The 144,179-nt window shown below is 47.5% G+C and overlaps 2 protein-coding genes across 2 annotated transcripts; one reads left to right on the top strand and one right to left on the bottom strand.

Moving 5' to 3' along the window:
• Nucleotides 1–27,848: 27,848 nt before the first annotated feature.
• Nucleotides 27,849–71,249, bottom strand: sec61b (SEC61 translocon subunit beta). Its single transcript, XM_072508916.1, has 5 exons — nt 71,232–71,249; nt 70,564–70,703; nt 68,000–68,103; nt 43,041–43,142; nt 27,849–28,214 (listed from the first exon to the last, which is right to left on the bottom strand). Exons 2-5 carry the CDS (start codon nt 70,564–70,566, stop codon nt 28,127–28,129), a joined length of 297 nt encoding a protein of 98 aa, XP_072365017.1. The 5' UTR covers nt 70,567–70,703; nt 71,232–71,249; the 3' UTR covers nt 27,849–28,126.
• Nucleotides 70,807–83,777, top strand: alg2 (ALG2 alpha-1,3/1,6-mannosyltransferase). The gene has a single exon (XM_072508915.1). It carries the CDS (start codon nt 70,971–70,973, stop codon nt 72,207–72,209), a length of 1,239 nt encoding a protein of 412 aa, XP_072365016.1. The 5' UTR covers nt 70,807–70,970; the 3' UTR covers nt 72,210–83,777.
• The last annotated feature ends 60,402 nt before the right edge of the window (nt 83,778–144,179 follow it).

Here is a 144,179-nt window from a genome sequence, read left to right as displayed (position 1 = left end):
CTGCTAGCAGATACCATGGCAGGTTGCAGAAAACTGTGCATTCTGCTCATCAAATCAAATCATTTGAGTTGGAATGGTAATCAGGTTCTATTTACAGGCAACTAGCATATTATACACGCTAAATTAAAGCTTTGTGCCTCAGTCTTTTTCCAATGCTGCCCAGAATTTCACATGCTCCAGCAAAATAAGCTTCTAACTTATCTAAGGTCTCCATAAAATCTAAAACTTACCAATTTCTCTTTTCAAAGCCTGTTATAAAATTCTAAATTGGCGAAAAAAAAAATCCTGCAAATGTCCCAAAGGTTCAGCCTTTCCTTCAACTTCTTGAATTTCTGGCATTTTCTGTCTTTACACAGGAATTTTTCCAAGACTGCACTAATGTTACACAGCTTCATGGACAGTGGTCAGGGATGGAGGCCCTCAGCTAATTCCTGTTGTTCCTGATTCTTTCATCATCAATTCATGTGCATTTGCATGAACCCCTTCTTACATTTTAGTTCATGTATTACATTTTGCTGGGTCTTCATCAGTTTTTGTTCTCCCTCACCAATAATATTTTTGGTTGTTGTTTAGCTTTAATTTTACATTTAAGTCGGGCTCATGTAATGGACATTCCTTTAGGGGTTCTGAATGTACTGCATTACTGAGTTGGGGAAGGTAGGTTTGTGACGGGCTAGGACAAAAAACATACTGAATGTGAACTTTTTTTTAAAAATGTTGTTATTAGGGCTTTTTCTTTTTAGACATAACAAACAAAGATAAAAATAAACATTCACAAATCGATACACATCAGTTACAGTTTACAATTTACAAGTGTCCAGCATTTGAATTGGCCTCCTGACCCCACCTCCCCCCCATTTCCACGAGACCCCTTCCCCTTCTTGCTATCTGCGTGTTTTCTTTGTTCTCTGGTTCATCAGTCCTGAACATACTAGATTAGCAAAATGATAGCTATGTTACATTGTGCTATCATAGAATTTACAGTGCAGAAGGAGGCCATTCAGCCCATCGAGTCTGCGCTGGCCCTTAGAAACAGCACTCTACCCAAGACCACGCCCTATCCCCATGACCCAAAAACCTCACCCAAACTTCTTGGATACTGAGGGAAATTTATCATGGCCAATCCACCTAACACGCAGATGTTTGGATTGTGGGAGGAAACCGGAGCACCCGGAGGAAATCCACGCACACACGGGGAGGATGTGCAGACTCCGCACAGTGACCCAAGCTGGGAATCGAATCTGGGACCCTGGAGCTGTCAAGCAACTGTGATAACCACTCTGCTACCGTGCTGCCCACAGTGGTAAGATGCTAAGTTGTTCTTATTTAGTTGCTTGTATTTACAAACATTCGGTCTGGTGAATGGTGAATGCCCCCACGTTTTATGGAAGCGTTCTTCCGACCCCCGGATGGTGAATTGAATTTTCTCCATTTGGGGAAATTCCAACAGGTCGGCCAGCAAGTCCGTGGCTTTAGGTGGTGCTGCCGATCGGCAGCCAAGTAGGATTCTTCAGTGGGCAACTAGGGAGGCAAAGCCTAGGGCATTGGCCCTCCTCCCCATAAATAGTTCTGGCTGTTTTGATACCCCGAAGACTGCCACTTTCGGGCATGGCTGCACACTCATCCCCGCAGCCTTGGACATCACTTTGAAGAAGGCTGTCCAAATCCCGGCAAGTCTGGGGATGCCAAGAACATGTGGGTGTGATTGGCCGGGCCTCCCTGACACCGGTCACATATGTCCTCCACCTCGGGGAAGAATCTGCTCATTCGAGATGTGGTTAGGTGTGCTCTTTGTACCACTTTCAGCTGCATTAGGCTTAGCTTTGCACAAATGGAGATGGAGCTGACCCTGTTTAGTGCTCCGCTCCAGAGTCTTCAGCCTATTTCAAACCCTAGGTCCTCCTCCCATTTTTCACTTGTCTCATCCAGTGGGGAGCGTGCTTTCCCCAGTAGTCACCCATATAGGTCCCCACAGTCCCCCCCCCCGCCCCGCCCCCAAGTTGCCTGCGTCCAGTAGTTCTTCTAATAGTGATTGTTTCGGTGCTCGTTGGTATGTCTTTGTTTCCCTACATAGGAAGTTTTTAATTTGCATGCATCTTAACTCATTTCTTTGTGTGAATTTTTAACGTATGTTGCTTAAAACAGCATATAAGGAGTGACCCCACAGTAACATGGTAGGGAGATGGTGACAAGATCACCATGGCCATTCCAGGCACCTCCCCAATTGACTTAACATCATTAGGCACATACCTGATAGGTAATGAGGTCCTTGTTATCTTTGAGGCAGACGTCCATAAGACCATAAGACAAAGGAGCGGAATTAGGCCACTCGGCCCATCGAGTCTGCTCCGCCATTCAATCATGGCTGATATTTTCTCATCCCCATTCTCCTGCCTTCTCTCCATAACCCCTGATCCCCTTATTGATCATGAATCTATCTATCTCTGTCTTAAAGACACTCAGTGAATTGGCCTCCACAGCCTTCAGCGGCAAAGAGTTCCACAGATTCACCACCCTCTGGCTGAAGAAATTCCTCCTAATCTCTGTTTTAAAGGATCGTCCCTTTAGTCTGAGATGGTGTCCTCTGGTTCTAGTTTTTCCTATAAGTGGAAACATCCTCTCCACATCCACTCTATCCAGGCCTCGCAGCATCTTGTAAGTTTCAATAAGATCCCCCCTCAACCTTCTAAACTCCAACGAGTACAGACCCAGAGTCCTGTCTTTGAGAACTGCCAGCCAATCAGAGGCCAGCAAATCTCCAGTACTGGCAGCACCACTGGTAGCCACTGCCTGTTAAATTGCTATATTGTTTTAAGAGTTATGCACATACATAAATGTACATCCAAGATACCATATCACACTGCGCCAAAGCGACTGTGCATCATTCAATGTATCATGCCACAGCGCATGGTGAAATTTGAAACATACGTTCAATGTTAGCTCCGGTAACTGCAAAATAGTGTGATTATTTCAAGCTTCTGGGAAACACAGGACATAATATGATGGCAACAGTTGTCTGTGAGAAAAAACTAAACATTTGAAACGGATTTTATGCTGAATTAGATTAAGAAAAATCAACTCAAACTAGTGTCAGAGAGAGAGAGAGAGAAACTGAGTGAATTTGTGAAAACAAAATGGTCACCCAGCAATGAACTCACAGCTCCAGTTCCGGATGAACTGGGAGGCTGATGATGCCATAGAAATATCTGATAAGTTTAAACAAAATGCAGATTGACATTCAGTAGTTTTCTAAAAGGCACCAGTAAAGAGGAAAGGGTCAGCTACATCCTTTTGTGGGCAGGAGAGGGATCATTTAAATTGATGGGAAATGAATGGGGATGACAGTAAAATCCTAGAAATCCTTTTTGAGAAGTTTAGCACACCTCTCCAGCCAAAATCAAACTATCTGATCCACTGATATGGTAGGAATCAGTTGAGCCTGGTGACAATTTCTTTTTAAAAAAAATCTTTTTACTGGCATTTCCCATATTTATAAACAGTTGTATATATATACATCACATTTTTCCCGCCCGCGCTAATTTCCTTTATTATACAGAGAGGTTTAGTTTGTCCTTAACTGACCCTACGTGCATTTCGTTGCTCTCTGGTCTATGGTTCCTACCCCTTCCCCATTGTCCCCCCCTCCCTGCCCCCCCTCCATCCCTCCCCCCCCCTGGCTTCGGCTGTGCTTTTCCTCCCTCATCTCTTGTGGTTTCCCCACCTTCCTTCCCCACCCCCCCCCCCCCCCCCCCCCGGGTTGCACAGTCTTTTGGTACCTCATCTATCTTGGTGTTTTAAAAAATTTCTTATTAGGTTACTGTGGTAATACCAGGTATTGCGGTACCTGAGAGGTGGATGACCATTGGTTAGACCCAGGAGTCTACCATTGGCTGATGTACATAGCTCCGCCCTGAGAGGCGGAGTATAAGAACCGGTGCCATCCCAGCAGCCTTCACTTTCTGTATCAAAGCTGCTGGGGAAGAGTTCTAGCAGATTAAAGCCTTCAGTTATGAATCACTTCGGCTTGAGAGTAATTGATTGCACATCAATTACTCCTTGTTGCTGGCCTCGAACAGGTTTTGGAACAGATCGACAAACTGCCCCCAAGTATCCAGGAAGCCTTCCTCTGACCCTCGGGTGGCGTACTTAATCTTCTCCAGGTGGAGAATTCTGCAAGGTCAGCGAGCCAGTCTGCAGCTTTGGGTGGTGCTGCCGATCGCCAGCCGAGCAGGATTCTCCGGCGTGCGATTAGGGAAGCGAAAGCAAGGGCGTTGGCCCCATTCCCCATGTGTAGCTCTGGCTGCTCCGATACCCCGGAGATTGCCACTATTGGGCATGGCTTCACCCTCACCCCCACAACCTTGGACATTGCCTCGGAGAAGGCTGTCCAGAACCCAGCAAGTTTGGGGCAAGCCCAAAACATGTGGGTGTGGTTGGCCGGGCCCCTCTGGCACCGTTCACATTTGTCCTCCACCTCCGGGAAGAACCTGCTCATTCGGGCTCTGGTCAGGTGCGCTCTGTGCACCACTTTGAGCTGCATTAGGCTTAGCCTTGCACAGGAGGTGGAGTTCACCCTGCTCAGTGCTTCGCTCCAGAGTCCCCATCCTACCTCTGTCCCCAGTTCGTCCTCCCATTTCTGTCTGGTCTCGTCCAGTGGAGCCCGGGCTCTGTCCAGTTGCTGTCCGTATATTTTCCGACATAGCCCCCCCTTCTCGTTGCTTGTGCCTATCAGGCCCTCTAGTAGTGTGGTTTCTGGGGTCCCAGTGTACCCTACTGTCTCTTTGCGGAGAAAGTGTTTTATTTGGAGCCGTCTCATTTCCTGTCCTTTTGCTATCCTTCACATCCTCGTCAGTTCGTCTAGTGTCGCCAGTCTGTGCCCTACGTAAAAGTCCCCGACCGTCAATGTGCCCCCGTCCCGCCTCCATCTTTTGAAGGTGGTACCCAGCATGGCTGGGGGAATCTGTGATTGCCGCATATGGGAGCCATGGGGGACATTTTGGCTATCCCGAAGCTTTGTCTGAGCTGGGTCCACGTTCTCAGCGTGGCTGCTAGAACTGGGCTCGTTGTGTACCTTGTTGAGGAGGATGGGAGTGCTGCTGCGGCCAAGGTCCAGAGGGTTGTTTCTTTACAGGATGCCTCCTCCATTTGTACCCAATCTGTGTTGGGTTCTTGTACCCAGCCCTGGTGTCAATTTCTTAATGAGATTGAGAAATGTATAGCCAGAAAATATAAATTCAAAGAAACAGATGAAAGGCTGGTGGATCAGCTCATTGGAGGCCCTTCACACCCTTAAGTACAAAAAGCTATGATTAGTCAAGATGAGCCCACAATCTCGCAGGTTGTTGACACTGCCAGAGCACATGAAGCCACAAGTGGACAGATGAAGATGCTGACTACCCAAATTGCTGGCCTTCGGCTATGTCCGGGGAAAGACAGCAGGTTGGTGCAGTGAAACAGCAACAAAAGAATGTACACCAGACAGAGAGAAAGGTGTGCAGGAGCTGTGGACGACCACATGTGTTCACATTCAGAAGGAAATGCCCCGCAAACGGATCAAACTGCAGAGTTTGTGAAAATCCAGTCATTGGGAAAGATGTGTCGAGCAAAGAAAGAAGATGGTAAAGGAATTATCAGAGACTGAGCAACAGGGCGAACGGGAAGGAAAAAGAAAACAAACCATCTGTACCTTGGAAGATGACAATGAGCTTGAGGATACAATAGACAGGGGAACCGTACCACAGCATGAAATGTCGAGATACAACAGTTCCCAGAGAAAAGAAATTCACACAACCATTCAGATTAGGAAGACGGTGAGAATTTAACCCACCCCGTAAATCTGAAGCTTGATACCGGAGTTCAGAGTAACATCAACTTGCTCAGACTATATCAGATCCTTCCTGAAAATTTGGAAGAAAAAGTTTACCCAAGGAAAGATACCCTGAAATAGAGCAACATCATGCTAGTGGCACAGGTTAAATTGAGATTTGACAGCCAGGAATGACCAAAATCAGAGGGACACACAAAGGAAAAAACACTCACTGCATGTTCTATGTCATGGAAACGCATGGTTCTGCTATCCTGGAGTTGAGCAGGTGCAAAGAGCTGCAGCAGATCTCAGTCAACCATGAGATGAAGGAGGTGTCACTGAGGGTTAAAGATAGTACACCCATTGAAACACACCCTCCAGTCAGAAACATGGAAGAGCCAAAGGTATCCAGTGTGTTTTGGTGAGTGAGTTGAATGCTTTGAAGATTTTTTGCATCATATGATCATTGATCCAGAGAAGAAACTAGTAAAATATCAATAGAACTAAAAAGAAAGGTTGAAAGAGTGCGCCAAGAGATGGAGGAGAAGAAAGTGATCACCAGAGTCATTGTTTGGAGAAGTCAAATGGACGTCCACGAATTTGCCTGGATCCCTAAGATTTTACTAGCAATAAAGATGAATCACTACCCTACTACTCCTACAAAGTGGAAGGAATCAGGCCAGTATTAGCAGATGCAAATGCTTTCAGCAAGATTGATGCTAGAAATGGCTATTGGAATAAAAAAACTTCACTGCTGATAATATTTAACAAACCCTTTGGATGGTTCAAATTATTGCACCTACCTTTGGCCTTAAACTGAGCCGGGATGTGTTCTAGCATAAAGTAGACAAGATCAGGGGCAAGTTAAGGTCTAACCAAATGCTCCTTTCATATGAAAGGAGCAGTGGGCATATGAATACTAAATAGGAAATGGAGGAGGAACATCCTACCACTAAGCGATACTGTGAATGATGTTTCTGAGAAAAGAAACAAACTATAAAAGACTCTTGGGGTGAATTGTATGGCGGTATTGCTCATCACCCTCCCCCACCCAGCTAGAAAAGTTGGTTAGACCTTAACTTGCCCCTGATCTTTACTAAGAATTCACATCAGTAATTAGACACAACGTGACAGTCCAACACATATTACTACTCCGAGGAAGTATCTTAAAGGAGGAGAGAGAGGTGGATGGAATTCCAGAATTTAGGATCTTGGCAGGTGAAGGGAGAGCCACCAATGGTGGGACGATTAAAACTGAGAACACAAAAGAGGCCAAAATTGGAGCAGTGCAGAGAGCTCAGAGGATTGTGAAGCTGGGGGTGGTTAGAGGGGCAGAGTGGGACCAGGTCAGGGAGGTTTCTGGTAAACAAGGATACAAATTCTAAAACCTAGGGGAGCAATCTAACAGGAAAAATTCTAAGTGTCATTTTGGGCTGGATCGGCGAAATCGCGGTCCATATTTACTTAGTGCCAGATATGAGCCCCCACAAGCTTCTCACCATTATTGGCTGTCTTGTGTCTAATTCACCAGACCCGTGCCTCAGCATCTCACCGCTAACAAAGCGGAGCTGCTTTTAAACGCTCCCTCGCCACTCACTCCAGTCAACACACAACCATGGGAGGGCGCAGACCTGCTCCTTGTTTTGGGGATGCCAATCTGGCCAGGCTTCTCAATGCTGTGGATGCAAGCGGGAGTCGGAGGACCAGCAGCATGGTCACCAATACCACCTGGGAGGCAGTAGCAGCGGCTGTCAGTGGAGGCAGCATGACGAGGAGGACCGTCATCCAATGTAGGAAGAAGGCCAACGACCTCCACTGAGCTACAAGGGTAAGTCACCACTCTCTCCTGGCATCAGCTCTCCCTGCCACCCCTCAAACTTCCACTCCCCCCCCTCCAAATCACTGACTGACACCTCGAATCCTTCCCACATCAGATCTTCGTGCTTGCTCCTCAGAACCCCCTGGCGTTCACCAGCACAGCCCCTTCATGACTAGGTGCGGTGCCCACACATGCCAGCAGCTTTAGACTTCTGACCCATCAAGTGGGCAGGTCACACTGCCCTCTCTTTGTCCTCGCAGGGGAAGATATCCCACAATAAGCGGGAAAGGGCCAAGACGGAGCAGAATACCAGAGATTCGAGTTTTCACCCTCCTATGAGGAATGGGCCCTGGAAATCGCGGGGCTGACCAAGGAGAGAGAAATCACTAACACTGAGGTTGGCCTGCACTGCAGAGGTTTCACCCAGATTACCTGCTCAAGTGAGATCTCATGTCAGGCAAGATTATCCTTCCCTCTCACTGACCACATGTCCAATGTCTCGCACAATCTGCATCTGATGGGGCCGGGCCATCTGGAGTTGTTCATCCCCCCCCCCCCCCCCCCCCAGCCACCCAAGAGATTACGTCAAAGGAGAGCTCCGAGGAGACCACCCTTGAGGCATCACAGCTATCACCCCCATCTTCCATCAGCGCTGAGGCACACACTTCAATGGGGGATATTAGTGGACAGGTTTCTGGGGCACAATCTGGTGAGCACCACACAGTTGCTGATGTACATCAGGTGGAGGCAGCAACATTCAAGGTAGACAGCAGTCGGGGTCTGCTGGATCCCAGGACCCAGCTGAGTCCCAGTCAGATGTCGAGCCTCTGGACAAGGTTATCCCAGAGCTGATGCAGATGCTAGGACACAGCAGTGACATTCCAGCAAATGCATAGCTGATTGGAGGAGTTCCAAAGGCTATGGGCGCAATGAGGCCAACACTGCCAGGATGGCGACCGCATTGGAAAGCCCGGAGCACGACGGCAGTGGCTTGGTGGGGGTGCTCAAGGTGTGGACCAGTCTGTGACGACCATGGCTGAGGGCCTCGACATCATGTCCCAGTCAATGAAGGACATGTCCCAGATGCAGGTGGACATTGCTGAGGTACCCCAGGCCCAGTCACAGTGGACCATCGCTGAGGGTGTCGACACCATGGTGCAGACATTGGGGAACCGCAAGGATTGGCAGAGCCAGATGACGCAGAGGCATCTGGAGCTCACTCCAGCTGTCCCTGCATCCCATGGGGATCCCCAGGGCCTTCAGAGCACCGGCAGGGAGGAGGAAGCTCTGGAGGCCAACCCGGGACCTGCCACCAAGGAGACAATGGCTGTCTCCATTCTTCCAAATCCCCCCTCCTGACACTGCTGCATTCCAAGGGCAGCATCGGAACAGAGTGGCACGGCGATGCCAGTAACACTGGTACATCAGCCGGGGCCTGCCGGCTCCAGACCCTCCAGAGGACATCTGTCAGGAGCATCAAATGCCATATGCGGGAAAAGCAGCAGGCTGCCTCCACGTCTGATGTGTATCCTGGGGACACACTTAGACGTAGTGCACTTAGACCACAAAAGATCAAGAATAGAGAGGTGGTTGGGGCATTATCTGTAGTTAGGGGGAATGGAAATGTCAAATGTTCACTATTAAAACATGTTACACCTGATATATATGAAGCCTCGGTCACGTTAGTCTTCACTGCGGGCCTGCCTGCACTCCCACTCCCTGTTATCCTCTGTCCCCCCCCCCCCCCCCCCCCGCGCAATGCGCCACCAGAGGAGTCCAGGCTTCGGAACCGCATTTTGTGCAGTGCGATACGCTGCTAAGTGACAGCGTGGGTGGCAACATGGGCCTCGTTACATCAGGTCTCCACCTCGGTCTCTGGTCTCCACACTGGCATCAACAGCCAGGACCTCAGTGGGCACCCATTATCACCCATCATTCTGGGGTGGTCCTCAAAGGCACCGGGGATCTCCAAGTGTCCGCAGGATGGAGCTGGCATGCACGCCACCTGGGAAGCATGCACACACGAGCATGATCTGGAGGCGGTGATCGAACACGAGTTGAACGTTCAGAGAGTGGAACCTCTTCCGGTTAATGAAGTGCGCTCTCTGTTATTCCGGCACGTGCAGGGCGACATGCATACCATCTATTGCCCCCAGACCTGGGGCATCCTAGCGACAGCAGAGAAACCTGCAGTGCAGGCATCTTGGTGGGCCTGGTCCAGCTCAAAGTTTTTTTTTTTAGAGAATATTTTATTGAAGCATTTGTAATTTTCACAGTTTAACACATTAACATTTCTGAACATTTCTTAAACAACCGCACGGGCCGACACACGCAAACACCTAAACGAACAAAAAACAGAAAACGTCCCCTATTACCCCTGCTATATTCCTTAATTACCCGTATACTAAGTTCCCAGTCCTCATCTAACATTGCGATCCCTCCTATTTTCCTCCCCCCTCCTTTTCCCCTCCCCCCACTTACTGTGGACATTCAATTTTCCTTGAAGAAATTGATGAACGGTTGCCATCACCGGGCGAACCCCTGAGTTGATCCTCTCAAGGCGAATTTGATTATTTTCCAGACTGAGAAACCCTACCATACCCGTGACCCACACTCCTGACTTCGGGGGCTCCGAGTCCCTCCATCCCAGCAACATCCGTCTCCGGGCCACCAGGGAGAAGGCCAGGACATCGGCCTCCCTCCCCCCCTTGGCCCCCGGATCTTCCGATGCCCCAAATATTGCCAGTTCTGGACTCGGAGTTACCCTCCCTTCCAGGACTTCTGATATAACGTCCGCGAATCCCTGCCAGAATCCCCTCAACTTCGGACACGCCCAGAACATATGTACATGGTTCGCCGGGTCACCCCCACACCGCCCACATCTGTCCTCCACCTCCTCAAAGAACCTGCTCATCCGGGCTGCCATCATGTGAGCCCTGTGGACCTCCTTGAACTGGATCAAGCCAAGTCTGGCACACGACGAGGATTAATTGACTCTCTTCAAGGCTTTTTCCCCACAGCTCAATTTCCAGTTCTCCTCCCAGCTCCTCTTCCCACTTCCTCTTCACCTCTCTAATAGGGGCCCCTGCCCACTCCATCAACTCCTTGTACATCTCCGAAACCCTCCCCTCTCCAACCCCTGTTTTTGACATCACCCTGTCCTGAAGTCTCCTCAGGGGGAGGCGAGGAAAGCTTGGAGCCTGCCTCCGTACAAAGTCCTTTACCTGTAGGTACCGAAACCCATTCCCCCCCCAGCAACTCAAACTCCTCCTCTAATGCCTCCAGGCTCGGGAAACCCTCCTGAATGAAGAGATCCCCAAATCTCTCAATTCCTGCCCGCTGCTATCTCGGTCCAGCTCAAAGTTTTTTTTTCTTTTTCATTATAAATTTAGAGTACCCAATTCATTTTTTCCAATTAAGGGACAATTTAACATGGCCAATCCACCTAACCTGCACATCTTTGGGTTGTGGGGGCGAAACCCACACAGACACGGGGAGAATGTGCAAACTCCACATGGATAGTGACCCAGAGCCGGGATTGAACCTGGGACCTCGGCGCCGTGAGGCAGCAGGGCTAACCCACTGCGCCACCGTGCTGCCTGGGTCCAGCTAAAAGGTGATATAGTCTGATGCCCGGGCATACAGGGCATCTGTGACCTCACAGATGCACTTGTGGGCTGTAGTTTGGAAAATGCCACACAAATCCCACTCAAGCACTGGGATGAACCGGTTGAATAGATGTTCAGAGCTGTGGTGACATTCATGGCCATTAGGAGCGGGTGTCCTCCTGCTACACAGGGTGCCAAAGACGTGGCACAGGTGCCGCACTGCCTCTCTGTTGAGATGCAGTTTCCTGTGGCACATGCTATCCGCCATCTCCTCGAAAGGCCAACAACCCCTGTACACCTTGGGCCGTCGCTGGTGTCCCCCTCTAGTATCCTCCTCAACTTGATGGGTGGCCGAGTCTTCAGATGTGTGGTGGCCCCATGCACATGGGGTGCTGCCTCCAGCCTGTATTGCACTGCTACCGCCTTCCTGGGCTGCTACCAGCATCGCAAGGGCAATCTCCGCGGAACCGACAGCCATACTTTGTATGTCTGTAAGGAATTGAAGGAGAGAAACCAACTATCAGTCAGGGCTTCCAACCTGGGGCACTCAAATCCCGCAAGCCTCCTCCACCCTTATGTGTCCCGTCTTCTCTCAGTGCCATCCAAAGAGCCAGTTGTGCTGGGGAACCTCGCTCTGCACACTCACCCTTGGCCACAGCAGGAGCCATAGGCCCCCAGAGCTCTGCCGGGAATATTAGGAAGACTGCGCTCAGATGCCCTCCCTTGATCCACACCCTTACCCTTTGGTCGTGAGGATATCCCCAGGGCTGAAGCCCAGCTCTTGAGTGTTTGATTGTTGGCTGCTGCCTCTGTGGTGCTGATGCTTCTAGAGTTTAGGCAGTGTTCAGGTTTCAAAGTTTGATTGAAATTGATCAGTAATCATCATCTGAGACATGGCACGTATGCCCATGAGAATCCACTTGAGAATATTTTGCTTATTAAAAGGTCAACAGTAACAAAGATTTGAAAATCAACTACATAACATTCCACGTATCACACCAACCATTAAACAACAAGAAAACATCACTGTTCCATATTGGTACCAATACAAAGCTATGTCAGCTCATTTTCATTCAAAAAAAGCAAACACACGGTATTACCCCTCACAGGTTCTCCAACAGAAACGGAGGATAATCCTGAGAAATTATTATCAGAACTTTGTCGTAGAAATGATCTGTCCATCAATAGGTTCCATGTTCCATGTATCTGTATCATTCTCCATCCAGGAGCTGCAGCTGTGCCGACCCTCCCACATGGCCCAATCTCACCTGAACTAAATCCTGGCATCCACATATTCCACTGGCTCTCAAGGTGTAGTTGAACATCCTTGACTTCCAGCGTGTTTAACCTGTGGTGACGTGCCAGTTACATGCAGCACTCACCAGGCCAGCAACAAAAGTATCATCAATCTGCAAAAGCATTTCTTCACTGGCGTATTCAGATGGCCCATTTGGATCAATGCCGCGCACTAGGTCACGCAGCTTCAAACCAGATTGCCTTCCGGTCTCATACGTATTCCTCCCCCCCCTCCCTGTATCCGGTGTTGCAAGACCCAGGTATCTTAGATAAAATTGTCTTTCTTTCTGGCTGCAGAAAAGGAAGGAAATGTCCACAGCAGCCTCCAGGCATCTGCAGCCAACAGCAGAAGCAGGCAGCAAACACAACCTGCAGCTGTGAAGTGCTCTCACAACTAACAAGACCAAGTCCTCATGAGCAATAGCCTTCAGCTGTGAGCTAGAGGCTGTTCACAGTCAAAGGGACCTTCAGCATAGAAGCAAGAGCAGGGCTCTGTCCTTGAAAGTGTTTGGTAGGACAGACAAGCAACAGCTGTATTTGCCCTATTATGGGTATCCAAAATATTTAAATATGGCTTGAAGGCCTCACAGACAAAACAGCCTTCCCACTGGCCCAGGGGTGACCCCGGACCTCGAACGGTGCAGCCCCTGACCACGACCAGCCCCCCCCCCCTCCCCCCGGACAAAGCCCAGTCCCCTGAAGGGGTTCCCCCCTCCCCCAAAGCACTCAAGTGCCCTTGAGCTGCATGTCGGAAATGGAAATGGTGACTCACCTCCTCAATTCCCCTCAGCAGCGATTGCACCAGCTTCACATTTTACAAAGGAGTTCTAAACAACACCCATGTGATTTCTTGCTGGGGGGCCCGTCAATTCACGGGAGCCCGTTGCATTCGACTTCAATCTCGCTAATCAGATGGAAATTCTTCAAATGAGGGGTAATGATATGCTCACCATATTTGGGTGTGATCTGGAGCAGTGTGATCTGGATCATCGGGAGCAGGCCGGTTACATAGCAAATTGATTCATGCCAAGCGCTAATCTCGATTTTGACCTGTCCTGCTATTTAACTGGTGTGTCCAGATCCGCGCTGGACGCAATGCAGTGGTCAAATCGTGCCCTAGGTGTTGGCAGTGCAGGAGCCAATGTGGATGAGTGAGCATAGGGTGATATGTGAATGGACTTCGGTGCATGTTATGAAATGGACAGCAGTTTCAGATGAGCTCATATTTATAGAGCGTTTAGGTAGGGAGACCTGTCAAAGTGGGCTGCAGTTAATTAATGACACTGACTCTCTCAGAGATCTCAGACACAGCTGTTAAACAAACCCACCACCCCAAACCCAAGCTGCAGTCTGATTCTTTTGATCTATGTCAATGTGCCATTGGACCATCTTGTAGCTACACTGAAAAAAAGACAGCCATCAACTGACTTACCAGGGTGGGGTCATATTATGAGATTTGGGCAGGCTAGCCATCTTACTGAAGGTGTAGAAAAGTCTAAGAACTGGGCTAGCTCAATCCTACTTATGTCACAATTGAAAATCAGGAGTTTACGTGAATCTTTAACTACTGAAAGATTATGGACTAGATTTTCAGAATGCAAGGCATCTACATCAGGGTCGGACTTTTGACTGTCACTGACATCCGTCCTGACCAAGTACGGTAACATTCAGAACAAGCACACAAACCCCTTCCAAAAAACATGAGGCCTCTTCCAGAGGCATCAGAACTTTGGATTCCAAGCCCAACAAGTAGCCTTCGATTCAGTCTGCATGGATGACGGGTAACAAATGTAATCCAATTTGCATATGCTTCATATACAGGGGCATATTTTAGTTCAGATGTCTAATATTTGGAAAAGGGGGTAGGAAGGTAGGAAGAAGGATATGGTGAAGTGTGTTCCCAAGCACATTTTTGACCCAGCCTACCCTCGATCCAATTGAGGAACAGCAGGGCAGGGTCTTAAAGCCTAGACTGATGGGTACAGACAAGATGAAAAAAACAACTCTAAGAAAACCACAGCTTTATGGAAGAGACACCCGTGAAACATTAACTATTCTCCTCCAGATGCTGCGTATCCTGTATTTTGTCCATTTGCTTGAATCTCAGCATTCACAATCCTTTTTCGTGTGGGGAACTTACCTTTTATTAACTGAAAATAAAATCTCTCATCATCTTTGAATGTCATTAACTGGTGTCTGATAATTATATCTCCGACCTTAGAGGAACAAATACAAAATTAACTTAGTTTTTCATTCTAATATTCAAAGCAACGGGTTCAAAAACCAAGCACAAATTAAAACATCATTTTGAATAGTTTGATGACTTTTATGACAACCCCCTAGAGATACTAATTATTCAATAATGATAAAGATATGCCATTTCTCGAAGGGCCAGCAGTTCCCATGATTAAAGATTGCAATTATTAATACCTCATAAGCTGGTGAGTCCACCTACCTGTTGTGGGCCCTTTTAAGGCATTTCCATTTTCTGCACATGATCTCAACTTCAAAAATGAAAAAATGATTTCCTTTCAGAAAGTCAGTGGATGAAAATCCATCAATATGGCTGCAAACCTAATGACAAGACTGAAATCTTAATAATGGCTGAAAAAATGCAAAATTGGAAACCAAATGATAAAGTTGTGGTACTTCTTGAAGTGGCTTCAGGTAAGAACAAGACTATGATGTTAGTGAAGTAAAAATCTTGAGAACCAACTTATCAAAAAAGTATTACTGCAAGTATAAAGGCAAAGCCAACTCCAGATTACTTCCTCTTGAAGCAGGTGAGGAAAAGATAAATTGGGGCAACCATATTTGTCGGCGGATGATGTTTACCTGAAGGGATTATTCCTGTTTAGCTGATGACAAGCTATAGGTATTCATTTACTTTAGTAAACTGTATATGACGATTGAGTTTTTAAAGAGTATATTTTCAGAATTACTCTTATCCATATATTTGCTAACATCTAATGAGCAAAGTGAACAAGATAAGATCATCATTTTCCAATTCTCTCTGGCTACAGGCGTCGTGCCGGAGGAACTGAAGACTTTTATCGTGGCACCATTGTTAAAAAAAAGGGAGGAATGGATAGACTGAGACAGGCCAGTTAGCCTACCCTCAGTGGTGAATAAATTACAGAAAAAATTAAGGGAAGGTTTTATCTAAATAACTTGACTGCATTTTTTGAGGTAACAGGAAGAGTTGACATGGCAAAAGTGGACGTACTCAACATGAATCTTAGCAAGGCTTTTGACAAGGTCTCATTTGGTAGTCTGGTCAGAAAGGTAAAAACCCATGGGATCCAATGGAAAGTGGCAAGCTGAATCCAAAATCTCCTCAGCGACAGGAAACAAAGTGTCATGGTCAAAGGATGTGATTAGAACTCTATTTTCAGTGAGATAGAACTTTATTTTCAGTGAGATTCTGCAGGGTTGATTACTAGGTCCCCTGCCTTCCAACGGTATGTATCAATAATTTAAATGTATGGAGCCTGATTAAGAAGTTTGCAGATTTTGCTGTGTGCTTGATAATAATCATCTGATCAGGTGGCCAGAAAGTGGCAAATGGAATTTTTTTTTAAAATCCACTTGCCACCGAAACTAGTGAACTGAGGTAATACACCTGGTAAAGGAATATGCAATAAATGGTAGGATATTGAGGACCGTAGAGGAACAGAGTTCAAGGCGAAGGAATCAAGGCAAGTGAAAAAGGTGGATAAGAAAGCATATGGGATATTTTTCTTGGGCCAAGGCATAGATTCTAAGAGCATTGTAGTATGCTAGAACTCTAGTTTGGCCACAGCTAAAGTACCATGTACAGTTCTGGTCACATGACTGGATGTGATTGCAATGGGGAGTGTACAGGGAAGATTTAGGCTGATGTTGCCAAGACTGGAGAATTTTAGCTTTGAGGAAAAATTTAGAAAGTTTGTTTCCTGTTCTCATCCTGAACTGGAAAACTTCATCAATTTAGCTTCCAGTTTTCACCCTTACCTCATAATGAAAAGGCTGTGAGACAGCTCAACCCTTACTCCAAAAGATTAATAAATAGGATGTAAATTATGGAGAATTTCATGAACTCAACCTGACAACATATGATCAATGGACTTTAATACAAAATGCAGAGTGCATTTTACTTTTCTGTAAATTGAGACCTGCATTTTGCAACAGATTCTAATCTCCACGACAGTCCTCAATACTGGGACCCCGCAAAGCAGCATACCTAGCCCCTTACTGTACTCCCTACATACACACGGCTATGTGGCAAAATTTAGCTCCAACTCCATCTACAAGTTTGCTGATGACACGACCGTAGTGGGTCAGATCTCAAACAACGGTGAGTTAGAGTACAGGAGAGAGATAGAGAATCTAGTGGAGTGGTGTAACAACAATCTCTCCTTCAAAACTAAGGAGCTAGTCATTGACTTCAGGAATCAAAATATCGTACACACCCCTGTCTGCATCAATGATGCTGAGGTGGAGGTGGTTTACAACATCAAATTCCGAGGTGTCACATCATCAACAATCTGTCCTGGTCCACCCACTTTGACGCTACCACCAAGAAAGCACAACAGCGCCTATGCATCCTCAGGAAACTAAAGAAATTCAGCATGTCCACATTGACTCTTACCAACTTTTACAGATGCACCATAGAAAGCATCCTATCTGGCTGCATCACAGCCTGGTATGGCAACTGCTCAGCACAAGACCGTAAGAAACTACAGAGTCGTGAACACAGCCCAGTCCATCATGCACACCCACCTCCCGCTGCCTTGGGAAAGCAGGCAGCATTATCAAGACCCCTCCCACCCGGGTTATTTTCTCTTCCAACCAGTGAGTGCTGAATTTGGTGCATTTGAGTGCTATAATGAGAGTTTGGTGACTGAGGGAGTGCTGAATTTGGTGCATTTGAGTGCTATAGTGAGAGCTTGGTGACTGAGGGAGTGCTGGATTTGGTGCATTTGAGTGCTATAGTGAGAGTTTGGTGACTGAGGGAGTTAGGTGAGGAAGGAGTAAGGTGCGCCTTTCATTTCGTTTCCTACATTTCCGCAAAGAGCGAGAAGGGAGCCAGGAGATTACAGAGAGCGCAGCTGACTAGGAGCAGAGTCGGAGGGCAGAGGTCCAGTTGGTCCACAGGGCAGCTACATTCTGTAAGGTAAGAGGGGATGGAGGCTAGGCCAGTTGCATGCTTCTCCTGTAGGATGCGGGTGGTGAGGGATACCACCGGTGTCCCCGCTGACTATACCTGCGGGAAGTGCACCCAACTCCAGCTCCTCAAAGACCGTGTTAGGGAACTGGAGCTGAAGCTGGATGAACTTCGGATCATCCGGGAGGCAGAAGGGGTGATAGAGAAGAGTTACAGGGAGGTAACCACACCCAAGGTACAGGACAAGAGTAGCTGGGTTACAGTCAGGGGAAAGAAAACAAACAGGCAGACAGTGCAGGGATCCCTCGTGGCCGTTCCCCTTCAAAACAAGTATACAGTTTTGGATGCTGTTGGGGGGGATGACCTACCGGGGGAAGGCCCTAGCGGCCAGGTCTCTAGCACTGAGTCTGGCTCTGGGGCTCAGAAGGGAAGGGGGGAGAATAGAAAAGCATTAGTAGTAGGAGATTCAATGGTTAGGGGAATAGATAGGAGATTCTGTGGTCGCGGGCGAGACTCCCGGAAGGTATGTTGCCTCCCGGGTGCCAGGGCCAGGGATGTCTCGGATCGTGTCTTCAGGTTCCTTAAGGGGGAGGGGGAGCAGCCAGAAGTCGTGGTGCACATTGGTACCAACGATGTAGGTAGGAAAAGGGGTGTGAAGGTAATAAACGAGTTTAGGGAGTTAGGCTGGAAGTTAAAAGCCAGGACAGACAGAGTTGTCATCTCTGGTTTGTTGCCGGTGCCACATGATAGCGAGGCTAGGAATAGGGAGAGTGCAGTTGAACACGCGGCTGCAGGAATTGTGTAGGAGGGAGGGCTTCAGGTATTTGGATAATTGGAGCGCATTCTGGGGAAGGTGGGACCTGTACAAGCAGGATGGGTTGCATCTGAACCAGAGGGGCACCAATATTCTGGGAGGGAGGTTTTCTAGTACTCTTCGGGAGGGTTTAAACTAATTTGGCAGGGGAAAGGGAACCGGATTTGTGGTCCAGCAACTAAGGTAGCCGATATTCAGGACGCCAAAGCGTGTAGTGAGGCAGTGGGGAAGGGAACACTGACAAAGGAGAGTACTTGCAGGCACAGAGATGGGTTGAAGTGTGTATACTTCAACGCAAGAAGTATCAGGAATAAGGTGGGTGAACTTAAGGCATGGATCGGTACTTGGGACTACGATGTGGTGGCCATCACGGAAACTTGGATAGAAGAGGGGCAGAAATGGTTGTTGGAGGTCCCTGGTTATAGATGTTTCAATAAGATTAGGGAGGGTGGTAAAAGAGGTGGGGGTGTGGCATTGTTAATTAGATAGTATAATAGCTGCAGAAAGGCAGTTTGAGGAGTATCTGCCTCCTGAGGTTATATGGGTTGAAGTCAGAAATAGGAAAGGAGCAGTCACCTTGTCAGGAGTTTTCTATAGGCCCCCCAATAGTAGCAGAGATGTGGAGGAACAGATTGGGAAACAGATTTTGGAAAGGTGCAGAAGTCACAGGGTAGTAGTCATGGGTGACTTCAACTTCCCAAACATTGAGTGGAAACTCTTTAGATCAAATAGTTTGGATGGGGTGGTGTTTGTGCAGTGTGTCCAGGAAGCTTTTCTAACACAGTATGTAGATTGTCTGACCAGAGGGGAGGCCATATTGGATTTGGTACTTGGTAATGAACCAGGGCAAGTGATAGATTTGTTAGTGGGGGAGCATTTTGGAGATAGTGACCACAATTCTGTGACTTTCACTTTAGTAATGGAGAGGGATAGGTGCGTGCAACAGGGCAAGGTTTACAATTGGGGGAAGGGTAAATACGATGTTGTCAGACAAGAATTGAAGTGCATAAGTTGGGAACATAGGCTGTCAGGGAAGCACACAAGTGAAATGTGGCACTTGTTCAAGGAACAGGTACTACATGTCCTTGATATGTATGTCCCTGTCAGGCAGGGAAGAGATGGTCGAGTAAGGGAACCATGGTTGACAAGAGAGGTTGAATGTCTTGTTAAGAGGAAGAAGGAGACTTATGTAAGGCTGAGGAAACAAGGTTCAGACAGGACGCTGGAGGGATACAAGATAGCCAGGAGGGAGCTGAAGAAAGGGATTAGGAGAGCTAAGAGAGGGCAGGAACAATCTTTGGCGGGAAGGATCAAGGAAAACCCCAAGGCCTTTTACACATATGTGAGAAATATGAGAATGACTAGAACGAGGGTAGGTCCGATCAAGGACAGTAGCGGGAGATTGTGTATTGAGTCTGAAGAGATAGGAGAGGTCTTGAACGAGTACTTTTCTTCTGTATTTACAAATGAGAGGGGCCATATTGTTGGAGAGGACAGTGTGAACCAGACTGGTAAGTCCGAGGAAATACTTGTTAGGAAGGATGATGTGTTGGGCATTTTGAAAAACTTGAGGATAGACAAGTCCCCCGGGCCTGACGGGATATATTCAAGGATTCTATGGGAAGCACGAGATGAGATTGCAGAGACGTTGGCAATGATCTTTTCATCCTCACTGTCAACAGGGGTGGTACCAGGGGATTGGAGAGTGGCGAATGTCGTGCCCCTGTTCAAAAAAGGGACTAGGGATAACCCTGGGAATTACAGGCCAGTTAGTCTTACTTCGGTGGTAGGCAAAGTAATGGAAAGGGTACGGAAGAATAGGATTTCTGAGCATCTGGAAAGACACTGCTTGATTAGGGATAGTCAGCACGGATTTGTGAGGGGTATGTCTTGCCTTACAAGTCTTATTGAATTCTTTAAGGAGGTGACCAAGCATGTGGATGAAGGTAAAGCAGTGGATGTAGTGTACATGGATTTTAGTAAGGCATTTGATAAGGTTCCCCATGGTAGGCTTCTGCAGAAAGTAAGGAGGCATGGGATAGTGGGAAATTTGGCCAGTTGGATAACAAACTGGCTAACCGATAGAAGTCATAGAGTGGTGGTGGATGGCAAATATTCAGCCTGGAGCCCAGTTACCAGTGGCGTACCGCAGGGATCAGTTCTGGGTCCTCTGCTGTTTGTGATTTTCATTAATGACTTGGATGAGGGAGTTGAAGGGTGGGTCAGTAAATTTGCAGACGATATGAAGATTGGTGGAGTTGTGGATAGTGAGGAGGGCTGTTGTCGGCTGCAACGAGACATAGATAGGATGCAGAGCTGGGCTGAGAAGTGGCAGATGGAGTTTAACCCTGAAAAGTGTGAGGTTGTCCATTTTGGAAGGACAAATATGAATGTGGATACAGGGTTAACGGTAGAGTTCTTGGCAATGTGGAGGAGCAGAGATCTTGGGGTCTATGTTCATACATCTTTGAAAGTTGCCACTCAAGTGGATAGAGCTGTGAAGAAGACCTATGATGTGCACGCGTTCATTAACAGAGGGATTGAATTTAAGAGCTGTGAGGTGATGATGCAGCTGTACAAAACTTTGATAAGGCCACATTTGGAGTACTGTGTACAGTTCTGGTCGCCTCATTTTAGGAAGGATGGGGAAGCTTTGGAAAAGGTGCAAAGGAGATTTACCAGGATGTTGCCTGGAATGGAGAGTAGGTCTTACGAGGAAAGACGTAAAGGTTGGTGGAATTGCGGATAGCGATGAGGACTGTCGGAGGATACAGCAGGATTTAGATTGTCTGGAGACTTGGGCGGAGAGATGGCAGATGGAGTTTAATCCGGACAAATGTGAGGTAATGCATTTTGGAAGGTCTAATGCAGGTAGGGAATATACAGTGAATGGTAGAACCCTCAAGAGTATTGAAAGTCAAAGAGATCTAGGAGTACAGGTCCACAGGTCATTGAAAGGGGCAACACAGGTGGAGAAGGTAGTCAAGAAGGCATACGGCATGCTTGCCTTCATTGGCCGGGGCATTGAGTATAAGAATTGGCAAGTCATGTTGCAGCTGTATAGAACCTTAGTTAGGCCACACTTGGGAGTATAGTGTTCAATTCTGGTCGCCACACTACCAGAAGGATGTGGAGGCTTTAGAGAGGGTGCAGAAGAGATTTACCAGAATGTTGCCTGGTATGGAGGGCATTAGCTATGAGGAGCGATTGAATAAACTCGGTTTGTTCTCACTGGAACGAAGGAGGTTGAGGGGAGACCTGATAGAGGTATATAAAATTATGAGGGGCATAGACAGAGTGGATAGTCAGAGGCTTTTCCCCAGGGTAGAGGGGTCAATTACTAGGGGGCATAGGTTTAAGGTGAGAGGGGCAAGGTTTAGAGTAGATGTACGAGGCAAGTTTTTTACGCAGAGGGTAGTGGGTGCCTGGAACTCGCTACCGGAGGAGGTAGTGGAAGCAGGGACGATAGGGACATTTAAGGGGCATCTTGACAAATATATGAATAGGATGGGAATAGAAGGATACGGACCCAGGAAGTGTAGAAGATTGTAGTTTAGTCGGGCAGCATGGTCGGCACGGGCTTGGAGGGCCGAAGGGCCTGTTCCTGTGCTGTACATTTCTTTGTTCTTTGTTCTCTTTGTTCTTTGAAAGGTTGAGGGTGCTAGGCCTTTTCTCATTAGAACGGAGAAGGATGAGGGGGCGACTTGATAGAGGTTTATAAGATGATCAGGGGAATAGATAGAGTAGACAGAGACTTTTTCCTCGGATGGAACAAACGATTACAAGGGGACATAAATTTAAGGTGAATGGTGGAAGATATAGGGGGGGATGTCAGAGGTAGGTTCTTTACCCAGAGAGTAGTGGGGCTATGGAATGCACTGCCTGTGGAAGTAGTTGAGTCGGAAACATTAGGGACCTTCAAGCAGCTATTGGATAGGTACATGGATTACGGTAGAATGATATAGTGTAGATTAATCTGTTCTTAAGGGCAGCACGGTAGCATTGTGGATAGCACAATTGCTTCACAGCTCCACGGTCCCAGGTTCGATTGTGGCTTGGGTCACTGTCTGTGCGGAGTCTGCACGTCCTCCCCGTGTGTGCGTGGGTTTCCTCCGGGTGCTCCGGTTTCCTCCCAGTCCAAAGATGTGCAGGTTAGGTGGATTGGCCGTGATAAATTGCCCTTAATGTCCAAAATTGCCTTTAGTGTTGGGTGGGGTTGCTGGGTTATGGGGATAGTGGGGAGGTGTTGACCTTGGATAGGGTGCTCTTTCCAGGAGCCGGTGCAGACTCGATGGGCTGGGTGGCCTCCTTCTGCACTGTAAATTCAATGATAATCTATGATTAATTAAGGTCAAAGGTTTGGCACAACATCGTGGGCCGAAGGGCCTGTTCTGTGCTGCATTTTTCTATGTTCTATGTTCCATCAGACAGGAGATACAAAAGTCTGAGAACACGCACAAACAGGTTCAAAAAAGCTTCTTTCTGCTGTTATCAGACTCCTGAATGATCCTCTTCTGGACAGAACGGGGGCGAGATTCTCCGACCCCCCGCCGGATCGGAGAATCACCGGGGGCTGGGGTGAATCCCGCCCCCGCCGGTTGCCGAATTCTCCGGCACCGGATATTTGGCGGGGGGCGGGAATCGCGCCGCGCCGGCTGGTGCTCCCCCCCCCCCGCGATTCTCCGGCCCGGATGGGCCGAAGTCCCGCCGCTAAAATGCCTGTCCCACCGGCGTAGATTAAACCACCTACCTTACCGGCGGGACAAGGCGGCGCGGGCGGGCTCCGGGGTCCTGGGGGGGGCGCGGGGCGATCTGGCCCCGGGGGGTGCCTCCACGGTGGCCAGGCCCGCGATCGGGGCCCACCGATCCGCGAGCGGGCCTGTGCCGTGGGGGCACTCTTTCCCTTCTGCCTTTGCCACGGTCTCCACCATGGCGGAGGCAGAAGAGACTCCCTCCAATGCGCATGCGCGGGAATGCCGTCAGCGGTCGCTGACGCTCCCGCGCATGCGCCGTCCGGAGATGTTATTTCCGCGCCAGCTGGCGGGGCACCAAAGTCCTTTTCCGCCAGCTGGCGGGGCGGAAATTTGTCCGCCGCCGACCTAGCCCCTTAAGGTTGGGGCTCGGCCCCCAAAGATGCAGAGCATTCCGCACCTTTGGGGCGGCGCGATGCCCGACTGATTTGCGCCCGAGCGTCAGTCGGCGGACATCGCGCCGTTTCCGGACAATTTCGCCCCTGATCTCTCCATGCACCTTCTTTACTGAGTAGTACTACACTCCGTATGCTTCACCCGATGTCGGTGTCTCTGTATTTACATTGTGTAGTTACCTCCTTGGCCCACCAAAAGGTCCACTGAGTCAGGTACACGTTAGTCAGGGGCTGGTTTAGCACACTGGGCTAAATAGCTGGCTTTTAAAGCGCTCAAGGCAGGCCAGCAGCACGGTTCAATTCCCGTACCAGCCTCCCTGAACAGGAGCCGGAATGTGGCAACTAGCGGCTTTTCACAGTAACTTCATTGAAGCCTACTTGTGACAATAAGCGATTTTCATTTCATTTCGTTAGGACTTGCATCAATTTTTGCCCACGTGATTCCTGGCCCAGAGAACTGGAGAATCACAAGTGTCTGGAGAATATGGTGCCCAGTCCGCTAATAGAATCTTATTTGCATCCTCCCACTGGCACGGGATGCGAGCCTTGATCCCGACAACGGGGAACCGGAGCATCGGAAAGAATCCAATTCCACCCCCCCCCCGGACACTAGATTCTCCGCCACAACGGGAACTCTGCTACTGGCGGCGTACGGCGGAGAATTCTGCTCATTGTCATGCATGATGCTGTTTCTCCATGCAGGCTGCAATCTATTACCATGTGACTCTATACATCATACTCTGGGCAGTGCTATTCTCCAGGCCTTGCTCTGCTATGCATTAATAGAATGCAGACAGGTAACAACTGCCCTCCACCCTATCACAGACCTTCCCTTTTGTTTTTTTTCCTCAAACTCGTTCCCTTCATTTGCTTAAAGCCTATATTTGTAACTTTGCATAGTTCTGATGAAAAGCCATCAACCTGGGGACAAAGACTCCTTGGTGCATTTTGTGTGGCAATACCTCAACCAAAGTGGACTTGCCAACCAATCAACACCCTTTTCTCAGTATAAATTGTTCCAATTAAAATTTGCCCTTCTTGCATCCGTCCTGATGAAAAGCTTCCACTGCATGTCTTTTTCAGCAGTACTCAAGTTCTGTACTGACGAACAACTACTTTTAAAGTCATTGTTATAAAAATTAGAGGGGAGTTGGAGGAATTTGTCCCCCTTATTGAGGGTCTGGACCTCACTGTCTGAAAAGGTGGTATTGACAGAAGTCATAATCACATTTAAAAGAAAATACTTAGATACGCCCTTAAAATCTCAGGGCTATGGGAAACTAGAAAGAGGGATGAGGCTGGGCAGCTCTTTTGCAATTAGCACCAATACAATGGAACAAATTACCTTCTTCTGTGCCATAATTCTTTATGATTCTATAGTCATCTACTCATGATAATGGTGAAAATGAAAGATGATAGTTTGGGCAAGATATTGAACTTTGCTACAGGGCTGGTTGGGAGAATCTAAACCGTTGCCACAACCTATTTCAAGTATATAATCCTGAAAGAAGTCAGCTAGATCAGATTTCTTTAAAATTGCTTACCAAGTGGGTTTTGCTTTCCAGCATTTGGTAGATTCAGGTCAGTACAAGGCTCCACTAAAATAGTCATTCTTGGCGATTAACCTAAACAAATGCCAGGAGTCAGGCATTGGTTTGCAGGGTGAATTTGGACCTAGGTGTCCATGTACACAAATCGAAAAGCTAATGCACAGGTTAAAAAAGGCTAATGTAACATTGGCCTTTATCTCAAAGGGGGTTGGAATGCAAAAATGAGCAACTGAGGACATCTGGAGCAATGTTGATTTTTCAGGAAATATGTATTTGGCCTTGGTGGGGGTGGCGTACGTTACTTTAAAGGGTTAACTCCCAGGTTCGATCCCGGCTCTGGGTCACTGTCCGTGTGGAGTTTGCGCATTCTCCCCGTGTTTGCGTAGGTTTCGCCTCCACAACCCAAAGATGTGCAGGGTAGGTGGATTGGCCACACTAAATTGGCCCTGAATTGGAAAAAATGAATTGGGTACTCTAAATTTAAAAAATAATAATTTTATTTATTATTTAAAGGGTTAAATTGAGGGCAGGGTGCATAAATGTTGGGCTGGATCCTCCGTTTCGACGGCAGCGCACTCACGCCCGCGGATTTCCAACGGTGTGGAGGTGCCCACATTGGTAAACCCCATTGGCCGGCTGGCGGGTCGGAGAATCCCACCCTTTGTTTCTATTTCTTTGAATTAAAGTTGATGGGGATCCAATCAAGGTGCTTTTAAGATGATGGGATTTTATAGCACACAGAAAAAAACTAGTTTCTCAGACAGGGGTATCTAGAATGGGAGGTATGAAACATAAAAATTAGAGGATTAGACCATTTTAGAGTAAAATCAGGAAACACAGACACACAGACAGGTAGTGGAATCTTTCCCCCGAAGTCAGGGTTAAATTATATTTTTAAGGCCAATGTGTTTTGTTTTCTGTCCATAGAGCTGCCTGACGCGAGTACTTGCAGCACTTTCCGTTTTCATTCCAGGTTTCCCACATCCACAGTATTTTTCTATTATCATTATCTAAACAATGCTATTTTGTAATGGACAGAGTAGAAGGAGCAGTGGGGGCCAGTTTAGCTCAGTTGGCTAGACAGCTAGTTCGTGCTGCAGAGCAAGGCCAACAGCGCGGGTACAATTCCCGTACCGGCTAAGGTTATTAATGAAGGCCCGTCTTCTCAATCTTGCCCCTTCCCCGAGGTGTGGTGACCCTCAGGTTAAATCACCACCAGTCTGCTCTCCCCCTAAAAGGGGAAAACAGCCTTATGGTCATCTTGGACTATGGCAACTTTAGCCTAGAGTAGTGGAACGTGGGAGTGCATAGTCACAAATCCTAGAAGGTGGTAGGGTAAATTTATGCAGCAGGGAAAGCACATGGGATACTTGGGCTTTGTAAATAAGGACAGTGAATAAAATAAACAAGGATTCATGTTCAACTTTTACAAATCACTGGTTAGGTCTCAGCTGTAGTATTGTGCACAATTCTTCAGGAAGAATGTCAAGGCCTGAGAGGAGGGTGCAAAGCAACATTACCAGGATGACACCAGGGATAAGGGACTAGTTATGTGAAATATTGCAGAAAATAAGATTGATCTCCTTAAACAAAGAAGTTTAAGGGGAGAACTAATAAATATATTCAAGATTATGTCAAGGTTTGATGGTGCAAGTAGAGAGCATGGTTTCCTCTGGCAAAGGGGTTGGCAACCAAAGCTTGGAGATTTAAAATAATTGGCAAAAGAAAGGAAGAAATGAGAATAATTATTTTTGGACAGTTTACGGGATCAAAAACTCTCTACCTGGAAGTATAGTGGTTGGGGATTCCACAGCAACATTTATAAGATAATTGTGGACATGTACTTCCAAGAGGGCTAATTTACAGTGTTATGTTGGACAGCTCTTTCAGAGGCACACCAGATACAAAGTCTGAGAACACGCACCAACAGACTCAAGAACAGCTTCTTCCCCACTGTTACCAGACTCCTAAACGACCCCCTTATGGACGGAGCTGATTAACACTACAACCCTGTATTCTTCACCCGATGCCGATGTTTATGTAGTTACATTGTGTACCTTGTGTCTTCTGACTATGTTCTATGTTCTGTTATGTATTTTCTTTTCATGTACTTAATGATCAGTTGAGCTGCTTGCAGAAAAATACTTTTCACTGTACCTCGTGACAATAAACAAAATCTAATCCAAATAACTCTTCCTGTGCTGAGACTCTGGGGGCTGTTAGTATTAAAGAATTGAAAATGTTTTATTTCAGATACCCAGTCAGAATTAAGCACTCCCAGATCAAGTCCTGAACGTCTAGGGTAAAGCTCTCGCTAGATTGTCCCAACAACATGCCTCAGCTTGAGAAGAGCATTCTTTACTGCTACATACGAAGCTAACAGGCAACACCAAGAGGAAGTTGTTCACTCCAGCAGAATGGACTAGATTTAAACCCATGATTCAAAGGTTAAGGATCAGTGGCTAGATCACTGTGTCAAGATTATATTTAAAAGGACCTTATCAAGACTATTTTGATATTTGAACTATTTTGCATTGATAGAGGGTTAAAAAATGTGCATTTTCATGCCTTAATGTCAAGCAGACCATTCCAAATTGTTTCACATACAAACATAAATTATGTTGGTAAATTGGTTTTGTTTATACTGAAAAAAAACATGAAAATAAGTAACAGCGTTTTTATTGCTGAACATTAGGTGAGCAGTTTTACAAAATAATGTAAAACAAAGATAGGAAAGAGACTTTCAAAGATTTCAAAATCCAACACAAAGACAGCATTTATCCTTGTGAAAATTAGGAATATGGATTAAGCTGCTACACCCAGTCCTGTTGAGAGGATCTTTCCTTGAAGGTGAAGTTTAATGCGTCAGAATTGAGTTCCCATAAAAATAGGCATTTGGTCCAGGATGAATGAGTGCATTAAGTTGAAGCTGAATTCTTGTCTATGAGCGGGTGTACTTGCCCCAGATGTGCAGCATAAATACTGAAGCGATGAACAGTAGGCTCATAACAAGCACTGGAACAGGCCCACTGAGGAGAGAAGAGAAAAAAATCAATAGGAGCACATTTAACAGTACGTTCAACACTGCTTGCTTTCATAGTTCCAATGTCAATGCAATGATTGTAATATAAGGAACCAAAGGGACACCTAGTGGTATAGCAAGAGTACCCACACAATGCTAGTTTTATCTGCACTGTTGGAGGAAACGCATAATAAACCACACACACACACTCTGCGTCCAGATTTATACACCATTCTGCCCATTGTTCACTTTAAATACCTCATTCTTAATAGATTTAGAAAATACAACATTCTTCACTTAGGTTTAAAACCTTTAAGTACATAAGAAATTATAACCGTAAGAGTGGAAACTAAATTTCCTCACATCACTGTTTTCACTTCTTCCTCCACCTGTGAAGGGAAAGCTATATGTACCAATCCATATTGAACAAGAGCCCTCAGAAACCATATCAGTTCTTCAACTTAATGGTCCAGCTCTGACACAAGCTTTAGGCTAACCACACCATAATAAATTGCAGATTGGATTACAATGTCAGGACAGTTAGCATAACATGGCATAACCTGAATTTTAGACACAAACAGAAAACCTTGCTCACATTCTAATCACAAGCAAAATTGTTCATAGCTGATTCTCACGATTTGTACAGGGGAGATTGAATTTAAACTGAGGTTATGGTCATTGAGAAGATCCAGAACCTCGCTCTTTCACTGGTTTCTAGCTCTCTGGCTCAGAACCAGCACAATTCTTAATATCTGGAAGAGTTATCCATGGAGCAAAATCATTTATCTTTTAGAAAACTGAAACAATCAATAGGAAACTCAAGGGTGCAGAGAGCAATTTTAAGTAACACTAGCTTCTAGAATCATAGAATCTACAGTGCAGAAGGAGGCCACCCGGCCCATCGAGTCTGCACTAGCCCTTACAAAGAGCACCCTACTCAAGCCCATGTATCCACCTTATCCCTGTAACCCAGTAACCCCCACTTAACCTTTTTGGACACTAAGGGCAATTTATCATGGCCAATCCACCTAACCCGCACATCTTTGCACTGTGGGAGGAAACCGGAGCACCCGGAGGAAACCCACGCAGACATGGGGAGAACGTGCAGACTCCACACAGACAGTGACCCAGCCGGGAATTGAACCTGGAACCCTGGAACTGTGAAGCAGTTATGCTTATCACAATGCTACCGTGCTGTTTGAGAATTTAGCAAATCTACAAGTGCAGTTTTGTGCACTGCATTTTCTTTTTTTTTTATATTAATCACTTAGTCTCACCTTACATCCTAGTGAAGGGCTCAACTCAGGCTGCAGACTTTATGCTCAGCCTTGAAACACAAAGGCCACTTTCTGCCTTAAAACATCAAATATTTGAATCTAGAATCAGAAAACACTACAGCAAAGGAGACTATTCAGCTCATTATACCTGCAAAAGAGTCAGTGAATTAGTCTCAATCCCACACTCCTCCCCATAGCCCTGCCATTTTTGCCTTTTCCGGTATAGCTCATTCCCAATTTGTCCAATCTAATTGGCTATTAATGCTGCACACAGTATAAATTGGACTGGGACATACAGCAGTGAAACAGAGATCAGTGAAACAGAGATCACACCATCATCAACACAATATTACATTTATTGATCTGGGCAAGAAAAAATTGCAGGAGACATTCTGAGGTCTAGTCTTTGACAATCAACTCAGAATTATGGAGCTATTATAAAAGGAATTAGCAAATGTATATAAAACAGCTCTGTATATTAAAACACCAGGTTAAAGTCCAACAGGTTTGTTTCGATGTCACTAGCTTTCGGAGCGCTGCTCCTTCCTCAGGTGAATGAAGAGGTATGTTCCAGAAACACATATATAGACAAATTCAAAGATGCCAAACAAAGGTGCTCACCCCAGTCCAACGCCGGCATCTCCACATTATATTAAAACAAATAGCCGGTGTACTTAAATTCTGGGTAATCAAAGAAAAATAGTTGCAGGTGGAATTTATTTGTTTTTCATTCAAACAAGTTACTTAAATTGAAGTGTTTTTTTATGTGGAGTCAGAGTCTAAAAATATTCTGGACTTTAAAATAAAGGTGCTCGTACACAGTCTTGACTATTAAATGATTTTTTTAAATCCTTAAAATCCTGAACTCATCTGCCTCATTGCAGTTATTGGATGAAGAATGGACTTTGGCATAAAGCTCCTGTTTCATTTCCCATGTGTAAAATGAACACAAACTATTGAAAGCCTCAGATCAATGTGTGCACATACGTTCATACACAGTCAAAGCTGATAAACTCATCTACCACTGACATACATATCCAAGGTACAATTTGACCTTCAAAGAAATATGGGTAAACCGGAGAAATATCCATTATTCTAATTGTCAACTCATGCCATCTAACCAAATTATTTAAAAGACGAAGTGCTGAAAGAAACAAGATTGGAGGATTAACACAAAAGTTGTTACTCTTTAAAAGAGGAAAACCAATTTGACTGGTAGGTACATGTTTCAAATCAGATGAGACTCACTAAACAGACAAGATGAAATTCCCAGCTTCATCTATTTTAAGTAAAAAACAAAGGAGCATCACATCTAATTTCCGCCACCTAAAAGTATTTTGCCTGTTTAGTGTTTCACAAAGATTTATTGTTGAAGATTTTGAATTTAAAACATAAGATTTTGAAAAGGTCTTCAATTTTCCGACACACAAATGGACTACCAATTCCTGATACAGTATGATAGGAAGCCTAATGAAGCAGATATAAAAATTGCACACACATGCACATTTCTCAATATGGGGAACATTGAGGTTTAGTTTTCATACAATAGGGTAAGAACCCCCTAAACTGTTTTCCTTTTACCATTTCCACCTCCATAATAATGCCATCTCTATCCCAGTCTCAGCTCATTCCCTGCAGAAACCCTCAACCATGCCTTTGCTACCTCTAAATTTGACTAATGCAACATACTCCTGTGTGGAAGGTCCCACATTTCACCCTCCATAAACATGGTCATCCAAAATTCTTCTGCCCACGCCCTCACTCGCTGCAAGTCCCATTCGCCCATCACCCCTGTGCTTTCTGACTTGCATTGGCTCTTGATTAAACAACACCTTGGATTTTAAAATTTTCATCCTTGTTTTCAATTCTCACCATGGCCTTGCTCTTCCCCATTTCTAATCTCTCTTCACCTCAAACACCCTCCCAGATATCTGCGCTCATTGAATTCTGGCCACTTGAGCACCTCTGATTTTAACTGCTACATCACAGGTGGCCGTGCTTCAGTTACCTAGGCCTGCTCCTTAAAGTTGCTTCTTGAATTAAGCTTTTGGCCAAATGACCCAATATTTCCTTATGTGGCTTGATGTTAAATTATGCTTTAGAATGATTTTCCTGTGAAGCGCATTGAGAAGTTCTGTTATGTTAAAGGCACTACTTACAATTTATTGTTTTTGAAGGGTACGAAATTAAATCATTTAAAATCTGATAGTAAGACTCGTATATTTTCAGCATTACGTTTCACAGTCAATTGCTGCCATTTCACCGTGTCAAGCTTTACTTGAAGTATTGAACTATTTGAACTCTTTTCTTGATAAACTTTAAAATTTGGAAGTCATAATTACCAAAGTGCTTCTTCCCTCCAACCTAACTCCTCAGTTCCAACCTGTGATAACATATGCGAAACTGAGTTGAGAGAGTTGGGAGGCCAATAAATAAATACATTAACAACACTCCCACTACCAGTTATTACTGTCAAAGAAATTTAGTGTAAGGTACGGTCACATTGTATGGTACAAATCAGTAGTGGTGGCCTTGGTTTGATTCTGTAGAAGTGGAGGTGAATTTTATCCGGTTAAAAGAGTTGATGGGTCACATGCCATTTCGTTTTTTTGATTGTCTTGAATTCTCACCTATGTAGCCCAAGTTTGTAAAGAAATGGCGTGGGATGTGATTTAATCAGCTTATCATAGTGCATCTAATCATACTGTAGAAAACCTGAGGCAGGCATCACATAGGAGATAATTTTTTTTTAAAAAGATAAAAAGACCAAATTTAAAAGGTCATTAAATGTGGGAGATAGAGACAGTTGTCTTTTTTTATTCATCAAAAAGACTATATTCCAAATTTCAACTTGCAAAGCATCCTACTTTTCATCCTTTGAAACACAAGAGACTGCATTTAGCAGGTTACTGCCCCAATCATAACCTACTGCATGGTTACAAAGTTCAAAATGCAAAATAATAACTCAATTTATTTGTAATTATGCTGCAATTTAGTTGTCAAGCTAAAAAGGTAGGATGCTTATGCAACTCTACTTTGCATACATTTTAATCGTGCAATGCTGATCATTTAATTATAAATTAATTCAACCTGTATAATAGATCCATTTAGTATCCAGTATGGTAAACCTGCAACAATGCACCAGGTTAATCAATGGGGCCACGAGACTCTTAAAAGCAGGATCTTGACTGATTGGACTTTTAACCAGCTAAATGTTAAATATGCCCAGCACATTAAACCATTCCAAAGAACTAGGCATTCAACAAAAATCAATACAATATTCAGTGCTCAAAGTAACTGCTTGGCACTGTTTTACACAGAGTAAAAGTTTTAAACTGCTTCTGCACAAGAGATGCAAGGAAATAATTAAAGTGGACAAGAAATCCTGTGTTGACCTCAATAATCGCACCCAAAAAATAGTAAAAACTTGAAACTATGGTCTGCTCTTTTAAGTTGGTGACAGCATGTGACATGAAGTATTCAGTATAGGAAAAAAACATTTTGAATTGTATAGAAATACTTATGAAATTATTCAATTAAAGCGGTACAATACAGGTACTTCTGCTACTCTAGATAAAAGCCTAAAAATCAAGCTACTCAGAGAACAAGTAACATGGAAAAAGGATATAAAAGAGAAAACAAAGCAGAAATTCAAGTAAAGACAAAGTAAGAGGTTTATTAATATTTGTAAAAAGAAAAGAAACGCTAATCTGTCTTTGCACTTTACAGATGATGGTCTGCTGTGTATTTCCACCATTTCCTGTTTTTATTTACGCTGGCAATCATTAAGTCAAGAGCTGTTAAAGATCACAAAAATAGGACCAGAGTAGTTCAAGTCAGAGCAATGCAAGATAAATGTTTTAATCCAAAGTCTCGTTCTAGGATTTCTTGTTTTACAAAAGAGGCAAGTATTAAATACAGCTGTTTTATTTCCCTCTTTAAGATAATTGTTTAAACAGTCAATCCAGAGGACATTAGGGTGCTTAGCTTCAAATAATACTCTCTCTGACTTTGCTGGGGAACTAAAGCAACTTATTAAAACAGATCCAGAATCCTACCCAGGGAAATAATGCTACACAGCTATTTTGTATAAAACCAGCTAAACTGAATCAAATGAACTGAAGGACACGTTAAGTCATTTAACAGTTTCCTGTATACTGTGCAACAGAGCAGGTTTTCTGTGAAGCTTTGTTCTTCCCAGAAGAAAACACAAGGAATAGGAGCTGGAGTGGCCCCTCAGTACGATCAGCTGATTTGCCTCAACTCCATTCTCCCATTTGCTCACCATATCATTGATTTCCCAAGAGACCAAAAATCTCTCTACTTCAGCTATAAATATAATCTATAATGAACTACCACAACCCTCTTAGGTAGGAAATGCCAAAGGTTCACAATAGTCAGAGTGAAGAATTTTTTCCTCATCTCAGTCCTAAATTATCGGCCCCTTATCCTGAGACTATGTCCTAAATTCCTCAGGCAGGGGGAAATGGAGAGTGAAACATGAGAGTGATGTTACAGTGTCTACCCTATCAAGCCCCTTCAGAATCATGTATGATTCAATGAGATCACCTCTCTTTCTTCTAAATTCCAGAGTTTGGTCCAATTTACTCAGCTTTTCATCATAGCATAACCCTCTCGTTGCAGTAACTGATCTAGTGGACATTCTCTGTACTGCCTCCAATGCAAGCATTTCCTTTCTTAAATATGATGACAAAACTGCACACTGCTCCAGGTGTGGTCTCACCAAAGCCCTGTACAATTAAGAACAAAGAACAATACAGGAACAGGCCCTTTGGCCCTCTAAGCATGATACCAACCTTTGCCAAAACTCTCAGCACTTCCTTGTGCCGTATCCCTCTATACCCATCTTATCCATGTGTTTGTCAAGATGCCTTTTGATCTGCTTCCGCAACCTCCCCAGGCAACACATTCCAGGCACTCACCACGCTCTGCTTAAAAAACCTGCCTCGCACATCTCCTCTATACTTTGCCCCACGGACCTTAAACCTATGCCCCCTGGTGACTGACCCCTCCATCCTGGGAAAGTGCACCTGCTCATCCATTTTATCCATGCCCCTCATAATCTTGTAGCATGACTTCCTTATTCTTGTACTCTAATTCCCCCTAAAGGTCAAAATGCCATTTGCCTTCCTTTTGCTTGCTGTGCTCACATGTTAACTTGTGTTTCTCAAATGAGTTTCCCCAAAGTCTCGCTGAACATCAATATTTAGAAGTTTCATACCTTTGAAAAAATATTCTGGTTTGCTATTCTTACTACCAAAGTAAATAACCTCACACTTGCCCACATTGCACTCCTGCTGTTTTATTACCCACAAACCTATAATCTGTCCATATCTCTTTGCAGCTTTTTTTGTGTCTCCCTCACAGCTTACATTCCCACCTAGTTTTGTATCATCAAACCTAGAGACATTACTCTTGATCTCTCAGTCATTAATGTAGATTATAAATAGCTGTTGACTCCAGCACTGATCCTTGCGGCACTCCACTAGTCATAAGCTGGCAACGTCAAAATTCACCATTTATCCCCCCTCTGCCTCCGGTTCGTTAACCAATTCTCCATCTCGGAGTTTAAATTACCACCACTCCGTGTGCTCTTTTTTTTTTGTTGCAAATTTAGCTTGTGCGGCACCTTATTGAATCCCTTCTGGAAATCCAAGGATAGTTTATTTATTAGCTCCCCATTATCTACCCTACCAATAACTTCCTTAAAAAACTCTTAGCAAGTTTATCAAATGATTTCCCATTCATAAAACCATGGTGACTCTATGTGATCATACTCTGATTTTCTAAGTGCATTGTTAGGACTTCTTTAATAATAGATTCCAGCATTTTCCAGATGATTGATGTCAGGTTAACTGGCCTATAGTTCCTGTTTTCTCTCTCCCTCCTATCTTGAATAGCAGTGTCACATTTGCTAACTTCAAATCTTCAGGACTCATTCTAGAATGTAGAGAACTGAAGCCTTAATTAAATAATCATCTTTATTAGTGTCACAATAAAGGCTTACATTAACACTGCAATGAAGTTACTGTGAAAATCCCCTAGTCTCCACATCCCGGCGCCTGTTCGGGTACACTGGGGGAGGGGGGAGGGGAGGAGGGGGGGGGGGGGGGGGGGGAGAAAGAGAGAGAGAGAGAGAGAGAGAGAGAGAGAGAGAGAGAGAGAGAGAGAGAGAGAGAGAGAGAGAATGCAGAATGTCCAATTCACCTAACAAGCACATCTTTCGGGACCTGTGGGAGGAAACCGGAGCATCCGGAAAAAACCCATGCAGACACGGGGAGAACGTGCAGACTCTGCACAGACAGTGACCCAAGCTGGGAATCGAACCCGGGTCCCTTGCACTGTGAAGCATCAGTGCTAACCACTGTGCTACCGTGCCGCCCATAATTTAAATGTTCCTTCTGGACAACATTGAGTTAAAGGAAAAACTTGCAAAAATGTTACTAATGTCTTACAACCAACAGAAATGTGCCTCATCCCTCCCATTTTTATCACGGTTCCTGATTCACACTTATTCACGTTTTACAGAAAGACATAATTAAGGAAATCAAGTACTTCCTGCATGTTCTGTTTACATTTTAAAAAGTTCAAGTTCTGGAGGTGCTGCAAAGAGCCCTAAGATAGATTCCAGAGTATGAAAAAACAGAGTTCCAAGAGAACACTGGAAAACCTTAGGCTTTTCAAATCAGAAAGTAAGCAACCGAGGGGGGCCTTTAGAAAGTACAGAATGCATTGAACAATATAAAAGGCAAACCAAGTACTACTTCAAAAGTGAAACAACAGCAAGACAAAAACTCACCGATTCAAAATCAAATTTGGGACAGATGCCAGAAAGTGGTTATTCATTTAAAAAGTAATCAATACATGGAATGGGCTTCTAGGTTGGTTAGTGGAGGTAGAATCCGTGCTAAAACAAAAACAACTGGGTTGAATCAGAATGACTGAAGGTTTGCTGATGGGGATGATCTAAGAAGGCTAAATGTTCTCTCATCCATAATTTTCTTGTGATAAGTGAATAGACTGGAAATGCAAGTGATCAGAGCTGGCTGTTTTTCTGATTTTATAATACTTTGTGTTTCTATTCCAGTTACAAACTCCTAGCATGATTGGATATGGGCTCTCAGCTGAATATTTATTACTATAATTGGTTTATATGTGCATACAATATACTGATGTTTAATACTCCTGCAGATTTTGGTTTCATCTTAGTTACATTTTAATTACGGCACTCTTGTCATAGAGGTCTACATCACAGAAAAGACCCTTCAGCCAATCACGTCTGCACCGGTCAAAACAAGCACCTAAGTATTACTTTGCAATCTCCTATTGGTGGCTACTCCAGGGCAGTCATGAAAACATATCTAAAGGTCAGTCCTTTCACCAAATACTATATTGCATTTCCATCCTATCAACATATCCAATACAGAAAAGGTGCGGGAGGAACCGGAGCCAGAGGCTCAGAAGTGGCCGAGGAGAGTCGCGCCCCCGAACAGAACTAGCACCTAAGAGCACGAGCCTGCCCGACCGAGCACCCCCACTCCGCACAGCAGAGCGTGGGCGGCAGAAGAGAAGCAGCAGCCCGGACCGCGAAGCCAGAGACACAACGCTCGGGAGCGGAGCCAGCGGGGCCAAAGACCAGCAAAGAAAGAGAGAGAGAGAACCCCCCCCCCCCACCCCAAACGGGACCGGCGGCGACCACGTGGTGAGCGGCGAGACAAAGAGGGACTCCCGACTGCACCAGGAAACTTCTCTCCCAAACCCTCCTGAGAAGTGAGAAGGAAGGGGAAAAAAAAGAGAAGGGGGAAAAATAAAAGTAAATAAAGAAAGAAAGAAAACAAGGAAAGAGAGAAAGGAAGGAAGGGAACCAACCACCTCCCCCCCCCCCCCAAACAAAAAAAAAAGGGAAACACGAAGCCCGAGGCAGACCCAGTGAGAGCAGAGGAGCGGGGGAAGTGAGAGCAACCCCAGGGTAAGGAACAGCAGCGGAGAAAGAGAAACAGACAGATGGCTGGAGGAAAGAAAAACACCAAGGTGAAGGGACAGCGAGACGCAAGAAGCAGCAGCAGTGAGGGAAAGGCGCATGAGCGGCAGACGCACAGGCAGGCGGCCCCACAAGAGACAGAGGTCCAGGCAAGCCTGAAAGGGAAAACGATGGTGGACCAAGCAGCGGAGCGGGAGCAGGACGCAGCGACCAGCATAAAGGAGGCTCTCTGGTCGGAGCTCCAAGCAATGATGACAGAGACGACGCACAAAATACAGCAGATCATCGAAGGCCTGGAAAGAGAAGTGAAGGCACAGAAAAAAATGGCCTCGCACCAGAGCGACAGGGTGATAACCCTAGAAGCCGAGGTCAAAAGGTTAGTAACGGCCCAGGGGAGCCTCAGAGGGAAAATGGAGGACCAGGAAAATAGGTCCAGACGGCAGAACATTAAAATAGAGGGTCTGCCAGAGGGGATAGTGGACAGAGACCCAACAGGCTACATCACCCAAATGATGGGCATGCTAGTGGGAAAGAAGGTATTCCCAAACCCACCAGAAATAGACACAGGTCGCTCCGACCCAAGCCCAAAGCCGGGGACCAGCCCAGAGCAATTATTGCGAAGCTACACCGGTTCCAAGACCGGGAGAGAATCCTAAAGTGGGCCCGGCAAACGAAACAGAGCACGTGGGAAGGGAAGACCATAAGGGTGTATCAGGACATTGGGGCGGACCTGGCCAAAAAGAGGGCTGAATTCAACAAGGCGAAATCAGCACTACACAAAGCAAGGTAAAATTTGGGATGTTATCCCCAGCCAATCTCTGGGTAACATTTGAGGGGAAAGAACTGTATTTTAACACCCCAGCGGCAGCTGATGGGTTTGTTAGAGCAAACAAGCTGGGGGAGGAGCAGACACAACCGCAGTGAAAGACATGGGGACGGAAAAGGAAGAGAAAACCAGATCAAAGAGCGGAGGACAGACTGCAAACAAGGACAATGGACTCATGAACTGTGCACGTGTGTTATGCCTTGCGCGGGTCTGTGTTGTCTTGTCTCAGAGCTTGTCTCCTCTCTCAATGCAATGGGGATGGGGGGGGTGGGGGGTGTAGCGAGGGAAATGAGGGTGAGGAAAGCAAACAGGAGGGAGAGACAAGGGCCAGTAGGAGAACGGTTAAACAGGGCCAGAACTGGGCAAATACTGGGAGGAGGGCTGCCGTACTAGCAAGGGGGGCCAGCACGGGAGGGCAGGAAGGAGGGCCACGGCGTCCCTGTCAGGGGAGGGGGAATGTCTGGCACGAGGGGTGGGGGCAGAACGGGTGGGGAGAACACAGGGGGAGGGGGGCGGACAAAGGGACAGGGGCTTTGGTGGGGGGGGGGGGGGGGAAAAGAGGAGTCTGGTGGAGAACGCAGAACAAAAGAGAAGCAAAGAAAAGGGTGAGATAGTGAAGCAGTACAGACATAGGCCTCAGTGGGCATGGAGCAGGGCGGAGGGAGACCCCGGAGCGCAGGGGTGCACCCGTGTGGCATACACGCAGCTGGTGGCCACATTGGGTGTCCCCTGGGCAAAGGGAAACCCCTGAGCGCTGGGACCCGACCCCATGGTGAGGGCGGTGACCCTGGCCATTTTGGACGGCCCCCTAGCAAAGGGAAACCCCGGAGTGTAGGGGCGTGTCCACCAGGTAAGTATGGGTGATTCCACAGGACCGGGGGGGTCAGAAACCCCCCATCAGGATTGATACCTGGAATGAAAGGGGACTCAACGGCCCAGTGAAAAGATCCAGAGTGTTCGACCACCAAAGAAGCCTAAAAGCAGACATAATCTACCTACAAGAGACGCACCTGAGGGGGAAGGACCGACTGTTGGTAAGGAAGGGCTGGGTGGGACAGACGTACCACTCATGCTAGGGGCCTTCATGGAACAGATGGGGGCAGTGGACCCATGGAGGTTTCTGCACCCGGGAGAAAAGGAGTTCTCGTTCTTTTCGCAGGTGCACAAGGTATACACCCGGATCGAGTTCTTTGCTGTGGGGAAAATCGGTGTTTCCGGGGATCACGGGGACGGACTACTCCGCGATCGTTATCTCCGACCACGCTCCACATTATATGGATGTGAGGTTGGAGACAGGCCGGGCCCAGTGCCCCACATGGAAGCTGGACACGGACCTCCTGGCCGACAAGGCTTTCTGCCAAAAAATATCACAGGCCATAGGCGATTACGTTAGTAACAACCAAAACGGGGAGGTCTCACCCTCCACGTTCTGGGAGGCACTGAAGGCCGTGATTAGAGGAGAGATCATGGCCTACAAGGCAAGTAGAGATGGGGAAGACAGGGTGGCCAGGCAACAGCTAGCGGACTCCACTCTGGAAGTCGATAGAAAGTATTCCGAGGCCCTGACCGTAGGGCTGCTGGCGGAGAGGAAAAAGCTGCAAATGGACTTTAACCTGCTATCCACTAGGAAAGCAGTGTGCCAACTCCGCCAGACACGGGGGACCTTCCACGAACACGGAGACAAGGCTGGCCGCCTATTGGCTCACCAGCTGAGAAAGCAGGCAGCCACGAGGGAAATAGCGCAGGTTAAGGATAGCAAAGGCAGACTGGTAACAGAGCCAAAGGAGGTCAATCGGGCATTTGAGACCTTCTACCGGAGACTGTACACCTCCAAGCCCCCCGACGGTGATGCGGGAATGAAACAGTTCCTAGACAGACTGGAACTGCCAGTGGTGGGGGGAGACAGACGGGGGGAGCTGGAAGCACCAATAGACCTGGGAGAAATCATGGAAAGCATCAGCTCCATGCAGGCGGGGAAGGCACCGGGACCCGACAGGTTCCCGGCGGACTTCTACAAAACATTTGCACCAGTCCTGGCCCCACACCTAAGGGACATGTTCGCGGACTCACCCTGCCCCCAACGCTAGCGGAGGCCACAATCTCACTAATACCCAAAAAAGATAAAGACCTGGCGGAATGTGGATCATACAGACCCATTTCACTGCTGAAAGTGGATGCAAAAATACTCGCAAAAGGTCCTGGCCAAAAGGCTGGAGGGCTGTGTACCAGAGGTTGTCGCAGAGGACCAAACCGGCTTTGTCAAGAGTAGGCAGCTCACAGCGAACATCAGGCGGCTGCTGAATGTGATAATGACGCCCCCCCCCACCCCGTGGAGAGAACACCAGAGATGATCGTCTCCCTGGACGCAGAAAAGGCCTTTGACAGAGTCGAATGAAGCTATCTCCTCGAGGTACTGGAATGGTTTGGGCTAGGAGCGGGATTCACCGACTGGGTGAGGCTCCTGTACAACGCTCCCAAAGCGAGTGTCTGAACTAACATCACCAGCTCTGAATACTTCCAGCTACAGAGAGGAACAAGACAGGGCTGCCCCCTGTCCCAACTCTTGTTCGCGCTAGCGAACTCTTGTTCGAACCCCTAAGCGATAGCCCTGCGGGACGCAAAAAGCTGAAAGGGAATCCGGAGAGGTGACAGAGAGCACAGAGTCTCATTCTATGCAGATGACCTGCTCCTCTATGTCTCGAAGCCACAGGTGGGACTGAAGGCAATACTGCAAATACTGAAAGAGTTTGGAACCTTCTCGGGCTACAAACTTAACCTGGGCAAAAGCGAGACATTCCCAGTGAACCAAAAGGGGGAGGGTCAGAGCTTATAAATATGAGAAAAGTCAATAAAAAGATTTTTTTTAAAAAAACATATCCAATAGGACTCAAAAACTTAAATTTCCCCCCTCCTTGTGCACTGTGAAGTATTATTACATGTAAGAAAGCAAATATAACCTATACTTTCCAAATGATTACATTTTATAGAGGCGAATAAACTGGATAGATCAATATCAGCAACCTTGAGCAGTTCTTTCTCACAGAAAGAAAAAAAATCTTCACACAGGATAGATCTGTTGAGAAGATTTATCATAAAAGAGCTTTTCTTAATAGCTAATGAGCATTACTAAAAGTACATGCCACACTCTTCACCATTCTCACAATTATTTAAAGAAAACAAAAATACACTGTAAAGACCTTTCACTTCACTTCAGAACAAAAAGATCAAGCCTGGTCTAGTAAACCAGAAGCCCAGGATAAAGATCTGGGGATCCGGGTTCAAATCCCACCACCGCAGATGGTGAAATTTGAATTCAATAAAAATCTGGAATTAAAAGTCTAATGATGACCATTCATTGCAGATGGTCGTAAAAAGCCATCTGGTTCACTAATGACATTTAGGGAAGGAAATCTGCCATCCTTACCCGGTCTGGCCTACAGGTGACTCCAGACCCACAGCAATGTGGTTGACTCTTAACAGAATCAAAAAGGCAACATTAATAGCACACATCAGCTGATTTTACAACAATCCAATCTCAGGCAAATATAGGAATGAAGAATATGGGCAGAATTCTCCATTTTTGAGACTAAGTGCAGTGGCAGGTGGCTCCAGCCATACCTTTCCCATTGGCCAGAATGGCAGGAACTTGTCCCAGATTCTGCACCTGGAAGCTTTAATCATTCACAGGCATGTTCCGCTCCAAATCACCTGGTAACGGATTCATCCAGCTGCCATCAGGTGCAAAGGTCCGGGTGGCATTTGCAGCTGCCAGTCCAGCACACTCGTGTCACTTTCTCGAGCCCACCTGTCCTCATAAGACAATGCATGCAGGATGTCCGAAACCCAGAGGCAAAAGGCTAGCAGCCTCAAGAATACATCTGTACCTCGATTCAACTATGCACTCCAGAGTCCAGCACATACAAGGCGCCCTGTCCATCACATCTGGAAACTTTGCACAGCCCCTTCCAGTTAACAATATGGTATCCCTTTGACACCCATGTTTCATGTAACTTGTCAGGTTCCAGCTTCCCTCCCCTCTGTCTTTCCTCTGCCTTCCATTGCTTGAAATCCTCATCCACCTTCTTGCACCTCTGCCTGCCATCGTGCCCCCTCACCTGAAAGAGCATAATGGCCCTCCAGACCCTGCCCCTTCACAGCATTCTTTTCACATGATTCCCCCCTTGTCTTCATCAGCCACTCACCCCTCAAGTCGCACCTGACCCCTGGTCGAACTTTGAACCATTGGGAGTGGAAGATTCATGGGTCCCGCAGCAAAATACTGTTCATAAAGATCAGCTCGGCATGGAACTGGAGGGGACAAACTGGTCTGCCCCAGCAGAGTGGCATTTAGCACAACAGGAGCAGTGCAACACGTAGGCTATGTTGCACTCACTTCAAAGTCACAAGAGGCCTTATGCACATCACTCTTTTTCAAACGGGTTTGACTCGGACGTGATTTCCCGCTGGTGTGACGCAAGATTGGAAGGCTAACGAGATTTCAGCGATCAGCTGTTTTACTGGCCATTCATGAGATGCAAATGGCCTTCATGCCACCAGGCAATGGGAGGCTGACCCACCATTAACCAACCAATGGAAGAATTGCAACTGTTTTTATGCTGGCAGGCTTCTGACCCCACTAGATTTTCCACTCCTGTCCACCACCAAACTTGCCATGGGCGGGATGGCAAAATTCCACCCTGTGATTCAACGTTCATGGAAAATACTTACACTTTAAGGCCAGGAGAATCCTCTGTGTAAAACCGCCACATACCCCCAGTGCCTGTTGATGTGGTTCGTCCAGCACGGCTCACTGCACTACTAGTGGCTTTCCTGAGAGAGAGGGGTCAAAGGAAAACAGGTATTAGCTACACATTGTACTATAAACCCCTAAAATAAGCATTGCAATCAGAGGCAGTATTTTGTTGGCAGGAATCGATTTTCACCCAAGATTTTAACAAGTTTAATTAAAATAATTTCTGACAGTAATCAATGGATTTCTTTACTCGGTTTCCAGGATCCTCATCTTCACAAACGTTTATTTTGTTTGCTTTTCTCTTCAAACCAAAATGTAGTACAGAAAATATTAAACACTATTCATGAATATTATTTCACTAAAATGTACCTCTTGTTTCTGGGTAAAAAAAATAAAGCTTTAATCAAACCAAGTTTTAAACAATGAAGATTTGGCTCTAAAATTTCAAGTCTTAGTTTGAAGTTTAAAAAAATTGTACGGACAGAAGGAAACGGATGGCAATGCTAAACAGCAGCATCCTCATATTCAGGGTGCGGGGAGGAAGGGAGAAAAGAGACACATATCTGGGTAGGTTTTGTTCCCTCTTCTATATGGAACATTGGAGAAGGTGCAGTTCCACCAGGCCATAAGAACATAAGACATAGGACCAGAATTAGGCCACTTGGCCCATCGAGTCTGCTCCACCATTCAATCAACAATGATAACAGCAGAGTCTGTTTCTGGTTCTTTGTCCTCTCCACGAACAGCCGAGGTTCTTTCTAATACCTTGGCGAAAGAATTAGAAAAGCACAGATGAATTGTGTTGGAAGACCTCAAAAAAAAATCAAGAAGAGGCCTTATCCCCCAATCAAATGGCTCTGGGGAAAACTAATCAGACCAATTGAAGTCCAGGGAGTCATGATAAAAAGTTTGGAGGTGGCCTTATCGGACCACAGCAATTGGATTGCCACACTGGAATCTGAACTGTCTTCAGCGAACAAAACGGATAGATCGCTGTGAGCCAAGGTGAATGACCTAGAATACAGGTCCAGAAGGCAAAATATCTGGATTGTGGGATTGCCAGAGGGAATGGAGGGCCTTTTCCCACAGAATACTTCTCGGACATGTTCTGCAAAATGGTGGGCGAGGATGGATTCACATCCCCACCTGGATTGGACCGAGCCCATCTCACACTTCAGCAAAGGTCTCGTCTTGAAGACCCACTGCGTGCTGTGATATTGGTGTTCCTCAGCTTCAAGGAGAAGGTATTGTGATGGGCAAAGGAACACTGTGATTTTAAGTGGGAAGGCCACTCCATCGGGTTCTATCAGTACGTGGGTGCTAGTTGGCAAAGAGAAGGGCCACGATCAATGGAGTAAAGGCTATCCTGTATACAAGGTGGAGCCCAGTTCGAGTTGGTCTACCCGGCTTGTGTCAGAATAACTTTTGAGGGAAAAGACTATTCTTTGACGTGCAGGGAGAGGCGAACCCTTTTATTAAAAGATGCATTGTAATCGGGTTTTCAGCTCGGTGGGTGGGCAGGTTATATTGTTACATTGTTGGTGTTTCATGTTTGTTCTCATTTTTTCTTCTTGCTGGGGTTAAGTTCTTATAGTTCTCAATTAGAATTGGGGTTTTACAATATGTGGGTTCTGTTCTCTGTATTAATATATAGCTTCCTTTTGGTGCACAAGTTAAATGTGGTTTTGGTATTTTTTTTTTGTTTTTTGTTTGTTTTCCCCGCGACGCCATTCGGTATTTTGTTGTTGATACCTATTTATCTCTTTCTAGAGTTGGGAGTCTCCCTACTAAGGAGTTAGTTAACGGGAGTGATTTTGGAGGGTTCGCTGCAGCTCATTATAATAGCCTTTTTTAGATAATGAACTTAGAGTTCTTGCACCCAAGCGATAAAGTCTTTTCTTCCCACAAGTCATAGAATTTTAGAATTTACAGTGCAGAAGGAGGCAATTCGGCCCATCGAGTCTGCACCGGCCCTTGGAAAGAGCACACTACCCAAGGTCTCCACCTCCACCCTATCCCCATAACCCAGTAACCCCACCCAACACTAAGGGCAATCTTGGACACTAAGGGCAATTTAGCAAGGCCAATCCACCTAACCTGCACATCCTTGAACTGTGGGAGGAAACCGGAGCACCCGGAGGAAACCCACGAACACACGGGGAGAACGTGTAGACTCCGCACAGACAGTGACCCAAGCCGGGAATCGAACCTGGGACCCTGGAGCTGTGAAGCAATTGTGCTATCCACAATGCTACCGTGCTGCCCAAGTCCATGTTTACCAAGTATATCTGCGTATTTTTTTGTTTTAGATTGGTCTCTCCTCTCTTCAGTGATGGCGGCTGATGCCCTGCATTTTATTGATTTGTCGCTAGTTTCTGGCCCCACCCAATGTCCACCCTGGAGATTGTTAGCGAATAAAATATTTTGTGAACATATTTCCGAGTCAATCTCACCTTCCACGTTTTGGGAGGCTCTTAAGATGGACCCCAGGGAGGAAATTATCTCCTAAGGAGCACATTTGTTGAGGACAATGAGGCCGGAGCATCAGATGTTGGTGGATTACATTCTTGAGGTGGATCACCAGTACTCGCTTGACCCTACTCCAGAGTTACTGGCAAGTAGGAAAAAACTGCAAACATATTTCAAACTAATTGTTGACCAGTCGGGCGGTAAGTCAGTTACAACACTTATGGGGCACGTTTTGTGAAAATAGAGAGAAGGTCAGTCGCCTTTTGTCTCACCAGCTTAAATTCCAGGTGGTCTCCTAGGAGATCACACGGATACACAATTCAGCGGCAACCTTGTTTCCATCCCCCCTCAGGCTAATGAGGGCTTCTGAAACTTTTTAAACACTGACCTTTTTAGATTGGAACTTCCTGCAGATGGGTCAGTCGTGTCAGTCTTTCTGGACAGCCCATCCATCCCAACTGTCGAGTTGGATAGGAGCAGTGAGCTAGAATCCTCATTACACCTTGATGAAATTTTTAAATGTATTGGGTTGATGCAGTCTGGCAAGGCCCCTGGTCCAAATGGCTCTGATTGAATTCTACAAGACTTTGTTGGAGCAGCTTGGGTCTTTAACTTTGGACATGTTCACTGATTCCCTACCCAGAGGGTCATTGCCTCCGACCCTCACAAGCCTTTATTTTGCTGCTTCTTAAGAGGGGCAAAGACCCGACAGTATGTGATTCATACCATCCTATTTCACTTCGAAACGCGGACATCAAGCTACTCGCCAAGGTGCTTCGGCTGGAGCCTTGTCTCCCAAATATAATCTCGGAGGATCAAACGGGCTTCGTGAAGGGCCAATTGTCAGCCAATATACGTCATCTGGTAAATGTTGTCCTTTTCCTCTCCTCAGTGACCGAACCAGAGGTAATATTATCTCTTCATGCCAAAAAGGCATTTGAGTATTTATTTGAGATTCTCGGGAAGTTTGGTTTTGGTCTCAAATGTATTTCTAGGATTCATCTGTTGTATAAGGCCCCACTGCCAGTGTCCATATGAACGCCTTGAATTCTGATTATTTTCCTTTGAATAGGGGCATGAGGCAGACTGTCCACCGTCCCCACATCTGTTTGCTCTGGCATTAGAGCTGCTGTGAGGCCTTCTGGTAAGTGCAAGGGGGAGTAGTCGGGGAGGGGTGGACGACCTACATAATATTATGGATCCAACCCACTCCATAGGTACAAATTGATCATAGGGAAGAGTGAATGTTCCCCGGTTAACCCTTCTGGGAGGAGAGTCCAACTGGGGATGTTACCTTTTCGCCTTGCTAAAACAAGCTTCCTCTTTCTGGGGGTTCAGGTGGTCCACAACGGGTCTCACTTATTAAGTTAAACCACACCTGTATCAAAGCAGCCTTGCAGAGGTGGACCAGTCTCCCCTACCCTTGGCGGGTAGGGTTCAAACTATTAAAACGAATGTGCTCCCAAGGTTTTAATTTTCTTTCCATGTCTCCCCATTTTTCTCCCCAAATCCTTTTTTATCAAGGTCAACAAACTGCTATCCTCTTTTGTTTGGGCAGGTAAGACTCCTAGAATTGGTGGTGTTCTGCTCCAAAGGGACAGACAGTCAAGTGGCTTGGCCCTCCTCAATTTATTGTTTGATTTCTGGGCAGCTAACATTCAGAAAATTGCGGGTCAGCGATCCCGGGTCCATCTGAGGACAAATGGAAGCTCGTTCGTGCACTACATCTACTTTTCGTGCAATAGTTACTGCACCACTGCCTTTTTCCTGTTGGACTTTCCTCATATCCAGTTGTAGTCTGCTCCCTTAGAATTTGAAAACAGTTTAGACAGCATTTCAAGTTTATTTCCCTGTCTTCACAAGCTCCTAATTGCAATAATCACCTCTTTCTACCTGCTGGTTTGGACTCGACGTGTAATCTCAGCAGGTCAATGGCCTGGAGTGTTTGGGGACCTGTGCGCGGAGGGGAGGTTTGCCTGTTTATGGGAGTTGGCTGAGAAATCCCAGTCTTTTTATGTATTTCTAAGTTTTCCTCCCTTTCCTTTAACACCACCCTCTTCCCTGATGAAGATTCTTACTCTGGCTAGGCCTGACCGGGGGGGGCGGGGAATCTATCGCTGACCTGCATGGTCATATCTTTCAGCGCATTGTGCTCCGTTGAGTGGTGTGAGGGTGAAGTGGAACCCTTTCTTAATGGTGAGGTGTGGACTGAGGCCCCTCATAGGGTCAGCTCCACATATTCATGTGCTCAGCTGAGCCCAATTCTGTTTAAGGTATTGCACTGGGTGCACTTGACCAGAGCAAGGATGAGCGGGATCTTCCCTGGTGTTGAGGATAGCTGTGAGCGCTATTCTCTTGGGCCGTCTAACCATACGTACGTTTGGTCTTGCCCCAAATGTATACGCTTCTAGGCTTCATTCTTTAACACTATGTCGGAGATATTCTGTGAAGAATTAGATCCTTGTCCACTGATGGTCATATCTGTGATGTCGAATTCGCCCGGTGGTAACAGTCTTGAGGTAAAGGCGGATGTCTTTGCCTTATTGATAGCCCGGAGGCGAATATCGCTTGGTTGGAGATATCCAACTCCGCCTTGTGCCTCTGCTTGGCTGAGTGGCTTAATGTCATTTCTGTGTTTGGCGAAGGTCAAGATCACCATCAGGGGGTTGGTAGAGGGGTTCTATCCAAGATGGCAACCATTTATTTCCTTTTTTAATGAGTTAGTCACCGTCAGTTAATTAGTGTTGTGTGTTCTTCCCCTTTTATTGATTGTGATGTTTTGTATTTTTTTTTCCTGTTTTGTTGTTTCGGGGGTTGTATTGATTATGAAAAATGTCTTAATAAATAATTTTTTAAAAATAAAAATTTACGGGAAGATTGATTTACAAGTTTGCTATATCACAACAGCATTTAAACTACATGAAGTTGTTTGGGTCAGACGTTTAGTGTTTATTTTTAAAGATAAAATTAGGTAGCATAGCAGTAATATTAAACAATTTAAGATGTAGGAAATTGACCACGAAATATTCAGCAGAAAAACAAGGCGATATTTTAATTGCCCTACTGGTTTATAACAATGCAGAAGTTACCGTCTTGAAATCACTCCCCAGTTGTCCTATTTATAATACTTTTGATACAGGAGAATCTATACTTTAATTTGAATTTCACCCTCCACCCCAAACTTTTAAACTCAAATTCTCAACTAGTTGACTCTTAGCAGTCCTAGCATGGACAATACAACAAATGACAAATGAAGCATCATCTCTGGAGCCCTGAAATACTTTGTCAAACTCCTGGGACGCATCGTCTGTTTCTGAATAATCACTTGCAACAGGTTTGTTTCACAGAATCACAGTAAAATAGTGAAGAGGCCCTTCATCCCATCGAGTCTGCACCGCAACATGGAAGACACCTGATCTGCCAATCCTAATCCCATTTGCCAGCATTTGGCCCATAGCCTCGAATGTTAAGACTTGCCAAGTGCTCATCCAGGTACTTTTTAAAGGGCGTGAGGCAACCCGCCTCTACCACCCTCCCAGGCAGTGCGTCCAGATCCTCACCACCCTCTGGGTAAAAAAGGTTTTGCTCAAATCCCCCCTAAACCTCCCACCCCTCATCTTGAACTTGTGCCCACTTGTAACTGACCGTTCAACTAAGGGGGGGCAGCTGTTCCCTATCCATCCTGTCCATGCCCCTCATAATCTTGTACACCTCGATCAGGTCACCCCTCAGTCTTCTCTGCTCCAGAGAAAACAACCCCATCCTATCCAACCTCTCTTCATAACTAAAATGTTCCATCCCAGGCAACATCCTGGTGAAATGCCTCTGCACCCGCTCCAGTGCAATCACATCCTTCCTATGTGACGACCAGAAATGTGCACAGTACTCTAGCTGTGGCCTCACCAATGTTCTATATAACTCTAACATAACTTCCTTGCTTTTGTATTCTATGCCACAATTGATAACGGCAAATGCACCATATGCCTTTTAACCACCCTATTAACATGCCCTTCTGCCTTTAGAGATCGATTTACAAACTCGCCATGGTCTCTTTGTTCCTCAGGATTTCTCAGTGTGGTGCCATTCGTTGAGTATTTCCTTGTCAAATTGATCCTTCCAAAGTGTAACACCTTACACTTTTCAGGGTTAAATTCCATCTGTCACTTTTCTGCCCATTTGACCATCCTGTCTGTATCTTCCTGTAACCCAAGACACTCAACCTCACTGTTAACCATCCAGCAAATCTTTGTGTCATCTGCAAACTAACTGATCCAACCCCCACATAGTCATTGAAGTCATTTATATAAATGACGAATAATAGGGGAACCCAGCACAGATCCCTGTGGTTCGCCACTGGCTTCAAGTCACTAAAGCAGCCATCACACTCGGTTTCCTACAGCTCAGCCAGCTTGGAATCCACCTTATCAAGTTCCCCAGTTTGCCTTCTTTATAAGTCTCCCATATGGGATCTTTTCAAATGCTTTGCTGAAATCCATGTAAACTACACCAACCACACTATTCTCATCTACACACATTTTTTTATAAATTTAGATCACCCAATTCATTTTCTTTTCCAATTAAGGGGCAATTTAGTGTGGCCAATCCACCTACCCTGCACATCTTTGGGTTGTGGGGGCGAACCCCACGTAAACACGGGGAGAATGTACAAACTCCACACGGACAGTGACCCAGAGTTGGGATCGAACCTGGGACCTCGGCGCCGTGAGGCAGCAGGGCTAACCCACTGCGCCACCGTGCTGCCCGCTTCACCTACACACTTAGTCATGTGCACAAAAAATTCAATCAAATTTGTTAGGCATGACCTCCCTCTGACAAAGCCATTCTGACTATTCCTGATCAAACCGAGCCTCCCAAGTGGAGATAGATTCTCTCCTTCAGAATTTTCTCAATTAGTTTCCCTGCCATCAACGTGAGACTCACTGGTCTGTAGTTCCCTGGCTTATCATGACAGCCTTTCTGAAATAGTGGGACCACATGAAAATGAAATGAAAATCGCTTATTGTCACAAGTAGACTTCAATGAAGTTACTGTGAAAAGCCCCTAGTCGCCACATTCCGGCGCCTGTTCGGGGAGGCTGGTACGGGAATTGAACCGTGCTGCTGGCCTGCCTTGGTCTGCTTTAAAAGCCAGTGATTTAGTCCAGTGAGCTAAACATTCACGGTTCTCCAGTCCTCTGCCACCTCTCCCATGGCCAGAGAAGAATTACAAATTTGGATCAGGGCCCCTGCAATCTCCTCCCTCGCCTCCCACAGTAACCTGGGACACAATTCGTCCGGACCTGGAGATCTTGCCATTTTTAAGCCTGCCAACATCTCCAATATGTCCGTCCCTATGGCAACTTGCTCAATAACTGCTCAGTCTCTCTCCCAGAGTTCCATATCTGCCTCCTCATTCTCTTGGATGAGGACAGATGTGAAATATTCATTTCGCACTCTACCAATGTTCTCTGACTTACCCACAGATTCCCCCCTTGGTCCCTACTTTTTCCCTAGTTATCCTCTTCCCATTGATATACTTATTAAATTTCTTGGGATTTTCCCGACTTTTACCAGCAGAAGAAGGCCATGAGGACCATTGAATCTGCAGCTGACCTTGGAAAGAGCACCATACTTATGCCCACACCTCCACCCTACCCTCATAACCCAGTAACACCACCTAACCTTTTGGACCAATATAGCATGGCCAATCCACCTAATCTGTACATCTGCGGAGTTTGGAAGGAAACCAGAACACCTGGAGGAAACCCACGCAGACACGGGGAGAAAGTGCAAACTCCACACAGACAGTTACCGGAGGCCAGAATTGAACCCGGGTTCCTGGAGCTGTGAGGCAGCAGTGCTAACCACTGTTTCACCTTGCCACCCTGTTCAGTACTTTACACCAGGAACAACTTGAAGCGCATTGATTTAAACACAAATAGAACACAATATGTTTGAACTTTGTATCTATAGCAGCATACAAAATTTCCAGGAATAGCAAACCAAAATAATGTTGCCTCAATTGATTTGGCCACCAGTGTTTCAGGCAACATTGGAAGAAATGATGCACAAAAGAATTAAGCAGATACAATGTGACCCTCATTCCCAGTAACAGACAGGCACTTCAAGAATCGTAACAGACAGGCACTTCAAGAATCTAAACTAATTTTATAATAATGTACCACCTCCACACAATCCGCTTGGGCAGCACGGTAGCCTTGTGGTGAGCACAATTACTTCACAGCTCCAGGGTCCCAGGTTCGATTCCCGGCTTGGGTCACTGTCTGTGTGGAGTCTGCACATTCTCCTAGTGTGTGCATGGGTTTCCTCCGGGTGCTCCGGTTTCCTCCCACAGTCCAAAGATGTGCAGGTTAGGTGGATCGGCCATGATAAATTGCCCTTAGTGTCCAAAATTGCCCTTAGTGTTGGGTGGGGTTACTGGGTTATGGGGATAGGGTGGAGGTGTGTGCTTGGGTAAGGTGCTCTTTCCAAGAGCCGGTGCAGACTTGATGGGCCGAATGGCCTCCTTCTGCACTGTAAATTCTATGATTCTATGATTCAATGGCATAAACCATATTCAAGGTTTACCAGTGATACAGAATGCTACTCTCAGTTTGATTGCATTAATGTCATAAGAGTTATGTGCTTATTTGACATGCTATCATGATGGCTTTAGATCTACAAGCAATAAAAGATGAAGCTCAAACAAAGACCAATTTCCATCAGTTTTGAATATTGGATCAGTTACATGGTGCAAATTTATTATGAATAACCATCATTCTGAAGAGTTACAGTCAGCAGAATGCCCTTCCTTGCAGTCCAACATAATGGAGGGCACAGATCTGATCATTCTCTCTGTTGACCTCTCAAGCATTTCAATTTTTGGAGAGCGAAAAGGATAATCATAGATTATCATAGAATTTACAGTGCAGGAGGCCATTCGTCCCATCGAGTCTGCACCGGCTCTTGGAAAGAGCACCCTACCCAAGGTCAACACCTCCACCCTATCCCCATAACCCAGTAACCCCACACAACACTAAGGGCAATTTTGGACACGAAGGGCAATTTATCATGGCCAATCCACCTAACCTGCACATCTTTGGACTAAATTTAAAAGAAAAATAGGCGGCCAAGTCATTGCCAATCTACTCAAAAGCCTCCTAGTGGCTTAAGAGCGGTACTGGTGGTGCTGCTGTTATGCCAATATTGCAATACCTCCCACTTTTGTCAGCATTCAAGGCAGCCTGTGGAGGAGGGGAAAGGGACAAGGTGGAATGGGGTTAGAAAGGTCTTGTGCGTGTGTGTGTAGATGAGCAAAATAAAAAATGAAAGCCAGCTTCACATTTCCTGAGTTCAATATAAATCGCAGAAATGTTCACACTGTGCCTAAAATGGAGAATGGATAAGCTGAAGTGAAATTTTTCAGAGGTTCTTTGGCCTTTTCAGAAGGACACTTGGCCCCTCGGTCTGTGACCTCAACTCCACTTCCCAGCCAGCCATCTGGTTTTCTTCAATCTAAGTCTCTCCTTGAACCCTTCAGTTTCTGCCTAGCCGATAGTGAAACAGCCCTATCGCTATCACCACTTCAAAACTACATCAGAAGTAGAGCCTTCAGCCACGATAATACTCTCCAGAATTCTCTTCCCAAACTCTCGATTTTGCTCGCTCCATCTCTTCCTTCTGCACAGATGGGTCCCCCTCCTGTCAGTTCCACACTCCCCTCAAATCTCCCATGTTCCAAATGTCTTTTAAACAGCTCCTCCCAATCAAATCTAGTGATAACTTCCTCATGGAGTGAATTTATAAAGGCCACTGGGTCCACCACCAGTTCTCTATTCCATTAGCAAATGAGCAGTAGGGACTCAGATAGGATGACAGTGATTTTCTCAGGCAAATTCCTTCCAGCAGCATATTTGCCATCCCATCAATAATGTCACTTGCTTAACCCTGCTATTTTTCTTTTTTAAGATTGACCGTGCCAATATTTCACTGGCACATGTCGATTTTTCACAACAGATTTCTTGTTCTTTTTTGTTGCGTAATATTTTGCAGCATTAGATATCCTACTTTTGTATTACTACACTTTTAAGTCACCTTTACATATTTGGAGACCGTCCACTGATAGCAAGTGTTCTTGCTTCACTGCGTGAGAATTTCCATTGATTGTAGGGTCTCATCATTTGCTTTATTGACATTTTGCCATTTTAACCACAAGTAGTTCACTCTATGGCTGGACTAATAAGTTTCAATATTTCCACCGGTTAAGTGACTAGTTAGCTACTTGAAAAGCATTAAAGGATCATGAATATTGTTACTTGTGATTGGCTGCTGCTCTTCTCATTGCTGTTAACATTGCATTATTAAAAATTGTACATTTAAAGGCTGCAGTTCATTACTTTTGAAGTAAAACAGGCAAGTTTCTGCATCACCGTGCACCCCCCTCTTCCCCAATAACTTGAGGGAGACATGGTTGCTGCCTCAGAGCTAATACTGTGGCCAAACATTAAGTAAAGAAATAGGGCGGTCCGACCCACATTCCACAGGGTCCCTTTCCTTTTTTAAAAGAAGTGAAATTAATGCTTGCATCAGCGTCTCAGTCAGGGAGCCCAGTGTTTCCGAATCCTCGAACAGCCCAATAATAATGGCACTAGCTGTCCCGCAAACGTCTTGTAAATTTCCACAGGGAACCTGTCTGGTCCTAGGCCTTACCCGTCTACATCCGCCCTAATCCTGTCAGGACCTCCTCTGCACCCAACGGCCTCGCCAGTCCTTCACGTTCTTCATCCTCAGGAAACTCCCAAGTCCTCCAGGAATCCGACATACCTAGACCCCCCCACCCCCCCACAGCTCCGACCTATAAAAGCTTCTTTTTAAAAAAATCATTTTATTGGCATTTCTCATATTTATAAACAATTGTATATATACACATCACATTTTTTTTACCCATGATAATTTACTTTATTGTACAGAAAGGTTTATTTAAAAGGTTCTTTTAGGACGCTTCAAACACCCAATTAGCTTTGTCCGGGACGGACACCAGCCTGCCTCCCGAGTCTCTGACCTGAATAATCTCTCGGGAAGTCACCTGCTGCTTCAACTGGCAAACCAAGAGACGACTGGCTTCCTCCCCATACCCATACATTACCCCTCTCGGGGGCCACAGCTGGTGCACCGCCTTGCCTGTAGACAACAGGTCAAACTGCACCTGCAGCTTCTTCCTGCTAGCCAGGAGCTTGGGTTGGATCATTGGACATCGACCACGGGCACTCAAAGATGTAATCTACCAACTTTTGGTGTTCCTCCCTTGCCTCCCTATCCGTATGCGCTTTGTGCAAAATTATCTCCCATCCAATCACTGCTTTCAGGGCCTCCCACAGAACCAAGGACGAGACCGGCACATTCCCATTAAACCCCACATACTCGTTTATCACCCTTGATATCCATTCACAGGACCCGAAGTCTGCCAATAGCCCCACATCCAGCCTCCGCTGAACTGAACCTATTTCTAATAGCAAATCTGCCAGATGTGGAACGTGGTCTGAGATAACTATCGCAGAGTATTCAGCTTTCCTCACCCCAGGTAGAAGAGACTTTCCAATCATATATAAAAGAAAAATCAATCCTCGAATACACTGGGAGAAAAAAAAAAGAGAATTCCTTACGCCCAGGGTGCATAAACCACCATGGATCTGTCCATCCCATCTCCTCCATAAACCACCATGGATCTATCCATCCCATCTCCTCCATAAACCACCATGGATCTGTCCATCCCATCTCCTCCATAAACCACCATGGATCTATCCATCCCATCTCCTCCATAAACCACCATAGATCTATCCATCCCATCTCCTCCATAAACCACCATGGATCTGTCCATCCCATCTCCTCCATAAACCACCATGGATCTATCCATCCCATCTCCTCCATAAACCACCATGGATCTGTCCATCCCATCTCCTCCATAAACCACCATGGATCTATCCATCCCATCTCCTCCATAAACCACCATAGATCTATCCATCCCATCTCCTCCATAAACCACCATGGATCTATCCATCCCATCTCCTCCATAAACGCCAACAGCACCTTTGCGACCCCCAAGAGGACCAATGACTTGGGTTTAGGCCAGTCTAGATTTGAATTCAAGACACAATTCAAGTCTTGTATTTCAGCCAACAATCTTATCCCAATTTGGGAAGTTCACATTCAACAACACTACTAACTTACCTTCCAGCATCCCAACGACTATAAAGGACCTACCTCCATGATCTGCCACAATCCTTCCCGCCAGAAAATGGACCCTTTTTATTAATTAAGATTGCCACTCGCCTGGGCCCTGCTATCAAAGCCTGCGTGAAACACCTGGCTCACCTAGTCCCTCCCAAGATTAGTAAGATCCCTCACCAGCAAGTGAGTTTCCTGCAGAAGCACCACATCAGCCCTTAAATTCGTCAGGAGAGAGAAAACTCTTGATCATTTCACTGGGCCACCCAAATCCCTAAAGTTCCACATGACTAGTCTGACCGGGGGTCTCTCACACCCCTCTCTATCAAATCAGCCATTTCTATCGTGTGGGATTATCTCCTCCCTCTTCCAAGTTTCTCGGACCATGGTTCACCCAAGATGGCCACCAGTCCCGCCTATAAAGTGAGACAAAGAAAAACCCCTGTCACCGTCAGCAATCTATGCTTCCCAACACCCCCCTTCCCAAACCCACAAAGCTGTCAGCTACCTCCCATCAAACAATGCACTCTCCTTACCATCCCACTCCCCCTACCAAACACACCTTCTAGCCTCATCCAAACCTATCTGAAGAGGTCCAAAAGGCCACAGCCCCTCCCACCCCCACCTCACTCCAGTTCACTAGCTGAACTCGAACTGCCCCCCACCAGGGCCTACATACAAAGACAAAGAAAAGAGATAGAAACTCCCCCACACCACCACCCTGCCCCGCTACAAAGGAATAATTGAAACCAAAGCCTTTATACTTCTCAACCTTCCATCTTGGGCCATATATTATCCACATTACTGCCTTAATCCTTACCCCCAACATATACACTCCAATACAGAACAATCTCAGTGAACCAAACATAAATACTAAAATATTCAAATACCCCCAAACAAACCCACGCAAATGAACTACGTAGCACTGATGGACTAATAATAATGATCTTTATTGTCGCAAGTAGGCTTACATTAACACTGCAATGAAGTTACTGTGAAAAGCCCCCAGACGCCACATTCCGGCGCCTGTTCGGGTACACTGAGGGAGAATTCAGAATGTCCAAATTACCTAACAGCACGTTTTTCGGGACTTGTGGGAGGAAACCGGAGCACCCAGAGGAAACCCACGCAGACACGGGGAGAACGTGCAGACTCCGCACAGTGACCCAAGCCAGGAATTGAACCTGGGACCCTGCGCTGTGAAGCAACTGTGCTAACCACTCTACTACCGTACCGCCGGGCCAGTCACAGAGTTTGGTTTTAGCCCGCTGTCTCCCCTGTGGATCACCCAACTAGCTATACTGCCTTCCACTAGCAGCACTCCTCTAACTAGTACATTGAGCAGCATACATCCACAAACAAGACAAGAAAATTTCACAGCATTCCTGCAGCAAAATACATTAAATTTAATTCACAAGATATGCACAACTGAATAAATGAATTCACTTGGTAAAAGTTGAAAATAAAGCATCCATTATCTTCTATAGTTATCTTTATCTCATGTAAGGGCGGCACGGTGGCGCAGTGGTTAGCACCTTTAATTGGGGAAAAAAGAATTGGGTATACTAAATTTAAAAAAAAATCTTCATCACATGTATGCGTGTGTTTACGTATATCCGAAAAAGTAAACAGACAGAAAACCACCACACTCTATTCACTCCTTACTGTTAACAACCCTGTTTTCCCTCTCATTAAGTTCATTAATTGCAGAGTTGAGTTGAAGTAAAATGATCACTTTTCAACTTTACAGTAGTTCAGAATGCTGCACTAGTTCAATATTAATGATTACTGTCATGTGAGGGTACCTTTAAGACATGGATGTTTAAGCAATGTACCTTTAAGAAAACAGTGATGTCAGAGAGTGGGTGGAGCGGAGGTCAGCCATTTTGCAGGTTTTTAGTTTCAGTTTAAAAAGCAGTGTGTGTGTGTCTGTGTTTCCAGAGAGCTGCAAGGTTTGAAAAGAGCTGGGTGTGTGTCTGTGTTTTGCAGTGAGCTGGACCTCTGCCATGAAAGACTATATCTGGATCATTTGGGTGTTTTAAGGTAAAGCCTTTAACCTGATGTGATTTTGTTTAAAGGTGTTAAGTCTCTTGGAAGTTTGAAGGAACATTTTAAGGAGTTATTTACTGTTGCAATATTTTCTGAGTTATCTTTGAAGTAAGGGGTGTTAAGAGATCCAATGTTTATTTAAGATGTTAAGTTGAGTTCATGGAATAAACAGTGTTTTGTGTTTAAAAAACCAATGTGTCCGTAATTGTAATCCCACACCTAAGGAAAAAGCCGTGTGCTAGGAAAAGCAACAATCCATTAAAGGGAGAGGTTGGTTGAACTCCATGATACATTTTGGGGTTCTGAATGCTTTCGGGTTCTGAAAATGCCTCGCCCATAACAATTGGGGGCTCGTCCGGGATAAAAGTCTATCTATTGGATTGGCTTTTGTGAACTTAAAGACAGTGAAGGATTGTTGCTTTTCCAGTGTGGTATTTTAGTTTAAGTGGGGGGAGTGTTGTGAACAATGGCTCTTTCGGAGGCTCAGACATTTTTGGGGGTGGAGAATATCATACGTAGTACTTTACGGACAGAAACGAAAAGCAAACTGTTAGATTTGGCAAGAACATTGCAGTTAACATTACCTGACAAAATGTGAAAAGATTAGGTAATTATGGCAGTGGTTAAGCATTTAAAGTTACCCGAGATAGAGTTTGACTCATTGGAAATGGCAGAAATTCAGTTGCAAATTAAACAAATGGACCATGAGAAAGATTTAAAGCGGCTTGAATACGAAAGAGAGAGGAAAAAGAAAGAGAAATGAGAGAGAGGAAAGAGAGAAAGAGAGAGAGAGGAAAAAGAAAGAGAAAGAAGAGGAAAAAGAAAAGGAGAGAGAAGAAAGGAGAAAAGAAAGAATAGCCATAGCAGAACAAAAAGAAAAAGAAAGGGAGATACAGATCAGGGAAAAAGATAAAGAGAGGGAGTTTGAACTTCAGAAAATGGCCATGAAACATGACATGACAATCAGTTAAAATTGGCAGATGTAAAGGGAAACATACAGTTGGATGATAGTGGTGATGAGGATAGTGAGAAAGAGCGTCATAGTCGAAGGCTTGGTAGGAATCTATTTAAATGTGTCCAAGCATTGCCAAGGTTTGACGAGAAGGAAGTGGAAGCCTTTTTCATTTCATTTGAGAAGGTAGCTAAACAAATGAAATGGCCACAGGACATGTGGGTGTTATTGATTCAAACAAAGCTGGTAGGTAGAGCTAGTGAAGTGTTTGCATCACTACCGGAGGTGGTATCTGGAACGTAGGAGGAGGTGAAGAAATCCATCTTAAGTGCATATGAGCTAGTGCCTGAAGCTTACAGACAAAGGTTTAGAAATTTAAGGAAAGAATTTGGTCAAACATACATGGAGTTTGAAAGGCTCAAACAGAGTAATTTTGATAGGTGGATAAGGGCTTTGAAAATAGACCAAACGCATGAAGCTCTCCGAGAAATTATACTTTTGGAGGAGTTTAAAAATTCAATTCCTGATGTAGTGAGAACTCATGTGGAAGAACAGAGGGTTAAAACTGCGAGATTAGCAGCGGAAATGGCAGATGATTATGAATTAGTTCATAAATCAAAATTTGGTTTCCGACATCAGTTTCAGTCGGTGAGGGATAGAAACTGGGGACATGAGAAATACTCAAGTGGTAAAGGTAAAGGTGATCTGATGGGAGACAATAAAGAGAGTGTACCTCAGATTAAAAAAGAAATCCAGGAGGGTGAAAAAGAAATGAAAAGTTTCAGATGTTTTCACTGTAATAAACTAGGCCATGTAAAGTCACAGTGTTGGTGGTTGAAGAAAAGCACTGGGAAGGCTGATGTGGTAAAACAGGATAAGACAGTGGGGTTTGTTAGAGTGGTAAAGGAAAGCCCAAGGGAAGCGAAGGAGGTGCAACCGATTGTACAGCCTGTTCAAGAAGTAATTGTTAAGAAGCTGCCAGATGTCTTTAAAGAATTTACTTGTGTGGGTAAAGTTTACTCATGTGTATCAAGAGGAGCAGGTAAAGAAGTCACAATTTTAAGAGATACAGGGGCTAGTCAATCTTTAATGGTAAGAGATGAAGAATTATGTAGTTTGGGAAGAATATTGCCAGAAAGGGTAGTGATATGTGGAATTCAGGGTGAGAGGAGTCGCGTTCCATTATATAAGGTAAGGTTGGAAAGTCCAGTGAAGAGTGGTGAAGTGGTAGTAGGAGTAATAGATAAACTATCTTGTCCAGGAATACCGTTTATCTTGGGTAATGATATAGCTGGATCGCAGGTGGGAGTGATGCTTACTGTGGTTGATAAGCCAGTGGAAAATCAGACAACTGAAGGGTGAATATCCTGGGATTTTTCCCGATTGTGTAGTAACAAGGTCGCAAAGTCACAGGTTAAGACAAGAGGAGAAATCAAAGAGTGAAGATGAAGTTGAAGTGCAATTATCAGAAACGATTTTTGATCAGATGGTTGAAAAAGAACAAGAACAGGTGGAGGATGAGGCGGATATTTTTAGTTCAGGAAAATTGGCAGAGTTACAACAGAAAGATGTAGAAATAAAACGGATATATCAGAAAGCATATATGGAAGAGGAATCGGAGTGTATACCAGAGTTTTTATTACCGTAAAAGTGATGTCTTGATGAGAAAATGGAGACCTGTACATATGCAGGCCTATGAAAAGTGGGCAGAGTTCATCAAGTAGTATTGTCGGTAGGGTATAGAAAGGAGTAGTTGCGAGTTGCACATGAGGTACCAGTGGGAGGTCATTTGGGAATAAGGAAAACTCAAGCTAAAATCCAGAAACATTTTTATTGGCTTGGACTACATAAAGATGTAGTTAAATTTTGTCAATCATGTCACACATGTCAAGTGATAGGGAAACCTCAAGCAGTGATAAAACCAGCGCCCTTAATACCCATTCCAGCATTTGAGGAACCTTTCACAAGGGTCCTAATCGATTGTGTAGGACCGCTTCCTAAAACAAAAAGTGGGAATCAATATCTTTTGACTGTAATGGATGTGTCTACTAGGTTTCCAGAGGCCATTCCAGTACATAATATTACAGCTAAAAGGATTGTGGAGGAGTTATTTAAATTCTTTACTAGATATGGACTACCCACAGAAATTAAATCGGATCAAGGAACGAATTTTACTTCAAAGTTATTCAAAGAAGTTATGGATAGCTTAGGAATAAAACAATTTAAATCAACTGCATACCACCCAGAATCGCAGGGAGCGTCAGAAAGGCATCAGACATTAAAGACAATGTTGAGGGTGTATTGTCAAGATTATCCAAACGATTGGGATAAAGGAATCCCTTTCGTATTGTTTGCAATTAGGGATGCACCTAATGAGTCTACCAAATTTAGTCCTTTTCAATTAATTTTTGGTCATGAGGTAAGAGGACCACTTAAATTGATTAAGGAAAAATTGGTGGATGAAAAATGGGAAATTACACTATTGGATTACGTGTCAAATTTTAGGGAACGATTAAATAGAGCAGGTGAATTGGCTAGACAACATTTGAAAGTTGCACAAAATGTGATGAAACGGGTAGCGGACAAGAAATCCAAAGTTCGTTTTGTCAGTGGGGATAAAGTTTTAGTGTTGTTACCAGTGGTAGGGGAGCCTTTAAAAGCTAGGTTTTGTGCACCCTATCAGATTGAAAGGAAATTAAGTGAGGTGAATTATGTGGTAAAAACATAAAAACACCAGATAGAAGGAAGACTCACCGAGTGTGTCATGTTAATAAGCTTAAAAGGTACTTTGAAAGGGAAGGAGAGAAAAAGGAGGTTTTAATGATTCTAACTCAAAGTGACGAACCAAATCCGGATGACTGTGAATTTGACATACCTCAAATTAAATTGGAAAATGAGGATGTCCTTAAAAATTGGGATGAATTGTTAAGTTACCTTCCAGAGGAAAAACAAACTGACCTGAAAGAGTTATTGATATCACATGGGCAGGTTTGTAGAGATAAATTGGGAAGTACTAAAATGGCTATACATGATGTAGATGTGGGAAATGCTGTTCCTATCAAACAACATCCCTATAAGCTTAATCCTTTAAAACTGGCACAGGTTAACAGAGAGATTGAGAGAATGCGGAAGAATAGCATAATTGAAGTGGGTTGCAGCCAATGGAGCTCACCCATAGAGATGATACCCAAACCAGACGGTACCCAACGGTTGTGTGTGGACTATCGAAAGGTGAATACAGTTACAAGAACGGACTTTTATCCTATCCCACGTTTGAAGGATTGCATTGAGAAAGTGGGACAATCTGCTTTTAATTCCAACTTCCAGACATGGAAAGAACATTTAAAACATTGTATGGAGTTCTTCGATCGACTTCAGGTGGCGGGTTTGGTGGTGAACCTAGCAGAAAGTGAATTTGGAGAAGCCTGAATCTCTTTCCTTGCGGAGTTTCCGATACCCTCAAGACGAAGGGAAATAATGCGATTTCTTAGCATGAGTGAATTTGATCGAACCTTTGTGCAAAAGATTTGTCACGTGATTAATCCACCGGTGGACTTGAAGAAACCTAAAAAATTTCATGGGACAGCGGACTTTACATAGATTACATAGAACATACAGTGCAGAAGGAGGCCATTCGGCCCATCGAGTCTGCACCGACCCACATTAATCCCTCACTTCCACCTTATCCCCGCAACCCAATAACCCCTCCCAACCCTTATGGACACTACGGGTAATTTAGCATGGCCAATCCACCTAACCTGCACGTCTTTGGACTGTGGGAGGAAACCGGAGCACCCGGAGGAAACCCACGCGGACACGGGGAGAACGTGCAAACTCCGCACAGACAGTGACCCAGCAGGGAATCGAACCTGGGACCCTGGCGCTGTGAAGCCACAGTGCTAATCACTTGTGCTACCGTGCTGCCCTTTCTACATGCATTTTGACGAATGTGATATAAAATAGTTACTTTAGAGATATTAGTTAATGTCATGTAGAGGTAGGCCAGTCTAATTCTGGTGAGTTCACAGACAAAGGATTTCAGACCGCATGGCAAAGCAGGAAGAGGTGTGTGTCCACCAAAGGAGGAGAAAAGGATGCTGGGTAATAGGGGCCAGAGGAAGGGATTGGAAGTGAGCCAATCAGAATATATCAACAGGTCAGGAGGGATATAGGATGACCTATGGGCATCGTGTATATGAAACTTGATGCCATTTGAATGTATCAGTACAGACTCCTTTGTTCTACATCCTCACTTGATTCCAGAAGTCTACGGAGCAGGATGTGCTTCGTGCTCCTGAGAATTGAGGAAAGCTTGCAAGCTAATTAAAATAACTAATGCTGTACTTGCAAATCCATCTCGACTTTTATTGAGGCCAGACTGACGGGTAAAGAAACTTGGGATTTGACATTTGACTGCCTGACAGCTGTGATCACCAATGTTCCTGTACTGGAGAATTGCAAGGGACTCTGTGATCAGATTGAACTCAAGTATCTGATTCTAAAGAGAAATGCCGAGGAGTAGATGGATCGTGCAGAGACTTCGTTCAAAGAGTCTGCCAATTGAGAAGGATTTTGGTTGGAGGAAGAAGAACAAAGAAAAATGGACCATATTATTATACCTGTTTGTATGTGTTGTTTTTTTAAAAAACGAAAAGGTATATTTAATGTGTACATTTCTTAGTGGATGGTGCAAAAGTGAAAAATGAAACCATCTTGAAGTTGATGGTTTTTTTTTTTTTCTTGGTTGGGGGGGGGGGGGGGGTGTCATGTGAGGGTACCTTTAAGACATGGATGTTTAAGCAATGTACCTTTAAGAAAACAGTGATGTCAGAGAGTGGGTGGAGCTGAGGTCAGCCATTTTGCAGGTTTTTAGTTTCAGTTTAAAAAGCTGTGTGTGTCTGTGTTTCCAGAGAGCTGCAAGTTTTGAAAAGAGCTGGGTATGTGTCTGTGTTTTGCAGTGAGCTAGATCTCTGCCATGAAAGACTATATCTGGATCATTTGGGGGATTTAAAGTAAAGCCTTTAACCTGATGTGATTTTGTTTAAAGGTGTTAAGTCTCTTGGAAATTTGAAGGAACATTTTGAGGAATTATTTACTGTTGCAATATTTTTTGAAGTAAGGGGTGTTAAGAGATCCAATGTTTATTTGAGATGTTAAGTTGAGTTCATGGAATAAACAGTGTTTTGTGTTTAAAAAAACCCACGTGTCCATAATTGTAATCCCACACCTAAGGAAAAAGCTGTGTGCTCGGAAAAGCAACAAATCCATTAAAGGGAGAAGTTGGTTGAACTCCATGATACATTTTGGGGTTCTGAAAACGCCTCGCCCATAACATTACCAATAAACAAAGAGTAATCGTTTCTCATTAGCCTCCTTTGCTCGGATCTGCGCTTAGAAACATGAATCACCAATCTGCATTTCCCCCCCTCCCCGATACGTTACACCAGTTTTTACTTAAATGGAGTTTGCCACCAATATTAACAAGGAAATTCAGTTTCTTTTACTTTATTTTTGTGAGGGAGATGAAACAAAAATATTTGCAAAATATTTTGTGGTGCTAAAACTTGATTTTCACAATGTGTTTTATCCAACTAATTACTCAATTTCCCAACATCTTCAAAATTAGAATCATAGAATCCCTACAGTGCAGAAGGAGGCCATTCGACCCATCGAGTCTGCACCGACCCCTTGCAAGAGCACCCTACCTAGGTCCACTCACCCATCCACCCTGCCCACGGTACCAGTGGTCAGCACTGTTACTTCACAGCGCCAGGGGCCCAGGTTCGATTCCCGGCTTGGGTCACTGTCTGTACCGAGTCTGCAGGTTCTCCCTGTGTCTGCACGGGTTTCCTCCAGGTGCTCCAATTTCCTCCCACAAGTCACGAAAAATGTGCCTGTTAGGTAAATTGGACATTCTGAATTTTCCCTTGGTATACCCGAACAGGCGCCGGAATGTGGTGACGAGGGGATTTTCACAGTAATTGCATTGCAGTGTTAATGTAAGCCTACTTGTGACAATAAAGATTATTATCCCCGTAATGCCATAACCTAACTTGCACATCCCTGGACATTAAGCGACAATTGATTATGGCCAATCCACCTAACGTGCACATCTTTGGACTGTGGGAGGAAACAGGAGCACCCGGAAGAAACCCACATCGAGAGAACGTACAAACACCACTGTGACCGAACGCCAGAATTGAACCCGGATCTCTGCAGTGTGCCACCGTGCATTGGAATTAGCATTCCAATAAAATGCAGTACTTTAAAATCAACAATACCAGCATTTATTGATATGACAATATTTTCTCCATTTCACAGTAGCACACTCTTCAAGTCAATATCTTATATAATTTGATTTTCCTCAAAGCCACGTGCTTTAACACAACATATTAATGTTCACATCCTATTAAAGCAGGCATTGTCAAACTCGGGGGCGCGACGCGCAGGTGGGTCGCGGGCGGGTGTCGTGAGGGCCGTGGAGCCATCCATCACGGCGCTCCCGATCACGCAAATCCGCGTGCAACAGCAGGCTTTTAATAATGCCGGCTGCGAGCGGCCTTCAAAATGGCCAGGAACAGATAACAAAAATTTGGCCGCATCGCGCATGCGTTCCCGATCATCGGTGCGCATGCGCAGGACTAGGAGCATGCGCACCGATGATTGGGCACGCATGCACAGTGCGGCTGCATTTGGTGTTATATGGTCGCAGCCTTTTGTTTCAAGTTCGGGGGGACCAAAGGGACTCAAAACCATTTCCTCCATTTTTGTCAGCAACAAACGAGGTTAGAGAAAATGGTGGGTCGCGCAGGTCAGCCGGCGTGGGTCGCAAAGGTTGGCCAGTTGGTAAAAATGGGTCCCCGGAAAAAAAGTTTTAAAAACACTATTAAAGAACTGATTTAGATGTTCACATCGCTTTATTTGTCAAATGGTTATGCATTTAGTTACAATTGTAGTAAACAAAGCCCCCCACATTTGTCACAATTTACTCCTTCCATAATCTGGAAACCGGCCTTCTGAACACTGCCAAATTTTAATAAGATCAGTACACATTGCGTCCAACAGCCAGCCGTAAAGACCTGAAATACACTTAACAAATTTTTTTAAATCTCAATATAGCAACTGTTTCCTAAAAGGCAAAAGTGCAAGAATTTAACATCTTTTATTTCTCTGAAAAGCAATTATTCTTTCTGCAGTATTGTTCAGCAGGCACCAAGAAACCTCCATTGCTTAGCATAAATATCCATTCTTCATGAATGGGGCAAGGTCATACTGTGTCAGTAATTTATGGAAAGCATCATAATCAAACGCGACCTTTTCCTCAGCAGATGTCCACATGCACAATTTCCAAAATAGTCACATAACAATCATTTCCCCCCCACCCCCCCACTTTCTCTGGCACACCAGGCTGGACTGCTCCAACTGAACTGCTTTACTCAGCTCAGCCCAAGACTCAAACCAATGATCTTCTGTTCTGTATAGCTTGTTACCATGTCACATAGAAACATAGAAAATATAGTAGGCTGTTTGGCTCTTCAAACTTGCTTGCCATTCAACATGATTGTGGCTGATCCCCTATCTCAACACCATACTCCAGCGCTCTCTCCATGGCCCACGAGACCTTAAGAGTCTAGAAATCCAGTTCCTTCTTCAATATATTCAGTGATTTGACCTCCACAGCCTTCTGTGGTCGTGAAATCCACAGGTTCACCACCCTCCGAGTGAGTTTTCTCCTCATCTCAGTCCTAAATGGTCTACCCTGTATCCAGAGATTGCAACCCCTTGCTCTGGACCCCCCTCCCAGCCGGAGGAAACAACATCCCTGTATCCAGTCTGTCAGTCCTGTCAGAATTTTATACGATTTCAATTAGATCCCCTCTCATCCTTCGGAATCCCAGTCAATACAGGCCCAGTCAACCCAATCTCTCTTCATACAACAATTCTACCATCCCAGGAATCAGCCCAGTGAACCTTCACTGCATTCCCTCTATGGAAAGTATATCTTTCTGAGATAAGGGGACCAGAACAGCGCATATTATTCCAGCTGTGGTCTCACCAAGACCCTGTACAGCTGCAGTAAAACATCCTTGATCATGTAGTCCAGTCCTCTTGCAATGAAGGCCAGTATATATTAAAGGGCAGCACGGTAGCATTGTGGATAGCACAATTGCTTCACAGCTCCAGGGTCCCAGGTTCGATTCTGGCTTGGGTCACTGTCTATGCGGAGTCTGCACATCCTCCCAGTGTGTGCGTGGGTTTCCTCCGGGTGCTCCGGTTTCCTCCCACAGTCCAAAGATGTGCAGGTTAGGTGGATTGGCCATGATAAATTGCCCTTAGTGTCCAAAATTGCCCTTAGTGTTGGGTGGGGTTACTGCGTTATGGGGATCGGGTGGAGGTGTTGACCTTGGGTAGGGTGCTCTTTCCAAGAGCCGGTCCAGACTCGATGGGCCGAATGGCCTCCTTCTGCACTGTAAATTCTATGAAATGAAATACCATTGGCCTTCCAAATCAAACAATCACACCATCTTCTTACTCCTTATGTATCAAGGAACTCAATACTTTCATATGTAAAACTATTTAACATACACATTTCACTCATCTAATAAAAAAACATTTCTCACTGCCATCAAATAGATTCTTAATAATCCCTACATTTCACTATCATAAGAGGAAATAGCAATTTCTCAAGACAACAAATACTAAAACTACATAGATCTCATGAAGTTATACTCAAAGCATTAACTTTGTTCCTTTGTCAAATGCTCCTGTGCTGATCCATTCCCACACTTTCTATTATATTTAATATTTTGCCTCACAAAAATTTAATTGAAGTCACAACTTAGAAAATGAAATGAAAATCATTAAAACAGTTAACAGTTACTGGCATGAAATAAACTACTTTGCAATATTAAATTTACAAAATCCTTAATTGCTCATATTTGCATTAAAATATATAAGTGGGAGGAATGTACTGTATTCCAAGTGCAGAAGATTGAGGAGATTATTTTGTACTTGTTTATCTCAAGCATAACTCTTGACCTTAAAAGGTTGCTTAAGGCTATCTTTTATTGGGCACTGACTTGCTTAGTTATTAGCAACTGTTCACTTCCCATTAGTAATCAAATCATCACTATATAAATCTAACAGTATCCAACTTGTAATCCACTGTCATGTTGGTTGGATACTACTGAGTCCAAATGTACGGTATCATTTAATATTGTGCCTGCCCCAAACTATTTACCTTTGCCTCACTGTGGATCCACCACCAGCAGCCCGGGGTGCTACAGCTTTACTGGGCGATCGGCTAGAGGCGCCGACATTTGTTGCACTTGCAGCAGGTCCAGGCTGAAAAGGGCAAAACAAGATGTTAGTACTGATAAAATAAAAATAAAATGTTCATTCCATACAACATTTACAGAAATCCAAAGTATAAACCTACCAAGACAGCAGATGGAAGTGCACAACCAAAATATTAGTTTGTATTAATCATTTTGTTTCCAAATAGCAGTGAATTTGTGCCATAGATTACAAACATGGCACCTGCACAGCAGTAGTGAATCAAAACGTTTTCTTGATCTTGGGTTTCAAAGGATAACAGCACAGTAAATTGAAAGGAGGTAACTATCTACAAATCATAAATATATCGATCCATTCTTCATTGCCATTTTAAATCCCATAGTTTCCAGGTCAAGATTCACAAACATGCTCGGTTAGTCAAAGGGATTACTGTGGAGATAGTAGCATATTGAAAGGGATGTGGTTAGTGTCAGGATGTGTGCATGGAACATGTTCACTAGCTGCCATCAATAACAGAAAATGCTGAAAGTAATCAGCAGGTGTGACAGCATCAATGGGGGGGGGGGGGGGGGGGGGGGAAAGAGTTAAATGTTTCAGGTAGATGACCTTTCATCAAAGCCATCATTATTCATTTTCACAGGCAGATGAACAGAGATTTTTCAGCACACAGGGCTTCAGTTTAATAGTTCGTCAAAGAGGGCATGTCCAATAATGTAACTTTTTCAGTACTGCCCTGAACTATCAGTCGAGATTTTGCGACTAGTGGACTTGGAATAGTTATTAAACAGGTCACGACAACACAGTATCATCTGTCTCTCCTCTGTATGCGTTCATAAAATCATCAAACTCAATAACAGGGCCCAAAGATGTGCAGGTTAGGTGGGTTGGCCATTCTAAATTGCCCCTTAAGTGTCCAAAGCTGTGGCACGAGGATAGGGTGGGGTAGTGGGCCTAGGTAGTGTGGTCGTTAGCCATCTCAGATGGCTACCTGCAAAGGACCATGGGAATTATGGCCAACCTAGGACTCAGACAGACTCAGAGCTTGTGTGTATATTTACAACCCAGATAGTTAGACGCGATCGAAACCCTCGCTCGTTTGCATTCTAATGGCCCATTTCCCCAGAACAAAAGAACTGTACTCAGGTAACCGATACAGACTAATCGGCGCCACTCCCTTTACTCAGGGAGCGCAAACAGCCAAGGTCATTGACCGCTAAGGACACGCCCAGCCATCAAGGCACCCACCCCTTTTTTGGCCAAAATAGAAGGCAGTGATCGAAGCCTGTCAAATTATTGGGTCCAAGTTAAGGACCACCCCAAAGAGCGCAAAATCCCTAAGGGGTAAGAAGAGACAGCCATGTGCTCGGTCTCTCTTGGATCAGGCCTATGCCAACCTAAGTGCAGCATAACGACCAGACAGACAAGTTCAAGACCAACGATCGTTAACAGACGGATGAGCCCAGCAGAAACAGAGCCACTTCTTCCACCCAGCCACGCAAGAGCTGGACAAAGGCCTTGTCCATCTGCACAGAGCCGGTTGCCCTGAAGTTAAGTATAGGTTATTGTAGTTTAACTTGTAGTGTTTTGTGTTGCATGTCAAAGTAATCCTTGTGTGTAACTAAACCATCTTTGAACTTGGAACTGACTAACTGGTTGTGTGGTCCTTTGATCGATATCCGGTAAAGCCTTGTGGTGGTATCGTTTGATACCTGGTGACTCTAAAGAGCATCATTATTAATTGGCAACAATGGTGGCGACTCTGGTGCCGATTGGCAACACTCTGAGGGTTGTTGCAGACTCAATGGGCCGAATGGGCACTGGAGGGATTCTATGGAACTTGGGAATATATCAACGTGCAAGTTATGAAGCACAGAACAAGATACTGAATTCTCTCCCTCTCACCAGTCTTTGCTCCATCACACATTTTATTTCAATTGCTCTAAAACGAAGATAAGAGAGAATTGCCACTGTGATAAACAAAGTATTACAAACAAAACTGCAATTGCTGAATTCAAAGATCGGGGAATGAAAACCGAAACCACTCTCCCGTTTATACCAATGTATTGCACCCTATCATTTCATATGCTGTAAGCCCCTTTCATTTAGTGACTATTCAAATAAAAAAATCCGCACTTAAAAATACACTACTGCAAACAAATCTGACTTATTTAAAGCCATCTGAGTTTGAATTACTGCTGACGTGGCGTTGCTGTAAACCAGGAAACTTTTGATGAGTTCAAAGCAAACAAATTGTTATTGCTGGAGCACATAATCTCACACAGGAGATTGGGGACAAGCACTTCCTCCTGACAGTGGGGCAATGCTGATGAAAGAGGAATTTGCGGCGGCCAGAGACTGGACACCTTGGTGAGGCTGTTGGGTCTCCATTGCTCTGTACCAGTCGCTAAGTCGTTGTTGCAGCCACCAGCCCCGGGAACTCTGAACCAGCCATGAAAGCTCTCCCTGGAGATGCTCGCGGTGGCATGCCCACGACAATGGCCTTCTTACCATGTTGACGCCGTGCGCTGCACTCCGTTCCTCTGGGATCCTTTCGAGTCCACTCTGCTCCGCTCGAGCCGCTGCTCCCCTAATGTGGCCACGACACACAACTCAGGACCCTTTCCACTCAGTTAGCGTCCTTACACCGCCTGACAAAATAAAACACGACAAAATACGGTCAAATGGATATTAGCACGATGAAGAAAACAACCCGCACCGGTTAGCTGGTTAACTTACGGCCCTTTAAGCTGATAATGAACCATTCACTCAGCTTTTTGTTTCTGCATTCAGGCTTCGCTGAGGACAGCTGGGTGGGTGGTGATGACGCGGCGGTGGGACGGGCACCCGGTGACTGATACCGGGAGACGGTGCGGCCGGAGCCCCGGGACAGAGGGAAAAAACGAACGCGAGGGACCATGGTGAGCGTGGTGTTCCTGCACCCGGACCTGGGGATCGGCGGCGCCGAGCGGCTGGTGGTGGACGCGGCGCTGGCGTTGCGCAGGCGCGGTTGCCGGGTGCAGATCTGGACGGCTCACTTTGACCCTGCGCACTGCTTCTCGGAGTGCCGGCGGCCGGCGCTCGGTGTGCACTGTGTGGGGGACTGGCTGCCCCGCACTCTGCTGGGCCGCTGCTCGGCCCTGTGCGCCTACCTGCGGATGTTGTACGTGGCCGCTTACCTGGTCTTCCTCAGCGGCGCCGAGTTCGATGTGGTTTTCTGCGACCAGGTGTCGGCCTGTATCCCCGTGCTCAGGTTGTGCCGGAGAGTCAAGCGGGTCCTCTTCTACTGCCACTTCCCCGACCAGCTGCTGACCGGGAGACCCACGCTCTGCAAGCGGCTCTACCGCCTCCCCATTGACTGGCTGGAGGAATACACCACCGGCCTGGCCGACCTGGTGCTGGTCAACAGCAAGTTCACGGCCGGAGTCTTCAGGCGGACTTTCCGCTCCCTGTCCCGCCTGCAGCCCGACGTCCTCTACCCGTCCCTCAACTTCTCCGCCCTGGACCGGGAGGCGGCGGCCGGTGAGCAGGAGGAGCCGCCTCTGCCCCCCGGCCGCGACTTGCTCTTCCTCTCCATCAACCGCTTCGAGAGGAAGAAGAACCTGGGCCTGGCCCTGGAGGCCCTGCACTCGCTGCGGAACAGGCTGAGCCAGGCGGACTGGCAGCGGGTCCACCTGGTCCTGGCCGGCGGCTACGACCAGCGGCTGTTGGAAAACGTCGAGCATTACCGGGAGCTGCAGGAGACGGCGAGCAGCCTGCAGCTGGCCGACAGGGTGACCTTCATCCGCTCCTTCTCAGACCGCCAGAAAGTCTCCCTCCTCCGCCGGAGCGCCTGCGTCCTGTACACTCCCAGCAACGAGCACTTCGGCATCGTCCCCCTGGAGGCCATGTACAGCCGGCGGCCGGTCATCGCCGTCAACTCGGGCGGGCCCCTGGAGTCGGTGGTCCATCAGGTCACCGGCTTCCTCCTGCCGCCGTCACCCGACTCTTTCGCTGAAGCCATGGAAAAACTTGTCAAGGCTCCCGATTTACGGGCAAAGATGGGAGAGGCTGGAAGGAATCGAGTCCTTCAAACATTCTCCACAGATGCCTTTACAGAGCAGCTTTATCAATATATCTGCAAATTAACCCTCACGAAAATGACTAATGTAGAATAACAGCGGGAATGTTAAAAGTGAAGTTTTTTGTACTCTACACAAGGTGAAACCTGACACAGACTGGGAGGGGGACTTCTATATTTGCGAATATTGGTACACAAATCACTGTTTTGCATGGTAGGGTGGTATAGGGCCATGGGCAAAAGTGTGGCATAAGATGAATCAATAATTAATGTCACAAGTAGGCTTACATTAACACTGCAACAAAGTTACTGTGAAAAGCCCCTAGTCGCCACACTACAGCGCCTGTTCGGGGAGGCTGGTACTGGAATCGAACCGTGCTGCTGTGGCCTGCCTTGGTCTGCTTTAAAAGCCAGCGATTTAGCCCAGTGAGCCAAACTTGGGGGAATGAATCAGGGTGTCACACGGAATAATAGGGGCTATTTAGCATAGGGTTAAATCACTGGCTTTGCAAGCAGGCCAGCAGCACGGTTCAATTCCTGTAACAGCCTCCCCGAACAGGCGCTGGAATGTGGCGACTAGGGACTTTTCACAATAACTTCATTTGAAGCCTACTTGTGACAAGCGATTTTAATTTTCAATAGTCGTTCTGTGGAGATGAGAGGGGAAGAATGCTTGCTGGTTTAGATCATGTTGTAAGTGACACAAATGGAAAACAATCTAGCAATGTGAAAAATTCTTCGTGCAAACATTTGCGATTCCAATACAAATTGCAAATGAGACATTTTACCTGAGGTGTTTTGTGAGTTGCAAATTCCACTGATATGCTGTCAATGTGTTATTTTTGTTAGTACTTGTCTTGAAATGTATTGTAGTACAAACACTGTAATTGTTGCAAAGTATAGGAGCAATCTCAAGTAATTCATTCCTTTCTTCAGCTTAAATTTTTCTCTTACAATCCTGAGCTCAATTTTTAAAAAAAAACATGGTTTCAATCAGATGCCAATTTATTTTGGCTAATTTAGAGACATGCCTGTTGAGGAAATCTTCACTACTTTAATTTCTATAGGAATAAGTTTTTAGAGCAGGAAAAGATTTACATGAATGGTCCCTGGAATGAGGGTTAGATGAAATGGGGTGAGGACAGGTTCAGCTGAATGACCTGTTTCTGTACTGTACATTTTATGTAATCAGTTCTTTACTCTTGAAATGAAATGAAAATCGCTTATTGTCACGAGTCAATGACGTTACTGTGAAAAGCCCCTAGTCGCCACATTCCGGCGCCTGTTCGGGGAGGCTGGTACAGGAATTGAACCGTGCTGCTGGCCTGCCTTGGTCTGCTTTAAAAGCCAGCGATTTAGCTCAGTGAGCTAAACCAGCCCCTTGTACTTAATGTTATTATTTATAAAACCCAAACTCTGTTGGTGTTAATGACTTTTATCTAACATGTGACACATACATGCATCCTTGTTCACCCATATCCTTCCGTGTCTTTCCATTAAAGTTAAGCCCCAATTCCTTGATTTTGTTTTCTCCCACAGTGTATGGCATCTGTGTTATTAATCACACAGTAAGAAGTCTTGCAACACCAGGTTAAAGTCCAACCGGTTTGTTTCGAATCACTAGCTTTTGGGGTACTGCTCCTTCCGCAGTGCTCCGAAAGCTAGTGATTTGAAACAAACCTATTGGACTTTAACCTGGTGTTGTAAAACTCCTTACTGTGCTCACCCCAGTCCAACGCCGGCACCTCCTCATCATTAATCACACAGGCAGCACAGTGGTTAGCGCCAGGGAGCCGGATTCAATTCCGGCTTTGGCTGTTTTATCTGTGTGGAGTTTGCACTTGCTCCCTGTGTCAGTGTGGGTTTCCTATGGGTGCTCCTGTTTCCTCCCACAGTCCAAGATATGTAGGTTAGGTGGGGTTACATGGCGGGGTAGTGGGCCTGGATAGGATGCTCTTTCAGAGGGCTGATGCAGACTCTAATGGCTGAATGATCTCCTTCTGCACTGTGTAGGAATTCTATGGTTCTATCTTTACTCATCTACCAAGTGTGTGCCTTCTGTTAACCTGGCTAACATGGTTTCCTGACATCTTTTATAGTCCTTGTTATTTGTAATTACCTCTACTTCTGTGTCATCAGTATATTTTAATGGTATGGTTTGATTTGTAGTCCAAATAATATATATGCCAACAAGGGTGGTAGTAAAGGGTGCACTTTGACTCCCCTCCCATCCCACATGTTGACTTTTTGACTCTTCTCCAATCTAAGTAAGACATTTGCCCTGTCTCTTCCAGTTCATTAATCAACTCTTATACCAGTGTTTCTCCACCTGGAGTTCATGGGGACTCCAAGGTATCTGCAAAATAGTTGAGCAACGTGAGAATGGGAGGTGCGAACGCGAAGAGAAGTGCAGTCACCGAGTGCAGCATGGAGTGAGCTGGCTATCTGAGGGGAATGTGCACAGAAACGGCAAGATAAATGCCAGTAGACCTACAGTCACCAATGCTGGTGGTCGGTGGTAGCTGAATTGAGATTACCAAAGTTGGGAAACCCTTTGAATATTTAATACTTAAGATCAAGGAAAGGGCACCAAAATGCAAGTTGGACAGGTATTGAATATTTTAATTTAGTTGAGGTGTGTTCATGATTGCTAATCCTTCAACCAAAGAAGTTTGAGAACCACTTTATATCAAATGTTACACTTTTCTACGATATGCCTGAAATATGTGATCTAATTATATCTCAAATGTTACAATGGGACATATTAGGTAAATACGTTAATGTGATCACTATTACAGCAAATTTAGGTCATTTACATTACATTGTGCTAACATGAAAATGTTTAAATTTTGCATTTGGGGTGTGAAATTGCTTGAAGCACTTGGACAAGAAACGTGAGACCATCACCAAGAGAATCTCCACCAAACAGCTTTGCAATAGCTACAGCACAAATGCAGCTGTTGTAAAGCAAAATTTAACAGGATCCAAGGTAGCAATTTTAAAAACTTTTGGAATTTTTTTAATGCTGACTAACAAAATCAATTTCACCTCTGCTATTTTAAAGTTTGACTGACATTCCTGGGACAGATGAGGATGCAGCTGTAGGTATAACTCCAGTCTAGGTTCAATTGCTATAAGCAGGTAATGGTCTGACTCCAATACGTATAATAACAGGTCCGCACAAGTCTGCAGGAAATTTTGTTGGCTGCTTTTGTATTGATATTTTACGGAGAAGAACATAAGAACTAGGAGCAGGAGTAGGCCATCTGGCCCCTCTAGCCTGCTCCACCATTCAATGAGATCATGGCTGATCTTTTGTGGACTCAGCTCCACTTTTCGGCCCGAACACCATAACCTTTAATCCCTTTATTCTTCAAAAAACTATCTATCTTTATTTTAAAAACATTTAATGAAGGAGCCCCTACTGCTTCACTGGGCAAGGAATTCCATAGATTCACAACCCTTTGGGTGAAGAAGTTCCTCCTAAACTCTGTCCTAAATCTACTTCCCCTTATTTTGAGGCTATGCCCCCTAGTTCTATTTTCACCCGCCAGTGGAAACAACTTGCCCACATCTATCCTATCTATTCCCTTCATAATTTTATATGTTTCTATAAGATCCCCCCCTCATCCTTCTAAATTCCAACAAGTACAATCCCAGCCTACTCAACCTCTCCTCGTAATCCAACCCCTTAAACTCTGGGATTAACCTAGTGAATCTCCTCTGCACACCCTCCAGTGCCAGTACGTCCTTTCTCAAGTAAGGAGACCAAAACTGAACACAATACTCCAGGTGTGGCCTCACTAACCCCTTATACAATTGCAGCAGAACCTCCCTAGTCTTAAACTCCATCCCTCTAGCAATGAAGGACAAAATTCCATTTGCCTTCTTAATCACATGTTGCACCTGTAAACCAACTTTTTGCGACTCCTGCACTAGCACACCCAGGTCTCTATGCACAGCAGCATGTTTTAATATTTTATCATTTAAATAATCTCTTTTGCTGTTATTCCTACCAAAATGGATAACCTCACATTTGTCAACATTGTATTCCATCTGCCAGACCCTAGCCCATTCACTTGGCCTATCCAAATCCCTCTGCAGACTTCCAGTATCCTCTGCACTTTTTGCTTTACCACTCATCTTCGTGTCGTCTGCAAACTTGGACACATTGCCCTTGGTCCCCAACTCCAAATCATCTATGTAAATTGTGAACAGTTGTGGGCCCAACACTGATCCCTGAGGGACACCACTAGCTACTGATTGCCAACCAGAGAAACACCCATTAATCCCCACTCTTTGCTTTCTATTAACCAATCCTCTATCCATGCTACTACTTTCCCCTTAATGCCATGCATCTTTATCTTATGCAGCAACCTTTTGTGTGGCGCCTTGTCAAAGGCTTTCTGGAAATCCAGATATACCACATCCATTGGCTCCCCGTTATCTACCGCACTGGTAATGTCCTCAAAAAATTCCACTAAATTAGTTAGGCACGACCTGCCCTTTATGAACCCATGCTGCATCTGCCCAATGGGACAATTTCCATCCAGATGCCTCGCTATTTCTACCTTGATGATAGATTCCAGCATCTTCCCTACTACCGAAGTTAAGCTCACTCTTAAAGTGGGTACTATTTCCAAGGGGGCCAGATGGCCTATAATTACCCGCTTTCTGCCTACCTCCTTTTTTAAACCGTGGTGTCACAATAAGTCAGATATTTGAAAAGTTTGGGATATTTTGCATTTTTGATTACACAAACAATAAAGATCAATTCATAATAGAATAAGCCAGTATTTATTGAACTTCCAATTTCATTATCTGATTAAATGCTGTGGCTCAGTGTGTAGTTACATAATTATGAGGAGTAACTTTAAAAAAAAAAAAAAATTAAGAGTACTCAACCCCTTAATTGGAAAATATGAATTAAGGGGCAATTTTAGCGTGGCCAATCCACCCACCCTGCACATCTTTGGGTTGTGGGGGCGAAACCCACACAAACACGGGGAGAATGTGCAAACTTACACGGACAGTGATCCAGAGCCGGGATCGAACTTGGGACCTCGGCGCCGTGAGGTAACAGTGCTAACCATTGCACCGCCATGCTCCCCTTTATGAGGATTAACTTGATCAATATAATCTGAATCATTGAGGTTCAGGTTCAAGTTCCAATCCAGGGTGTGGAATGCAAAAAATCAGTGCTGACTGTCTAATGCAGTCCTGAGGGCATGGTGGGCTGTCAGAGGGGTCTCCTTTCAGAGGAGATGTTAAATAAAAGCCCCACCTGTCTGCTTGGTGGTTGTAAAAGATCGCATGGCATCATTTCAAAGAATTGCAACCAATTAAGTACTTTTGAAGTGTGGTTACTGTTGTGGAAAACATGGCAGTTCATTTATACTCCGCAAATGCCAACAAATGGAAATGTGAGGATAACCAGGTAATCTGATAAATACTGGCCAGAACACCAGGGATAGTTTTATATAAACCGTGGAATACCTTGTGACCTCCCAAGAAACCTTGTTGTTCCTTTTAATTTTGCCATAAAATAGATGCGAACATGGTAATCAAATGTAAACAAGTTTTTTGCTATCTATATATGTATTGGGAAGAGGCACAGTCACAAGTCCATTCTCAGCTCATGCCTCCCTCACAATCCATGGCCAAACTACCTTCCCATGACATTAACCCTTGGAAATAGTACCCACTTTAAGAGTGGGCAATCTGGTAATAATTGAAATGTCTTATAAAAAAAACTTTAAGTCTTATTTTTAATGGAAGGAAAGGTGCTGGAAAGCTGATTCTTGTATCGGACACAGGCATCACTCTCCCTTGCACACACATCTCACTCACTCCCTCACACACACACACACATAGCTCTCACTCCTCTTTCTATTACACACATTTACCCCCTCACACAATTAACCCCCCCCCCCCCCCCCCGCAAACACACCTTCGTAACTCTGAGGTCCGTACACCTCCCTCATACACACTTCTCCGAGGCCTGAATCCCCCCCCCCCCCCCCCCTCCTCTCTCTAATGCACGAATCTCCAAGGCCCAAAATCTCCCTATCCATTCACATGTCTCTCCGGGCTTGAACCCACTTCTTGTCATCTCTGTTTGCCAGTGGCTCCATTGTCAGCATCGATTCTCACTTGGCTGCTGGCTTTTCTGCCCAGCTACAGTGAGATGGTATAAATCCAATGAGCAATCAAAGCATAGGTCTCCTGATAGGGAGGGAAAATATAGAACATTACAGCGCAGTACAGGCCCTTTGGCCCTCGATGTTGCGCCGACCTGTGAAACCACTCTAAAGCCCATCTACACTATTCCCTTATCGTCCATATGTCTATCCAATAACCATTTGAATGCCCATAGTGTTGGCAAGTCCACTACTGTTGCAGGCAGGGCATTGCACGCCCTTACTACTCGGAGTAAAGAATCTACCTCTGACATCTGTCTTATCTATCTCCCCTCAATTTAAAGCTATGTCCCCTCGTGCTAGACATCACCATCCGAGGAAAAAGGCTCTCACTGTCCACCCTATCTAATCCTCTGATCATCTTGTATGCCTCAATTAAGTCATCTCTTAACCTTCTTCTTTCTAATGAAAACAGCCTCGAGTCCCTCAGCCTTTCCTCATAAGATCTCCCCTCCATACCAGGCAACATTCTGGTAGATCTCCTCTGCACCCTTTCCAATGCTTCCACATCCTTCCTATAATGCGGTGACCAGAATTGCACGCAATACTCCAAATGCGGCCACACCAGAGTTTTGTACAGCTGCAACATGACCTCATGGCTCCGAAACTCAATACCTCTACCAATAAAAGCTAACACACCGTACGCCTTCTTAACAACCCTCTCAACCTGAGTGGCAACTTTCAGGGATCTATATACATGGACACCGAGATCCCTCTGCTCATCCACACTGCCAAGAATCTTACCATTAGCCCAGTACTCTGTCTTCCTGTTATTCCTTCCAAAATGAATCACCTCACACTTTTCTGCATTAAACTCCATTTGCCACACCTCAGCCCAGCACTGCAGCTTATCTATGTCCCTCTGTAACTTGTAACATTCTTCCGCACTGTCCACAACTCCACCGACTTTAGTGTCATCTGCAAATTTACTCACCCATCCTATGCCCCCCTCCAGGTCATTTATAAAAATGACAAACTGTAGTGGCCCCAAAACAGATCCTTTGTTTTACATCACTAGTAACTGGACTCCAGTCTGAACACTTCCCATCAACCACCACCCTTTGTCTTCTTCCAGCTAGCCAATTTCTGATCCAAACTGTTAAATCTCCCTGAATCCCATGCTTCCGTATTTTCTGCAGTAGCCTACCGTGGGGAACCTTCTCAAACGCTTTACTGAAATCCATATACACCACATCAACTGCTTTACCCTCATCCACCTGTTTGGTCACCTTCTCAAAGAACTCAAGGTTTGTGAGACGCGACCTACCCTTCACAAAACCGTGTTGATTATGTCTAATCAAATTATTCCTTTCCAGATGATTATACACCCTATCTCTTATAAACCTTCCCAAGATTTTGCCCACAACAGAAGTAAGGCTCACTGGTCTATAGTTACCGGGGTTGTCTCTACTCCCCTTCTTGAACAAGGGGACAACATTTGCTATCCTCCAGTCTTCTGGCACTATTCCTGTAGACAAAGATGACTTAAAGATCAAAGCCAAAGGCTCAGCAATCTCCTCCCTAGCTTCCCAGAGAATCCTAGGATAAATCCCATCCAGCCCAGGGGACTTATCTATTTTCACCCTTTCCAGAATTGTTAACACCTCCTCCTTATGAACCTCAAGCCCTTCTAGTCTAGTAGACTGAATATCAGTATTCTCCGCGACAACATTGTCTTTTTCCTGTGTGAATACTGACGAAAAATATTCATTTAGCACCTCTCCTATCTCCTCGGACTCCAAGCACAACTTCCCACTACTGTCCTTGACTGGCCCTACTCTTACCCTAGTCATTTGTTTATTCCTGACATATCTATAGAAAGCTTTAGGGTTATCTTGAGCCTACTTGCTAAAGACTTCTCATGTGCCCTCCTGGCTCTTCTTGGCTCTCTCTTTAGGTCCTTCCTAGCTAACTTGTAACTCTTGAGCGCCCTAACTGAACCTTCATGTCTCATCTTTACATAAGCCTCCTTCTTCCTCTTGACAAGTGTTTCGACTGCCTTAGTAAACCATGGTTCCCTTGCTCGACCACTTCCTCCCTGCCTGACAGGTACCTACTTATCAAGGACACGCAGTAGCTGTTCCTTGAACAAGCTCCACAATTCCATTGTGCCCATCCCCTGCAGTTTTCCTCTCCATCCGATGCATCCTAAGTCTTGCCTCATCGCATCATATAATTGCCTTTCCCCCAGATATAACTCTTGCCCTGCGGTATATACCTATCCCTTTCCATCACTAAAGTAAACGTAATCGAATTGTGGTCACTATCACCAAAGTGCTCACTTACCTCCAAATCTAACACCTGTCCTGGTTCATTACCCAGTACCAAATCCAATACGGCCTCGCCTCGCCTTGGCCTATCTACATACTGTGTCAGGAAACCCTCCTGCACACATTGGACAAAAACGGACCCATCTAAAGTACTCGAACTATAGCGTTTCCAGTCAATATTTGGAAAGTTAAAGTCCCCCATAACAACTACCCTGTTGCTTTCGCTCCTATCCAGAATCATCTTTGCAATCCTTTCCTCTACATCTCTGGAACTTTTCGGAGGCCTATAGAAAACCCCTAACAGGGTGACCTCTCCTTTCCTGTTTCTAACCTCAGCCCATACTACCTCAATCGACGAGTCCTCATCAAACGTCCTTTCTGCCACCGTCATACTGTCCTTGACTAACAATGCCACCCCTCCCCCTCTTTTACCACCTTCCCTGAGCTTACTGAAATATCTAAACCCCGGCACCTGCAACAACCATTCCTGCCCCTGCTCTATCCATGTCTCCAAATTGGCCACAACATCGAAGTCCCAGGTACTAACCCATGCCGCAGGTTCACCCACCTTATTCCGGATGCTCCTGGCATTGAAGAAGACACACTTTAAACCACCTTCCTGCCTGCCGGTACACTCCTGCAACTTTAAAACCTTACTCATGACCTCACTACTCTCAACCTCCTGTATACTGGAGCTACAATTCAGGTTCCCAAGTCCCTGCTGAGCTAGTTTAAACCCTCCCGAAGAGCATTAGCAAATTTCCCCCCGAGGATATTGGTACCCCTCTGGTCCAGGTGTAGACCACCCCGTTTGTAGAGGTCCCACCAACCCCAGAATGAGCCCCAATTATCCAGAAATCTGAAACCCTCCCTCCTGCACCATCCCTGTAGCCATGCTTTCAACTCCTCTCTTTCCCTATTCCTCATCTCGCTATCACGTGGCACGGGTAACAACCCAGAGATAATAACTCTGTTTGTCCTAGATCTAGGTTTCCACCCTAGCTCCCTGAATTCCTGCCTTACATCCCTATCCCTTTGCCTACCTATGTCATTGGTACCTATGTGGACCACGCCTTGGGGCTGCTCCCCCTCCCCCTTAAGGATCCCGAAAACACGATCCGAGACATCACGCACCCTGGCACCTGGGAGGCAACACACCAACCGCGAGTCTCTCTCGGTCCCACAGAATCTCCTATCTATCCCCCTAACTATGGAGTCTCCAATGACTAATGCTCTACTTCTCTCCCCCCTTCCCTTCTGAGCAACAGGGACAGACTCTGTGCCAGAGACCTGCACCACATGGCTCACCCCTGGTAAGTCCCCCCACCCCCCCCCCCAACAGTATCCAAAGCGGTATATTTGTTACTAAGGGGAACGACCACAGGAGATCCCTGTACTGACTGCTTCCTCCCAGCCCCTCTCACCGTCACCCATCTATCTTTATTCTTCGGAGTAACTACATCCCTGAAGCTTCTATCTATGACCACCTCTGCCTCCCGAATGATCCAAAGTTCCTCCAGCTCCAGTTCCCTAACATGGTTTCTGAGTAAATGGCAAAACTCTTAAGAATATAAAAAGTCAGAGAGATCTAGGCGTGTAGGTCCACAGATCTTTGAAGGTGGCAACAAGTGGACAAGATAGTCGAGAAAGCATACGGAATGCTTGCCTTCATTGGACGGGGCATCGAGTATGAAAACTGGCACGTCATGCTACAGTTGTATAGAACCTTGGTAAGGCTGCACTTAAAATATTGCGCACAATTCTGGTCGCCACACTACCAGAAGGCTGTGGAGGCTTTGGGGAGGGTGCAGAGGAGGTTTACCAGGATGTTGCCTGGTCTGGAGGGTGTTAGCTATGTGGAGAGGCTGAATAGTCTCTGACTTTTCATTAGAACGACGGAGGTTGAGGGGTGACCTGATAGAGGTCTACAAGATTATGAGGGGCATGGATAGAGTGCCCCTCTTTCCCAGGGTGGAGGGGTCTGTCACCAGGGGACATAAGTTTAAGGTCCTAGGGGCAAAGTTTAGAGGAGATGTGCGAGGCAGATTTTTTAATGCAGAAAATGGTGAGGGCCAGGAACACGTTGCCAGGGGAGGTTGTGGAAGCATATACATTAACGGTGTTCAAAAGGCATCTTGACAAACACATGGATAGGATGGGTATAGAGGGATACGGCACAAGGAAGTGCTGAGGGTTTTAGCAAAGTTTGGTATGACCAGTACAGACCTGGAGGGCTGAAGGGCCTGTTTCTGTGCTGTATTGTTCTTTGTTCTAGTCAGCCTAGCAACATTCAGTGCTCCCAAGAAGCCTTGCTCTGGCCATTGCAGTAATTACTTTTGAAATTTGTCGCTTGCTTCTTTTGAACCGGTGTTTGCCAGTCACTTAGCAGCCGCCAGATCCCTCCGCAGACCCCCGGGGCTCTGCGGACCACAGTTTGGGAACTCCTGCTTTAGCTTTTTAAAATTGTGTCATGCGATCTTTTATATCATCCCGAGCAGGCAGATGGAGCCTCAGTTTAACGTCTTGTGCAAAAGTGGCGCTTCCAGGAATGTACTGCTCCCTCAATACTGCACTGAATTGTCAGCCTTGAGTTTTGTGTTCAAGCACTGGGATGGGACTTGAATACAAAACTTTGTGATTCAGAGGCCAGGGTGCTTGCTGCTAACTTGACCCACGGCTGAAACATCGAGTTTATATCCTTTTTAAGTCTCTGCACGTATTACTGGTGAAACACTGAATTTACATCCTACCCCAAAATGCCATCAGTTTTGCAGTCATTCAAGCTTATTGTTAGAAAAAGTGCAGCAGAAGTGGTGTATTACCAATACCTGTAAAATGGTGGGGCAACAGGAGGAGGGCAGAAATGACACAAGTATAGAACATTGTCAGAGTACTTAATTTGACCACTTCCCCATCCAGAGTAGCAAAGAAAAATGTTTAAAGTCTCTTACAGTGTAAAATAACTCCTGGCTTGAGACAATTCACACCTCTTTAACCTGTGATTATCCCTCTCTCCAGTCACACCGTCTAGACCTATAAAGACTTAATACCTGCAAAGGCTCGCATTTGAAGTATCATCTTGCATCATTGGCTTTGTCTATATATGCTGTGTTTGTGTAACGTACCTCTTCACTCACCTGATGAAGGAGCTACGATCCGAAAGCTTGTGATTCCAAATAAACCTGTTGGTCTTTAGCCTGGTGTTGTAAGACTTCTTACTGTGCCCACCCCAGTCCAACGGTGGCATCTCCATATCAGTGTAAAATAAATTAGAAAGTTGAAATAATGCAATCTGAATTATAGAAGTTTCACAATTCCAGAGGTTTGGTGGGGGGTGGGGGGGGAACGAGAAAGAGGGAGTCAAAATTGGGCAGATCTATTGGGGTTTGACACTTTTTCCTTAACAACATGAATTTATATTGCAAAACAAATGTAGTGAACCATCTGGGGATACTCCACAGGAGTGTTATCAAATAACATTTAATAATAATAATCATTATTAGTGTCACAAGTCGGCTTACATTAACAATGCAATGAAGTTACTATGAAAATCCTCTAGTCGCCTGGCATCTGGGTACACTGAGGGAGAATTCAGAACGTCCAATTTACCCTACAAGCACATCTTTTGGGACTTGTGGGAGGAAACCGGAGCACCCGGAGGAAACCCTCGCAGACATGGGGAGAACGTGCAGACTCCGCACAGACAGTGACCCAAGCCGGGAATCGAACCTGGGTCCATTTCGACACCAAGCCACACAAAGCAGTGTCTTGCTTGGCTGTTTCAGTGGAACAGTTAAGGACCAACCACATTGCTGTGGGTCTAGAGTCACATTTAGGCCAGACAAGGGCTGCATATTATAAGGGGGGCGGGGTGCAAACCAAGTCACCCCTACTGGGGATGAAGTCCGACTCACAGGGGCTGCTGAATAACCGGATTGGCCAGTAGCTGCAAGCAGGTCCAAGAAGGTGGGGTATTGAGCAGTTTAGGGAGTGGGATTGGGTGGTGGGTTTTACAGAGCAGGCAAGTAGGAAGAAAGGGGTGTTACTTTCTTAGTGGGGATGCCCACTCCTACCCAACTGCCCATGCTCACTATTATGGTGTGGAAAGCATATTATCGGGGGTCAATTGGGCTTGTTCTAATTATTTATTTATATATGGGGGTCAGGTTGCCAATTTCTGGGCCTACCCACCCCCTGTACTATGGAATGCGTTTGGGGTGGGCAGGAAGGTGGTAGGGTTGTCATCCATCCTATTTTATGTGCCTCCCCCACTGAAAGCATGCCAGGCGAGGCACAAAGAATGCAGCCCCAGGTCTGGGCGTCAGATTTCCATCCCTAAATGACATTAGTGAACCAGATGGATTTTTATAAAAGTCCAGTAATTTCATTGTCACTGTACTTGTAGTGATATCTCTATGTGCATGTACATAAGGGGTTAATGTGTAATCAGTAGCACCAGATGATCACTAGAGGGCCAGACCAACAGGGGTATAAAAGCAACCGCATTGTGCCTCTCTCTCTCTCTATCGGGTGTACTGTGACCAGGATAGGAGTATAAGATTGGCTCAGATGTTAGTGTAGTTGAGCATAGTTACTGTATTTAGATCTTGTTGACCTTATCACTAGTATTAATATTAAAGTAATGAACTCACGCAATTATTGTTACAGTTACTCTATAAACCTTTTGTTACTACTGGACGAGTTCGAGTCTCCTTCATCGAGATTCAGAAAACCTCATCAGCAACCAAGGTTTGAGTAACCCATATTACACTCAGTAGTATATCGAAACATACAAAGAAGTGTAATAAAAGAGTACTGATACCAGTTTTTAAATTGAATTAAAAATCGTCAACCGCCATGATAGGTTTGAATCCACTCCTCTGGGTTAATGGTTCTAAATTGATTCAGTAACTTAGTGATACCCTTCCCTGTTGTGTGAAGAATTGTAGAACATGTTCCACCATTCTCTGTGTAAGCTTTATGTCACCAGTTCATCCTGAAAAAATTAGTACATTTAGGTGTTGCACAGACTAACTGCATTTTTAAACCCTTCTCCCCTGTCTCCTCCACCCTCATCTAAAACAACAAGTTCATGGATCTCCTTGTTACCAAGATTGACAGCATCTGATCAGTGGCCCTTGCCACTTCCCTCCCTTCCTCTAACCCACTGGACCAAACCGCCTCTAAGGCTTTCCTTTGCCCTCGCCCATTCCGTTTTCTCTCATTTTCACCCTCATGCCCTCTTTGAGCTCATTTTGTCCAAGAAAACTACCTCCTGTTCGCTTGACCCAATTCTCACTAAACTACTGACCATCCAACTTCTGACACCCCTGTTAGCTGATGTTGTTGACTCTTCTCTCTCCTCATGCTCTGTCCCTCTCCTTCAGATCTGCTGTCATCACCCTTCTCTTCAAAGGACCAAGCCTTGAGCCCTCTATCCTTGCCAACTCCCACCCCATCTCCAATTTTCCTCTCCTCTCCAAGGCCCTTCCTTGCCGCTTCCCAAATTTGTGATCCTCTTTCCCACCACAACTCCCATGTTAGAATCCCTTCTAATTGCACCATGAGAATCACAGTCAATGCCTTCTCTTCCTGTTCCTGCAACATTAGCTCCGATGTCACCCACCCCCACAAAGATCAATTCTTGGTCACCATTTATTTTTCAACTCATGCTCCCCCTTCAGTAACATCATTCAAAAGCACATTGCATTCCAAGACCAGGATTTTCCAGTCCCGTCACAGCATGTCTCCCACTGATGGATTCAGCTGGCCAGTTAAATTACCATTTACTTCAGCAGCAACATAAAATCCTGCCAGGCAGGTGAGTGCAGTGCCAAAATGTCAATGTCATCCCTGGATTGGTCCTCTGGGGTGTGCAGGGATTTTGGCTGGGGGTGGGGTAAGCCAGATGGGCCCAATTCCAGGAATTAGCTTTAGTCCACTTGGGTATCGCGCTTCTAGAAAGAATGATCCCATCAACGATAGAGATGCAGGCACAGAGACAGGATCTACAGGAGGTGGTGTGAGCAACTTTCCAGTGCCTGCAGGTGCTGTTGGAGGAGTCTAACCACATTCATATGCAGGAGACACTGAACAGGTGGCATTCATGGTGGAAGTCCTGGGTGAGGAAGTCACAGCCATGAGTCAAGACATCCAAGGTTTGGGGCACACTGGGATTGATGGCTGAGGCTCAGGACAGAGAGTCCAGTCACAGGCAGCTGTGTTCGAGCCCCACATGGACATTGCTGCAGCGCTCCAGAGTTTGGCTCAGTCACACAGTGTCTTGGCTGTGGGCATGGAGAACATTGGCCAGGTACTGGCTGGCCTGGGCCAGTCTCAGAGGGACATGGCACAGTCTCAGAGAGACGTGGAACTGCCTCAGAAGGACGTGGCCCTGTCTCTGTACTCCATGGCTGAATACAGCGAGACCCTGGTTTTGATGGTTACAAACGATGAGGAGCACCAGAGCTCCTCTCTCAGTGAGTTGTCATCATCCTCCGATCCATGGACAGGAACTGCTGAGACTGCAAACCCAGGACCAACACCCAGTAGTGATGCTGCTAGGATCGTCACTGAGCGGTGCATTGGTGTCCTGAAGATGCAGTTCAGATGCCTGGACTGCCCTCGTTGGGCTCTCTAATACAATCCAATGAGGATCTGGACATTGTGGTGGCCGGTTGCATCCTCCACAACATCACGCAGCAGAGGTGGAACCTATTGGAGGAAGAGGAACGCCAGACCTCATCCGACAAGGAGGATGCGGTGGATTGCCAGGATTACCAGAGCTTGGGGTCCGATCAGGCACAGGAGGTCACCCAACGTGTGCTTCAGCACCGCTACACATAGGACAACCTGATAACCTCCAGGTTCGCTGACAAGGGGGCCAGTCCTAACTCTCTGCACACCCCCATAGCCACTCACATCCTTCTGCACTGTAAATTCTATGATCTATGATCCTCCTCTGCCCCGTCTCCCTTTACTCCAAACCCTATCCCACCCTGGCCTCATGACCATTGGCAATTTAATTTGTTCCATCAATGGTGGCCTTGCCTTCAACTGTCTTGGTCCTAAGCCCTGGAATTCCTTCCCTAAACCTGGCCACATCCCTACCTCACTTTCTTCCTTTAACATAATCCTAAAAACCAGCCTCTGAACAAGTTTTGATCATCCGCCCAACTATTTCCTTTTGTGGCTTAGTGTCATTTTGTTTTGTATTGCCTCTGTGAAGCCCTTGGGATATTTTATTATGATAAAGGCACAATATGAATATTGTGAGAATTGGTTTTAAATAACTTATCTTTACCCTAAAATGTAAAATTTATCATTTGCAAATATGTAAAGTATATCTCTTTCAAATCAATACACACACTGCATTCCTTAGTGAATTACATTAGGATTAGAAATTGTCTAACAAAGACCAGAACAAGAATTACTTTTGCTTTATTTAATTCATGTAAATTAGCGTCTTCTTATTCCATGGGTGATATGCTTACTGAATACAACCAGAGTCTTTTGTTTCTAATTCATGTAGATAAGGCAAAATGTATTCAGCAGACAGTGTGTAGCTTTTTGTTGGCAAATGAATTATTAGACCAAATTCTTCATCCATTTACAGCTTGTCTGCTGACTAGAAAAAATGTGTTGTGTAGCCCCTGGAGATGGCTTTCATTTGGTGTTCTATTAAAGATTTTGATGTAAAAAAGTAGATTTTGTCAAAGTGTTTAAGATTTTTAAATTTAGTGTACAATGTGACAGGAGCAATGTTGCAACATGTAAGTGAAATAATACATGTCAAATGTACATTTTTATTAAGTGTCTTGGATGCCTGGACATATGAATATTACAATATGAATACTTGCGGATTCAACCCAAATTCCTTTGACTGCTGTTTGAATAAAGGTCTTAAGCTGTGTAAAACATTGGACAGAGAAATGTTATCTGAACGTGCTGAGCACTTGTAAGACAATATTGTATGGTATATTTTCCAGGCAACAGAATCAATTTAATAAGATTTTGTTGCTGATCTGGAGTCTCATTTGGCGTGAGTGTCATTCAGGTTGGATGTGATCAGCACACTCGATCCGGGTGCATCATATTTCCAGAGTCTCTCAAAATGCTAGCAAAGTGGAGAATCTGGAACTACCATCACAATTACTTGTTGCTGAGGTACACCAAGGTCAAAATATATAATATAGTGTTTTTTGTGCTACATGCATCAATAGATGTGGGAGCAATTTAACAGTCTCGTCGCACCCGACTTGGTGTCAGGCCTCTCGCAAGATTCGTGACGCTTGAGACGTCTCACCAGATTCACCCAGATCTCACGAGACACCATGATCTGGATCCCGCCCTCGCTGAGCTGCCAAAAAAAACCCAGGTGGATAGCAGAATCGTTCCTGATACTTGTAGCACCAGGAACAAACCTCGATTCCCGCCCAAAACAGATTTTATTTTGTTAGATCACACCCTTTTTGGTTAATCGCACCCTAAGTGTCGGTGAATGCCAGTGTGGATCTCACCCAAAAAGCCCAATGGGAAACACTCTGCCAAATTCATCCAAACAGACACTTAGAAATGGTTTGGTTGAATTCTGCCTGTGATCTTTAACTCCATTCTTCAAAAATATATATAGTCCAAAGGCCCTTCAGAACATCTGTTATGCTAGTCCAAGGTGTTGGGGCTCTTCCTGCATACCTGTGGTCTGTCAACTGGTGTCTTCACCCTGAGATGAGATATTAGTCATGGTCTCACACAGAGGGTTTACTGGGGATTTGATATCAATGGCTTTGTGTAGGGGGAAACACCTGGCCGGTCTTTGTTTAATGTTAGTTTTTTCCTCTGCCTTATCTGTGAATTCGCTGCTCCTGGCTACCCAGAGTTAGAATAATCTTGGACACTTTGCTGCGACAGATGTTTGAGAATTGGGGTGCTTTGCTGCTCCCAGTGGTTTGGAAATGTGTTGGGTGTGCAGGGTCTTCTTTCCTCTTTAGCATTTTGCCATGCTTTTTGTTGATGACATTTAGGGCAATTTCCTTCTCATCCTTCAGCATCAGGCAGGTGGTTGAAGTGTTGGGTACTCTGCTACACAGACGAACCAACACGGTTGCGAATGGTACAACGCAGTTTTATTTCAAACATCTATTTACACTGGTAAACTGTTTACTGAGGTTCGATCATGACCCTTGATTCTGTGGACCTATTCCTAATTCTATCGTGGCACTCAGCACATGGTGGATGTCTGAGTGGCTTGTAATGAGCTCTGTGCCCTGAGCCGTCTCCTGCTCGAGTGCCCAGGAAGTGTCGTGTTCCCTGTTTTGTACTGTGTATGCTCTTGCCTGTGATTGGCTGTCGTGTTGTGTGTGTTGATTGGTCCGTTGATCTGTCCATCAGTATGTATGTATGTATGTGCTATGATATTTACCTGAATATCATAACATCCCCCCTTTTTTTTACAAGAACATGTGCCTACGTGGTCATAAATAGAGATGTGTACTGAGTGTAGCTAAATGTGTGTGTGTGCAATATTTACAGCATGTACATGGGGCTAAACTATATACAAGGGGCGATGTCGGGTGCAACATAACAACGAGGTTGTACCATAAACAAAGAACGGAGAAATGTTGAACGACTAAACAAATTCCTGTAACGATAAGAACAGAAACATATTAACACAGCGGCAGCATGCGTTCAATGTACAAACAGTCTCATAAGTCCAGTCTAGTAGGTGGGCAACAAATTCGGGTTGACTGCCTCAAGGGTAGGTCTGGAACCACCGGCTGAGGAATGGGCCTGGCCACGGGCGATGACAGAAGGGGCATGGTGGCAGGCAGCTCCACAAAGTCGATATCAGGAACAATAGGAGGGCGCGGTGTCGGTGTAAGGTCCCGTAGCGAGCGTGGAAGTAGGCGAAGAGCCCGGCAATTGCGCCTACGAATGGATCCATCAGGCATGCGAACCAGGAACAAGTGGGGAGCCACGCGTCGGAGAACTTCGGCAGGTGCTGACCAGCCACCTTCTGGTAGGTGGGTGCGGACTTCGTCTCCAGGGGCCAGGGCGGGAAGATCAGTAGCCCGCGTGTCATATGCCCTCTTCTGGCGACTGCGCTGCAGTTGCATTCTGTGTAGCACCGGAGCATGGTTGGTTGTGGGTGCCAGAATGGAAGACACAGCGGTCCTGAGGGCGCGACCCATCAACAGCTGGGCTGGTGAGAGGCCAGTGGCTAGTGGGGCCGAGCGATAGGCCAGCAGGGCTAGGCAGAAATCCGATCCGGCAGCAGCAGCCTTGCAGAGGAGCCGCTTGACAATGTGAATGCCCTTCTCCGCCTTTCCATTGGATTGGGGATGCAGAGGGCTGGACGTCGCGTGTGTGAATCCATACGAGGCAGCAAAAGATGACCATTCCTGGCTGGCGAAACAGGGCCCAATGTCCGACATGACAGTCATCGGAATGCCGTGGCGAGCGAAGGTGTCTTTGCAGGCCCTTATGACAGCGGACGATGTCAAATCGTGCAGGCGTATAACCTCTGGATAGTTGGAAAAGTAGTCAATGACGATGACATAGTCCCTGCCGAGCACGTGAAAGAGGTCCACATCCACCTTCGCCCAGGGGGACGTCACCAGCTCATGGGGCAGAAGCGTCTCAGGAGGTTGCGCCGGTTGAAACCTTTGGCAGGTGGGGAATGTCATCACTGATGCCCGGCCAGTATACCGGCTCTCGGGCCCTCCATCTGCACTTCTCGACCCCCAGGTGGCCTTCGTGTAGTTGGTCGAGGACCAGCTTGTGCATGCTGTGCGGAATCACAACCCGGTCCAGCTTTAGAAGGACACCATCAATGACGGCGAAGTCGCCTCGGACATCGTAGAACTGCGGGCACTTCCCTTTGAGCCACCCTCCCATGTGTTGATTGGTCCATTGATCTGTCCATCAATATGTATGTATTTTTTTTTCATTTTTCATGTGCTATGATGTTTCCCTGAATATCATGACAGTGGTGTACATTAATGATTTGGACTTAAACTGGATTTGGATTTACACTTCACGGTAGTGCAGTGGTTAGCACTGTTGCTTCACAGCACCAGTGCCCCAGGTTCAATTTCCACTTGGGTCACTGTCTGTGCGGAGTTTGCACGTTCTCCCCGTGTCTGCCTTGGTTTCCTCCGGGTGCTCCGGTTATCCCCCACAAGTCCCGAAAGATGTGCTGTTAGGTGAATTGGAGATTCTGAATTTTCTCTCTGTGTATCCGAACAGGCGCCGGAGTGTGGCGACTAGGGGATTTTCACAGTAACTTCATTGATGTGTTAATGTAAGCCTAATTGTGACAATAATGAAGATTATTATTATTATAGATTATTATTATTCAAAAAAAAAAAATTTAGACTACCCAATTATTTCTTTTTCCAATTAAGGGGCAATTTAGCGTGGCCAATCCACCTAACCAGCACATGTTTGGGTTGTGGGGGTGAAATCCACGCAGACACGGGGAGAATGTGCAAACTCCACACGGACAGTGACCCAGGGCCGGGATTCGAACCCGGGTCCTAGTGCCGTAGTCCCAGTGCTAACCACTGTGCCACATGTCGCCCTGATTATTATTAAATATCGGGGGTATGATCAAGATGTCGCAGATGGCACAAAAATTGGTAGGTGATAAATAATGAGGAGGATAGCCGTAGACTGCAGGAGGATATCAATAGACTGGTCAGGTGGGCCGATCAGTGGCAAATATAATAGTTTAGCAGCTGCCCAATTGCTCTTTTCCAAACATTCATGATGGAATTCAACCCTAGAGGTGGAATTCTTTTACTCAGTTTTTAACAGGTAAATGTTGCTTCTTGTGGTCACTATAGATCAAATAAATACTGGCTAATATTCCTTTAAAAAAATTATTCTGTGTTGTGCTCATTGTAGGTCAGAAAATGTAGAGCTATGCCTCTCTAAATCTTGATAGTTTAATCAGTATGTTGTTGGAAGTTGATACAGTCTGTATCTTTAGATTATCCTGGGGGCACTATGGCTCAGTGGTTGGCACTGCTGCCTCGCAACCCCAGGGTCCCGGGTTCGATTTCAACCTCGGATGACGGTGTGGAGTTTGCACTATCTCCCCGTGTCTGCGAGGGTTTCATCTGGGCGCTCTGGTTTCCTCCCACAGCCCTAAGATGTGCAGGTTAGCACAGTGGCTAGCACTGTTGCTTCACAGCGCCAGGGTCCCAGGTTCGATCCCCAGCTTGGGTCACTGTCTGTGCGGAGGCTGCACGTTCTCCCGTGTCTGCGTGGGTTTCCTCCGGGTGCTCCAGTTTCCTCCCACAAGTCCCGAAAGACGTGCTGTTAGGTAATTTGTACATTCTGTAGTTCTAGAAAGGAGGGTTTGTGGGTAGCGCTATGAGGTTCCAGTGGTTTGTGGACAGTCTGTACATCCAGAGTCTGTGGACAGTAGTGGGTCCGGGTCTACGGATAGTCTGTAGGCTCAGAGTCTTTGGTCAGTCTGGAATCTGTGGAATGTCTGTAGGTTCAAAGTCTGTGGACTGTTTGTAGGTTCAGAGTCTATGGACTGCCTGTATGTCCAGGGTCTGTGGACAGTCTGTAGGTCCAGCGTCTGTGGACAGTCTGTACGTCCAGGGTCTGTGGACAGTCTGTATGTAGGTCCAGGGCTTGTGGACAGTCTGTAGGTCCAGGGTCTGTGGACAGTCTGTATGTAGGTCCAGGGTCTGTGGACAGTCTGCAGGTCCAGGGTCTGTGGACAGTCTGTATGTAGGTCCAGGGTCTGTGGACAGTCTGTCGGTCCAGGTTCTGTGGACAGTCTGCAGGTCCAGGGTCTGTGGACAGTCTGTCGGTCCAGGGTCTGTGGACAGTCTGTATGTAGGTCCAGGGTCTTTGTCAGTCTGTAGGTCCAGGATCTGTGGACAGTCTGTAGGTCCAGGATCTGTGGACAGTCTGTAGGTCCAGGGCCTGTGGACAGTCTGTAGGTCCAGGGTCTGTGGACAGTCTGTAGGTCCAGGGTCTGTGGACAGTCTGTAGGTCCAGGGCCTGTGGACAGTCTGTAGGTCCAGGGCCTGTGGACAGTCTGTAGGTCCAGGGTCTGTGGACAGTCTGTAGGTCCAGGGCCTGTGGACAGTCTGTAGGTCCAGGGCCTGTGGACAGTCTGTAGGTCCAGGGTCTGTGGACAGTCTGTATGTCGGTCCAGGGTCTGTGGACAGTCTGTAGGTCCAGGGTCTGTGGACAGTCTGTATGTCGGTCCAGGGTCTGTGGACAGTCTGTATGTCGGTCCAGGGTCTGTGGACAGTCTGCAGGTCCAGGGTCTGTGGACAGTCTGTAGGTCCAGGGTCTGTGGACCGTCTGTCGGTCTAGGGTCTGTGGACAGTCTGCAGGTCCAGGGTCTGTGGACAGTCTGTAGGTCCAGGGCCTGTGGACAGTCTGTCGGTCCAGGGTCTGTGGACAGTCTGTCGGTCCAGGGTCTGTGAACAGTCTGTATGTAGGTCCTGGGTCTGTGGACAGTCTGTCGGTCCAGGGTCTGTGGACAGTCTGTAGGTCCAGGGTCTGTGGACAGTCTGTAGGTCCAGGATCTGTGGACAGTCTGTAGGTCCAGGGTCTGTGGACAGTCTGTAGGTCCAGGGTCTGTGGACAGCCTGTAGGTCCAGGGTCTGTGGACAGTCTGTAGGTCCAGGGTCTGTGGACAGTCTGTAGGTCCAGGGCCTGTGGACAGTCTGTAGGTCCAGGGTCTGTGGACAGTCTGTATGTCGATCCAGGGTCTGTGGACAGTCTGTAGGTCCAGGGTCTGTGGACAGTCTGTATGTCGGTCCAGGGCCTGTGGACAGTCTGTAGGTCCAGGGTCTGTGGACTGTCTGTAGGTCCAGGGTCTGTGGACAGTCTGTATGTTGGTCCAGGGTCTGTGGACAGTCTGTAGGTCCAGGGTCTGTGGACAGTCTGTAGGTCCAGGGCCTGTGGACAGTCTGTAGGTCCAGGGTCTGTGGACAGTCTGTATGTCGGTCCAGGGTCTGTGGACAGTCTGTAGGTCCAGGGTCTGTGGACAGTCTGTATGTTGGTCCAGGGTCTGTGGACAGTCTGTATGTAGGTCCAGGGTCTGTGGACAGTCTGTATGTAGGTCCAGGGTCTGTGGACAGTCATAGGTTTGGTATTTGTGGACTGTCTGTAAGTCCAGAGTCTGTGGATGATTTGGGGCTGGTTTTGCTGACTGGACAGCTGGTTTGTGATGCAGAACGATGCCAAAACGCGGATTCAATTCCCGTGCTGGCTGAGGTTATTCACCTTGCTCCTCATCTGAGGTGTGATGATCCTCAGGTTAAATCACCACCAGTCAGCAATCCCCTTCAAAGCAGAAAGCAGCATTTGGTCATTTGGGACTCTAATAACTTTACTTTATAGTGTGTGGACAGTCTGTAGGTTCAGAAACTGTGGACAGTTTGTGGTGTTAAGACCCCACTGATGTGAACTGCGAGTGCATCCCAAAACCCAGAAGTGTAACTTGGAATACTGGTTCTCAGTGGGAAATCTACAGACTGGGATGCGCTGCCAACGGGACCACAGAATCCCGCCACAAGCAAACAGCCAGAGACTTTTTTTCTTTTTAAAACATTTTATTTAAGGTATTTGTAATTTTATAATAATAACAGTAATAACAACAGTAAACAATGCAATTCCAAATGTAAACATATTGCTTAAATCATCTCCATCCCTAACAAGTCCCTCCTACCCTAAACAGAAAATAGCCTAACGTCTTCCCCTCCCCCCCCCCTTTAAATGTTTTGCCTCTGCTGACAGTTAATTTCACCCGAAGAAGTCGACAAATGGCTGCCATCTCCGGGCGAACCCTAGCATTGACCCATCTTAAGGCGAACTTGATTTTCTCAAGACTGAGAAACCCAGCCATGTCGCTAACCCAGGTCTCCGTTTCGGGGGCTTTGAGTCACTCCACGCGAGCAATATCCATCTCCGGGCTACCAGGGAGGCAAAGGCCAAGACGTCAGCCTCTCTCGCCCCCCGGACTCCCTTTCGACACTCCAAAGATCGCTCCCTCTGGACTCGGCACCACCCGTGTTTTTAGTACCAGGGACATGACGTCTGCAAAACCCTGCCAGAATCCCCTAAGCTTCGGGCATGCCCAAAAGATATGGACATGATTTGCTAGCCCCCCCCCGCACCCCAACAAACTTGCTCATCCAGGCAAACGTCATGTGTTCCCGGTGAACTACCTTATCAGGCTGAGCCTGGCACATGATGAGGACGTATTGACTCTACTCAAGGCATCCGCCCACAGACCTGCCTCTATCTATCCCCAACAGCCGGAGAATTGCAGCCTCTTTTTCAATTGTGGACTATTTCTGTTGATGAGGATTTAATTTGCTTGAAAAATACCCCACAGGCTTCTCAATTCCAGGTTTATCTTACTGTAACAACACAGCCCCCACATCAGTGTCATTAGCATCGACAGCCACTTTAAACTGTTTGTCATAATTTGGTGTGGCTAACACTGGCCCTGTTGTCAACACAGGTTTAAAATGTTGGAACGCTGTTTGGCAGCCCACCATCTAGTTACATTTGTTGTTCTTCAAGAGTTTGTTAGTGAGGGGCAGCACGGGCGCAGTGGTTAGCACTGCTGTGTCATGGTGCTGAAGACCCAGGTTCAATCCCAGCTCTGGGTCACTGTCTATGTGGAGTTTGCACATTCTCCCCGTGTCTGTGTGGGTCTCACCCCCAACAACCCAAAGATGTGCAGGGTAGGCGGATTGGCCAGGCTAAATTGCCCCTTAATTGGAAATAAAAGAGAAATGAGTACTTTAAATTTATAAAGAAAAGAGTTTGGCTGGTGGTGCAACCACACTGCGGCACAAACTTATGATAAAATTCACTCAATCCCACATATCTTAGAATCTCTTTTCTTGTAAATTCTGGAAAATCCCAAATGGCCTGTATTTTCGCATTGCGTGGAGCCATTTGACCATGTCCCATGATATGGCCTAAATATGAAATTTGAGCTTCAGCAAATTCAGTTTTTACAAATTTTTAATTTCTTTTAAGCATTGGAACAGTTCTTTTAACTTTTGGAGATAGAATCATAGAATCACTCCAATGCAGAAGGAGGCCATTTGGTCCATCAAGACTGCACTGACCCTCTGAAAGAGCACCCTACCTAGGCCCATTCTCTCTGTCTTACCCCTGCACCCCCACCTAAACTGTACATCCCTGGACACTAAAGGGAAATTTTATCATGACCAATCCACCTAACCTGCACATCTTTGGATTTTGTTTGACCCAACTTTGACTAAACACCACTAAATTGTCAATGTACACTGCACAGTGACTCAGTCCTTGAATAGCTTTAGTCGTTAGTCTCTGAAATGTTGCGGGTGCGTTCTTTATCCCGAACGGCGTAACTTTAAATTGATAAAGTCCATGTGCATCTAGAATGCTGACATTTCCTTTGCCTCCTTGGACAAAGGTACTTGCCAATATCCTTTCAGCAAGTGCATTTTTGTGATGAATTTAAATTGTCCAACTCTTCAATTCAATCCTCCAACCGTGGCACAGGAAGCAAATCCCTCTTGGTGCCGACATCCTGTTGTCCACAAGTCTCTGGGTTCTGTCGGCTTTGGCACCATTACGATAGATGAACTCCAATCACTAGAATTCAATTCAATAATATAATTTTGGAGCATATATTCAATTTTCTGCTGTACTTGTGATTACTATGCTGGAATTAACCTATATGGATGTTGTTTTATTGGAATTGTTTCCCCCACATGCATCGTTATCTGTGTTTTACCTAAGTTATTCCCACAAGTACATTTATAAGACTGCAGCAACTCTTCCAATTTGCCTCTGCTCTTATCTGGAAAATAACTTAACCAGTTGTTTTAATTTCCCAGCTCTTCCTCATTAACTCAATAAATTAGAGGAAAGCCACTCTCAGAATTTAACCCTTCCTCTTCTCCCTGCTTCATTACTACCAAGGCCTTCTGTTTGCCCTCCTCTTCTATCCCAATATCTCTTAAGCATGTTAGTATGACACACTATGTGGTATTTACATCTATCTGGTGTGTGTCTCACAGACTAGTCAGCAACAGCCTGACATAGTCATATTCACAAAATCATACCTGCCAGATAACACCACAGACAACACTATCACCCATTCCTGGGTATGCCCTGTCTCACCATCAAGACAGACCCAGTTGAGGTGGCGGCACAATGGTATACTGTTGGGAGGGATTTTCCCACGGAGACCTCAACATTGACTCTGGACCCCAGGAAGTCTCAGGTTAAATATGGAAAAGGAAAACCACTGCTGATTGCTACGTACCACCAACCATCAGCTGATGAATCAGTACTCCTCCATGATGAACACCACTTGGAGGAAGCACTGAGGGTGGCAGAATATACTCTGGGTGGGGGACTTCAATGTCCATCACCAAGAGTGGCTCGATAGTACCACCACAGACTGAGCTGGCTGGCTCCTAAAAGACATAGCTGCTAGACTGGGACTGAAGCAGGTGGTGAACAAAGAACATACAGTGCAGAAGGAGGCCATTCGGCCCATCAAGTCTGCACCGACCCACTTAAGCCCTCACTTCCACCCTATCCCCGTAACCCAATAACCCCTCCTAACCTTTTTGGTCACTAAGGGCAATTTATCATGGCCAATCCATCTCACCTGCACGTCGTTGGACTGTGGGAGGAAACCGGAGCACCCGGAGGAAACCCACATAGACACGGGGAGAACGTGCAGACTCCACACAGACAGTGACCCAGCAGGGAATCGAACCCGGAACCCTGGCGCTGTGAAGCCACAGTGCTAGCCACTTGTGCTACCGTGCTGCCAGCTTAGTGTCAGCTATTTTCTACTGTAAATTCTCCTGCCCTCTTTTGTTAATGGGAACCATGATGTGGAGATGCCGGCTTTGGACTGGGGTGGGCACATTAAGAATTCTTACAGCACCAGGTTAAAGTCCAACAGCTTGCCCCGAATCACCAGCCACCGGAGCACAGCTCCCTCCCCAGGTGAATCAAAAATGGGATTACCTGAGGAAGGAGCTGTACTCCGAAAGCCAGTGACTCGAATCAAATCTGCTGGACCCCAACCTGGTGTTGTAAGATTTGTTAATAGGAACGGCATATGTAAACTTGTCACAATGTAATTACACCCTCCTGCCAGCGGTGTTGCTGTCGAACCTCAGCATTGAAATTCTCAGCAACTCACCCTGTACTGCAGAGTGCTTGCAGTATGCTCTGCTATTTGACACTGAACAATAATAGAAAATCAATATGCTAAATAAGAATTGCAATTGAAGCAAATTACTTCAGCAGCTGTATGATTTCATGTTATGTGGTGGGTGGGGAACAGTTAATTCAGTGGTGGTCCACTCTATAAGGTTCACACTGAAGTTCATTGAAAAGAAGTTCCATTCAATTTCAATGGAAACTCCATGGAAATGATGGGCCAAATCTTCCAGTCTACCGATTATCGGCCGTATGATCCAAGATGTGCATCAGGAAGTCCTGTGGAAGTCCTTACGCATGGATCTCCATGAAAATTGCCCAGAAAGTTTAAATTTCCAATGGGATATTCCCTTGCTCCGCAGGACCCTCCACAAATGTCTCTGGCTCTGAATTAGAGTCAGAGACTTGGGACACTTCCGTAGTCCTTACCGAAATAATTACCCAGGAAAATTTAGGCAGAAAAAAACAAGGGAGTGATTTTATGGCTCTACGCCTGGAAAGCAGCTCGCAACAGCGCAGCATGGCCGATCGAAGCCGGGAGACCCCGCTCCCAGAATCTACCCGGCTCGCAATGCCTTGCGAAATCTAACGTAATCTCACGAGACGCTGCAATGTAAATGGGTGGGATCACTTTTTAGCAAATCTGCACATTAGAGAGAAACAGCTAGTCTGATTTTAATGAGCAGAGTCCCGAGTTACTCGAGGCATTGGGATCAATCCCTTCTGTCTCGGAGACCTCAGACGAGCGCCGTTCAATACAGGTCTCCACAAAGGGGGACCAGACGGAGCGGCACTTGTGGGGGCTTCCAGGGAATCGGAGGCTTCCAGGTGCATGCCCTTTAGGTAGGGTGGCACTGCTGGTGCCAACTGGGCACCCTGGTAGTGCCACCTGGGTGCCAGCCTTGCACTGACAAGGTGCTCAGGTGGTCCTGCCAGCTAGCATGGGCACTGCTGGGGTGCCAGGACCAACAAGTTGGCAAAACACACTTGATCTCATCCTCACCAACCTGCCTGCTGCAGATGCATCTGTCCATGATAGAATCGGTAGAAGTGACCACCGCAGTCCTTGTGGAGGCAAAGTCCCATCTTCACATTGAGGATATCCTCCATCGTGTTGTGTGGCACTACCACTGTGCTAAATGGGATAAACTTTGAACAGATCTCGCAACTCAAGACTGGGCAGCCATGAGGCACTGTGGACATTCAGCAGCAGCAGAATTGTACTCAACCACAATCTGAAACTCATGACCCAGCATATCCCCCACTCTACCATTACCACCAAGCCAGGGGATCAACCCTGGTCCAATGAAGAGTGCAGGAGAGCATGCAAAGAGCAACACCATACATACCTAACCTTTGGGTGTCAAACTGGTGAAGCTACAACACAGGACTACTTATGCGCCAAACAGTATAAGCAGCAAGTATTGGAAAGAGCCAGGCGATTCCACAACCAACGCATCGGATCTAGGCTCTGCAGTCCTGCCTCATCCAGCCGTAATTGGTGGTGGACAATTAGACAACTCACTGGAGGAGGAGGGTCCACAAATATCCCCATACTGGAGGAGCTCATTCGAGGAGCCCAGCGTGCAAAACATATGTGCAAAAGACAAGGCTGAAGCATTTGCAACAATTTTAGCCAGAAGTGCCAAGTAAATGATCCATTTTGATCTCCTCCGGAGGTCCTCAGCATTACAGCTGTCAGCCAATACGATTCACTCTACTTGATATCAGGAAACAGCTGAAGGTACTGGATACTGCAAAGGCTATGGGGCCTGACAGTATTCCGACAATAGTATTGAAGACTTGGTATCCAGAACTGGCCACACCCCTAGCCAAACTGTTCCAGTATAGTTACAACACTGGCATCTACCCAACAATGTGGAAAATTGCCCAGATGTGTCCTGTACACAAAGAACATAGAACATAGAGTGCCGAAGGAGGCCATTCGGCCCATCGCATCAGAGAGAATATCAAACCAAGCTAGAGTCACAGACAGACTCTCGGCGGTTGTGGCAAGGACTAAACAACATAACGGGCTACAAAGCGAAGCCGAACAGTATCTCTGGCAGCAGCGCACCCCTCCCCGATGAACTCAATGCATTCTATGCTCGGTTCGAGCAGGTAACCAACAATCCGCTGGCGAGTGCCCCAGCAGCCCATAATTCACCCATACCCACCATCACAGCTTCTGAAGTCAGATTGGCCTTCCTGAAAGTGAACCCTCGGAAGGCTACGGGCCCAGACGGGATCCCTGGTCGTGCACTCAGAGCCTGTGCGGACCAGCTGGCAGAGGTATTCACGGACATCTTTAACCTGTCCCTACTCCACTCCGAGGTCCCCACCTGCTTCAAGAAGACCACCATCATACCGGTACCAAAGAAGAACCAGGCAATGTGCCTCAATGACTACCGACCAGTGGCCCTGACTTCAGTCGTAATGAAGTGCGTCGAGAGGTTGATCATGAAGCGCATCACCTCCATACTCCCAGAACGCCTTGATCCACTGCAATTCGCATACCGCTGCAACCGGTCCGCATCAGACACCATTTCCCTGGCCCTACATTCATCCCTAGAGCATCTCAAAAACAAGGACTCCTACATTAGACTCCTATTTATTGACTACAGCTCCGCCTTCAACACCATAATTCCAGCCAAGCTCAGATAAGCTCCAAAACCTAGGACTTGGCTCCCCACTCTGCAACTGGATCCTCGATTTTCTGACCAACAGACCACAATCAGTAAGAATGAACAACAACACCTCCTCCACAATAGTCCTCAACGCCGGCGCCCCGCAAGGCTGCGTACTTAGCCCCCTACTCTACTCCCTGTACACACACGACTGCGTGGCAAAACTTGGTTCCAACTCCATCTACAAGTTTGCTGACGATACAACCATAGTGGGCCGGATCTCGAATAACGATGAGTCCGAATACAGGAGGGAGATAGAGAACCTAGTGGAGTGGTGTAGAGACAACAATCTCTCCCTCAATGCCAGCAAAACTAAAGAGCTGGTAATTGACTTCAGGAAGCAAAGTACTGTACACACCCCTGTCAGCATCAACGGGGCCGAGGTGGAGATGGTTAGCAGTTTCAAATTCCTAGGGGTGCACATCTCCAAAAATCTGTCCTGGTCCACCCACGTTGACGCTACCACCAAGAAAGCACAACAGCGCCTATACTTCCTCAGGAAACTAAGGAAATTTGGCATGTCCACATTGACTCTTACCAACTTTTACAGGTGCACCATAGAAAGCATCCTATCAGGCTGCATCACAGCCTGGTATGGCAACTGCTCGGCCCAGGACCGCAAGAAACTTCAGAGAGTCGTGAACACGCCCCAGTCCATCTCACGAACCTGCCTCCCATCCATTGACTCCATCTACACCTCCCGCTGCCTGGGGAAAGCGGGCAGTATAATCAAAGATCCCTCCCACCCGGCTTACTCACTCTTCCAACTTCTTCCATCGGGCAGGAGATACAGAAGTCTGAGAACACGCACAAACAGACTCAAAAACAGCTTCTTCCCCACTGTCACCAGACTCCTAAATGACCCTCTTATGGACTGATTTCATTAACACTACACCCTGTATGCTTCATCCGATGCCAGTGCTTATGTAGTTACATTGTATATGTTGTGTTGCCCTATTATGTATTTTCTTTTATTCCCTTTTCTTCTCATGCACTTAATGATCTGTTGAGCCGCTCGCAGAAAAATACTTTTCACTGTACCTCGGTACACGTGACAATAAACAAATCCAATCCAATCCACCAACCCACTTAAGCCCTCACTTACACCCTACCCAATAACCCCTCCTAACATTTTTGGACATTAAGGGCAATTTAGCATGGTCAATCCACCTAACCTGCACATCTTTGGACTGTAGGAGGAAACCAGAGCACCCGGAGGAAACCCGCGCAGACACAGGGAGAACGTGCAGACTCCGCACAGACAGTGACCCAGCGGGGAATCGAACCTGGGACCATGGCGCTGTGAAGCCACAGTGCTAGCCACTTGTGCTACCGTGCTGCCCGTTAAAAGAAATAGGACAAATCCAATGAGTCCATTACCATTTATTTGTGTTCCAGAACCTCCCGATTTTTATTCCAAAGGCTTTTTTTAGGAACTTTAATGCACTGATCTCTGGGTTTGTGTGGGCAGGTAAAGCCCCACGGGTAAAGAAGGTGCTGCTAGAGCGGGCATGTGAGGGGGACGGGCTGGCCCTGCCAAATTTGATGAACTATTACTGGGCAGCAAATATAGAATGGTAAGGAAGTGGGTAGTGGGGGAGGGGTCGGTATGGAACCGGATGGAGGCAGCCTCTTGTAAGGGCACTAGCTTAGGAGCACTGTTGACGGTGCCTCTGCCATTCTCGCTGGCCAGGTACTCCACATGTCCGGTGATGGCAGCGGCCCTGAGGGTGTGGGGACAGTGGCGGCAGCACCTAAGACTGGAGAGTGCCTCGGTTTGGGCACCGATCTGCGGGAATCATAGGCTCATTCTGTGTGGGCTAGAAGCGGGGTTCCGGGGGTGGCGGCAGGTGGGCATTGAGTGTTTTGGGGACCTATTTGTTGGGGGCAGCTTTTCAAGCTTGGAGCGGCTGGTAGAGGAATATAAGCTGCCCAGCGGGAATGGGTTACGGTACTTGCAGGTGAGGGACTGTCTGAGCAAGCAAGTGTCGTCCTTTCCCAATTTGCCTCCCTCGAGGTTGCAGGACAGGGTGGTGTTGAAAACCTCGTGGAATTCCACTGTTTGGAAAAGATCAAGTTCGCCATGAGAGGGACTGTGGAGGGGTTTGCCTGGAAACCGTTTATTGAATTCTTCAAGAATAGTTAAGATGTAAGCGGGGGGGGGGGGGGGGTGGGGGGGCTAAAAAAAAGGAGGTGGGGAGGTGAAGGGTAGCAGCAAGGAGGGTGGATGGTGGATTGTTAGATATTTATTTGCTATGTTAGTTCCTGTTTGCTCTCTTTTTGGTTGTGGTTGTGTTCAATGTATATATATATATACAAATGCCTTAATAAAAGCATTTTTTTAAAAAATAGTGCTTACAAGTGGCACTTACTCAGCAATAACCTGCTCATGAACGCTCAGTTTGGGATCCACCAGGGACACTCCACTCCTGATCTCAATACAGTCTTGGTTCAAACATGGACAAAAGAGCTGAATGTGAGAGGTGAGGTGAGAGTGACTGCCCTTAGAACATACAGTGCAGAAGGAGGCCATTCGGCCCGAGTCTGCACCGACCCTCTTAAACCATCACTCCCACCCTATCCCCGTAACCCAATAACCCCCCCTAACCATTTTGGTCACTTAGGGCAATTTAGCATAGCCAATCCACCTAACCTGCACGTCTTTGGACTGTGGGAGGAAACCGGAGCACCCGGAGGAAACCCACACAGACACGGGGAGAACATGCAGACTCTGCACAGACAGTGACCCACCGGGGAATCGAACCTGGGACCCTGGCGCTGTGAAGCCATTGTGCTATCCACTGTGTTACCATGCTGCCCTTAACATTTAAGACAGCATATGACAGTATGGCATCAAGGAGCCCAAGCTCTGGAGTCAATGGGAATCAGGGGGAAACTTCTATGCTGGTTGGAGTCACACCTGGCACAAAGTAAGATGCTTTTGGTGGTTGGAGGTCAATCATTTCAGCTCCAGGACATCACTGCCGGAGTTCCTCAGGGTAGAGTTCTAGGCCCAACCATCTTTAGCTGCTTCATCAATGACCTGCCTGCCATCACAAGGTCAGAAATGGGGATATTTGTGGATGATTGCACAGTGTACACCATTTGCGACTCCTCAGATAATGAAGCATTCCATGTCCAAATGTAGCAAGACCTGCACAATGTCCAGGCTTGGGCTGGCAAGTGGCAAGTTACATTCGTGCCACACAAGTACCAGACTTTGACCATCTCCTACAAGAGTTGATCTAGCCGTCGCCCCTTGACATTCAATGGAATTGTGATGGCTGAATCCCAACAATCAACATCCTGGGGGGTTATCATTGATCAGAAACTGAACTGGACTAGCCATATTAATACTGGCTGCTAGAGCAGGCGAAAGGCTAGGAGTCTTACAACGAATAACTCACCTCCCCAAAGTCTATCCACCATCTACAAGGCACCAGTCAGGAGTGTAATAGAGTACTCTTCACTTGTCTGGCTGAGTGCAGGTCCAACAACACTCAAGAAGCTCAACACTTTAGTGTTAATAGAAGAGTCTGGTAAGAGAGTTCAACAAAAAGGTTTATTGTAAAAATAAATTATGTACAAGTACAATTCAACTTCCAGCTGGGACTGCACACAACCACATGGCCCCGACCTGGGCTGGCTTTTATGTCCCAAGTCCAATATCTTGCTGATGGGTCACCGCCCCTTGGTGGGGAGCTCATACTCCACGAGGCTCATGGGGATGTTTGTGGATGACTCCAATTCATTCTTGTGGGCGGTTATTGTCATAATATCCACTCAAATGTGAGCGAGTTAAAGATGTGGATGGCGTGATCCCCAGCAGTCGACAGGAACAGCTCGATTTTCCTGGCATCCGATGCTGCCTCGAGGTTGGAGGCCTTGATATACAGAAGGAACTTCTGTTTGAAGACCTTCCAGTTGGCGCCGAGGTTGCCGGAGATCCGGAGTTGCGGAGGGAGAGACACTACTCAAGCCGAATGCCAACCCAGTCATCCACTACGCTGGGTGCCGGCTCCTCTCAAGGATTGTCTGAAAATGCAGCTACGAGAGCTTCAAGACCTCTCATTTCAAAGGTCACGGAACTAACAGTCTGGGTCAGCTCCATGGTCGGCGTCAAGAAACCCTCTGGTGAACTCCGCATTTGCATCGATCCCAAAGACCTGAATCGCAACATCATGCAAGAGCACTACCCGATCCCGAAGCGAGAAGAATTGACCTGTGAGATGGCTCATGCCAAATTCTTCACCAAGCTGGACGACTCACGTGGTTTCTGGCAGATACAGCTGGACGAGTCCAGTAGGAAGCTTTGCACGTTTAACACTCCGTTCGACAGGTATTGCTTCAACCGCATGCCTTTCGGTGTCATTTCAGCTTCCGCAGTCTTTCATTGAATAATGGATCAAATGATGGAGGGCATCGAGGGGGTGCGAGTCTATGTGGACGACGTGATCATCTCGTCCGCGACGCCCGAGGATCACATCGCTCGCCTCAGACAGGTTTTTCAGAGGGTCCACGAGAATGGCCTCCAGGTCAACAGGGCCCAATGCTCATTTGGTCGGTCCGCTATCAAGTTTCTGGGTGACCACATTTCCCAGCAGGGTGTGCAACCTGATGCTGACAAGGTGCTGGCAATCAATGCTGTGAAGACCCCAGAGGACAAAAAGGCGGTCCTACGTTTCCTTGGGATGGTAAATTTTCTTGGAAAATTCATTCCTAACAAGGCATCCCACACCACAGCCCTCCGGCATCTCGTAAAAAAGTTCACAGTGTTCCAGTGGCTTCCCGCACATCAAGCGGAGTGGCTTGAGCTGAAGGCGAAGCTCACCACAGCCCCAGTACTGGCATTATTTGATCCGACCAAGGATACCAAGATATCCACAGACGCAAGCCAGGACAGCATTAGTGCGGTACTCCTCCAGAAAGATGACTCCTCATCCTGGGCTCCAGTGGCATATGCATCCAGGGCCATGACTCCGACCGAACAACGGTATGCCCAGATCGAAAAAGAGTGTTTGGGTCTCCTGACAGGAATAGTCAAGTTTCATGACTACGTATATGGTCTGCCAAAGTTCACAGTGGAAACAAACCACAGGTCTTTAGTCCACATAATCCAGAAGGATTTAAATGACCTGACACCTCGGCTGCAGCGAATTCTTCTTCGTCTCCGCCGATATGACTTCAAACTCGTCTACACACCGGGTAAGGAGCCGATCATCGCAGATGCCCTATCCCGATCCATCACCACGCCGTGTGAACAGGGCGACTTAATTCACCACATTGAGGCACAGATACAGTTGTGTGCCAGCAACCTCCCAGCCACTGATGAACGAGTTGTCCAAATATGCGAAGAAACTGCCAAAGATCCTCTACTGCAGCGCGTGATGCAACACCTCGCCCATGGCTGGCAAAAGGGGCAGTGCCCCCAGTTCTTCAACGTTAAGGACGAGTTAACGGTTGTTGAGGGGATCCTTCTTAAACTAGATAGAATCGTCATTCCCCAAAGCATGCAAACCATGGTGCTGAGACAAATCTATGAGGGTCACCTTGGGGTCGAGAAATGTCAACGCAGAGCTCGGCAGGCAGTTTACTGGCCTGGCATCAGCCAGGACATTGCCAACACGGTCCTCAACTGCACAACATGCCAGAAATTTCAACCAGCTCAGCCCAAGGAAACACTGCAACAGCACGAGATCGTGACTTCTCCGTGGTCCAAGGTGGGGATAGACCTCTTTCAAAGAGCGTGATTACGTGCTTTTAGTCGACTACGTCTCCAGCTACCCAGAAGTGGTGAAACTGTCAGACCTCACGTCCAAGTCAGTCATCAAAGCCTGCAAGAGCCGTTTGCCAGGCACGGGATACCACTCACAGTAATGAGTGACAATGGTCCATGTTTCTACAGCCAAGAGTGGTCCGACTTTGCACGAGCCTACCACTTCAGGCATATCACATCCAGTCCCCATTATCCGCAATCAAAGGGGAAGGCCGAGAAGGGGGTCCATATTGTCAAGCGGCTGCTTTGCAAGGCTGCAGACTCAGCCTTTGATTTTAACCTGGCGCTGTTGGTATACAGGGCAACCCCTCTGTCGACTGGTTTGTCTCCGGCGCAGCTGCTCATGAACCGCAACCTGTGGACGACTGTTCCAGCCATCCATCAGACCTTGACCACCTCACGGTGCTGCAGAAAGTGCAGCGATCCAGGGACCAGCAGAAGATCACATATGATGCTCATGCCACTGATCTGCCTGCGCTGGCTCCAGAAGATGTTGTTTGCGTCCAGTTGCCTGAGGGAGGCTGGTCAGCCCCAGCTGTTGTCGTCAGACAGGCTGCCCCCAGGTCTTTCATTGTTCAAATGGCTGATGGCTCCATTCTACGGCGCAACAGGAGGGCACTGAGCAAAGTTCCCTGCCCACCACCTGACCGCACTTCTCCGAATATCATCATGCCGCCTCAGGACATCTCGCCCCACGTGGCCACCGACATGGCAGCAATCCCGCCTGTCCAGGTGCTGGCGTCCCCCCCCTCCACCTCTGAGGCGATCGACAAGAATTTGTCGCCCACCACAAAGACTGAATCTATAGACTTGAATCCTGTAAATTGTGTTCAGTTTGCTCTGTATCTGCACGATAGACACCTTCCCATGTACATATGTTCATTCACTCACCACTTGTACATAGTCATACATGTATATACAGCCACATTCCAAAATTTATTTCATAAAGGGGAGATGTCATAATAGCCACTCATGTATATAATGAGATGCAGACAGGCAGTGATTCACACACAGGATGACCAGTGAACACACACGACACAGAACAACCAATCACCAGACAGGACACTACCACTATAAAACACACAAGGCATTAAGACTCTCCCTCTTCTCACAGGATACAGCTACAGAGATAGTTAGAGTGCACAAGGCCGTGAGCACCGTCTCCATATGACAGAGAGCTAGTCTGGTGAAGCCAGTCAGAGGTTATCAGTTTAGATTAATAGAATGTCAACCCACAGCAGATTATGTACAGCAACTAGAAGGGTCAATAAAACAGTGTTGGACCATCTCCTGTGTTCCGGAAGCCTGTTTCTAGTCTCACTGCATCCAGTTGCAGTCAATGTTAAACCAACTCAGATAACACATCAGTTATAACATCCCTCCCCCCAAAATCTGTAGGCCCTTCCTCGGAAGGTGGAGCAGGAGGGTGCCTGCTCTTCCTCACCCGCGGCTGCGCTCCCAGCGGCTATGGAACCAGCTCAGGGGGCATGTAGCGCATCGGGGAATGCCGTTTTCTGGATGACTGCCTGGGGGGGCGGTACCGCCACTGGCAGCTGATCCTGAACCAAATCGCCGTCAGAAATCTCTAATGCCTGGGTCTCTATTACCGAGTCAGAGTTGATAATCTCCCACATCTCGGTATCGGGATCTTCAGAGGACGACGCCCCAGAGCCCCCAGGGATCAAAGTGATGTGACTGGAGGTTGGTTCTTCCAGAGGGATACAGCGCAATGCCTGCTTCAGAGGTAGCCCAGGTGCTTCCGTATTGTATGTTCTTGTGTCTGTACATGGTATGCGACTGGTGCCTACACCTCAAGGACTGCAGCGGTTCAAGAAGGCAGCTCACCACCACCTTCTGAAGTGCAACTAGGGATGGGCAATAAATGCTGGCGTAGCCAGCGATGCCACATCCCATAAAAGACAGATGCCTCCAGAGATGTGAGATTCCTAATCAAAATACAGGTTTGGCGCCTGCAAACTTTCACATGTGTCACCTTCTGCTTGTCCTCACCTGTGACCTCGTTTGTGGTAAAGTGGAAATGGAGTTGTGCGATGTATTGACACTGTGGTCATATGCTTATGTGCTATATCATAGATGGATGGTGTGCGACCTCCAACCAGCAGGTGGCAGTGCAGGCACACCTTGCGGTCTCTAGACAAAGATCATGAAACCAGTGACTGCCATATAAGGGGAGACACATCCGGCCATCTTCAGAAGAAGATTGAGAGGGTAATAAGACATACATATGAATGGCCAGTGGTACGTGCAAGTTCCAGAGGAGTAGTAAGCAGACTTCATGATAACGGGCTCTGTATCAAAGTACTATCTTACCACACAAGGCTCAATAAAAGATTCTGGTTTGGACAAGTCGAAGTGTTTGGATTCCTTTGTAAGGTATAAAGGACCAAACACAACAGACACCAATCCTCAAATGGATCTCATTTCCCAGTGATAGATATTTCCACTCACGGTTTAAATGATTCGGACCCCTCTGTTTCCTGACTGCTCCTTCTTTCCCCCATCAATTCACACCAACTGTCAAAAAGTTTTATCTCGTCGCCAGTGTGGTGGCTCGAGATATACACTAGAGGTTCCCAGTAGTTAACAAAGGGGTTTATTTTTTTTAAAATTTAGAGTACCCAATTATTTTTTTCCAATTAAGACGCAATTTAACATGGCCAATCCACCTACCCTGCCCATCTTTGGGTTGTGGGGGCGAAACCCACGCAAACACGGGGAGAATGTGCAAACTCCACACGGACAGTGACCCGGGGCCGGGATCGAACCTGGGACCTCAGCGCCGTGAGGCAACCGTGCTAACCACTTGTGCCACCGTGCTGCCTACAAAGGGGTTTATTGATGAAAGGCAAAGGCAGTTAGGCAACTGGCACAGAACACTTTACAACAGGTCTTTACGGTTCAGCTCCCTGGTTCACACAGTCGAGGGTCCTGCTTTGCGCAAACTCATCATTGGCCGAGGTTCACATGCTCCCGGGCAATTGGCTCCGAGTTGGTTACTTAGTCAGTGGAGTTCGCCCCCTTAAAGGGGCCACACTACCATAAAACCAAAACTGTACACTATTCCAGATGTGGTCTCACCAAGGCCCTCACCAAGGTACACCTACAGAAAAATGTCCCTGCATTTATATTCCATTCCTCTTGCAATAAGCAAGAAAATTTGCCTTCCTAATACCTTGCTATACCTGCATACTAACGTTTTGTGATTCATGTACCAGGACACCCAGATCCCTCTGTACCTCAGAGTCCACAATCTCTATTCATTTAAATAATATGCTGCTCTTCTATTCTTCCTGCCAAAATGAAGAAATTCACATTTTGTCAGATTATACTCCATCTACTAATTTTTTGACCATCACTTAACCTATCTATATTCCTTGCAAATTCTATGGGCGTGATTCTCACAAAACCTCCCCTAATTAGCGCGTTTAGCCGCGTGTTTCCCGACGTTCGCAGTGAAGAGATCACATGGTTATTCAACGCGACTCACATTAGATCCCTGGAGCGGGTCCTCCCGGCTTCCAATGGTCATGCTGCACCGCAGTGAGCTGCTTTTCAGGCGCACCGTGGCCATTAGATCGTGCCCTATACATCTTCTGTGGAGGGGAGATGGTCCCAGGAAGAAGATCTTTCACCTGCTGACTTTTATCAACAGTATCAGGACTCAAGCAGAATGTGTTTTTGGAAATGTTCTTTTCAGATTTATTTCTCCCGTGCCATGACTTGCTCTCTCCTTCTCTTTTCTCCTCTCCTCCTTGTGGCTGAGTCAACCAATGGCAGAGCAGACTCACGGGAGCATTGAGCCTACGCAAAATCCAAAGATACAAGAGCAACAGCAAGTGGGGCTCCCCAGCAGTCTCCCAGTCACGGCCTGAGCAATATGGGACAAATGGGCCAGGATTCTCCGATATCACGGCAGTGACGCGACGCCAGCGTCAAAAGCGGCGCAAGCTACTCCGGCGTCGGGCCAACCGAAAGTTGAGGAATTCTCCGCCACGCGAAGCGCATCCCGGAATGACGTCACAGATGCGCGCGGCGTTGCTCTTCAAAAGACACCACCGGCGGAGAGACAGCAACACGGGAAGATGGCCACCCGCTGCGCAGCGCCGAGGTTCCAGGAGCGGGACATTGAGATACTCCTGGACGCCATGGAGCACAGGAGAGAGGCCCTGTATCCCGGACACGGCTGCAGGGTCGCAGCAAACACCAGCCGCCGTCTGTGGAGGGAGGTGGCAGAGGCCATCAGCGCCGTGGCCGTAACAGCCAGAACAGGCATCCAGTGCCACAAGAAGATCAATGACTTAGTCAGGGCAGCCAGTGTAAGCACCATCCACTATGCCCATTGCACAACCGCACCAACCCCCCACTAATGTGGCACTGGCCAACCCCACCAACCGCCCACACACGTGGCACCCCCCCCCCCCCCCCGGATGGGTGGCACAGCCCTAGCTGAGACCGACATGGCTGCACCCACCCATGCAGGCTTCATTGGCAGGATGGGCTGCGAACCTATGCCAACATACACACAACCGCTGGTCTGCAAGTATAGACCCGGACCATCAGGTGTACCCCACCCACATCCAGTGCCGGGGCACCCACAAGCCAGGAACAGACATGGACCATCAGGCGTACGCCGCCCCCACCTAGTTCCTTGGCGAACACAAGTCAGGGATAGACCTGGGCCATCAGGCGTACGCCGCCCCCATCTAGTGCCAGTGCGGCGACGCCGTAGGGCCACATCCAGCGACCCAGGACACTGACACAGGACACATCCACCTAGGACAACCAAACATAGGACACATCCACCCAGGACACACAGACATAGTGGACGGACGGACAGGATACCCAAAGACAGGGGCCGAACGGACAGGACACACCACCCCAGGGGAGCCCAGACCTCGGGTCTGATGAGGACCTCGGCATAACGCCACTGCTATCTCCTACACCCTCCAACATCGCAGAGACACTCACCTCAGTTGGTCACTTTAGCGCTGAGGCTTCTGGTACACTCACTGGTGCGCACCACACAGCCGTCCCGGTACAGCAGGTGGAGTTTGGAGCAGCCGAGGGGCCGGACAGTCGGAGGGCAGACCAGCCCCAGCAACCAGCTGCCACCCAGACGGGTCCTGGATTCCTGGAGTTCCCACACCCAACCATAGACCCGATGCAGTCAGGTGGAGGGGGTGACAGCCGGCTTGCAGCACCTGCAGGTGGAGGAGACAACCCGTCTTCAGGAGCAGGGAGTGATGCCGGTCATGCATGCTACCCAGGCCGAAACCGCACGGGTGGCGGCCGCGGTGGAGGCAATGGGTTCGATGGTGTTGGACATGGGTAGCAGCATGCAAGGCCTGGGGCTTTCTGTGCAGGGGGTGTCCTTGGCCCAGGACATGGCTGCCCTCTCACAGGAAGCCATGAGCCAGAGCCACATGCAGATCACAGCGGCGCTGAACGCCATGGCCCAGTCTCAGCAGGCCATCGCTGAGGGCATCAGCACAATTGCCCAGCTGCTGGCCGGCGTCACCCAGACACAGGCAGGGATGGCCAACTCCCTGAGCTCTTGCAGACCCTTGTTGATACCAGGGCGGGCCTCCAGGACTGGCAACTCCAGATGCCGAGGGTGCCTTGGTTGCTAGATCCGTTCACATCCCCGACCCATGGAGAGCCCCGGGGGCCATCGGGCACCCCGAGGGTGGAGGAGGTGCTGAGGCCCGTTCCGGGTCCCCTGCAGGGGACGGCCCGGAACACCGGGACACCTCGGACCCCCCCCCCCCCACTTCCGTTCCAGGCGCATCTGGTGGGCAACGGGCAGAACAGGCTGGCAGAACGCCAGCCCGGTCGCCCCAGGCACAGCCTGGCCCATCCAAGCCGGGCCGCCCCAGGAAACAGCCGCCAAAGAGGACCCCAATCACAGGACAGGAATCACAGGAGTCCGCCTCCAGTTCGGCTGTACCGTCTGGGGAACTACCTAGATGTAGTAAGGCCAGAATAATAGACACTGAGTAAGTTGGCACGGGTGCAGGGCACAGACTAGTTATAGGGGCTAGGGCACATGTGTGAACTGTTTGTAATTAAAGTCACTTTTACACCTTTGGAAGCTGCCTCTGTGCTCTGTCCGATGCGTGCGGGGGTGGGGTATAAGGTGAGCGGCAGTGTGTGTGAGGGGTGATAGGACGTTGAGCTCAGGTGAGTGTGCGCTCCCCCCACGGGTCGTCCCCACCATCCCACCGCCGGGCAGACGACGGGTCCGTGCGCTGCAGTGTCCAGGCCGTATGCAGGGACCTCGCAGGTGGACGGTGTTACTATGGCCATGAGTCAGACATTGTCTAACGATGTAGAGCCCGGAGCTCATCGTAGAGCGGGCGGTCATTGTTATGGGCCAGGGTTTAGAGAACCCCAAAGTGTATCATGGAGTTCACCTGACCCACAACTTTTAATAGATTGAGGTATGGGGAGCACACGGCCCACTCTACAGGTGTGGTACAGCAGAAATGCAAAAGTATTTTTTTAAAGCAAAACAATGTTTATTCTATGAACTCAAGTCAACCTTTTTAAAACATACAGTGAACATCTTAGCAACCATTAATTCAAATATAACCCCCAAAGAATACAACACTAAGTAATCTGTATGCTGTCCTTTTAACACCCATAAGACTTGTTATTAGTTTTAAATCACCAAAGGATCAATTTACAGTTTTTAGATTACAGAGAGAGAGACTAATACCCGTCCTGGCTGTGACTGCAGCTATCCAGCTCTGAAAGCGAAACTAAAACACACCCTGCAGCAAACAGCCTAAAACGAAAGTAAAAAGCTGACAGACAGCCCAGCTGCACCCACACTCTGACATCACTGATAAACACCCATTTCTTAAAGGTACATTTTTTAAACACCCATTTCTTAAAGGTCTCACATGACACCGCCCCCAAGGAAAAAAAATAAACCATCAACTTCAAGATGGTTTCATTTTTCACCTTCTCACTATCCTTTAAGAAATGTACACAGTAAATATACTTTTTGTTTCAAGAAAACAACACACGCAAACAGATATAATAATATAATCCATTTTTTTTTTGTTCTTCTTCCTCCAACTGAAATCCTTCTCCATTGACAGTCTCTTTGAACAAGAAGGTCTCTGCACGATCCGTCCATTTCTCTACGCCTCAGCATTTCTCTTTAAAGTCAGATACTTTAGTTCAATCTGATCACAGAGTCCCTTGTAATTCTCCAACACAGGAGCATTGGTTATCACAGCATTCAGGCAGTCAAATGCCTGTTGAAAGTCCATTGTCCACTGAAACTTTCAACGTTTCTTCAGCAAGTCAGTGGAGCAACCATGCTACAAAAACTTTTCACAAACGTCTGATCAAATCCACTCATGCCAAGAAATCACATTATTTCCCTTTGTCTTGAGAGTATTGAAAACTCCTCAATAACTGTTGGTTTCACATCCCGTGGGACCAGTCGACCCTGTCCGATTGTATGGCCAAGGAAAGTGACTTGGGCTTTTCCAAATTCACTTTCGGCTAGGTTTATCACCAAACCCGCCTCCTGAAGTCAATCAAATAACTCCATCAGCTGTTTTAAATGTTCTTTCCATGTCTGGCTGAAAATTACCAGATCGTCGATGTATACCGCACAATTGGGTAATCCTGAAATGACTTTGTTAGTGAACTGTTGAAATGTGGCTGGGGCGTTTTTCATGCCAAATGGCATAACTTTGAATTGATATATACCATCTGGAGTCACAAAAGCTGAATTCTCCTTCGCCCTTTCGGATAAAAGTACCTGCCAGTAACCTTTAGGTAAATCCAGTTTAGAAATAAAAGCTGATTGTCCCACTTTCTCAATGCAATCCTCCAAACATGGGACAGGATAAGAGTCTGTTCTTGTAACTGCATTAACCTTTCGATAGTCCACACACAACCGTCGGGTACCGTCCGGTTTTGGTACCATCACTATGGGTGAGCTCCATTGGCTGCAACCCACTTCAATTATGCCATTTTTAAGCATTCTCTCAATCTCTTTGTTAATCTGTGCCAATTTTAAAGGGTTAAGTCAGTATGTATGTTGTTTGATTGGAACAGCATTTCCCACATCTACATCATGTATAGCCATTTTAGTACTTCCCAATTTATCTCTACAAACTTGCCCATGTGATATCAATAACTCTTTCAGGTCAGTTTGTCTTTCCTCTGGAAGGTAACTCAATAATTTAACCCAAATTTTAAGAACATCCTCGTTTTCCAATTTAATTAGAGGTATGTCTAATTCACAGTCATCTGGATTTGGTTCGTCACTTTGAGTTAGAATCATTAAAACCTCCTCCTTTTTCTCTCCTTCCCTTTCAAAGTACCTTTTAAGCATATTCACATGACACACTCGGTGAGTCTTCCTTCTACTTTGTGTTTTTACCACGTAATTCACCTCACTTAATTTCCTTTCAACCTGATAAGGTCCACAAAACCTTGATTTTAAAGGTTCACCTACCACTGCTAACAATACTAAACTTTATCTCCACTGGCAAAACTACGAACTGTGGATTTCTTGTCCGCTACCTGTTTCATCACATTTTGTGCAACTTTCAAATGTTGTCTAGCCAATTCACCTGCTCTATTTAATCGTTCCCTAAAATTTGACATGTAATCCAATAATGTAATTTCCGATTTCTCACTCACCAATTTTTCCTTAATCAATTTAAGTGGTTCTCTTACCTCATGCCCAAAAATTAGTTCAAAAGGACTGAATTTGGTTGACTCATTAGGTGCATCCCTAATTGCAAACAGTACGAATGGAATTCCTTCATCCCAATCCTCTGGATAATGTGACAAATAGCCCTCAACATTGTCTTTAATGTCTGATGCCACCTTTCTAATGCTCCCTGCGATTCTGGATGGTACGCAATTGATTTAAATTGTTTTATTCCAAATCTATCCATAACTTCTTTGAATAACCTTGAGGTAAAATTGGATCCTTGATCCGATTGAATTTCTGTGGGTAGTCCATATCTAGTAAAGAATTTAAGTAATTCCTTCACAATCGTTTTAGCTGTAATATTACGTACTGGAATGGCCTCTGGAAACCTAGTAGACACATCCATTATAGTCAAAAGATATTGATTCCCACTTTTTGTTTTAGGAAGCGGTCCTACGCAATCAATTAGGACCCTTGTGAAAGGTTCCCTAAATGCTGGAATGGGTATTAAGGGCACTGGTTTTATCACTGCTTGAGGTTTCCCTATCGCTTGACATGTGTGACATGATTGACAAAATTTAACTACATCTTTATGTAGTCCAGGCCAATAAAAATGTTTCTGGATTTTAGCTTGAGTTTTCCTTATTCCCAAATGACCTCCCACTGGTACCTCATGTGCAACTCGCAACACCTCCTTTGTATATCCTACCGGCAATACTACTTGATGAACTTCTGCCCACTTCTCATCCGCCTGCATATGTACTTTTACAGGAATAACACTCTGGTATACACGCAGATTCCTCTTCCGTGTATGCTTTCTGATACATCTGGTATATTTCTACATCTTTCTGTTGTAACTCCGCCAATTTTCCTGAACTAAAAATATCCGCCTCATCCTCCACCTGCTACTCCTCTCACCCTGAATTCCAGATACATAACTCCTCATCTCTTACCGTTAAAGATTGACTAGCTCCCGTATCTCTTAAAATTGTGACTTCTTTACCTGCTCCTCCTGATACACATGAGTAAACTTTACCCACACAAGTAAATTCTTTAAAGAGATCTGGCACCTTCTTATCAATCAACTCTTGATCAGGCTGTACAATCTTTTGCACCTCCTTCGCTTCATTTGGGCTTTCCTTTACCACTTTAACAAACCCCACTGTCTTATCCTGTTTTACCACATCAGCCTTCCCAGTGCTTTTCTTCAAACACCAACACTGTGACTTTACATGGCCTAGTTTATTACAGTGAAAACATTTTAAACTTTTCATGACTCTTCCACACTCCTGGATTTCTTTTTTAGTCTGAGGTACACTCTCCTTATTATCTACCATCAGATCACCTTTACCTTTATCACTTGAGTATTTCTCATGTCCCCAGTTTCTATCCCTCACAGGCTGAAACTGATGTCGGAAACCAAATTTTGATTGATGAACTAATTCCTAATCATCTGCCATTTCTGCAGTTTTAACCCTCTGTTCTTCCACATGAGTTCTCACTACATCAGGAATTGAATTTTTAAACTCCTCCAAAAGTATAATTTCTCTGAGAGCTTCATACGTTTGGTCTATTTTCAAAGCCTTTATCCACCAAATCAAAATTACTCTGTTTGAGCCTTTCAAACTCCATGTATGTTTGACCAAATTCTTTCATTAAATTTCTAAACCTCTGTCTGTAAGCTTCAGACACGAGTTCATATGCACCTAAGATGGATTTTTTCACCTTCTCATGCGTCTCAGCTGGTGGGCTCCGTCTCTGGCTCCGCCCCCTCCCGGGGCGGTATATAGACCTGCCGCCAGTGGGCGGCGCTCATGGTTACAGCAGTCACAGGCAGGAAAGTTCTTGGATAATAAAGCCTATGTTCACTTGTTCTCATCGTTTTGTAGTGAATTGATGGTATATCATCCGGTCCGTGAGATCCGGGTACGACGAGCGGTGCCGGTACACACGGGGTCTCACCGGGCTTCTCCGTCGCCGTGGCACCACCACCTCCTCCTCCTCCTCCTCCACCTCCTCCACCTCCTCACCGTCCTGTCGGGCGGGTGGCCCTCCAGCCTGTGTGGCTGCCACCTGCCCCTCTGCGGCACGCTCCTCTGCGACAGCCTCCGCGGCATCCCTGGCACGTCACTGCTCCAGGTCCCATATGGCTACATGCAGGACAGCGGCCCCCGCCACGGTGGCCAACATCGCTGGGTGATGGCCAAACATAAGGGTCTGCAGGGGGTGGGGGTAGACGACATGTCATCATTGTACCTATCCCCTTCCACAACCAGGTGCAATGGGCTGCGTGGTGGCCACTGTTGCCAGCTGACACCTAGCCAGGCAACCCCACCCTCCCCCCCAACACCGGCACTCCCCACCCCACACCCCCTGCCCGGCACTCCCTTCCCACCCCAAACACACCCTCCCCGGCACTCCGCTCCCACCCACCCAGACCCCCTCCCCGGCACTCCCCACCCGATCCCCCCAGGCCTCCTCCCCAGCCCGGCACCTCCAGACCCCCTCCCCAGCACCCCTCCCACCCACCCAGACTCCCAGCCCGGCACCTCCAGACCCCCTCCCCAGCACCCCTCCCACCCACCCAGACCCCCTCCCCGGCACTCCCCTCCCATCCACCCAGACCCCCTCCCCGGCACTCCCCACCCGATCCCCCCAGACCCCCTCCCCAGCACTCTCCTCGCACCCACCCAGACCCCCTCCCCGGCACTCCCTCCCATCCACCCAGACCCCCTCCCCGACACTCCCCAGCCCGGCACCCCCAGACCCCCTCCCCGGCACTCCCCAGCCGGCACCCCCGATCCCCAGCCCGGCACTCCCCACCCCATCCCCCACAGACCCCCTCCCTGGCAATCACCAACCCGGCACCCCGCCGATCCCCTGCCCAGCACCCCCCAGCTCGGCACCCCCCGAACCCCTCCCCGGCACCCCCCAGCCCGGCACCCCCCGATCCCCTCCCCGGCACCCTTTGGCCCGGCACCTCCGATCCCCTCCCTGGCACCCCCGATCCCCTTCCCGGCACCCCCAATCTCCTCCCCGGCACCCGCCAGCCCGGCACCCCCGTTCCCCAGCCGGCACTCCCCACCCCATCCCCCAGACCCCCTCCCCGGCAATCACAAACCCGGCACCACCCGATCCCCTGCCCAGAACACCCCAGCCCGGCACCCCCCGATCCCCTCCCCGGCACCCCCGAGCCGGGCACCCCCCCGATCACCTGCCCGGCACCCCCTGGCCCGGCACCCCCAATCCCCTCCCCAGCACCCCCTGGCCCGGCACCTCCGATCCCCTCCCCAGTACCCCTGATCCCCTCCCCAGCACCCCCGATCCCGTCCCCGGCACCCACTGGCCCGGCACCCCCGATCCCCTCCCCGGCACCCCCGATCCCCAGCCCGGCACCCCCCAGCCCGGCACCCCCGATCCCCTCCCCGGCACCCCTCGGCCCGGCACCCCCCGATCCCCTCCCCGGCACCCCGGATCCCCAGCCCAGCACCCCCCAGCCCGGCACCCCCATCCCCCCAGACCCCCCTCCCCGGCAATCACCAACCCGGCACCACCCGATCACCTGCCCAGCACCCCCCAGCCCGGCACCCCCCCGATCCCCTCCCCAGCACCCCCGAGCCCGGCACCCCCCGATCACCTCCCCGGCACCCCCTGGCCCGGCATCCCCGATCCCCTTCCCGGCACCCCCGATCCCCAGCCCGGCACCCCCCAGCCCGGCACCCCCCAGCCCGGCACCTTCCAGGCACCCTCGAGCCCGGCACCCCCCGATTACCTCCCCGGCACCCCCGATTCCCTCCCCGGCACCCCCGTTCCCCAGCCCAGCACCCCCGATCCCCACCCCGGCACCCGCGATCCAGCCCGGCACCCCTGATCCCCAGCCCAGCACTCACCGCCCCCCCGACACCGCCACGCACCCCCGGCCCTGGGGGGCATCCGCCACCGACAACCGCAACCCCTCCCCCAGCCACGGCCGTGCCGTCTCTTTTGTGGCGGCCGCCCCACGCTGATCCCTACCTCCTCGTTCACCGGCGTCAGCCAGCGCGACTGGTTGATGCCGTTCAAAAGGTACTTTAATTTACGCCGGAGACTTGCAGCAGGCCCAGGGACCAGCAAATCGCGCCGATTCTCGCGTTTCTGTGAGGCGCGCGGCGCAATGCCCATTGGCGGGCTTTTTCACGGGTTGGTGTATCGGGATGACGGCGTCAGAGCAGCGGGGCGGGATTGTGGAAGGGGTTGTGGAAGGGGTTAGGGCACAGTGAGAGCTGAATAAGATAGAGTCAGCTTTCCACCTTGCAGTCTCTCCATGGCCTAATGTCATGTTGGCTGTCTGATGGATCGGGATGATTGTCGAATTCAGCTCGGGGTTGGTAAAGAGGTGACACCGAAAGAAACTTCTAGAAGGCAAAAATGTGCTATTAATGCAGAGCACAATCAAGAGACAATGTACAATGTAAAAGATACATCAAAACTGGGAAATAAACCATAACAGGGAACAAAGAATGCCTCTGGGAAGTGTTAAAGAAGGAATAAATAGATATAAACCTTATAAAGCAATATTTATTACAGTATTCATTACTGCAGTTTAGAGAGCTTGTGAGAAATTAAAGCAAATTATTCTGTCACTTGTGTCCCCATTTTATTGCTGTCATATCTGCACTGCTGTAGATCATTACTCTATGAACCAGTTGTCTTATACTGAATGAATATAAACATTTATGGCAACTATAAAGTATGATCATTCTTTAGTGTGTTGTAAAATTTTATTATTCCCGCAAATAGATGAAACTTGTTACTATTAACTTTATAATTGAAACAATTCATTTGGTTTTTTTTAAATACACCTAGATTCCTTAAATGGATCAATTAATGTTAGAAAATGAAAGAGATCATTTTTTTAGAGAGAGCATTTTAAAAGAGTATTTATTTTGTTCTGTGATGTGTTGAAAGTGTGTGCGTTTATATAAAACAGGTTTCTTCCAATTAAAAGGGAATGACATGAAATTATCATTTTACACAGAGGGAATTGCCTCAACAGCAGTGTGATACAGAGTAACACGGGAACATGAGACAGACATTTAAGCCATCAAACCTGTTCCACCATTCAGCAAAGTCATGGTTGATCAGCAACCTAACCCCATATTTATCCCCTATTCCTTAACATCTTTGAATAATAAAAACCTACTAATCCCAGATTTCAAACTGCTGCTCCAGCATCAATTGCCGCCTACGGAAGAGAGTTTCAAACTTCTCCTACCCTTTGGGTATACAAGTGTTTCCTAATTTCACTCCCGACAGCCCGATTCTAATTTAAAGTCACTGGGCGCGATTCTCCGGCCTTGTTGCGCTCTCGCTTGAGCGTAACAAGGCCGGTGAATAGTGAAAACAAGAACCATGGAGGGCACCAAACCGTTTGCGATGCAACCAGCCTGTTCCCGTAGGCGAAATCGGGATTACGTCATAGCGTGATGAGAAACCAAATATCACACTTCCATACAATTAACGGGAGCCACCCCATATCCACCGGCTTCCCATGATCCATCGGCCTCCCCAGCAAGTGCTCACGCTGGGGCTAATTATTACTCCTTTTGAAAAACATGAACCTGGCAGAAGGGCTGCTGCAAGGAGAAGTGAGCATTGGGCATGTTTCCTCTGTTTTGGGACAAGAGGGGCAACCGGGGGGGGGGGGGGGGGGGGGGGGGGTGGGGGGGAGGTGCAGCCCCGGTTGGGGGTGGGCCGCCATGGGGGGGGCTAGGGTTAATGGGGCTGGCAGTGGCTACGGGCAGTGGGGTGGGGGTGGGGGGGCAGATGTGCACGGGCCCGCCATGCCAACCCCTGGACCGTGTGTTCCCGTACTAATTCCCGCAATTCCAGCCCCTACTTGGCTGCCCCACCGACCACCCATACCTCCCACTGACTGTGGAGGCCTCTGGCCATGCAGCTGAAAGCTATTGCTAATAGGGAATTGGTAATTGTGGTTAAGTGACCACTTCACACATCCCAAGTGGACCCCCAGGGGTGGACGGGCCAAGTAGCATGTGTAGCTCAGTGCCTAGCATCCCAATCATACCTTGATGCATGGAAACTGTGTTTGAACACTGCAGGAGGCAGCACCAAGGGGATTGGCCCAGTCCTGGGCACGTGTCTGCAGTCAGGTGTGCGTGGGCAGTGCGTGTCAGGTGGGGGGCAGGGGGCGGCCATGTCTGGTGGGATGGAGCATGGGATTGGTGATCGTCCCACATCGTGGAACAAAGAGCCAGAAGTGCCATTCTGGTTGTGGTGAGGGTGTTTTAATGTGCCTCATATAAGTGTATACCACTGCCTCACTAACCCGATGGTGCCACCCCACGATCCCCTCCCTCCTTCTTCTGGTTCTGGTTCTGGCTCACGTCCCCCAGCGAGTCGGACATTCTGCCGAGGCCCTCCGTCATGGCCATCATCGACTGTGCAATGCCTTGGACATCTTCACTCATGCACCAGGCTCTTCACTGTGGTCTCCACCCTGGCAGTGTTGGCCTCGGTGCCATGCATTGCAGGTGCTATATCCAGCGCCCATAGCCTCTGGGCACTGTGTTCCCCCGAGGGGGTCGGAGGGTCAGTCGCAGGGCAGCCAGTGCTGCCTGGGAGGCAGTGTCAAGGGCTGTTAGCTCGGGGAGTGTGACAAGGAGGATCACCACCCAGGGCAGCACGGTAGCCTTGTGGATAGCACAATTGCTTCACACCTCCAGGGTCCCAGGTTCGATTCCGGCTTGGGTCACTGTCTGTGCGGAGTCTGCACATCCTCCCCGTGTGTGCGTGGGTTTCCTCCGGGTGCTCCGGTTTCCTCCCACAGTCCAAAGATGTGTGGGTTAGGTGGATTGGCCATGATAAATTGCCCTTAGTGTCCAAAATTGCCCTTAGTGTTGGGTGGGGTTACTGGATTATGGGGATAGGGTGGCTGTGTTGACCTTGGGTAGGGTGCTCTTTCCAAGAGCCGGTGCAGACTCGATGGGCCGAATGGCCTCCTTCTGCACTGTAAATTCTATGAAAAAAGCTCAATGACCTCCACTGGGTGAGTTGGCATCGGCCCCCGCCCAGTCCTGCCTGCTCCCCCGCCAGCACAATACCGCCACGTGCCACAGCACACATACCGCCATGCCCACCACCCCCCATGATGTACGGAACGTGCAGCTTACAGTGCCCTATCTTTGTTCCCGCAGGAGAAGTTGGCCCTTAACAGATGGGTGACGAGGTGCCGGTCATCAGAGTCCTCAGCCCTCTACAAGGAACGGACCCTAAAAGTCGCGGGGGTGGCCGAGGACAGATTGGTCCCCAACATTGAGTTGGCCTATGCCGTGGAGGTGAGTATCCAACGGTCCCCACCCAGATGACCTGTCATACGTGAGTTGTTCATGCCAACATGATGGTCCTTCCCTCCACTCACCACATGTCCATTCTCCCGCAGGATCGCTATCCAGTGGTGCCAGCCCATCCGTGTGGGCTCCCCACTGCTTCCCAAGAGAACAACTCAGAGGAAAGCTCCAAGGATATCCCTATCATCATGTCACGGCTGCCATCCCCACCCGCCACCAGTGCAGTGACACATACCTCGGTGGCTGACATTAATGGAGAGGCTTCTGGGACACAATCTGGTGAGCACCACACAGCTGCTGATGCAACATCAGGTGGAGGCTGAAACATCCAGGTGGGGCAGCAGTGTGAGGTCTGCTGGATCCCAAGACCCAGCTCAGTCTCAGTCTGATGCTGAGCCTCTGGAGCAGGCTATCCCAGAGCTGATGGAGTCGATAAGGTGCAGCTGAGAGATTCAGAGGGGGATGTCAGCGACACTCCAGCGGGTCCAGGATGATGGACGAAGCCACATCCTATGTGAAGTGGGTGGGGTGAGGCCCTCCCTGATTCTCCAGGCATGCTGAACCCTCATTGCCGCCTGTCCTCCAATCTCTAGCTGGTCCCACAGGCCCTCCTCAGGCTCATTCCTCCCGGGTCCGGCACCTCCTCATCCTCCTCCTTGGATGCCTCTTCCAGCAAGTCGACCCACTGCTGTGCCAGGTTGTGGAGCGCATAGCAGACCATCACAAAGCAGGTTACCCTCTGGGGGGTGTACTGCAGTGTACCAACAGAGCAGTCGAGGCATCGACACCGCATTTTCAGCAGTCCGATGCACTGTTCAATGGCAGCACAGGTGGCCACATGGGCCTCGTTATATCGGGACTCCACATTGGTCACCGACCACCCTAATGGCGTCATCAACCAGGTCCTAAGTGGGTACCCCTTATCCCCCAGAGTCATCCGGTCACCCCAGATTCAATCCCGGCCCCGAGTCACTGACCATGTGGAGTTTGCACATTCTCCCCGTGTCTGGGTGGGTCTCACCCCCACAACCCAAAGATGTGCAGGGTAAGTGGATTGGCCAAACTAAATTGCCCCTTACTTGGAATAAAAATAATTGGGTATTCTAAATTTACAAAAAAAAGAGATGCTGGGGATCTCTGAATGCCCCAGGATGTAGTCGCCGTGCACACTCCACATGCACGATCTTCAGGTGGTGGTGCACACAAGTGGGACATTCAGGAAGTGGAACCCTTCCCTGGACCGCCCGGTGAGCGCAAGGCGACATGCGTGCCATCTATTACCCCCTGGACCTGGGGCATCCTGGAGATGGCGGAGAATCCTGCTGCCCAAGCATCTTGGTGTGCTTTGTCCAGGTCAAAGTTTTTGTAGTCAGCTTGCAGGCAAACAGGGCATCTGTGACTTCACAGATGTACTTGTGGGCTATACGTTGGGCTATGCCACACAACGAACAATGGACCGAATGGTGGACCAGTACGGGCTGCGGGCCACGCTCACGTACTTGGATAATGTTACCATCTGCGGCCATGACCTGCAGGACCATGACGTGAACCTAGACAAATTCCTCCCCACTGCCCGACTCCTTAATTTAACCTACAATAAGGAGAAATGCATTTTCCGCACAACCTGGCTAGCCATCCTAGGCTATGTCGTGGAAAACGGTGTCCTAGGGCCCGACCCTGACCGCATGCACCCCCTTCTCCAGCTCCCCCTTCCCCACTGCCCCAAGGTTTTTCTCGTATTATGCCCAGTGGGGCTCCAACTACGCGGTCAAGGCCCGCCCACTCATTAAGTCCACCATTTTTCCCCTGACGGCTGAGGCCCGCTTGGCTTTCAACCGCATTAGAGTCGACATTGCCAAGGCCACGATGCACGCTGTGGATGAATCCCTTCCATTCCAGGTGGAGAGTGATACGTCTGACTTTGCCCTGGCCGCTACCCTCAACCAGGCAGGAAGGTCTGTTGCCTTTTTTCCCCGTACCTTCATGCCTCCGAGATTCGACACTCCTCCGCGAGAAGGAGGCACAAGCCATTGTGGAAGCTGTGTGACATTGGAGGCATTACCTGGCCGGCAGGAGATTCACTCTCCTCACAGACCAACGGTCAGTTGCCTTCATGTTTAATAACACACAGCGGGGCAAGATTTAGAACGACAAGATTTTGCGGTGGAGAATCGAACTCTCCACCTATAACTACGAGATCTTGTATCGCCCTGGGAAGCTCAACGAGCCCCCAGATGCTCTGTCCCGCGGTATATGTGCCAGCGTGCAAACAGACCGGTTACGGGCCATCCACAACGACCTCTGTCACGTGGGGGTCACCCGGCTTCTTCACTTCGCCAAGGCCCGCAACCTGCCCTACTCCACTAACGATGTCAGGGCTGTGACCAGGGATTGCCAAATCTGTGCAGAGTGCAAGCCGCACTTCTATCAGCTGGACAAGGCTCACCTGGTGAAGGCCTCCCGCCCTTTTGAACGCCACAGCATGGACTTCAAAGGGCCACTCCCCTCCACTGACCGCAATGTGTACTTTCTCAACGTTGTTGATGAGTACTCCCTCTTCCCGTTTGCAATCCCTTGTCCTGATATGTCGTCTGCCACTGTCATCAAGGCCCTGCGCAGCATTTTCTCCCTGTTTGGTTTCCCTGCCTATATACATAGCGATCGGGGCTCCTCTTTTATGAGTGAGGAGCTGCGTCAGTACTTGCTCAGTAAGGGCGTCGCCTCGAGCAGGACTACCAGCTACAACCCCCGGGGGACCGGGCAGGTGGAGAGGGAGAATGCTACGGTCTGGAAGGCCGTCCTTCTGGCCCTACGGTCTAGAAGGCTCCCAGTCTCACGCTGGGTGGCCAGAGGTGTTCCCTGACACGCTCCACTCCATCTGGTCGCTTCTGTGTACTGCCACAAACGAGACCCCTCACAACCGTCTATTTGTCTTTCCCAGGACGTCGATCTCTGGGGTCTCGCTCCCGGCCTGGTTAATGAAACCTGGGCCGGTCCTCCTACGGAAACACGTGAGGAGCCATAAGGCAGATCCCCTGGTCGAGCGGGTTCAGCTTCTCCACACGAACCCTCAGTATGGTGTATGTGGCACACCGCGATGGACTACAGGACACAGTCTGCCTCTGGGACCTTGCTCCCGCGGGTACCCCCGCGCCCATTATCACCGCGCCCCTCCCAGCCACACCTTCACCAACATCTCCCTCAGGGTCCTTTAGCCCTGCCTCTGCGTCGTCAACCTATCCGGGACCCTGTTGTGCGGACGGTGTGCTCCCGGAGCCGAAGATTTTGACGCCAGTGTCCATGCCGCAGCCGGAGCTGAGGCGTTCGCAGCGAATAATTCATCCTCCTGTGAGACTGAACTTGTGAGTCCCTCTCACCCCCGCCGGACTTTTTTTTAACGGGGGGTGAATGTGGTGAGCCACGTATGGCTACGTAAGGCTGTTGTATATATGTTCTACTGTTCTATTAGTATTGTTATCTCCACTGTTGTATATACTTATTGTTATTGCTGTTCTGTTATTGGTTGTTGCTGTTGTACTGTTGGAATGTTATTATTGGTGCTGCTGTTGGCTCCGCCTGTGGCTCCGCCCAGCTGTGGAGGTATAAAGCCTGTTGACCTGGGTCAGCCCTGCAGTGCGGGAGGAGCTACAGGTCGGCACATATTTAGCTTATTAAAGCATCGGTTCACTGCTTCTCAGCGTCTCATCTGAATTGATGTCTATCAGGAAATTCCTCCTCAATGGGATTAATTCACATTCATTAGTCTATTTTTTGCAGTCTGCAGTGAGGCTGCTCTTGCACATGGTACAGAATTCTGAAATGATAGTTTCATGTCTCCCCTTTTCACACAGAGGGTGGTGGGTGCCTGGAATGTGTTGCCAGTGGAGGTGGTGGAGGTAGGCACGACAGCAATGTTTAAGACACTTGAACGGGCGGGGAATGGAGGATACAGATCGTTTGGGCAATGAGTAGTAGGTCTAAATAAGGAATCTGGATCGACACAGGCTTAGTGGGCCGAAGGGCCATTTCCTGTGCTGTAATGTTCTTTGTTCTCTGGCAATGGAAGCTCAGTATCAAGTGTGCTGAGGTGTCTCCTCCTGATCCCCCCAACTGGATGAGTTGTTGGTTCGGCGCTGCTCCATGGCGCAGAAATACCAAAACGATTTTTGTATTTAATCAACAGATTTTCTGATGACTGTATGATCTATTGCGTGTCGGATTCAGTAGGATGCATCAGGATGGCCAGGGGGAGAGGAGTTGTGGGAGAGATAATTTACTGCTGGAAATCATCTGAGCTTTCACTAGTTTATCCTAATAACTCCCCAGTCAGTAACATCGGACAAAAAAAGATGAATTCATTCATCAGCTGATTGATGAATAACAAAAAGCTCTAAGCATATTTGTCTATTTTGTGAGAAGACATTCACAGAACATCTTTCTGCTTAGTGCACCTAGAGAGTTATTCACTGCTTGTCACAAAACCATTACATTTATTTGAAACCTTGTATTGTATGTTGAAGTGTTGTACAGACTGAATTCAAATGTTGCACCTTTTCTTTCTCCAGGATCATTACGCCAATATAATGATTTGAGTTCCCTGTTGGATATGGCGACAGATAATTTGCTTTCAGAAAGTGCTGTGCGTATAACTATCAGTCAAGTACTTAGTTCATGCTCAGCTGTTTGGATGAGGTTGGAAGAGTTATTAGGTTAATTTTAATCCCGAGTTCCAAAGGTTTATTGAGAGAATGACGTTGGTGAGATATCCAGTCAACATCAATGTGGCAAGCTTCTCGAAGGACTGACATGAATGCCTTACCAATGAACTGCAAAGTGTTCATTTACACTTCAGTTTCAGGCGGAACCTCTGCTTCATTAATCTTGATACCGTGGGCGTGATCCACTGGCCATGTTGCGCTCTTGGTCGACCACGGTGCGGCCGGAGAATGCTTGCGGGCTTCCCGGTCTTCACGCCTTGTCAGGTTCACCCCAAGTCCCGCAAGGCATTGGAGTCTGAATCCCGCCCACAGGGGGCGGGCGGGACCCAACTTTTAAACCGACTTCGGCGAACTTGCCACCGGTCTCCCCAACGAGGCCGCAGGCAGGTGCCATTCAGCACCGGCCCACACCAACATGGAGCAGGCGGAATGGCACTCAGGGGTTCTCCCGAGCTTTTGGAAACTCCTGGGTGGTCAGGGACCTGGCAAGGTGGCTCCCTGGCCCTCCCTCTGGAACACAGGAACCTTGGCACTGCCTCCCTGGCACTGCCAGTGCAAGGGTGCCCAGGTACCAGGCGGGCACTGCCAAGGGCCAGGCCTGAGGGGGGCCAAGCCCATGAAAGGAGGGTGGAGGGGGGTTTGAAGGGTAGGTGTGTGCAAGTGGGGGCCTCTGGGAGGTTAGGGGTGTCTGGTAGGGGTCCTGGGAGGGAGGGGTTGCTGTAAGGGGGCTTGAGGTGGGGTGGGGGGGGCGGGGGCTAGGGACCTCATAGCAGGATATCCTCACTTGGGGGGGGGGTTGTGCCCATGTGTGTGGGGGGGGTGACATTGCCCATGGATAGGTGGCTGTGGGGGACCCACAAGCTCACTTGGAGATCATGGCACCCTGTCAAAATGATGGCCCAATCTCTGAGTTCAGCTGCCCAGTGCTAAAAATAATTTGAAGGGTGCGATACTCCAGCTTCGTTACTCAAGCAAAACGAGGCCGACGAAAAGCAGAGAGACAGAAAATGAGAGATTCGCCAGGCGCTAGTTTGCGATGCAACCGGACCACTCCCCATAGGCAAAATCGGGATCTCGCCGTAGTGACGGAGAAACCAATTATCACCACTTAAGTCCAATTTCCATACAATTAACGGTGCCTCCTGTCACTCAGCGGCCTCCCCAGAAGGTGGACACGCTGGTGCCGATCAGTACTCCTTTTGAAAAACGTGAACCTGACGGAAAGACTTTAGTGGGGATCCGAGGAGGTGAGTAGCCATTTTTGCTCACAGGGAAAGAGCCCGGGGGGTGCTGGGCTTACCACTCCAGTGCTTGGTGGAGGATGGGGGACCCTCGGCTGGGGTGGGTAACCCTCCGCAAGGGTGGGCCGCCATGGGAAGGGGTGAGGGGAGGCATTGGGGTGGCAATCGGGGGGAGGGGGGCGGGGGGGGGGGCAACCGCTCGCGGCACTACCATGCCAACCCCTGGATCGTGTGTACCCGTTCAGGGGACAACCCTTGTCCCTGCCCGTATGACCGACCGACCACCCATAACCCCCACCGACTGCCAAGGCCTCTGGCCTTGCAACTGAAGGCTACTGCTAATAGGGAATTGGCAATCGTTGTTAAGTGAACACTTCACAAAACCCAGGTGGATTCCCGTGGGTAGGCAGGCCATGTAGAATGTGGGAGTCATAGCCTCGCATCCCAATCAGACCTTGATACCTGAACACTGTTGGAGGCAACACCACATACACAGCAGCCAGCACCCAAACATCCAGGGATGGGACACAGCTCTGGCGACATGTCCATGGCTGGAAGGTGGGTGAGTGCAACGGGGAGGGAACCAGCACCCGGTCCAGGTGACATCACGGGCCAGTGTCCGGGATACAGGGTCTGGCGTCCAGTGAGGAGATGCCGGACCAGCAGGGGCTGGAGAACAAGGCCAGGGAGGAACCCAAGGATCAGCCGGAGGCTGCAGGACAGGTGGCAGCGATGAGTGTCCGGCAACCCGGAGAGCCAGGGAGGCCCTCATATTCGCCCAATTCACTTAGCACGTGTCTGGTACCCTTCTGCCAGTTCTGGCTCTCTCCCAGTGATTGTGAGAGAGCTTTTCCTGAGGAGACATAGAGAGGGCATCATTAGCCACGTGCGTGACACACAGTGGTGGGAGAGGGGGTGTGAGGGGAGGGTTGGGGGGGGGTTAAAGGGGGAGGGGAGTGAAGAGAGGGTTGGGGATCGCATGCAGGGTTGGGGGTGGATGCTCCTGTGTGGGCGGAACGGTCGTGGGGCTGGGGGGGGTGTTGGTGTCTACTCACTCGTGCTGCCAGGTGTAGGTCATTGACCTTTTTCCTGCACTGGAGGCAAGTTCTCCTGGTCACACTCCTGCCCACGCAATCACTGCCACCACCACCTTGTCCCAGGCAGCATTGGCTATCCTGTGGCTGTCCCTCTCAGACACTCGGGGGAACAGGACATCCCTCCTGGCCTCCACAGCGTCTAGCACCCTCCCTAGGACAGTGTCCCTGAATCTTGGGGCAGGTCTCCTCAGCGCCACTGTTGCGAGCTGGCTGGGGTTGGCTGCGCAAGTGCAGCTCTACCTTGTGAGCAGGGGCCTGGTGAGTGCGGTGCCGGCGAATCGTTTGGAGAGCCTTCATTTGTGGTGAGAAGCCTGTGAGGCCTCGCTAAGTGGACAAATTAATGTTGAATAGTGTTTCCGACCTCACTGGGCCGAGCACTGGGAAGCTCGCAGCAATTCCCACTCGCTACAGCACTTCAAAATCTTTCTGGAGAAAGAAGCAAATCCTAAGTGTGGGCTAAACTGGTGAGAAACTCCCAGGGCCCAAAAAAGTGGCTTAAGTGTCATTGAATAGCAATGGGGAACTTGCCGGCAGAGCTAGCGGGAAACTCCCTCAAAAACCCGTCACAAATTAACTTCAAAGTTTTTGGGGATATGTCCTTATCTAGGGCTAAAAAAGAAAGATTTCCATTCATATAATCCCTTTTATGTCCAAAAACACTTTTCAGCCAATGACACACTTTTGAAATGTGGTCAATTTTGTAATATAGGAATCGTGGCAGCTGATCTGTGCACAGCTTCCACAGACAGTAATGTATTAATGACTAGATTGTCTGATTCTGTGATGCTGATCAAGGGATTTATATTTCAAAATAGTGCCAAGGGATCTTTTGCATCCAGTGTTGGGACAGATGAGGACCTTATGCGAAAGACAACGCATCTGACAGTGAAGCACTCCCTCAATGCTGCAATTGAGTTTCTGCTTTAAAAACCAAAATAAATCAATTAAAGCATTAAAGAAAACAAGTCAAGGCTGTAAAACGTTTACTGGAACATTTCCCTTGATTGATTTTGTGAAAATGCGTGGCAGTGATGTTGTAAGTATCATATTATACTGAAAGCAAATTTCAATCTACACTGTGTCAATGCAGATTGAATCTAAGTAGTGATCTTTAATTACAAATGCACTCTGAGATCCAGACACATTTTTAAGTATGGGTTTGTAATGCTAAATCTAGCTTCAGTTAATGTCTGTGTGTTCTGTGAAAGGACTACTTGACATTATGTTACTAAGCCTTTGATATTATCATGTGAGAGTACCTTTTAAGAAATGGGTGTTTAAGAAATGTACCTTTAAGAAATGGGTGTTCATTAGTGATGTCAGAGTGTGGGTGGAGCTGGGTATGTTTCAGTTTCCTTTTCAGTGTTGGAGCTGAAGCCAGACAGAGCAGGTGTACTGTTGATCTCTGCCACAAAATACTATCTCTTGATCATTTGGTGAATTCAGAATTATAAATGTTTACAGTAGTGAATGTAAACCTGATGTGCTTTTGTTAAAAGGTGTTTCTTCTGTCTTCTGGATGTTGTTTGGGAAGTTATTAAGGATTACTTAGTATTGTATTCTTTGGGGGTTGTATTTGAATTGATGGTTGCTAAGATGTCCACTGTATGTTTTAAAAAGGTTAACTTGAGTTCATAGAATAAACATTGTTTTGCTTTAAAAAATACTTTCCCATTTCTGCTGTACCACACCTGTAGAGTGGGCCGTGTGCTTCCCATACCACAATCTATTAAAAGTTGTGGGTCAGGTGAACTCCATGATACACTTTGGGGTTCTCTAAACCCTGCCCCATAACAATATGAATATCAAGGACAACCCATGTAACCATTAAAATAATTTACTGTCACTGCTATGGATGGGACAACAACAATAAAACTGATAATTTCCCTGAAATCTGGATTTTTCATTGCAAAGTCACTGGGAGTAACTGAAAGGGAGAGATTCACATTGGAAGCATGCTGTGGTGGCTCAAGGAACACTCTGGAGGCTTCCAGTGGTGACAAAGGGATAACAAAGGGCAGAGAGTGCCATTTTGCTCTGAGTGCTGGGAGTTAAGGTAAGAGTGGGAGTTTTAGAGAATTAACCTCAATCAAAATTAACCTTAATCTTTTAAAAATTATTTTTAAATCTAACAAATTTCTGGTAAATTTACAAGGTTACTGTGGTGGAATGTCTGTGAATAATGTTGTACACACTCAACAATGTGACCTCCCACCAGCAGGTGGCGTCAGACGTCAGTCATATGACACCCGGCTCTCGCCAGAAGGTTGTAAGGCATACACTAGGACTGTCGCACATAGGGATAGTTCCAGGAGAGTCTATGTAACTCAATTTGTAACTTACTCTGTATAGCATTCTGATTGTTACCTTAGCACGTGTACATCAATAAAACATCATTCTAGTTAAGTCACCAGCAGTTCTGTATGAATCATTACATATACAAGATCACATAACACAACAATTACAAATTGCAGGTGAAATTTGAAAATCCTTCAGATTTAAAGAAGATAAAAATAGTGCCCCATAGTGGGACTAGCAGGCGGAATAAATTAGGACAGTTAGTAAACTGGTTCAGACCGATTTCTTTAAGGAGGGGATTAAGCAGGGAAAGGTTTCTGTATTCCTGCGCGATTGGCCCTGAACCAGTCACATGGGATACACTGCCGCACATGTCATGAAGGTTTTGGAATCAATGAATTACATTCAAACCCATGCACTCAATGATAGGCTAATCAAAAATCTGACTGAAGAACAATTGGACTTTGTGATTCACTTTGTAATGTATTCCCTAACTTTGCCTGAGGAAAACAATCTTCAATTTTTGAAAATCCTATCAATTGACTAAAACTGCAAATCATTCCCAGAATTAATAGACACTCAGTGATTTGGGGGTCGATTCTCCAATATGGAGCCCAAGTGTTTGCGCCGTCGTGAACGCAGTCGCGTTTCACGACGGCGTGAACCGGGCACGGGTACAACCGATTCTGGCCCCCACAGGGGACCAGCACATCGCTGGAGCAGTTCACGCCGCTCCAGCCTCTATTCGCGGCGCCCAACCCACACATGTGCAGTTGGGCCGCGCCAACCTGCGCATGCGTGGGGGACTTCTTTAGCGCTCCGGCCCCGACCAACGTGGCGCGGTGTTCAGGGGCCGGCCACACCATAAAGTAGGCCGGGGGGCAGTTACGAATGTTTTAATCCTCATGTTTAGATTTCCCAGACATGTCAGCAACTCACCATGGTCACTGAGATAAATGCAAAGGGGAAAGAGATTCTTCAGTGAAACTGACAGGTTGGCAAGGCTTGGTGGGGGGTCTGGTAGGGGAGGGGAGGGCAGTTAGTGCATTGTGGGGAGGAGGGAGACTGCTCCACCCAAAAACGTGTCCCCTGACTAGAGGCTGGAGAGTAATTCAGATGTGGGCTGTGAAAAAATGACAGTTGTAACACTTGCCTGGAAGCACAAGGGTGGGATTCTCCAGCGATCAGCCGGAGAATCCCCGTTTGCACCGAAATCGGGGGCGGCGCTGCTTTTGGGATGCTCCGCCCACTCCAAAACGGCATACTCTGCGAGTATGCCGCACGCGGTCGAGACGGCCTCAGGTCGCCAGCCGAGGTCCTCCCCCGATGCTCCGCTCCTGATGGGCCGAGTTCCCAATAGCGTGGGTCATTCTTGCTATTTTCTTTCGGGAACCCGCCGTGGCGGCTGCGGACTGAGTCCAGCACCGCCACATTCGGGTGGGAGCCGCAGTTGAAAAGATCTCTGGTTTCTGGTCAACCCATTCAGTATTGAGACAGATCAGTTCCCATTGTTTATGGATGAAGTATCTTCTCAATTCGGAATGAACACACGCAGTGTAAAAAAACATCCACTATGTATCTTTACTGTTCAGTAACTGAAAAGCTGGCATTTTTCTTTTGAGTTCCTCGTAGTTCCTGCTTCACTTTTTTTTCAAATTATTTTGGAGAAATTTCATATCAGGTAAGTTTTATTGGATGTTTAATTTTTGTACAAACTGAATGTTTTTTTTTAAGCAGAGAGGCTTTGAATGTGTGGAATGGGGAGAGAGAGTGAAGCAAGTGTACTGATGACACCTATTGTTTGATGCTCTCAAACCTTTGTAAAGAGTATCAAGGTAAGGGAGAAAGAGAAATATTTAAATTCTGGCGGTGTAATCATGCCAGTGAAAATATGGCAGAGCAGAACATCTGCACGCAGATCTGACTTCATCGTGACCCCATTCCAAATCATGGGTGTCGATCGTTTAAATATCAAGAGGGGCAGTCTTGTCTGGATCAGAGTTACTCGTGAACCCACTCAGCAGACCTAGTTGGGACTCCGAGTAGCCCATTGTTGGTTCATTGGAAACTAACCAGAAATCTGTACAGTCCAAATATTCATCGCTGCTTCTTCCTCATAGGGTGGGACCCACATTCAAATCGTAATCAAACTCCCTGGGACTGATTGCCATTTCACTATGGCACCTCTAGCAAGTTTGCTTGCTTTGTGTCCGGCTTATTTACTACAGATGTAAGGAGGTGTAACAGGTGGACTTTGAGTCGGAATCCTACCAGATGCGCTCACAGAATTTAGTTCAGGACAGAAGGAGAGTGGATGGAAGAAACGTCCTTTCCCCTTCATCAGAAACTCTTCCAGAAACAAAGAATGGGTGGAATTCAAGAAGCAATGGATTCCTTCCCAACCTCTTTCCCACTGCTCCATGTTCACTGGAGCTTTGCCCCAGAAAGGAACAGATTTTGTAGGTCAAGATGGGGTTGTTTATGGTAATTTAAATAATCACTTTCCAAGCAAATAACACAAGTTGGAGCCAACAGATAGTCTATAATTATTTTGCTAATAGCACTGCCCACTCAAAATGATAAAAGAAACAGCTGTACAGAGAAAAGCAGGCCAGAGCTGTAATCTGAAAGGATCCAAAATCTTGAAGTCCCATGTTAAAAATAATTTTTGTGCTCTAGAACATGAACTTTAAAAAGTTAACCACCCCTACTTTATATGGCTCATTGTAATATGTGTTTTTGTGCAGAGTTTTAGTAAATAAATTATAGTCCATTCTTTGCACTGCATTCCACCGAATCCTTATTTTCAGATAGGGATACCTCTGCCACTGCATGTGATTAGCCAGGGGGAAGTAGTGACATAGTGGTATTGTCACTCGGCTTGTAATCCAGAAACCCAGCATAATGCTCTGGGAACCCAGCAGGTGGTCAAATTTGAATTCAACAAAAAAAATCTAGACTTTTTTTAAAAAGTCGAATGATGACTATGAAATAATTGTCAATTGTTATAAAAACCCATCTGGTTCACTAATGTACTTTAGGGAAGGCAATCTGCCATCCTTACCCAGTTTGGCCTACATTTGACTCCAGATCTACAGCAATCGGGTTAACTTTATGCTGCCTTCGAAATGCAAGCCACTAAGTAAGGGTAATTAGGGATGGGCAATAAATGTTGGGCCAGCCAGTCATGCTCACATCCCCTGTAAGAAATTTTTTTAAAGGCCACAGACTTTGGAGTAACATTCATTGATTCATGATTAGCAGACTTTGATGAAAATTCAAACAGGGCCAACAATGGCAGCTTTACCCCTCCTTTGCTCCACACTGAATGGAATACCCAGATACAAAAACCCGACTAAAATCTGACAAACTTGCCTGACTCTGGAGTGATGAGATTAAGCAGTGACCTGCAACAGAATGCGACCCCCTCTTCCCCTCACCCACCCGAACCACACCCTGCCTTCTATCCCAGCCTCACCTATTGCCATAAGAATCCATGAACTTCACTTTGGACTTCATGCTGTCGATATTTGTGATTCCAAAGAATAAATGCTTTGAGGAATTATGGGGGCGATTCTCCAATATGGAGCCCGAGTGTTCGCGCCGTCGTGAACGCCGTCGCGTTTCACGACGGCGCGAACCGGGCCCGGGTACGACCGATGGGGGCCAGCACGGCGCTGGAGCGGTTCACGCCGCTCCAGCCTCCTTTCGCGGCGCCAAATGGGCGCGGCGCCAAATGGGCGCGGTGCCAAATGGGCGCGGTGCCAAATGGGCGCGGCGCCAACCCCGTATGCACAGTTGGGCCGCGCCAACCTGCGCATGCGCGGGGGACTTCTTTAGCGCGCCGGCCCCGACTCAACATTGCGTCGGTGTTCAGGGGCTGGCCATGCCAGAAAGTAGAGTAGGCCCAGGGGGGGGAGAGGACGGCCCGCTGATCGGTGGGCCCTGATCGCGGGCCAGACCCCATCAGGGGCACCCCCCCCCACCGGTGAAGGAGTCCCTCCTCCCCCACAGGCCACCCCCCGACCGTTCCCACAGAGTTCCCGTCGGCAGCGACCAGGAGTGAACGGCGCCGGCGGGACTCTGTCGTATCGGCGCAGCGGCGCGGTCCGTTTGGGCCGGAGAATCGGCGGCCCTGCCGATTCCAGCAGCCCGCGGCCGGCGCCACGCAAAACGCGCCGGCTCAAATGGCGCCGATTCTCCACATCTCGGAGAATCGTGCGCCGGCTTTGGGGCGTCGTGGCGCGGTTGCAGCGTTTCTCCGGCCCGGCGCGGGGCTTGGAGCATCGCCCCCAAAAAATGCAGACCGTTTGGAGGAAAATACTGTTGTATACAAAGCAGTGTAAGGTCTTCAGTCCATCAGATGTTGACAGATGTGACAGAGGCAATGTCATGCTTTTAAACAAATGAGGTGGAGGTCACAAAAATATACTGGGTCAAGAAACAATATAATAGGAGGTCCAGAACACCGGTGCATATCCACTTTGACAGTGAGTCAGACTTATCTGCACATACAGCTTGCCTGTCAGAAATGACCAATGCTACAAGTAGATTTAACTGCTTAGTTTCTAGAAGGACCATTCTTATTTTAAGAACACGGTTACATTGTAATCCCATTTTCTGCACATGCCCATTCAGCTTTGAAATATTTTCTTCTTGAATCAAGCATAACGTACTGTCAGGCCTGGCTTCTGGGCAGCAATACTTTGTCTACCCTGAACATCTATTACCACACGTATGTCGTCAATATTTCACTAGTTAGGAGGAAAGATGCACAGAGTATTATCAGTGAGTTCATGATCATTTTGCATACTTGTAAACGTCCACAATGATCCTGTAATCAGTGAGGCCTTTTCCCCTCATTTGCTCCACTCCTCTCCTGAAATGTCCGCTCACCGTAACACCTCTCTAATCATATGTGAGTCTAGACAATGACTATTGGTGACCATTCACTGTAGGGGAGGGTGGACACTCAAGAGCAAAATACTGCAGATGCTGGAAATCTGAAAGAAGAACAGATAATGTGGGAAATATCAGCAAGTCTGGCAGCATCAGTGGAGAGAGAAACAGGGTGAACATTTTTATTTGCTGACCTTTCATCAGAACTGAGTTCTGTATCATGTGTTTGTCCATTGAGCACCATTGATCAATGAAATACCCGTGAAGAATTCGGGCAGAAATTCTGCCCATAATCTTTCCAAGGTATTCTGTTTACTTTTATCTCCAAGACGGATAATTAAAAAAAGGTTTATATACCAGCAGTGAGAGTTTAAAAAAGACGGATAAAATTACGGCAAAAGTAAAAATAGGTAAAGAATAGAAAGATAAACTTAATGTATTACAGAAGCTTTTTCCCAGGGTGAAAGAGTCAATTACGAGGGGACATAGGTTTAAGGTGCAAGGGGCAAAGTTTAGAGGAAATGTGCGAGGGAGGTTTTTTACACAGAGGGCAGTGGGTGCCTGGAACTCGCTGCCGGAGGAGGTGATGGAAGCAGATACGATAGGAAAGTTTAAGAGGCATTTTGACAGACACATGAATAGGATGGTGATGTACCATCAATAACGACTAAAATGCGGTTGTAGCACAACTGAAGGCTTTAATAGACTAGAACTGTTCTCCAGCAGCTCAGGTACGGAATGAGGGCTGCTGGGATGGCACCGACTCTTATACCCCGCCTATCTGGGCGGAGATACATACTATACAGCCAATGGTAAACCCCCAGGTTTGACCAATGGAACTTCAGCCTCTCGGGTGCTGCAATACCTGATAATACCACATTCACCCCCTGTTAAAATGGAGTCCGGCGGGGGTGGTGGCTAGCGGCTACAACTGTATTCAACATGGTATGATCAGATATGGAGGTACCGTGATACCTCCTTACAGTGTTTAGAGGATATTTACAGTCATGGCAGATATGTACAGTCAGTGTTTATTATTTACAGTTACAGATCGGTTAAGATGAAGCAATCAGTCGGTCGGGTGCCCTGGTCGTCCTCTAGGATCGTCTGGGCCTCGGTGGTGATTCTGGTGGGGGTCCAGGCGTCTGCGATTCTGGGAGCGTGGCTTCAGCCTCCATGGCAGCTTCGTCACCCCTAGACGGCGCTGGTGGGGAAAGCAGTTGACCTGGGAGGGGGGCGTCTGTAGGGGGCATCGGTGGGTGGGAGGACCCAGGCAGGGGCGGCGGGAGGACTGACCCTCCTGTGAGGTTCTGCGGAGGGTGGGTGGGGGTGGTGGTTGGGGTGCGCGTGGGGTTCCGGGGGCGCCAGGTCCCGTAGGGAGACCATATCTTGTCGGCCGTCAGGGAACGCCACGTAGGCGTACTGGGGGTTAGCGTGCAGCAGATGGACCCTCTCGACCAACGGGTCCGACTTGTGCGCCCGCACGTGTTTTCGGAGCAGGATGGGTCCGGGTGTTGCTAGCCAGGTCGGGAGCGAGGTCCCGGAGGAGGACTTCCTGGGGAAGACAAGGAGACGTTCATGAGGTGTCTGGTTGGTGGTCGTACAGAGCAGTGATCGGATGGAGGACCTCCTGGAGGACTTCTTGCCAACGGGAGACTGGGAGGTTCCTGGACCGTAGTTCCTGGTTCCTTCTCCCTCTCTACCTGCCCGTTTCCCGGGGGTTGTAACTGGTCGTCCTGTTTGAGGCCATGCCCTTGCTGAGCAGGAATTGACGCAGTTCGTCGCTCATAAAGGAGGACCCCCTATCACTGTGTATGTAAGCGGGGAAACCGAACAGTGCAAAGATACTATGGAGGGCCTTGATGACGGTGGTTGCGGTCATGTCTGGGCAGGGGATGGCAAATGGGAACCGGGATACTCGTCAATCACGTTCAGGAAGTACGTGTTGCGGTCGGTGGAGGGGAGGGGGCCTTTGAAGTCCATGCAGAGGCGTTCAAAGGGACGGGAACCCTTTATCAGTTGCGCCCTCTGGCTGGTAGAAGTGTGGTTTGCACTCCGCGCAGACTTGGCAGTCCCTGGTGACTGACCTGACCTCCTCGATCGAGTAGGGCAGATTGCGGGTCTTGACAAAGTGGAAGAAGCGAGTGACCCCGGGGTGGCAGAGGTCCTCGTGGAGGGATCGGGGGCGGTCCACTTGTGCAGTGGCACATGAGCCACGGGACAAGGCGTCAGGAGGCTTGTTTAGCTTCCCGGGACGATATAAGATCTCGTAGTTGTAGGTGGAGAGTTCTATCCTCCACCGCAAGATCTTGTCGTTTTTTATCTTGCCCCGCTGTGCATTATCGAACAGGAACGCCACCGACCGTTGGTCCGTGAGGAGAGTGAATCTCCTGCCGGCCAGGTAATGTATCCAATGTCGCACAGTTCCACTATGGCTTGGGCCTCCTTTTCTACTGAGGAGGGGCGGATTTCGGAAGCATGGAAGGTACGGGAGAAGAAGGCCACTGGTCTGCCCGCTTGGTTGAGGGTGGCCCCCAGAGCTACGTCAGACGCATTGCTTTCGACCTGGAAGGGGAGGGACTCGTCGATGGCGTGCATCGTGGCCTTTGCAATGTCTGTTTTGATGCAGCTGAAGGCCTGGCGGGCCTCCATCGACAGGGGGAAGGTTGTGGACTGGATCAGGGGCTTTGTCTGCGTAGTTAGGGCCCCACTGGGCGTAGTAGCTAAAAAAAACGAGGCAGCGCTTCAGAGCCTTGGGGCAGTGAGGGAGGGGGAACTCCATGAGGGGGTGCATGCGTTCAGGGTCGGGGCCTATAACTCCATTTCGCACTACGTAGCCGAGAATGGCTAGACGGTTGGCGCTAAACACGCATTTATCCTTATTGTACGTTAAGTTAAGGATTTTAGAGATCTGGAGAAATTTTCGGAGGTTGGTGTCGTGGTCCTGCTGGTCATGGCCGCAGATGGTGACGTTATCGAGATACGGAAACGTTGTGCGTAAGCCGTACTGGTCAACCATTCGGTCCATCTCACGTTGGAAGACCGAGACCCCGTTAGTTACACCGAAGGGAATCCTTAAAAAATGATAGAGCCGCCCATCTGCTTCGAAGGCAGTGTATTTGCGGTCACGTGTGCGGAGCGGTAGCTGGTGGTAGGCGGACTTGAGATCCACCGTGGAGAAGACCTTATAATGCGCGATCCTGTTTACCAGATCGGATATGCGGGGGAGATGGTACGCGTCCAGCTGCGTAAACCTGTTGATGGTCTGGCTGTAGTCAATGACCATTCTATGTTTCTCCCCGGTCTTTACCACCACTACTTGGGCTCTCCAGGGACCTTTGCTAGCTTCAATGACCCCTTCCCTTAGTAGCCTTTGGACCTCCGACCTAATGAAGGTCTGCTCCTGGTGGCGACGGGTTTGCAATCCGGGGTGAGGTTCACAAACAGGGAAGGCGAGTCGACCTTAAGGGCCGCGAGGCCGCAGACAGTAACGGGGGGAATAGGGCCGCCGAATTTGAAGGTCAGACTTTGCAGGTTACATTGGAAGTCCAACCCCAGGAGTGTAGCCGCGCAGAGGTGCGGAAGGACATAAAGGCGGAAATTGTTGAATTTCCTTCCTTGGACTGTGAGGTTTGCTGGACAGAACCCTTTTATCTCCACTGAGTGGGAACCGGAGGTCAGGGAGATTCTTTGATTTACAGGGTGGGTAAAAAGTGAACAGCGCCTTACCGTGTCAGGGTGTATAAAGCTCTCCATGCTCCCAGAGTCGATCAGGCAGGACGTCTCGTGGCCATTGATGAAGACCGTCGTCGTTGCTGTTGAGAGTGTTCGATGTCGAGTTTGGTCCAGAGTCACCGAGGCCAGACGCAGTAGCTCTGAATTTTGATCGGGCAGTGTATAGTCGGCCAGGCTGGGGTCCTGGGGCCCCATCCAAGATGGCGTCTCCCATGGGTCGCACATGGTTTTCAGAGATGGACAAAATGGCGGTGCCCATCTGTCCAGCGCGGTGTCCGGGGAACAAGATGGCGGCGCCCGTGGGCCGCACGTGGCCCTAGGATACGGGGGTGGCGGTGACTGCTGGCCGCCTGGGGCCCGAGGAGAAGTTGCCTGTGGCAGCCCGGAGTCGCCGCTGGAGACCGCGGCCACCGCTCGTGCCTGGCAGACCCCCACAAAATGGCCCTTCTTGCCGCACCCTTTGCAGGTGGATGTACGGGCCCGGCAGCGCTGGCAGGGGTGCATTTCCTGCCCGCAGAGGAAACAGCGGGGCCCATCGGAGTTGGCGGGCCGCCTTACAGCGCAGGCCTGCGGGGACACGGGGAAGGTCTGTGGGGCTGCCGCTGCGGGATTCCACGCTGCCCAGGGGGCCGCCGCGCGGTCGGGCACGTAGGATTGTGCGTTCCTGGAGGCAACGTCCATGGACCCTGCCAGGGTCCGTGCCTCCCTAAGTCCCAGGGTGTCTTTCTCTAAAAGACGCTGGCGGATCTCTGAGGAGCTCATACCTGCTACGAAGGCATCCCGGATTAGGAATTCCATGTGGTCGCTCGCCAAAACTTGCGGGCAGCCACAGCTTCTGCCCAGTACCAGTAGCGCGCGGTAGAACTCCTCCAACGATTCCCCGGGGCTTTGTCGTCTTGTTGCAAGCAGGTGACTTGCGTAGACCTGATTTACTGGGTGGATATAATGTCCTTTTAAAAGTTCGATTGCTGCATCAAAGTCTTCCGCCTCCTCGATGAGGGTGTAGATCCCAGGGCTTACCTTTGAGTGCAGGAGATGCAGTTTCTGCTCCCCTGAGGGTGTGCCTCCAGCCGTCTCAAGGTAGCCTTTGAAACACGCCAGCCAGTGTTTGAAAATCGCCGCAGAGTTGGGCGCGTGGGGACTGAGTTGCAGACACTCCGGCTTGATTCGGAGATCCATCTTCTCTGCTTAAGTGTAGTCTATTAAATTGATGCACGATCAATTACTGCAAAGACGAGGTTAAAGCATAACTGAAGGCTTTAATAGACTAGAACTGTTCCCCAGCAGCTCAGGTACAGAATGAGGGCTGCTGGGACGGCACCGACTCTTATACCCTGCCTATCTGGGCAGAGCTACATACTATACAGCCAATGGTAAACCCCAGGTTTGACCAATGGACCTTCAGCTTCTCGGGTGCTGCAATACCTAAAACTAAAGACTGGGGGGGAAGGGAAAGTCAGGGAACCAAGAGGTGAAGTAATCAGCGGGGAGCGTAGCTGCTTAGGAATACAAAAAAACACGAACAAAGACAAAGCTCAAGAGTGGTTTCGATTGTCCCCATCCCACAAAATATGACACAGTGTATGGAAAGGCTCAGTAAACCAAGGTCCACCACACTAAGAAAACAAAAAGGGACGGTCAATAGAGAATTAAAGGTGCTATATTTAAATGCGCGCAGTGTACGGAACAAGGTAGATGAGCTTGTAGCCCAGATTGTGACTGGCAGGTATGATGTGGTAGGCATCACAGAGACATGGTTGCAGGGGGTTCAGGACTGGCATTTAAACAACCAGGGATTCACAACCTATCGAAAAGACAGAGAGGTGAGCAGAGGGGGCGGGGTTGCCTTGTTAATTAGGAATGAAATTAAATCAATAGCACTAAACGACATAGGGTCAGATGATGTGGAGTCTGTGTGGGTAGAGTTGAGGAACCACAAAGGCAAAAAAACCATAATGGGAGTTATGTACAGGCCTTCTAACAGTGGTCAGGACCAGGGGCACAAAATGCACCACGAAATAGAAAGTGCATGTCAGAAAGGCAAGGTCACAGTGATCATGGGGGACTTTAATATGCAGGTGGACTGGATAAATAATACTGCCAGTGGACCCAAGGAAAGGGAATTCATTGAATGTTTACAGGAGGGCTTTTTGGAACAGCTTGTGATGGAGCCCACGAGGGAACAGGCCATTCTGGACTTAGTGTTATGTAATGAGCCAGACTTGATTAAAGATCTTAAAGTAAGGGAGCACTTAGGAGGCAGTGATCATAATATGGTCGAATTCAATCTCCAATTTGAAAGAAAGAAGGTAGAATCAGATGTAAAGGTGTTACAGTTAAATAAAGGTAACTACAGGGGCATGAGGGAGGAACTGACGAAAATCGACTGGGAGCAGAGCCTAGTGGGAAAGACAGTAGAACAGCAATGGCAGGAGTTTCTGGGAGTAATTGAGGACACAGTACAGAGGTTCATCCCAAAGAAAAGAAAGGTTATCAGAGGGAGGATTAGGCAGCCATGGCTGACAAACGAAGTTAGGGAATGCATCAAAGCAAAAGAGAAAGCCTATAATGTGGCAAAGAGTAGTGTGAAGTCAGAAGATTGGGAAGGCTACAAAAACAAACAGAGGATAACAAAGAGAGAGATAAGGAAAGAGAGGATCAAATTTGAAGGTAGGCTAGCCAGTAACATTAGGAATGATAGTAAAAGTTTCTTTAAATACATTAAAAACAAACGGGAGGCAAAAGTTGACATTGGGCCGCTCCAAAATGACGCTGGTAATTTTGTGATGGGAGACAAGGAAATAGCTGAGGAACTGAATAAGTACTTTGCGTCAGTCTCAGTAGAAGACATGAGTAATATCC

Source organism: Scyliorhinus torazame, chromosome 6, assembly GCF_047496885.1.
Source record: "Scyliorhinus torazame isolate Kashiwa2021f chromosome 6, sScyTor2.1, whole genome shotgun sequence".
NCBI classification, from domain to species: Eukaryota; Metazoa; Chordata; class Chondrichthyes; order Carcharhiniformes; family Scyliorhinidae; genus Scyliorhinus; species Scyliorhinus torazame.
Note: the sequence above shows the minus strand (reverse complement) of the source record. Positions and strands in the feature narration are given on the sequence as shown.

Excerpts from the sequence above, each read along its gene's own strand:
- sec61b (XM_072508916.1), bottom strand. Across the intron at positions 43,143-67,999 it reads GGATCCACAGTGAGGCAAAG|GAAAGCCACTAGTAGTGCAG; the intron begins GTAAATAGTTTG and ends CCTCTCTCTCAG. Across the intron at positions 28,215-43,040 it reads GATTCTCCTGGCCTTAAAGT|TGGGCCTGTTCCAGTGCTTG; the intron begins GTAAGTATTTTC and ends TTCTCTCCTCAG.
- alg2 (XM_072508915.1), top strand. The coding sequence starts at position 70,971 with ATGGTGAGCGTGGTGTTCCTGCACCCGGACCTGGGGATCGGCGGCGCC.